This window comes from Podarcis vaucheri (genome assembly GCF_965113315.1).
Source record: "Podarcis vaucheri genome assembly, chromosome: 2".
NCBI lineage: Eukaryota > Metazoa > Chordata > Lepidosauria > Squamata > Lacertidae > Podarcis > Podarcis vaucheri.
In genome coordinates, this window is record NC_138760.1 from 135,005,446 (window position 1) to 135,148,938 (window position 143,493).

The 143,493-nt window shown below is 50.8% G+C and overlaps 1 protein-coding gene across 1 annotated transcript; it reads left to right on the top strand.

Moving 5' to 3' along the window:
• Positions 1 to 53,092: 53,092 nt before the first annotated feature.
• LOC309526257 (uncharacterized protein) lies at positions 53,093 to 88,503 on the top strand (the record flags this gene model as incomplete). Its single annotated transcript, XM_082212169.1, has 10 exons — positions 53,093 to 53,753; positions 56,860 to 57,002; positions 67,209 to 67,325; positions 73,315 to 73,388; positions 73,481 to 73,616; positions 74,359 to 74,454; positions 75,293 to 75,397; positions 85,420 to 85,555; positions 86,414 to 86,535; positions 87,603 to 88,503. The coding sequence occupies 10 exons, from the start codon at positions 53,093 to 53,095 to the stop codon at positions 87,792 to 87,794; spliced, it is 1,782 nt and encodes a 593-aa protein (XP_082068295.1). The 3' UTR covers positions 87,795 to 88,503.
• Positions 88,504 to 143,493: the final 54,990 nt, after the last annotated feature.

Consider the following 143,493-nt stretch of genomic DNA (forward strand, 5'->3'; position numbering starts at 1 on the left):
AAGGTCTTACCATGAGGGTGCAGTGAATGAGAATTGGCCCCTAACAGCTTGCTTGGTTCCCTCCCCTGTACGTTTTAGGCTCACGTTCCCTTTTTCTCTGGGATGCGGTGCAGGCCGTGATTTGGGCTGACTTCCCAGAGAGCCTGTGTTGTAAATAAAAATTGCCCTTTTCCCTTATGGGGTATCCAAGAGCCCATATAGAGTCCTTACATAGGTTCCCTATTGGTAGGAGAAGATAACAGAGGCCAACCAGAGAATATTGAGAAGCAGATACATCACACCTACATCACAGACAAGGCGGTCTAAACAGAAATTTAATGTTGTTTTTGTCCTTGTTTATCTCCTGTCTGGCAGGTTACTTGATTGGATTGCCTGGGGAGCCTGGCCAGTCTTTTGTAATGATAAATACGGTAGTTCCTGGGCCAGGTCACAGGCTCACACCCTATTCAAACACAGACATACCCTTAAGACAGGATTTGTGAAGGAAAAGACAATGGGGAGGCTTTTCCAGTTTGACCTTGCAGAGAAAACATTTGCTCAGTTTAGGAATCAAAATGGCTTCGGGTCGGTCTTCCTGTGCTGATCTATGTACGTGCGCCTATCACACCATCACATGAGCGGTGTGAGTTTTTCAACCGCATTCTATTTTTTTTTATATATATAAATCTTTATTTTATAACAACAGCTTAAAACACATATACATCATTCACTGAAACAAAGTCAACAAGCAAAAGAAAATTACATAAAACCTAGATCAAATTTTAATATACAATTCTGTTACATTATTCGACTTCCCATCACCACAACGTGAGCTATAATTCATTAATATATAGTCTGCAGTGTTTTTTGTTAACCATTGTTTCTACCTCGCAGTTTTTATATTATACCTACTGTGATTTTAATGTTTCCTATAATCGTTTCCATATATGAGAGGAATTTATTCCAGTCGTTAATAAATTTGGTATTTTTCTGTTGCCTGATCTTCTGTGTCATTATCGCTAAGTCAATGTATTCAATTAACTTGGTTTGCCAATCTCTGATTGTTGGGACGTTGGGAGTTTTCCAATTCTGTGCCAACAGTATCCTGGCGGACACTGTTGCATATTGGAATAGGGTTTGGTCCTCTTTCTTGATTTCATCCCCCACCATTCCTAAAAGGAATGCCTCAGGTTTTTTAGGAAAGGTGTACTTCAGAATCTTTTTTAATTCCTCATAGATTGAGCTCCAGAACCTCTTTACCACCTTACATGTCCACCACATATGGTGAAAATCTCCCTCTTTCTTTTTGCATTTCCAACAGGTCTTGTCTCCGGTTTTGTACATTTTAGCTAATTTTGTTGGTGTGATGTACCAGCGGTACATCATCTTTTCCATATTTTCTCGGAGTCCCACACAAGCTGAAAATTTCATATCTTTGTTCCATAATTTGGTCCATCTTTCGTATTCTAGGGGGTATCCTAAATCTATGGCCCATTTAATCATAACCTCTTTAACCTCCTCGTCCATAGTGTCCCAGTCTAGTAGCTGGTTGTACATTTTGGATAAGAGTTTAGATTTCCCTTCTATTATTTCTACCTGAAACTTAGATTTATTCTTACTCATACCGATTTTTTTATGCTCGTTCCAGAGGGCATTGATTTGGTGGAATTGAAACCATCCCGTTAATTTATCTTTTAGCTCTTCGTAGGGCCTGATTTCCCATCCCTTATCAGATCTTCTCAAAAGGTCAGCGTATGTCCATCTTTTGCCTTCCATGTTTAGTTTCTTAATTGCTAGAATATCAATGGGTGACAGCCACCATGGGGTGTCTTTCTCTATCAACCTCTTACATCTATTCCATACCTCCAACAACGTCCCTCTTATGATATGGTTGGAGAATCCTCTATGTACTCTCCCCTTTTCCTGCCATAAGTATGCGTGCCACCCAAACCTAGCATCAAAGCCCTCCAGATCCAGTAGGTCAGTGTTATCCAAAGTTATCCATTCTTTTGTCCAACAAAGACAGGAGGCCTCATAGTACAATTGCAGGTTTGGGACCGCGAACCCTCCTCTATCTCTTCTGTCAGTGAGTAGCTTATATTTAATCCTGGCCCTTTTACCCTGCCAGATGAACCTAGACAGGGTCCTCTGCCACTCCTTAAACATTGTTGTACCCCTTACTACTGGAATATTCTGGAATAGGAATGTCATTTTTGGGAGGATATTCATTTTGATGGCAGCCATTCTCCCCTCCCACGAGAGCTGTAATCTACTCCAACTCTCTAGGTCTTTTCTGCACTCTCTCCAGGTTTTATTATAATTGTCTTCCACCAAATTTATGTTTTTTGGAGAAACCCAGATACCTAAGTATTTTACCTTCTTCGATGTCTGTATCCCCGATTCGAACTCAATTTTATTTTTCGATTGTTCATCTACATTTTTTATCAGCATCTTTGTTTTAATTTTGTTTAGTTTAAACCCAGATAACCTTCCGAATTCCTCCAATAGTTCAATAGTTTTATTTATCCCCTTTATGGGGTCTTCTATTGTAATTACTAGGTCGTCGGCATAAGCCTTTACTTTATATTCTTTTATGCCAATTTTGATCCCTCTTATTTCCTGTGTTTCTCTTATTTTACTCAGTATGACTTCCAGAACCATAATAAATAGAAGGGGTGACAAGGGACATCCCTGTCTTGTACCTTTTGTAATCATAAATGAGTTGGTCAGGCTACTGTTGATAATTAGCCTTGCTCTTTGACATACAGCATTACCAAAACAATAAACAGAATATCCAGTCAATCTTCAGTACAGTGGTGCCTCACAAGACGAAATTAATTCGTTCCGCAAGTCTCTTCGTCTTGCGGTTTTTTTGTCTTGCGATGCACGGTTTCCCATAGGAATGCATTGAAAATCAATTAATGCGTTCCTAGGGAAACCACCTTCAGACCAGGTCCGGGGACAGTCTGTCCCCGGACCTCTTCTGAAGGCTGGGGGGGGGACAAGGGCTTTTCTTCCCACCCCCAGCATTTTAAAAAACCCTGGGACAGCGGAGGACTTCTCTGCTGTCCGGGGCGATCTTAAAATGCTGGCGGGCATTTTAAGTCCTCCGCTGTCCGGGGCGATTTAAAAGCCCCTGGGAAGGCAGACAGGGGGGACAAAGACTTTCGCCCCCTGCCCGCCTTCAGAAGGTGTCCCCGCCCCCCCTCCCCACTTCGGAACAGCTTTCCGAAGTGGGGCGGCTGGGGCAGGTGTCCCCGCCCCCCCGCCCCACTTCGGAACAGCTTTCCGAAGTGGGGCGGCTGGGGCAAGTGACCCCTCCCCCCTCCCCACTTCGGAACAGCTTTCTGAAGTGGGGCGGCTGGGGCAGGTGTCCCCGCCCCCCCTCCCCACTTCGGAACAGCTTTCCGAAGTGGGGCGGCTGGGGCAGGTGTCCCCACCCCCCCTCCCCACTTCGGAACAGCTTTCCGAAGTGGGGCGGCTGGGGCAGGTGACCCCGCCCCCCTCCCCACTTTGGAACAGCTTTCCGAAGTGGGGCGGCTGGGGCAGGTGTCCCCGCCCCCCCTTCGGAACAGCGTTTTAAAATGCTGGGGGTCAGGAGCGAAGCGCTGCCAATCCCCAGCATTTTAAAACCTCCCCGGGACACGGGGAGATTTTAAAATGCTGGGGGTCGGCAGCGCTTCGCTCCCGACCCCCAGCATTTTAAAATCTCCCCGGGACAGAGACTTCTCTGCTGTCCCTTGGAGATTTTAAAATGCTGGGGGTCGGCAGCGAACGCTTCGCTCCCGCCCGCCAGCATTTTAAGATCGCCCGGGGCAGGCGGGGGGGAAGGCAGGCGGGGGGGGAGCAAAGACTTTTGCCCCCCACCGGCCTTCAGAAGAGGTCCTCTTCTGAAGGCCGGCTGTGGGCGAAAGTCTTTGCTCCCGACCGCCAGCATTTCCCTATGGGCTTTCGTCTTGCGATGCAAGCCCATAGGGAAATTCGTCTTGCGAAGCGCCTCCAAAACAGAAAACCCTTTCGTCTTGCGGGTTTTCCGTCTTGCGAGGCATTCGTCTTGCGGGGTACCACTGTCCCTATAAAAGAACTTCAGGGATAGGACCAGAAGCATTAGCCTCAGTCTTAGGATCAGAAGCTAAGGCTCCCACAGGTGAGAGTTGTTGTTTTCAACACAACAAAGCCACTTCCGAACCTGGCGAGAGGTTGGGGTTGCGGGCTTCACGCCCACTCCATGTGCTCGGGGGCTGCTTCCAGCCCCCGTGAGACCGAGGGAATCCCGGCCGCGTCGTCAACCCAGCCAGCCAGTTGGGTGGCTGGGGGGCGTAGCCTGCCCTATTTAGGGCCGGCGTGGCCGGGGCTCGCCCTCTTTTCGCCTCGCCAGCCATCCCGCTTTGGTTTGTATTAAGGTTGTTTTGTCTCTTACCTTTTCTTTAGGCTGTGTATCTCAATTCCTTCGGTGATCGATTTTCACTTGGATTTACCCGCGCATCGGTGTTGTGCCTCCCATTGGATTGCCCACCCGTGTTCCAGGCAGCCGCTTCGGCAGCCAGAGCCATTTAGCTCCGGAACAGCAGGGCTGAAACCGCGCTGGAAAACCCCATCGACCGAGTGTTCCCTTCTCTCTGGGTGGCTTCTCTGCAGCGGAACTTTGCGGAACGCGGTTTGCACGTTCAGCGCCAGCCCATCGCCGTTTAGTTCTTTTACTCGGAAGCGCACAGCTCGCCTGACGGATCAGGTTAGACTGGGGGTTCTTATTTCTAGCCGCATTTGCAGGGTGGTGGGGCACCTTTAACGTTTGTGGGGGGCTTGGTGGAGCAAAAGGAGGGAGGCTTAAAAGGACACGTCTTTGTCGCTACCCCTTTGCATTTGGTACTGGCCGCTTTGCCTTTGCGTTCCAACGGTTGCTTCTTCACTATTATACCTTTCCAAGAACTTCAGCCAGACTTCCAGATCGGATTTTACCTCTTTAGATAGGCGAACCCTGTGATGGGGTGACCGCAAGCCTGCTGACAACCTCGCGAGGCGGCTGCAAAATGGGCGGCCTGGGGAAACCACTCAGCAAGCAAAGTTCAAATGGCCTAACAACGACTGAATCTGCCTGAGCGTAACTTTTCTTAGAGGGAGAAGTTGCTGAATGAGGTCCCTAAGCGCAACCATTTTTTCACTAGGAAGTTTTGAGGTTTGGGCGACTGTGTCCAGCTCAATGCCTAGGTAAACCATAGTTGTAGCTGGGCCCTCCATTTTATCTGCAGCCAAAGGTACTCCCAGCTCTCCTGCTAAAGATGTGAAGGCTTCCAGAAGGGCCGAGCACCTATGCCTACTATCAGCTACGAGAATAAAGCCGTCCAAGTAGCGCAACATACCCTCAGACCCTGTTCTAAAACGAAGCGCCCAGTCCAAAAAGGTACTAAATGCCTCAAAGGCTGCACAGGCCACTGAGCAACCCATAGGCATTGCTTTGTCTACAAAGTAAGTAAAGGTAAAGGTACCCCTGCCCGTACGGGCCAGTCGTGTCTGACTCTGGGGTTGCGCGCCCATCTCGCTAAAGAGGCTGGGGGCCAGCGCTGTCCGGGTCATGTGGCCAGCGTGACGAAGCTGCTCTGGTGAGCCAGCACCAGCGCAGCACACGGAAACGCCGTTTACCTTCCCGCTATAAAGCGGTACCTATTTACTTACTTGCACTTAAGAGTGCTTTCGAACTGCTAGGTGGGCAGGAGCTGGGACCGAACGACGGGAGCTCACCCCGCCGCGGGGATTCGAACTGCTGACCATACGATCGGCAGGCCTAGGCGCTGAGGTTTTACCCACAGCGCCACCCACGTCCCATGTCTACAAAGTATGCCCTGTCAAATTTAAAACCCAGCCACTGGAAATCTTCCGGGTGGACTGGCAGGAGTCAGAAAGCAGACTCTATATCACATTTCGCCAGCAACGCGCCTTTTCCAAATTTGCGAATAAGTTTAACTGCTTGGTCAAAGGAGGCATACCTCACAGAGCAAAGTTCCTGAGGTATCGCATCATTGATGGACCCTCCCTTTGGGTAGGATAGGTTGTGAATCATGCAAAACTCACCAGGTGCCTTTTTGGTGACGATGCCTCATGTGGATATATGCAAACCCTCTATGGGAGGGACAGAAAAGGGGCCGGCTACCCTCCCTGCCTTAATTTCTTTAAGTATTTTCTTGCGCGCCACTTCGGGCATCTCTCTAACTGATTTCTGATTTGGTGGGTCACCTGATTTGGGGGGAAAGCAACTGGGATCCTAAAACCTAAACTAAAACCTTCCCATAGAAATAATGCAGCTGTTCTGTTGGGATAGAGATCCAAAAGGGCTTTTAAGGCTCACGTACCCTTTTTCTCTGGGATGCGGTGCAGGCCGTGATTTGGGCTGACTTCCCAGAGAGCCATCATATGAGCGGTGTGAGTTGTTCAACCACATTCTAAATGACACACAGCATTACCAAACCAATAAACAGAATATCCAGTCAATCTTCAGTACCTATAAAAGAACTTCAGTGATAGGACCAGAAGCATTAGCCTCATCCTTAGGATCAGAAGCTGAGGCTCCCACAGATGAGTTGTTGTTTTCAACACAACAAAAGGGATGGTGTTTCACTCCTGCATCTGCTAGAGAACCGCCCTCCCCTTTTCCAACTAACTGAAAGTACAACCTGGGAATATACACAGAAGCCCAAATGATTATTTGGAGGCAGAACAGGTACTGCTTGCAGCTGATGGGGTGTGGCTCTTCCCATGCGCAGGCTTCTTTAGAGCGGATCGGTGTCCTGAAGCGACTGTCTGTGGTACATGCCTTCCCCTTTCTCCGGGGGGGGGGGAGAAGCCAGGGAGTGAAGGAGGTGAGGACAGGTGACCCCCCCTAGGCCCGAAGTCACCCCAGGCCTCAAAACCAAATTTCCCCTTTCTCTCGTCTACAACAGCTTTTCTCTGCTCTTCTCTGCTTTCTCACAAGATGCTGCTGCATAAGCAAAAGGTTATTTTTTATCAGTACAAGAAGGCTTCAAAAAGCTAATGAATAGGCTCTGTCAATGCCAGGAATAAGCAGGTCTGGGAACTGAGTCTTATCTCATCCAGTTGCAACACATCTTGGACACGCTGAACGCAAGGCTTCTCAACCCCCTTGGCTTCTCATCCTCCTTTCCTGGGAAGGGCGCCAAGAGACCCAAGAGTCCCAGGACAGGAGCTTTCTGTTCATGAGACTTCCGGGTTGGTGCCTCCGGTAATGGCGGAATTCCTCTGATCGGGAGGAATTTGCCCCATGGGAATCTGGGTCTGGCCGCCACGGCGAAGGCGGAGACCCGCAAAAAATCACAGGCGGGAGAAGCCTGTGAATGTGGGATTCGGCGGGCACCCTTTGCGCCTCCCCTACTCATGGGGAAACCCGGTTTCGGGGGTCCGGAGCAACGTGGGGTGAGTGGCGAGGTGCTTCGAATCGTCTGCTCCTTCCACGGAGCGAAGCCGCATAGCTGTTGCCAGAGAGCGCTGACTTTTTCCTGTGGACAATTTGACTTCAAAGTAATTACCCATGAGTAAAGCTGAAGCGGGAGAATTGGATTTTTAAACGTTTAATTTGGTATTGTAATGGGGAGGTTCAATACAGGAAGTCCATCTTCCCCTTTTGTAAATAGACTGAAGCAATGAGGCTGCAAGCTGAAGTCTTGGAAAGCCTTTTGTAAAGGACTAAATTTCCATCGGTAAAGAACATTAAGCCCCCCCCTTGGAGGCAGGAGAAGGGGGGGGAGTTGTGGACTGAGTATGCCTGCAGGAGAGAGTGAAGAGAGCTAAAATACCGCCGCTCTGACCCTGGGAACAGGCTGCTAGCAGGACTGACGTCTTTTGGAATGTTCATTGACAGTGTTTAGAACGTTCATTGACAGCTAGCTAAACAAGAGAAATACTGTCTCCGGCTGCTTTTAAAAAAGGAGTAAAAGTAACTGAAAACTGAAACTAACTTTGGATTGTTTGAACTGTGTTTAAAAGAGGACATTACTGACTAATATAAATAGAAACTGTTTCCCCCTAGTGGAAGCCTTTGAACTGGTGACTTTACAAGAGCTGGGCTAGGGGAATTTCCAGCTGCAAGATAAAAACTCTGAGACTCTGGGACTGACCTTGAATCTTTTAAGTGTTATGGCAAATGGAAAGGAAAAAACAGACCAGTTAACTGCTGAAAAAAACATTAAGGTCTGGGAGAACTTGGCAGCAACCCAGGAGAGGCTCAACACCAGGCCTCCCTGCTTCTTCTTCTGCTGCTGCTTCTGCACCAGTACAATCAAAACCAAGAGGAATGTCGACAGAAGAGGCCTTAGTGGTTGCATGAAATAAGATAAATGATTCATTGGAACAGCTTAATAAGAAAGCGGATGCGACAAATGTGAAAGTGGATGCTGCAACTATTAAAATCGACTTAAATACAGAAAGTATAAATAACTTGGGACAAAAGGTGAACACCAATATAGAAACCATCCAGAAACTGATACAGGAATCTACTTTGATACGGCAGACTGCGGAGGAAGCTAGCGAGAAAGCCATTGCTGCTGAATGTAAAGTAACACAACTGGAGAGAGAGAGAGTCCCAGCGCCACAGAGGCAACTTGATGAACATAAGTTGACGCTTGCTATGATTGAACTTAAAGAAAAACAGATGAATCTGAGGATTAGAGCCCTACCCGAATTGGAGAAGGAAAGTTTGACAGACTTTCTCACACAGGAATTTGCTGACCTTTGGGACTTGGACTTGGGTCAAGAAGAGTTTAGAATTGTGAGGGCCTTCAGACTTGGAAGAGGAGGGAAAAAAGAGAAGAATAGAATAAGAGACTGCTTGATCACCCTTCGAACTAAAGAAGAGAGAGATAGAATCTTGAGCTGGCACTACCAGAAGAACTTAGAAGTACAACAGTCAAGAGTGGAAATTTTTTAAGACGTCTCCAAACATCTTTTGGATCTTAGGCCTAACTACGGAGATATTGTTGCCCTGCTGAGAAGGAATAAAATCATCTTTAGGTGGGAGTTTCCCCAAGGTCTATCGTTTGATTTCAAAGGAAGGAAAATAAAAATAAGATCAGTAGAAGAGAAAGTAAAGTTTTTGTATAAATACGAAGAAGATCTGCAGAAGGAACTTGGAAAAGAGCCAAGAGCATTGGATAGAAGATCACCAGATAGAGGACTAGAGCAAGGAGCATCAGATAGAAGATCACCAAACAGGGGAATATTGGATATATCAGCATTATCCTTTGGACTGGATCTCCCAGTGAACGTGTCACCACCACCACCAACAAAAGAAGAGCAAGCATTGGGTGCTGTTGGAGGAATATCAAAGTAATTACACGATGGCGTTGCAGGTTCCGAGCTGGAATGTGAATGGACTGAACTCTCCAGAAAAAAGGCGGAGAGTATTTCATTTATTGAAAAAAGAACATTTGGACTTGATTTGTTTACAAGAAACACATGTGATAAGGCTACACAGGAAAATATTAAGTAATAAAAGACTGGGCCAAGAATTTATCTCATCAAAGTTAAAAAAAGAGGAGTGGTCCTTTATGCAAAGGAGAGCCTATCACCGAAATTCATATTCAAAGATGACCAAGGAAGATTTGTTGCAATTGAAATTCAATCACAAGGAGAGAAATTTCTGATCGTAGGTATTTATGCACCAAATGAAGGAAAATCGGAGTTCTATAAGAAGCTACACGAGACTCTGATGGACTACATGGACTACAATATGATTTTGATGGGAGACATGAATGGAGTGGTGTCTACAAATATGGACAAGGCACAGAGACAGGTAGTTCCCAAAGATGGCAGACTACCAAAAACCTTTTTCGACATGACTGAAAATATGGATTTAGTTGACATTTGGAGAATGAAGAACCCTCTGGGAAGAGAGGGAACTTTCTTCTCTGAGGCTAAAATGACATGGACAAGAATTGACCAAATCTGGGTAACCAGGGGATTGGCTCCGAAGATCAGCAAAGTGGAGATTTGTCCCAAAACTTGTTCTGACCATAATGCCGTGAAGATGGAAATGAAATTGATGCCAATTGGTTCCTTTAGATGGAGGATGAACGATAGTTTGTTCAGGAATGAAGAGGTGACCAAAAAGGCCCAAAAAAACTCTAAGAGACTGTTTCGAGATAAACATTCAAGTCTCCAGGGCCAGATGAACTGCATCCAAGAGTATTAAAAGAACTGGCAGATGTGATCTCAGAACCACTGGCAGTCATCTTTGAGAATTCCTGGAGAACAGGCGAAGTCCCGGCAGACTGGAGGAGGGCAAATGTTGTCCCTATTTTCAAAAAGGGGAAAAGAGAGGACCCGAATAATTATCGCCCAGTCAGTCTGACATCAATAGCAGGGAAGATTCTGGAACAGATCATTAAGCAAACAGTCTGTGAGCACCTAGAAAGGAATGCTGTGATCACCAATAGTCAGCATGGATTTCTGAAAAATAAGTCATGTCAGACTAACCTGATCTCGTTTTTTGACAGAATTACAAGCCTGGTAGATGAAGTGAACGCAGTGGATGTAGCCTACCTTGATTTCAGCAAGGCATTTGACAAGGTGCCCCATGATATTCTTGTAAAGAAGCTGGTAAAATGCGGTCTTGACTATGCTATCACTCAGTGGATTTGTAACTGGCTGACTGACCGAACCCAAAGGGTGCTCATCAATGGTTCCTCTTCATCCTGGAGAAGAGTGACTAGTGGGGTGCCACAGGGTTCTGTCTTGGTCCCAGTCTTATTCAACATCTTTATCAATGGCTTGGATGATGGACTCAAGGGCATCCTGATCAAATTTGCAGATGACACCTGTCAGGGGTTCAGGAGCAGAGACGCAGAGAAGGGAGGAAGCAGAGAGCGAGGGGGAGGAATCCGAAGGGAAAATGAGTGATGATGACGACCCGAGATCTCCAAGCCTAAGCAGTGAGTCAGAGGACTCCCAAAAGGGAGCCCCAGTGAGCAGAGCAAGGGGGGGATCCGGGGGGACACCCCAGGAGGAAGGGAACAGAGGAGATTCAGAGAGTAGCAGCTGGAAGTCGGGACCCACGCTCATAACTGAGGGCGGCAGCAGCTGGAAGTCGGGACCCACGCTCAAGACTGAGAGCAGCAGGGAGGAAGGTAGCCAGGCATCGGGTTCCGGAGGCTGTCAGCAGGAGGGAGGGCACGAGTCAGGGGTGGTCACGCCCTCCTCAGAGAGCGAGGCAACGGTTAAGAGGAAAGTAGAGAGTTGGGCGCGCGCGCCAAGTTCAAATGCAGCGGAAGCTGGAGCAGTAAGCAGCCCGGAGAGTGAGCCAGGTCCTAAAGCCCGCCGCAAGGAGGCAGAAGGATCAGGGGGGTCAGCGTCAGAGGAGAGTAGAAGGGAGGAGGCCCAGGGGGGCAGAAGGACCCAGAGACGTAGGGAGAGGCGAAGGAGGTGGAGCAAGGCTAGGGTATTAAGCTGGTGTGCAAGAGGCGGGGACTCAGACGGGTCTTCGCCGACCTAGGGCAGAAGGTGTAGAGCTGCACGCTGCAGTTCGGAAATGAAACCTGTAACTTAATAAAGACTCTTATAAAGTGAACGCTGGCGGACTTGGTCCTATGTGAGCTGGGACTGGGTGGCAGCTCTGACAGTAAGACCCGTCTCTCAAAAGCTTCGGACACCTGATATCTCGCAGCGGAGAGAGAGGCAGCTGGAGGAGGGGATCGGTGTTTGGGAGCAAGCTCACGACGGTTAGCAGAGATGACGGAAGCAGAGACAGTTGCAGCGCTGCAACAGGCAGTTACCCAATTGAACGCGGAGGTACTGGCATCCAAGAAGAGGGAGGAGGAAGCGGCAGCCGCCTACAGAGATCTCCACGCCAGGTTTGAAGCATGGGTGAAACACGGGCAGCCAGGACCCAGACCGGAGGGGGTTGGGTTGGCACGGAGAGCAGGAGGGCTTGTGGCTCACTTCGATGGGAATTTACAACAGTACCCCAATTTTCGAGCAGACGTAATGTGCGCACTGCAACTGCTGGCAAAAGACTTTAGAGATGAGGAAGAGAAAGTGGGGTTCATACTATCCCATTTGCATGGGGATGCTAAAGCGTGGCTACGCAATTTGTGGAGGGATAAAGATCCGGCGCTTCAGAATGCAGATGCCTTTATCAAAGCGATGGATGCGTGTTTTTTGTCTACTATTGATGTGGATCTTGCCCGACGGGAGATTCATGGACTAAAACAAGGGAGGGCAAGCGTCCGGCAGTACCACGCCCGCTTTTTTGCGCTGGTCAGTGCCTTAGAGTGGGACCGGGATTCGCCCCCTGTCAGAGACCTGTTCTGGGAGGGTCTAAGCTCTGCGGTCAAGGATGAGATTGCAAGGGGGGAGAGGCCCCGAAGCACGCAGGAGGTGGTCCAAAGGGCGCTGACTGTGGGGGTGAGGCTGGAAGAACGTCCATGGTGCAGAGATGAAGGACGTGGAGGGCGCGAAGCAGCGAGAAGTTTCTCTTTCATTCCAAGAGAAGCAGCGCGTGCGCAATCCACACCTCCGCCTGGAGGGGGAGGGGAACCGATGGAGGTTGGAGGTGCAAGGGCTCAGTCAGCAGCCAGAGCCCAAGCACCGACAGCAGTGAAAGCGAAGCCTCCTAGAGGGAACAGGAAGTGTTACATCTGCGAGGATCCAGGCCATTTGGCGAAAGAGTGTCCCCGGAGGCTCCACAAGCACACTGCAGCCTCAGCAATGGTGACTGCAGCAACGCAGCAAGGAGAACCACAGCAGGGAAACGACGATGTCTGGCTGGAGACAGAGGCACTGGGGCCCAGCCAGACGCATCAGTGAAGCAGTCCCCAGCGATCTTGCAACCCACGGACCCCCTCCCACCCAAACCAGTAGTGCAGCTCACAGCATCTCTCCAGCTACCCGATGGCGTCACTATCGAAGTGCCGCTTTCTGTGGATTCTGGAAGCAACGCAGACTTTATAGCGCAGGATTTTGTGGAGCAGCACGCTATACAGCTACTGCCTGCCACTCTGCCCCTGCAAGTCGTCACAGTGGATGGCAGAGAGTTGCTAGGGGGGCAGGTGGTGAAGCAAACGCCACCGATGGTGATGCGCCTTGGCAACCACAGGGAAGTCATCAGTTTTAATGTCACCCAACTGTCGGACACGCCCATTGTGTTGGGCATGAGTTGGCTGGACAGGCACAGTCCGACACTGGCTTGGTACCAGAGACAGCTGATCTTCGGCTCCTCTTATTGCGCAGAACACTGCATCCTGCCCAGACAGGAGGGAGAGGAGGAGGAATCACAACTGCAGTTGGGAACGTTGCAAGCAGTCCCCCACAAATACGCAGACTTTCTGGAGGTCTTTTGCGAGAAAGAGGCTGACAAGCTACCACCGCACAGGCAATATGACTGCAAGATTGACCTCCTCCCAGGGGCGACGCTGCCGAAAGGGAAGCTGTATTCCATGTCTGAGGACGAATTACAGGAACTCAAACAGTTCATAGATCACAATTTGCAGCGCGGTTTCATCCGGGAGTCCAGGGCAGTAGGGGGCAGTCCTGTTTTCTTCGTGAAGAAGAAGGACACGCCCCAAAAAAGACTGGTGGTGGATTTTCGCCTCTTAAACAAGATGACCAAGCCTTCTGATTTCCCCATGCCCAGGATTGACGACCTACTAGCGACGGTGCGCAAGGGACGCGTGTTCACCAAGTTGGACCTGCGAGGTGCGTACAATCTCATCCGCATGAGGGAGGGCGATGAGTGGAAGACAGCCATGTTCACGCCTCTGGGCACCTACGAATACAGAGTGATGCCGTTTGGATTGCAAAACGGTTCTCACTGTTTCCAAGCTTTCATGCATCATGTGTTGGCGGGACTCCTTTACAAGAAGTGCGTCTGCTTTCTGGATGACATCCTGATATTCTCCGACTCGCAGCAAGCCCATGACCAAGATGTTCGGGAGGTGCTGAAGAGGCTGCAGCAGCATAGACTGTACGCCAAACTGGAGAAGTGCCAGTTCGACACGACGGAGGTGGATTTCTTGGGTTACAAGTTGTCGGACAAGGGGCTAGCCATGGACAGCGCCAAGGTTCGTGCGGTGTTGGATTGGAAGAGCCCGCGCAATCGGAAGGAGGTCCAGCGGTTTGTCGGCTTCGCCAACTTCTATCGCAAGTTTATCAAGGGGTTCGCGATGCAGACGGCGGCCATTACGGACACGCTAAGCTCCAAGAAAAAGAAATTCATCTGGACGGAGCAGGCGGAGCAGTCCTTTCAGGCACTCAAGCGTCTCTTCGCGTCGGAAGAGCAACTGCTGCATATCGACCCCAGCAAACCGATGCGGGTAGAGACAGACGCGTCCGATAGAGCAGTGGGAGCTGTCCTGCTGCAAAGGGACCCACAGGGGGTCTGGAGGCCGGGAGCGTTCTACTCCAGAAAGCTCAGCAAGTCGGAGCAGAACTACACCATCTGGGACAGGGAGTTGCTGGCCATTCATGCAGCTTTCAAGGCGTGGAGGCACTTCCTGATCGGCGCCAAGCACACGGTGCAGGTCTGCACGGATCACAAGAATCTGGAGCACTGGCGCACGGCTCAGTTCCTGAACCAGAGGCAGATACGTTGGGCGGAGTTCTTTGCTGACTTCAATTTCCGAATAGAGTACGTCCCAGGCGACACCAACGTCATGGCGGATGCACTGTCCCGCAAACCGCAATACCTCGAAGAGGCGACGCCAGCGGCAGCCATGCACATCTTCGCGCCAACAGCGTGGGCGTGCGCTTCAGCCACAGTGGACCTGGATGCGGTGCGGCGGGCGTTGCAGGACGACTCCTTCGCGCAGGCGAAGATGGCAGAGGTGCACAAGGGCACGGCGAAGGGCGACGAGTTCCAGATACGAGACGGCTTGCTCTTACGTAAAGGGGCCATCTACGTGCCGGGAGACGAACTTCGCGCCAGGGTACTGCAGCAGCTGCACGACGCACCCACGGCCGGGCACTTTGGCACGGAAAAAACGGTGGAATTAGTCGCAAGGGACTTTTGGTGGCCCAGACTGAGAGGGGAAGTCGCGGACTACGTTGCGAGGTGCGACACCTGCCAGAGGGCCAAACCGGTGCACAAACCACCGGCGGGACTGCTGGAACCGCTGCAAACGCCGTTTGAACCGTGGGAGAGAGTGGCCCTGGACTTTGTTACGGATCTACCCAGCTCGAGAGGCAAGACAGCTGTACTAGTGGTGGTGGACTTGTTCACCAAGATGGCACATTTCATTCCGTGTGCGAAGGTGGCCACGGCGGAACAAACCGCCAAACTGTTCATAGATCACGTGTTCAAAGTGCATGGTCTGCCGCGGTCTATCCTGTCCGACCGCGGGCGCCAGTTCGTCTCGAATTTCTGGCAGAAGCTGATGAGTTTTCTAAATGTCAAGGTCGATCTGGCATCAGCAAGACACCCGCAGACCAACGGGCAAGCAGAGAGGGTCAATGCCATCATGCAGCAGTACCTGAGATGCTATGCCAATCAACAACCTGCGACCTGGGTGGATTACCTGCCGCTCGCCGAGTTCGCTTACAACAACACGAAGCACGTGTCCACAGGGGTGACGCCGTTCTTCGCCAACAATGGGAGGAATCCCAGAACCTTCCCGGGACGGGAGAGAGTGGGGGACGGAGAACCACAGACGGCGGACGCGTTCGCGTCAGAGTTGCAGGCGGTACACGATCAACTCAGACGGCAGCTGGAGCTAGCTAAGCACGCCTACAAGGTGCAAGCTGACAAGCACAGGCGGGTTGGCGAAGAGATCCAAGTGGGAGACTGGGTCTGGTTGGCAGCCCACGCAGTGCCGACCAGGTCACTAGCCAAGAAGAAGTTGGGGCACAAGCAAATTGGTCCGTACCAAGTCGAAGCACAGATCAACCCGGTAGCCTTCCGACTGGCGCTGCCGGAGGGTTCCAGAATGCATCCGGTGTTCCACAGGTCGGTGCTCACTCCCTACAAGGCACCTCACAGATTCCAGGAGCCAGGGACGGCACCGAGTCCGTTCCGGGAGCGGACGGAGACGCGAGGGGTGACGCAGCAAGACCCCATCAACGAGGTCACGGAGATTTTGGACTCCAGATGGGGGGAAGAGGGAGTCGAATACCTCCTAGCCAGAGAGGGCACCCGGGCCAGCGCCAATAGCTGGGTGCCAGACTACGCTTTGGAGGAACCCCTGCTCAAGGACGAGTTTCATGCCCTTTTCCCACACAGACCCATGCCAGCGAGCTTCTTCGACGACTGGCTGTTCACGCCTACACTTTCTTCCAGCACGTTCCATGGATTCGACTCGGACGGGGAACCCGAGCTGAGCACCCGTTCCCCAGAAGGATCGCCGGCGGGTTCGGCGTCAGACACCTCGTATTGGTGGGACGATCGACCGGAGGAGCAATGGCGCCGGAAGTGGCTGGAGATGCCAGGTCGAGCGACCGACGCAGAGACTGACATGGACGTGTTCGGGGAGGACCTTGGGTTCGAGCACGGCGGTACAGAGATGGAAGCGGAACAGGTCAACGTCGGCGACCGCGAGGAGGAAGACTCGGAGGTCTTCAGTTGGCGGCCAACCACGGGGAGCGAACTGTATCCGGCATTCCCTCCCGTGATGATGGAGCACCCAGCACCCACACCTGAAAGCGGGGAGGGGGGAAGGGGGGGCTTCGAGGGGGGGATGGATGTCAGGGGTTCAGGAGCAGAGACGCAGAGAAGGGAGGAAGCAGAGAGCGAGGGGGAGGAATCCGAAGGGAAAATGAGTGATGATGACGACCCGAGATCTCCAAGCCTAAGCAGTGAGTCAGAGGACTCCCAAAAGGGAGCCCCAGTGAGCAGAGCAAGGGGGGGATCCAGGGGGACACCCCAGGAGGAAGGGAACAGAGGAGATTCAGAGAGTAGCAGCTGGAAGTCGGGACCCACGCTCATAACTGAGGGCGGCAGCAGCTGGAAGTTGGGACCCACGCTCAAGACTGAGAGCAGCAGGGAGGAAGGTAGCCAGGCATCGGGTTCCGGAGGCTGTCAGCAGGAGGGAGGGCACGAGTCAGGGGTGGTCACGCCCTCCTCAGAGAGCGAGGCAACGGTTAAGAGGAAAGTAGAGAGTTGGGCGCGCGCGCCAAGTTCAAATGCAGCGGAAGCTGGAGCAGTAAGCAGCCCGGAGAGTGAGCCAGGTCCTAAAGCCCGCCGCAAGGAGGCAGAAGGATCAGGGGGGTCAGCGTCAGAGGAGAGTAGAAGGGAGGAGGCCCAGGGGGGCAGAAGGACCCAGAGACGTAGGGAGAGGCGAAGGAGGTGGAGCAAGGCTAGGGTATTAAGCTGGTGTGCAAGAGGCGGGGACTCAGACGGGTCTTCGCCGACCTAGGGCAGAAGGTGTAGAGCTGCACGCTGCAGTTCGGAAATGAAACCTGTAACTTAATAAAGACTCTTATAAAGTGAACGCTGGCGGACTTGGTCCTATGTGAGCTGGGACTGGGTGGCAGCTCTGACAACACCAAACTGGGAGGGGTGGCTAACACCCCAGAGGACAGGATCACACTTCAAAACGACCTTGACAGATTAGAGAACTGGGCCAAAACAAACAAGATGAATTTTAACAGGAAGAAATGTAAAGTATTGCACTTGGGCAAAAAAAATGAGAGGCACAAATACAAGATGGGTGACACCTGGCTTGAGAGCAGTACATGTGAAAAGGATCTAGGAGTCTTGGTTGACCACAAACTTGACATGAGCCAACAGTGTGACGCGGCAGCTAAAAAAGCCAATGCAATTCTGGGCTGCATCAATAGGAGTATAGCATCTAGATCAAGGGAAGTAATAGTGCCACTGTATTCTGCTCTGGTCAGACCTCACCTGGAGTACTGTGTCCAGTTCTGGGCACCACAATTCAAGAAGGACACTGACAAACTGGAACGTGTCCAGAGGAGGGCAACCAAAATGGTCAAAGGCCTGGAAACGATGCCTTATGAGGAACGGCTAAGGGAGCTGGGCATGTTTAGCCTGGAGAAGAGGAGGTTAAGGGGTGATATGATAGCCATGTTCAAATATATAAAAGGATGTCACATAGAGGAGGGAGAAAGGTTGTTTTCTGCTGCTCCAGAGAAGCGGACACGGAGCAATGGATCCAAACTACAAGAAAGAAGATTCCACCTAAACATTAGGAAGAACTTCCTGACAGTAAGAGCTGTTTGACAGTGGAATTTGCTGCCCAGGAGTGTGGTGGAGTCTCCTCCTTTGGAGGTCTTTAAGCAGAGGCTTGACAACCATATGTCAGGAGTGCTCTGATGGTGTTTCCTGCTTGGCAGGGGGTTGGACTCGATGGCCCTTGGGGTCTCTTCCAACTCTAGGATTCTATGATTCTATGTATCTAAGAGGTCTCCTTTCCACTGACATCATCATTCCATCATGTTGTCATAATGCTGTGACCTCATGTCTCCAGGGGCTTGGCGGCCGTTAGCAACGCTGGTACACATCAACCGTTTGAAAGAGTGAGTGTGTTTTCTTTTTCTCCCCAAAGTCAGTGTGGTATATTTAGTTTTAATTTGGCATTTGTGTTCCCTTTTAATAAGAATAAGAATAAGAATAAGAATAAGAATAAGAATAAGAATAAGAATAAGAATAAGAATAAGAATTTTTTATTTGTATCCTGCCCTCCCCGGCTGAGGCCGGGCTCAGAGCGGCTAACATCATAAAAAAACCCCAGGAAGGACCTTTTAGGCAGAATTTTGTTCCAAAGCCAGAACCATTCAGCTCTTTCAGGAGCTGGCCAGGGTAAAATGGAGAAATTGGAGACAGAGGCCTGTTCAGAGCTATTTGTGGTGGTGTCATTACAACCCATGGAATTCCTTACTAATTAAATGTCTCCCTGATTTCACAAGAGGAATATCCATGCTCTATATAGCCCATGTCTGGGAAAAGGTGGCATTTCCCCAAGGTCTTACCATGAGGGTGCAGTGAATGAGAATTGGCCCCTAACAGCTTGCTTGGTTCCCTCCCCTGTACGTTTTAGGCTCACGTTCCCTTTTTCTCTGGGATGCGGTGCAGGCCGTGATTTGGGCTGACTTCCCAGAGAGCCTGTGTTGTAAATAAAAATTGCCCTTTTCCCTTATGGGGTATCCAAGAGCCCATATAGAGTCCTTACATAGGTTCCCTATTGGTAGGAGAAGATAACAGAGGCCAACCAGAGAATATTGAGAAGCAGATACATCACACCTACATCACAGACAAGGCGGTCTAAACAGAAATTTAATGTTGTTTTTGTCCTTGTTTATCTCCTGTCTGGCAGGTTACTTGATTGGATTGCCTGGGGAGCCTGGCCAGTCTTTTGTAATGATAAATACGGTAGTTCCTGGGCCAGGTCACAGGCTCACACCCTATTCAAACACAGACATACCCTTAAGACAGGATTTGTGAAGGAAAAGACAATGGGGAGGCTTTTCCAGTTTGACCTTGCAGAGAAAACATTTGCTCAGTTTAGGAATCAAAATGGCTTCGGGTCGGTCTTCCTGTGCTGATCTATGTACGTGCGCCTATCACACCATCACATGAGCGGTGTGAGTTTTTCAACCGCATTCTAAATGACATACAGCATTACCAAACCAATAAACAGAATATCCAGTCAATCTTCAGTACAGTGGTGCCTCGCAAGACGAAATTAATTCGTTCCGCAAGTCTCTTCGTCTTGAGGTTTTTTCGTCTTGCGATGCACGGTTTCCCATAGGAATGCATTGAAAATCAATTAATGCGTTCCTAGGGAAACCGCCTTCAGACCAGGTCCGGGGACAGTCTGTCCCCGGACCTCTTCTGAAGGCTGGGGGGGGGACAAGGGCTTTTCTTCCCACCCCCAGCATTTTAAAAAACCCTGGGACAGCGGAGGACTTCTCCGCTGTCCGGGGCAATCTTAAAATGCTGGCGGGCGGCATTTTAAAATGGCCCCGGACAGCGGAGGACTTCTCCGCTGTCCGGGGCGATTTAAAAGCCCCTGGGAAGGCAGGCAGGGGGGACAAAGACTTTCGCCCCCTGCCTGCCTTCAGAAGGTGTCCCCGCCCCCCTCCCCACTTCGGAACAGCTTTCTGAAGTGGGGCGGCTGGGGCAGGTGTCCCCGCCCCCCGCCCCACTTCGGAACAGCTTTCCGAAGTGGGGCGGCTGGGGCAAGTGACCCCTCCCTACTTCGGAACAGCTTTCCGAAGTGGGGCGGCTGGGGCAGGTGTCCCCGCCCCCCCTCCCCACTTCGGAACAGCTTTCCGAAGTGGGGCGGCTGGGGCAGGTGTCCCCGCCCCCCCTCCCCACTTCGGAACAGCTTTCCGAAGTGGGGCGGCTGGGGCAGGTGTCCCCGCCCCCCGCCCCACTTCGGAACAGCTTTCCGAAGTGGGGCGGCTGGGGCAAGTGACCCCTCCCCACTTCGGAACAGCTTTCCGAAGTGGGGCGGCTGGGGCAGGTGTCCCCGCCCCCCTCCCCACTTCGGAACAGCTTTCCGAAGTGGGGCGGCTGGGGCAGGTGTCCCCGCCCCCCCTCCCCACTTCGGAACAGCTTTCCGAATTGGGGCGGCTGGGGCAGGTGACCCCGCCACCCTCCCCACTTCGGAACAGCTTTCCGAAGTGGGGCGGCTGGGGCAGGTGTCCCCGCCCCCCCTTCGGAACAGCGTTTTAAAATGCTGGGGGTCAGGAGCGAAGCGCTGCCAATCCCCAGCATTTTAAAACCTCCCCGGGACACGGGGAGATTTTAAAATGCTGGGGGTCGGCAGCGCTTCGCTCCCGACCCCCAGCATTTTAAAATCTCCCCGGGACAGAGACTTCTCTGCTGTCCCTTGGAGATTTTAAAATGCTGGGGGTCGGCAGCGAACGCTTCGCTCCCGCCCGCCAGCATTTTAAGATCGCCCGGGGCAGGCGGGGGGAAGGCAGGCGGGGGGGGGAGCAAAGACTTTTGCCCCCCACCGGCCTTCAGAAGAGGTCCTCTTCTGAAGGCCGGCTGTGGGCGAAAGTCTTTGCTCCCGACCGCCAGCATTTCCCTATGGGCTTTCGTCTTGCGATGCAAGCCCATAGGGAAATTCGTCTTGTGAAGCGCCTCCAAAACAGAAAACCCTTTCGTCTTGCGGGTTTTCCGTCTTGCGAGGCATTCGTCTTGCGGGGTACCACTGTCCCTATAAAAGAACTTCAGGGATAGGACCAGAAGCATTAGCCTCAGTCTTAGGATCAGAAGCTAAGGCTCCCACAGGTGAGAGTTGTTGTTTTCAACACAACAAAGCCACTTCCGAACCTGGCGAGAGGTTGGGGTTGCGGGCTTCACGCCCACTCCATGTGCTCGGGGGCTGCTTCCAGCCCCCGTGAGACCGAGGGAATCCCGGCCGCGTCGTCAACCCAGCCAGCCAGTTGGGTGGCTGGGGGGCGTAGCCTGCCCTATTTAGGGCCGGCGTGGCCGGGGCTCGCCCTCTTTTCGCCTCGCCAGCCATCCCGCTTTGGTTTGTATTAAGGTTGTTTTGTCTCTTACCTTTTCTTTAGGCTGTGTATCTCAATTCCTTCGGTGATCAATTTTCACTTGGATTTACCCGCGCATCGGTGTTGTGCCTCCCATTGGATTGCCCACCCGTGTTCCAGGCAGCCGCTTCGGCAGCCAGAGCCATTTAGCTCCGGAACAGCAGGGCTGAAACCGCGCTGGAAAACCCCATCGACCGAGTGTTCCCTTCTCTCTGGGTGGCTTCTCTGCAGCGGAGCTTTGCGGAACGCGGTTTGCACGTTCAGCGCCAGCCCATCGCTGTTTAGTCCTTTTACTCGGAAGCGCACAGCTCGCCTGACGGATCAGGTTAGATTGGGGGTTCTTATTTCTAGCCGCATTTGCAGGGTGGTGGGGCACCTTTAACGTTTGTGGGGGGCTTGGTGGAGCAAAAGGAGGGAGGCTTAAAAGGACACGTCTTTGTCACTACCCCTTTGCATTTGGTACTGGCCGCTTTGCCTTTGCGTTCCAACGGTTGCTTCTTCACCATTATACCTTTCCAAGAACTTCAGCCAGACTTCCAGATCGGATTTTACCTCTTTAGATAGGCGAACCCTGTGATGGGGTGACCGCAAGCCTGCTGACAACCTCGCGAGGCGGCTGCAAAATGGGCGGCCTGGGGAAACCACTCAGCAAGCAAAGTTCAAATGGCCTAACAACGACTGAATCTGCCTGAGCGTAACTTTTCTTAGAGGGAGAAGTTGCTGAATGAGGTCCCTAAGCGCAACCATTTTTTCACTAGGAAGTTTTGAGGTTTGGGCGACTGTGTCCAGCTCAATGCCTAGGTAAACCATAGTTGTAGCTGGGCCCTCCATTTTATCTGCAGCCAAAGGTACTCCCAGCTCTCCTGCTAAAGATGTGAAGGCTTCCAGAAGGGCCGAGCACTTATGCCTACTATCAGCTACGAGAATAAAGCCGTCCAAGTAGCGCAACATACCCTCAGACCCTGTTCTAAAACGAAGCGCCCAGTCCAAAAAGGTACTAAATGCCTCAAAGGCTGCACAGGCCACTGAGCAACCCATAGGCATTGCTTTATCTACAAAGTAAGTAAAGGTAAAGGTACCCCTGCCCGTACGGGCCAGTCGTGTCTGACTCTGGGGTTGCGCGCCCATCTCGCTAAAGAGGCTGGGGGCCAGCGCTGTCCGGGTCATGTGGCCAGCGTGACGAAGCTGCTCTGGTGAGCCAGCACCAGCGCAGCACACGGAAACGCCGTTTACCTTCCCGCTATAAAGCGGTACCTATTTACTTACTTGCACTTAAGAGTGCTTTCGAACTGCTAGGTGGGCAGGAGCTGGGACCGAACGGCGGGAGCTCACCCCGCCGCGGGGATTCGAACTGCTGACCATACGATCGGCAGGCCTAGGCGCTGAGGTTTTACCCACAGCGCCACCCGCGTCCCATGTCTACAAAGTATGCCCTGTCAAATTTAAAACCCAGCCACTGGAAATCTTCCGGGTGGACTGGCAGGAGTCAGAAAGCAGACTCTATATCACATTTCGCCAGCAACGCGCCTTTTCCAAATTTGCGAATAAGTTTAACTGCTTGGTCAAAGGAGGCATACCTCACAGAGCAAAGTTCCTGAGGTATCGCATCATTGATGGACCCTCCCTTTGGGTAGAATAGGTTGTGAATCATGCAAAACTCACCAGGTGCCTTTTTGGTGACGATGCCTCATGGGGATATATGCAAACCCTCTATGGGAGGGACAGAAAAGGGGCCGGCTACCCTCCCTGCCTTAATTTCTTTAAGTATTTTCTTGCGCGCCACTTCGGGCATCTCTCTAACTGATTTCTGATTTGGTGGGTCACCTGATTTGGGGGGAAAGCAACTGGGATCCTAAAACCTAAACTAAAACCTTCCCATAGAAATAATGCAGCTGTTCTGTTGGGATAGAGATCCAAAAGGGCTTTTAAGGCTCACGTACCCTTTTTCTCTGGGATGCGGTGCAGGCCGTGATTTGGGCTGACTTCCCAGAGAGCCATCATATGAGCGGTGTGAGTTGTTCAACCACATTCTAAATGACACACAGCATTACCAAACCAATAAACAGAATATCCAGTCAATCTTCAGTACCTATAAAAGAACTTCAGTGATAGGACCAGAAGCATTAGCCTCATCCTTAGGATCAGAAGCTGAGGCTCCCACAGATGAGTTGTTGTTTTCAACACAACAAAAGGGATGGTGTTTCACTCCTGCATCTGCTAGAGAACCGCCCTCCCCTTTTCCAACTAACTGAAAGTACAACCTGGGAATATACACAGAAGCCCAAATGATTATTTGGAGGCAGAACAGGAGGAATTTGCCCCGTGGGAATCTGGGTCTGGCCGCCACGGCGAAGGCGGAGACCCGCAAAAAATCACAGGTGGGAGAAGCCTGTGAATGTGGGATTCGGCGGGCACCCTTTGCGCCTCCCCTACTCATGGGGAAACCCGGTTTCGGGGGTCCGGAGCAACGTGGGGTGAGTGGCGAGGTGCTTCGAATCGTCTGCTCCTTCCACGGAGCGAAGCCGCATAGCTGTTGCCAGAGAGCGCTGACTTTTTCCTGTGGACAATTTGACTTCAAAGTAATTACCCATGAGTAAAGCTGAAGCGGGAGAATTGGATTTTTAAACGTTTAATTTGGTATTGTAATGGGGAGGTTCAATACAGGAAGTCCATCTTCCCCTTTTGTAAATAGACTGAAGCAATGAGGCTGCAAGCTGAAGTCTTGGAAAGCCTTTTGTAAAGGACTAAATTTCCATCGGTAAAGAACATTAAGCCCCCCCTTGGAGGCAGGAGAAGGGGGGGGAGTTGTGGACTGAGTATGCCTGCAGGAGAGAGTGAAGAGAGCTAAAATACCGCCGCTCTGACCCTGGGAACGGGCTGCTAGCAGGACTGACGTCTTTTGGAATGTTCATTGACAGTGTTTAGACCATTCATTGACAGCTAGCTAAACAAGAGAAATACTGTCTCCGGCTGCTTTTAAAAAAGGAGTAAAAGTAACTGAAAACTGAAACTAACTTTGGATTGTTTGAACTGTGTTTAAAAGAGGACATTACTGACTAATATAAATAGAAACTGTTTCCCCCTAGTGGAAGCCTTTGAACTGGTGACTTTACAAGAGCTGGGCTAGGGGAATTTCCAGCTGCAAGATAAAAACTCTGAGACTCTGGGACTGACCTTGAATCTTTTAAGTGTTATGGCAAATGGAAAGGAAAAAACAGACCAGTTAACTGCTGAAAAAAACATTAAGGTCTGGGAGAACTTGGCAGCATCCCAGGAGAGGCTCAACACCAAGCCTCCCTGCTTCTTCTTCTGCTGCTGCTTCTGCACCAGTACAATCAAAACCAAGAGGAATGTCGACAGAAGAGGCCTTAGTGGTTGCATGAAATAAGATAAATGATTCATTGGAACAGCTTAATAAGAAAGCGGATGCGACAAATGTGAAAGTGGATGCTGCAACTATTAAAATCGACTTAAATACAGAAAGTATAAATAACTTGGGACAAAAGGTGAACACCAATATAGAAACCATCCAGAAACTGATACAGGAATCTACTTTGATACGGCAGACTGCGGAGGAAGCTAGCGAGAAAGCCATTGCTGCTGAATGTAAAGTAACACAACTGGAGAGAGAGAGGGTCCCAGCCCCACAGAGGCAACTTGATGAACATAAGTTGACGCTTGCTATGATTGAACTTAAAGAAAAACAGATGAATCTGAGGATTAGAGCCCTACCCGAATTGGAGAAGGAAAGTTTGACAGACTTTCTCACACAGGAATTTGCTGACCTTTGGGACTTGGACTTGGGTCAAGAAGAGTTTAGAATTGTGAGGGCCTTCAGACTTGGAAGAGGAGGTGTCAGAGTTGCTCCCCGATCCTAGCTCACAGAGGATCACGCTAGCCAGCGATCATTTAGTAAAAGTCTTTATTGAGTTACAGTTCCCATTCTCAAGCTGCTGCGTGCAACTCTACGTCTTATGGTTAGATCGGCGAAGCTCTGTCTGGGTCCCCGCCTCCTGTACACCAACTTAATATCCTAGCCTTACTCCACCTTTTCCGCCTGACTGTTCTTCTCTGGGTCCCTCTGCCCCCCGGGGTCTCTTCCTTCCGGGACTCTTCTGACGCTGACCCCCCGGACCCTTCTGTCTCCTTGCGCCGGGCTTTAGGACCTGGCTCCCTTTCCGGGCTGCTTACTGCGCCACCTTCCTGTGCATTTGAACTTGGCGCGCGTGCCCAACCTTCCACTTTCCGTCTGACCGTTTCTTCGCTCCCTGATGGAGGTGTGGCCACTCCTGACTCGTGCCCTCCCTCCTGTTGTGAGCTGCCAGCGCTTGATACCTGACTCCCTTCCTCTCCCCTGCTCTCTGTTGGTGACGCTGGTCCCGATTTCCAACTGCTCCCCTCTGAGCTCCCTCTGGCCCTTTCCTCCAGGGGTGTCCCCCTAGGCTCCCCCCTTGCCCTGGCCACTGGTGCTCCTTTCTGTGAATCTTCCGATTCACTGGAAAGACTCGGAGATCTCGGGTCGTCGTCATCACTCATCCTTTCTTCTGCCTCCTCCCCCTCGCTCTCTGTTTCCTCCCTTGCCCTTGCCTCTGCTCCTGAACCCCTGACAGGAGGGAAAAAAGAGAAGAATAGAATAAGAGACTGCTTGATCACCCTTCGAACTAAAGAAGAGAGAGATAGAATCTTGAGCTGGCACTACCAGAAGAACTTAGAAGTACAACAGTCAAGAGTGGAAATTTTTTAAGACGTCTCCAAACATCTTTTGGATCTTAGGCCTAACTACGGAGATATTGTTGCCCTGCTGAGAAGGAATAAAATCATCTTTAGGTGGGAGTTTCCCCAAGGTCTATCGTTCGATTTCAAAGGAAGGAAAATAAAAATAAGATCAGTAGAAGAGAAAGTAAAGTTTTTGTATAAATACGAAGAAGATCTGCAGAAGGAACTTGGAAAAGAGCCAAGAGCATTGGATAGAAGATCACCAGATAGAGGACTAGAGCAAGGAGCATCAGATAGAAGATCACCAAACAGGGGAATATTGGATATATCAGCATTATCCTTTGGACTGGATCTCCCAGTGAACGTGTCACCACCACCACCAACAAAAGAAGAGCAAGCATTGGGTGCTGTTGGAGGAATATCAAAGTAATTACACGATGGCGTTGCAGGTTCCGAGCTGGAATGTGAATGGACTGAACTCTCCAGAAAAAAGGCGGAGAGTATGTCTGTCAGGGTTACTTCCAGATCCTAGCTCACAGAGGATCACGCTAGCCAGCGATCATTAAATAAAAGTCTTTATTGAGTTACAGTCTCCATTCTCAAGCTGCTGCGTGCAACCCTACGTCTTATGCTTAGATCGGCGAAGCTCCGTCTGAGTCTCCGCCCCTTGCGCACCAACTTAATATCCTAGCCCTGCTCCACCTTTTCCGCCTGACAGTTCTCCTCTGGGTCCCTCTGCCCCCCTGGGTCTCTTCCTTCCGGGATTCTTCTGACGCCGACCCCCCTGACTCTCCTGTCTCCTTGCGCCGGGCTTTAGGACCTGGCTCCCTTTCCGGGCTGCCTACTGCGCCACCTTCCTGTGCATTTGAACTTGGCGCGCGCGCCCAACCTTCCACTTTCCGTCTAACCGTCACTTCGCTCCCCGATGAAGGTGTGGCCACTCCTGACTCGTGCCCTCCCTCCTGTTGCGAGCTGCCAGCGCTTGCTCCCTGGCGCTCTTCCTCTTTCCTACTCTCTGGCGGTGACGTTGGTCCCGATCTCCAACTGCTCCCCTCTGAGTCCCCTCTGGCTCTTTCTTCCTGGGGTGTCCCCCTAGTCTCCCCCCTTGCCCTGGCCACTGGTGCTCCTTTTTGTGAATCTTCTGATTCACTGGAAAGACTCAGAGATCTCGGGTCGTCGTCATCACTCATCCTTTCTTCTGCCTCCTCCCCCTCGCTCTCTGTTTCCTCCCTTGCCCTCGCCTCTGCTCCTGAACCCCTGACATCCATCCCCCCCTCGAAGCCCCCTCTTCCCCCCTCCCCACCTTCCGGTGCGGGAACTGGGTGCTGCAGTGTCAAGGGGACGAATGTCGGGTACAGTTCGCTTCCCATGGCGGGCCTCCATCCGAAGTCTTCCGGTTCTTCCTCCCTGCTCTCGTCGACGACGGTCACCTCTGCTTCCATCTCTGTGCCGCCGTGCTCGAGACCCTGGTCGTCCCCGAAAACGTCCATGTCCTTCTCTCCCTCGCTTCCTTCTGGAGGCGTTGCTCGTCCTGGACCCTCCAGCCACTTCCTGCGCCACTGCTCCTCTGGTCGATCATCCCACCAATACGAGGGTTCTGAAGCAGATCCCGAGGGCGACCCCTCCGGGGAACGGGCGTCTCGTGTCGGTTCCTCATCCGAGTCGAACCCCCGGAACGTGCTGGCTGAAAGCGTGGGCGTGAAAAGCCAGTCGTCGAAAAAGTCTGCTGGCATTGGCCTATGGGGGAAGAGGGCATGAAACTCTTCCTTGAGCAGAGGTTCATCTAAAGCGTAGCCCGGCACCCAGCTGCTGGCACTGGCCGGGGTGCCCTCCTTAGCGAGAAGGTATTCTACCCCCTCTTCCCCCCATCTGGAGTCCAAAATCTCCGTGACTTCATTGAGGCGCACCTCCTGTGCCACTCCCCGTTGCCTGGTTCCCTCTCGGAGCGGACTCGGCGCCGTTCCGGGTTCCTGAAACCTGTGCGGTGCCTTGTAGGGAGTGAGCACCGATCTGTGGAACACCGGATGCATTCTGGAACCCTCCGGAAGCGCTCTTGACCTGCTCTTCGACTTGGTAGGGCCCCAGTTGCTTATGCCCTAGTTTCTTCTTGGCCAACGACCTGGCCGGCACTGCGTGGGCTGCTAACCAGACCCAGTCTCCCACATGGATCTCTTCGCCAACCCTTCTGTGTTTGTCTGCCTGCACCTTGTATGCGTGTTTGGCCAGCTCCAGGTGCCGCTGCAGCTGATCGTGGACCTCCTGCAACTCCGACGCGAACGCATCTGCTGTCTGCGGCTCCCCCTCCACCAGTCTTTCCAGTCCCGGGCGACTGTTGTAGTAGGCGAACTCGGCGAGCGGCAGGTAATCCACCCACGTCGCAGGCTGTTGATTCGCATAGCATCTCAGGTACTGCTGCATGATGGCATTGACCCGCTCCGCTTGCCCGTTGGTCTGCGGGTGTCTCGCCGACGCCAGGTTGATCTTGACGTTTAGGAAGCCCATCAGCTTCTGCCAGAAATTCGAGATGAACTGCCGCCCTCGGTCGGACAGAATAGACCGTGGCAGACCGTGAACCTTGAACACGTGGTCTATGAACAGTTTGTCGGTTTGTTCCGCCGTGGCCACCTTCGCACACGGGATGAAATGTGCCATCTTGGAGAACAAGTCCACCACCACCAGCACGGCCGTCTTGCCCCTCGAGCTGGGCAGATCCGTGACAAAGTCCAGGGCCACTCTCTCCCATGGCTCGACCGGAGTTTGCAGCGGTTCCAACAGTCCGGCCGGCGGTCTGTGCACTGGTTTGGCCCTCTGGCAGGTGTCGCACCTCGCCACGTAGTCCGCGACCTCCCCTCTCATTCCGGGCCACCAGAAATCCCTGGCGACTAATTCCACCGTCTTCTCCTTGCCAAAGTGCCCGGCAGTGGGCGCGTCGTGCAGCTGATGCAGTACCTTGGCGCGAAGTTCGTCTCCCGGCACGTAGATGGCCCCTTTGCGGATGAGCAATCCATCTCTCAGCTGGAACCCGTCGGTCGCTGCCGTGCCCCTTTGCATCTCTGCCATCTTTGCTTGCGCGAAGGAGTCATTCTGCAACGCTCGTCGCACCGCCTCCAGGTCCACTGTCGCCGCCGCGCACGCCCACACTGTTGGCGCGAAGATGTGCATGGCGGCCGCTGGCGTGGCGTCCTCCAGATACTGTGGCTTACGGGAGAGCGCGTCCGCCATGATGTTGGTGTCCCCCGGGACATACTCTATTCGGAAGTCGAAGTTCGCAAAGAACTCAGCCCAACGTATCTGCCTCTGGTTCAGGAACTGTGCCGTGCGCCAGTGCTCCAGATTCTTGTGGTCCGTGCAGACCTGCACCGTGTGCTTGGCTCCAATCAGGAAGTGCCTCCATGCTTTGAACGCTGCATGAATAGCCAGCAACTCCCTGTCCCAGATGGTGTAGTTCTGTTCGGACTTGCTGAGCTTCCTGGAGTAAAACGCTCCGGGCCTCCAAACCCCCTGCGGGTCCTTCTGCAGCAGGACTGCTCCGACGGCCCTGTCCGAGGCGTCTGTTTCAACTCTCATCGGCCTGCTGGGGTCGACATGAAGCAGCTGTTCCTCCGACGGGAAAAGACGCTTGAGTGCCTGAAAGGACTGCTCCGCCTGCGCTGTCCAGATGAACTTCTTTTTCTTGGAACTGAGCGTGTCCGTGATGGCCGCTGTCTGCATAGCGAAGCCTTTGATGAACTTGCGATAGAAGTTCGCGAAGCCGACAAACCGTTGGACCTCCTTCCGGTTGCGTGGGCTTTTCCAATCCAACACCGCTCGAACCTTGGCGCTGTCCATGGCGAGCCCCTTGTCAGACAACTTGTAGCCCAGGAAATCCACCTCCGTCACGTCGAATTGGCACTTCTCCAGCTTGGCGTAAAGCCTATGTTGCTGGAGCCTGCTCAGCACTTCCCTGACGTGTGTGTCATGCTCCTGCTGCGATTCCGAAAAGATCAGGATGTCATCCAAGAAACAGACGCACGTCTTGTAGAGGAGCCCCGCCAACACGTGATGCATGAAAGCTTGAAAAACGTGGGAGCCATTTTGCAATCCAAAAGGCATAACTCTATATTCGTAGGTGCCCAGGGGCGTGAACATGGCTGTCTTCCACTCATCTCCTTCCCGCATGCGAATGAGGTTGTACGCCCCTCGCAGGTCCAACTTGGTGAACACGCTGCCCTTGCGTACTTTTGCGAGGAGGTCGTCGATTCGGGGCATGGGGAAGTCCGATGGCTTGGTGACACTGTTCAAAATGCGGTAGTCCACCACGAGTCTTTTTTGGGGCGTGTCTCGCTTCTTCACAAAGAATACAGGACTGCCCCCCGCTGCCTGGGACTCTCGGATGAAACCGCGCTTCAAATTATGATCTATGAACTCTTTGAGTTCCTGCAGTTCGTCTTCAGACATGGAATACAGCTTCCCTTTGGGCAGCGCCGCCCCCGGCAGCAGGTCAATTTTGCAGTCATATGGTCTGTGGGGGGGTAGCTTGTCTGCCTCCTTCTCGCAGAAAACCTCCAAAAATTCTGCGTACTTGTGGGGAATCGCTTGCAGCGTGCCTAGCAGCAGCTGTGACTCCTCTTGCTCCCCTTCCTGCTGGGGCATGATGCAGTGTTCAGCACAAAAGGAAGAGCCGAAGGTCAGCTGCCTCTGGTACCAAGCCAGCGTCGGGCTGTGCTTGTCCAGCCAACTCATGCCCAATACAATAGGCGTGTCCGACAGTTGAGTGACGTTGAAGCTGATGATTTCCCTGTGATTTCCAAGCCGCAGCACCATAGGTGGCGTCTGCTTCACCACTTGCCCCCCTAGCAGCTCCCTGCCATCCACCGTGACAACCTGCAGGGGCAGCGTGGCAGGCAGCAACTGTATAGCGTGCCGGTCGACAAAGTCCTGCCCTATGAAGTCTGCATTGCTTCCCGAGTCGACGGTGATTGGCACGTCCATGGTGATTCCATTGGGTAGCTGGAGCGATGCGGTGAGCCTCACTACTGGCTTGGGCGGGAGGGGGTCCATGGGCGGTAAAATCTCTGGGGACTGCTTCACTGACTCGTCTGGCTGGGCCCCAGTGCCTCTTCCTCCAGCCAGACATCGTCGTTTCCCTGCTGTGGTTCTCCGTGCTGCGTTGCTGCAGTCACCATTGCTGAGGCTGCAGTGTGCTTGTGGAGCCTCCGGGGACACTCTTTCGCCATATGCCCTGGATCCTCGCAGATATAACACTTCCTGTTCCCTCTAGGAGGCTTCGCTTTCACTGCTGCCGGTGCTAGGGCTCTGGCTGCTGACTGAGCCCTTGCACTCCCAACCTCCATCGGTTCCACCCCTCCCCCTGTTGGAGGCGTGGATTGCGCACGCGCTGCTTCTCTGGGAAGGAAGGAGGAGCCCCTGGCTGGTTCGCGCCCGCTGCGCCCTTCGTCCCTGCTCCACGGACGTTCTTCCAGCCGCACCCCCACCGCCAGCGCCCTCTGAACGATCTCCTGCGTGGTCCGGGGTCTCTCCCCCCTCGCAATCTCATCTTTAACCGAGTTGTGCAAGCCCTCCCAAAAAAGGTCTCTGACAGGAGCCGAATCTCTGTCCCATTCCAGGGCACTGACCAAAGCGAAAAAGCGGGCATGATACTGCCTTACGCTGGCCCTCCCTTGCCTTAGTCCATGCACCTCCTTTCGGGCAAGATCCACGTCAATGCTTGATAAAAAACAGCCATCCATCGCTTTAATAAAGGCGTCCGCATTTTGGAGCGCAGGATCCTTATCTCTCCACAAATTGCGCAGCCATGCTTTTGCGTCTCCATGCAAATGGGACATGATGAACCCCACTTTCTCTTGTTCATCTCTAAAGTCTTTGTGCAGTAGTTGCAGTGCACACATTACGTCTGCTCTAAAGTTGGGGTACTGTTGCAAATTCCCATCGAAGTGCGAGACCAGACCGCCTGTGCGTCTCCCCAACCCAATCCCCTCTGATTTGGGTGTCTGTTGCCCTTGCTTCATAAGCACGTCCAACCTGACCTGGAGATCCCTGTAGGCGGCAGCTGCTTCCTCCTCTCTCTTCCAGGACGCCAGCGCCTCGGCATTCAGTCGTGAAACTGCTTCTCTGAGTTCCGTTATTTGCTGTTCGGCCGTCATATTGTCTGCCGTTCGTGAGCTCTCTTGTAGGCACCCGCTTTCCCTCCTCTCCGCGAGGCCGTGGATGCCCACAATTTGACTCAGACGGAGCTTACTGTCAGGGTTACTTCCAGATCCTAGCTCACAGAGGATCACGCTAGCCAGCGATCGTTAAATAAAAGTCTTTATTGAGTTACAGTCTCCATTCTCAAGCTGCTGCGTGCAACCCTACGTCTTATGCTTAGATCGGCGAAGCTCCGTCTGAGTCTCCGCCCCTTGCGCACCAACTTAATATCCTAGCCCTGCTCCACCTTTTCCGCCTGACAGTTCTCCTCTGGGTCCCTCTGCCCCCCTGGGTCTCTTCCTTCCGGGATTCTTCTGACGCTGACCCCCCTGACTCTCCTGTCTCCTTGCGCCGGGCTTTAGGACCTGGCTCCCTTTCCGGGCTGCCTACTGCGCCACCTTCCTGTGCATTTGAACTTGGCGCGCGCGCCCAACCTTCCACTTTCCGTCTAACCGTCACTTCGCTCCCCGATGAAGGTGTGGCCACTCCTGACTCGTGCCCTCCCTCCTGTTGCGAGCTGCCAGCGCTTGCTCCCTGGCACTCTTCCTCTTTCCTACTCTCTGGCGGTGACGTTGGTCCCGATCTCCAACTGCTCCCCTCTGAGTCCCCTCTGGCTCTTTCTTCCTGGGGTGTCCCCCTAGTCTCCCCCCTTGCCCTGGCCACTGGTGCTCCTTTTTGTGAATCTTCTGATTCACTGGAAAGACTCGGAGATCTCGGGTCGTCGTCATCACTCATCCTTTCTTCTGCCTCCTCCCCCTCGCTCTCTGTTTCCTCCCTTGCCCTCGCCTCTGCTCCTGAACCCCTGACAATGTCATTTATTGAAAAAAGAACATTTGGACTTGATTTGTTTACAAGAAACACATGTGATAAGGCTACACAGGAAAATATTAAGTAATAAAAGACTGGGCCAAGAATATATCTCATCAAAGTTAAAAAAAGAGGAGTGGTCCTTTATGCAAAGGAGAGCCTATCACCGAAATTCATATTCAAAGATGACCAAGGAAGATTTGTTGCAATTGAAATTCAATCACAAGGAGAGAAATTTCTGATCGTAGGTATTTATGCACCAAATGAAGGAAAATCGGAGTTCTATAAGAAGCTACACGAGACTCTGATGGACTACATGGACTACAATATGATTTTGATGGGAGACATGAATGGAGTGGTGTCTACAAATATGGACAAGGCACAGAGACAGGTAGTCCCCAAAGATGGCAGACTACCAAAAACCTTTTTCGACATGACTGAAAATATGGATTTAGTTGACATTTGGAGAATGAAGAACCCTCTGGGAAGAGAGGGAACTTTCTTCTCTGAGGCTAAAATGACATGGACAAGAATTGACCAAATCTGGGTAACCAGGGGATTGTAAAGTATTGCACTTGGGCAAAAAAAATGAGAGGCACAAATACAAGATGGGTGACACCTGGCTTGAGAGCAGTACATGTGAAAAGGATCTAGGAGTCTTGGTTGACCACAAACTTGACATGAGCCAACAGAGCTAAAAAACCCAAAGGGTGCTCATCAATGGTTCCTCTTCATCCTGATCAAATTTTCAGATGACACCTGTCAGGGATTCAGGAGCAGAGGCGAGGGAAAGGGAGGAAACAGAGAGCGAGGGGGAGGAGGCAGAAGAAAAGATGAGTGATGACGACGACCCGAGATCTCCGAGTCTTTCCAGTGAATCAGAAGATTCACAAAAAGGAGCACCAGTGGCCAGGGCAAGGGGGGAGACTAGGGGGACACCCCAGGAAGATAGAGCCAGAGGGGACTCAGAGGGGAGCAGTTGGAAATCGGGACCAGCGTCACCGCCAGAGAGCAGGGATGAGGAAGGGCGCCAGGGAATCCCGGAAGGAAGAGACCCCGGGGGGCAGAGGGACCCAGAGGAGAACTGTCAGGCGGAAAAGGTGGAGCAGGGCTAGGATATTAAGTTGGTGCACAAGGGGCGGAGACTCAGACGGAGCTTCGCCGATCTAAGCATAAGACGTAGAGTTGCGCGCAGCAGCTTGAGAATGGAGACTGTAACTCAATAAAGACTTTTATTTAATGATCGCTGGCTGGCGTGATCCTCTGTGAGCTAGGATCTGGAAGCAACCCTGACAGTAAGCTCCGTCTCTTCAAATTGTGGGCATCCACGGCCTCGCGGAGAGGAGAGAAAGCGGGTGCCTACTAGAGAGCTCACGAATGGCAGACGCTATGACGGCCGAACAGCAAATAGCGGAACTGAGAGAAGCAGTGTCACGACTGAATGCCGAGGCGCTGGCATCCAGGAAGAGAGAGGAGGACGCAGCTGCCGCCTACAGGGATCTCCAGGTCAGGTTGGACGTGCTTACGAAGCAAGGGCAACAGACACCCAAATCAGAGGGGATTGGGTTGGGGAGACGCACAGGCGGTCTGGTCTCTCACTTCGATGGGAATTTGCAACAGTACCCCAACTTTAGAGCAGACGTAATGTGTGCACTGCAACTACTGCACAAAGACTTTAGAAATGAACAAGAGAAAGTGGGGTTCATCATGTCCCATTTGCATGGGGACGCAAAAGCATGGCTGCGCAATTTGTGGAGAGATAAGGATCCTGCGCTCCAAAATGCGGACGCCTTTATTAAAGCGATGGATGGGTGTTTTTTATCAAGCATTGACGTGGATCTTGCCCGGAAGGAGGTGCATGGACTAAGGCACGGGAGAGCCAGCGTAAGGCAGTACCATGCCCGCTTTTTCGCTTTGGTCAGTGCCCTGGAATGGGACAGAGATTCGGCTCCTGTCAGAGACCTTTTTTGGGAGGGCTTGCACAGCTCGGTTAAAGATGAGATTGCGAGGGGGGAGAGACCCCGGACCACGCAGGAGGTCGTTCAGAGGGCGCTGGCGGTGGGGGTGCGGCTGGAAGAACGTCCGTGGAGCAGGGAAGAAGGGCGTAGCGGGCGCGAACCAGCCAGGGGCTCCTCCTTCCTTCCCAGAGAAGCAGCGCGTGCGCAATCCACGCCTCCAACAGGGGGAGGGGTGGAACCGATGGAGGTTGGGAGTGCAAGGGCTCAGTCAGCAGCCAGAGCCCTAGCACCGGCAGTAGTGAAAGCGAAGCCTCCTAGAGGGAACAGGAAGTGTTATATCTGCGAGGATCCAGGGCATATGGCGAAAGAGTGTCCCCGGAGGCTCCACAAGCACACTGCAGCTTCGGCAATGGTGACTGCAGCAACGCAGCAAGGAGAACCGCAGCAGGGAAACGACGATGTCTGGCTGGAGGAAGAGGCACTGGGGCCCAGCCAGACGTGTCAGTGAAGCAGTCCCCAGGGAATTTACCGCCCATGGACCCCCTCCCGCCCAAGCCAGTAGTGAGGCTCACCGCATCGCTCCAGCTACCCAATGGAATCACCATGGACGTGCCAATCACCGTCGACTCGGGAAGCAATGCAGACTTCATAGGGCAGGACTTTGTCGACCGGCACGCTATACAGTTGCTGCCTGCCACGCTGCCCTGCAGGTTGTCACGGTGGATGGCAGGGAGCTGCTAGGGGGGCAAGTGGTGAAGCAGACGCCACCTATGGTGCTGCGGCTTGGAAATCACAAGGAAATCATCAGCTTCAACGTCACTCAACTGTCGGACACGCCTATTGTATTGGGCATGAGTTGGCTGGACAAGCACAGCCCGGCGCTGGCTTGGTACCAGAGGCAGCTGACCTTCGGCTCTTCCTTTTGTGCTGAACACTGCATCATGCCCCGGCAGGAAGGGGAGCAAGAGGAGTCACAGCTGCTGCTAGGCACGCTGCAAGCGATTCCCCACAAGTACGCAGAAATTTTGGAGGTTTTCTGCGAGAAGGAGGCAGACAGGCTGCCCCCCCACAGACCATATGACTGCAAGATTGACCTGCTGCCGGGGGCGGCGCTGCCCAAAGGGAAGCTGTATTCCATGTCTGAGGACGAACTGCAGGAACTCAAAGAGTTCATAGATCATAATTTGGAGCGCGGTTTCATCCGAGAGTCCAGGGCAGCGGGGGGCAGTCCGGTATTCTTTGTTAAGAAGCGAGACACGCCCCAAAAAAGACTCGTGGTGGACTACCGCATTTTGAACAGTGTCACCAAGCCATCGGACTTCCCCATGCCCCGAATCGACGACCTCCTCGCAAAAGTACGCAAGGGCAGCGTGTTCACCAAGTTGGACCTGCGAGGGGCGTACAACCTCATTCGCATGCGGGAAGGAGATGAGTGGAAGACAGCCATGTTCACGCCCCTGGGCACCTACGAATATAGAGTTATGCCTTTTGGATTACAAAATGGCTCCCACGTTTTTCAAGCTTTCATGCATCACGTGTTGGCGGGGCTCCTCTACAAGACGTGCATCTGTTTCTTGGATGACATCCTGATCTTTTCGGAATCGCAGCAGGAGCATGACAGACACGTCAGGGAAGTGCTGAGCAGGCTGCAGCAACATAGGCTGTACGCCAAGCTGGAGAAGTGCCAATTCGACGTAACGGAGGTGGATTTCCTGGGCTACAAGTTGTCTGACAAGGGGCTCGCCATGGACAGCACCAAGGTTCGAGCGGTGTTGGATTGGAAAAGCCCACGCAACCGGAAGGAGGTCCAACGGTTTGTCGGCTTCGCGAACTTCTATCGCAAGTTTATCAAAGGCTTTGCTATGCAGACAGCGGCCATCACGGACACGCTCAGCTCCAAGAAAAAGAAGTTCATCTGGACAGCGCAGGCGGAGCAGTCCTTTCAGGCACTCAAGCGTCTCTTCGCGTCGGAAGAACAGCTGCTTCATGTCAACCCCAGCAGGCCGATGAGGGTTGAAACCGACGCCTCAGATAGGGCCGTCGGAGCCGTCCTGCTGCAGAAGGACCCGCAGGGGGTTTGGAGGCCGGGAGCGTTTTACTCCAGGAAGCTCAGCAAGTCCGAACAGAACTACACCATCTGGGACAGGGAGTTGCTGGCCATTCATGCAGCATTCAAAGCGTGGAGGCACTTCCTGATCGGCGCCAAGCACACGGTGCAGGTATGCACGGACCACAAGAATCTGGAGCACTGGCGCACGGCACAGTTCCTGAACCAGAGGCAGATACGTTGGGCTGAGTTCTTTGCGAACTTCGACTTCCGAATAGAGTATGTCCCGGGGGACACCAACATCATGGCGGACGCGCTCTCCCGTAAGCCACAGTATCTGGAGGACGCCACGCCAGCAGCCGCCATGCACATCTTCACACCAACAGTGTGGGCGTGCGCTGCGGCGATAGTGGACCTGGAGGCGGTGCGACGAGCGTTGCAGAATGACTCCTTCGCGCAAGCTAAGATGGCAGAGATGCAAAGGGGCACGGCGGCGACCGATGGGTTCCAGCTGAGAGATGGATTGCTCATCCGTAAAGGGGCCATCTACGTGCCGGGAGACGAACTTCGTGCCAAGGTACTGCATCAGCTGCACGACGCGCCCACTGCCGGGCACTTTGGCAAGGAGAAGACGGTGGAATTAGTCGCCAGGGATTTCTGGTGGCCCGGAATGAGAGGGGAGGTCGCGGACTACGTGGCGAGGTGCGACACCTGCCAGAGGGCCAAACCAGTGCACAGACCGCCGGCCGGACTGTTGGAACCGCTGCAAACTCCGGTCGAACCATGGGAGAGAGTCGCCCTGGATTTCGTCACGGATCTGCCCAGCTCGAGGGGCAAGACGGCTGTGCTGGTGGTGGTGGACCTGTTCTCCAAGATGGCACATTTCGTCCCGTGTGCAAAGGTGGCCACGGCGGAACAAACCGCCAAACTGTTCATAGACCACGTGTTCAAGGTTCACGGTCTGCCACGGTCTATTCTGTCCGACCGCGGGCGGCAGTTCATCTCGAATTTCTGGCAGAAGCTGATGGGCTTCCTAAACGTCAAGATCAACTTGGCGTCGGCGAGACACCCGCAGACCAACGGGCAAGCGGAGCGGGTCAATGCCATCATGCAGCAGTACCTGAGATGCTATGCGAATCAACAGCCTGCGACGTGGGTGGATTACCTGCCGCTCGCCGAGTTCGCCTACAACAACACGAAGCACGTGTCCACGGGGGTCACGCCGTTCTTCGCCAACAATGGGAGGCACCCCAGAACCTTCCCGGGACTGGAAAGACTGGTGGAGGGGGAGCCGCAGACAGCAGATGCGTTCGCGTCGGAGTTGCAGGAGGTTCACGATCAGCTGCGGCGGCACCTGGAGCTGGCCAAACACGCATACAAGGTGCAGGCAGACAAACACAGAAGGGTTGGCGAAGAGATCCATGTGGGAGACTGGGTCTGGTTAGCAGCCCACGCAGTGCCGGCCAGGTCGTTGGCCAAGAAGAAACTAGGGCATAAGCAACTGGGGCCCTACCAAGTCGAAGAGCAGGTCAACCCGGTGGCTTTCAGGCTGGCGCTTCCGGAGGGTTCCAGGATGCATCCGGTGTTCCACAGATCGGTGCTCACTCCCTACAAGGCACCTCACAGATTTCAGGAACCAGGAACGGCGCCGAGTCCGCTCCGAGAGGGAACCGGGCAACGGGGAGTGGCACAGGAGGTGCGCATCAATGAAGTCACGGAGATTTTGGACTCCAGATGGGGGGAAGAGGGGGTAGAATACCTTCTCGCTAAGGAGGGCACCCCGGCCAGTGCCAACAGCTGGGTGCCGGGCTACGCTTTAGACGAACCTCTGCTCAAGGAAGAGTTTCATGCCCTCTTCCCGCATAGGCCAATGCCAGCGGACTTTTTCGACGACTGGCTTTTCACGCCCACGCTTTCAGCCAGCACGTTCCGGGGGTTCGACTCGGATGAGGAACCGACACGAGACGCCAGTTCCCCAGAGGGGTCGCCCTCGGGATCTGCTTCAGAACCCTCGTATTGGTGGGATGATCGACCAGAGGAGCAGTGGCGCAGGAAGTGGCTGGAGGGTCCAGGACGAGCAACGCCTCCAGAAGGAAGCAAGGGAGAGACGGACATGGACGTTTTCGGGGACGACCAGGGTTTCGAGCACGGCGGCACAGAGATGGAAGCAGAGGTGACCGTCGTCGACGAGAGCAGGGAGGAAGAACCGGAAGACTTCAGATGGAGACCCGCCACGGGAAGCGAACTGTACCCGACATTCGTTCCCTTGACACGGAAGCACCCAGCTCCAGCACCGGAAGGCGGGGAGGGGGGAAGAGGGGGCTTCGAGGGGGGGATGGATGTCAGGGGTTCAGGAGCAGAGGCGAGGGAAAGGGAGGAAACAGAGAGCGAGGGGGAGGAGGCAGAAGAAAAGATGAGTGATGACGACGACCCGAGATCTCCGAGTCTTTCCAGTGAATCAGAAGATTCACAAAAAGAAGCACCAGTGGCCAGGGCAAGGGGGGAGACTAGGGGGACACCCCAGGAAGATAGAGCCAGAGGGGACTCAGAGGGGAGCAGTTGGAAATCGGGACCAGCGTCACCGCCAGAGAGCAGGGATGAGGAAGGGCGCCAGGGATCAAGCGCTGGCAGCTCACAACAGGAGGGAGGGCACGAGTCAGGAGTGGCCACACCTCCATCGGGGAGCGAAGAGATGGTTAGACGGAAGGTGGAAGGTTGGGCGCGCGCGCCAAGTTCAAATGCACAGGAAGGTGGCGCAGTAGGCAGCCCGGAAAGGGAGCCAGGTCCTAAAGCCCGGCGCAAGGAGACAGAAGGGTCCGGGGGGTCAGCGTCAGAAGAATCCCGGAAGGAAGAGACCCCGGGGGGCAGAGGGACCCAGAGGAGAACTGTCAGGCGGAAAAGGTGGAGCAGGGCTAGGATATTAAGTTGGTGCACAAGGGGCGGAGACTCAGACGGAGCTTCGCCGATCTAAGCATAAGACGTAGAGTTGCGCGCAGCAGCTTGAGAATGGAGACTGTAACTCAATAAAGACTTTTATTTAATGATCGCTGGCTGGCGTGATCCTCTGTGAGCTAGGATCTGGAAGCAACCCTGACAACACCAAACTGGGAGGGGTGGCTAACACCCCAGAGGACAGGATCACACTTCAAAACGACCGTGACAGATTAGAGAACTGGGCCAAAACAAACAAGATGAATTTTAACAGGGAGAAATGTAAAGTATTGCACTTGGGCAAAAAAAATGAGAGGCACAAATACAAGATGGGTGACACCTGGCTTGAGAGCAGTACATGTGAAAAGGATCTAGGAATCTTGGTTGACCATAAACTTGACATGAGCCAACAGTGTGACGCGGCAGCTAAAAAAGCCAATGCAATTCTGGGCTGCATCAATAGGAGTATAGCATCTAGATCAAGGGAAGTAATAGTGCCACTGTATTCTGCTCTGGTCAGACCTCACCTGGAGTACTGTGTCCAGTTCTTGGCACCACAATTCAAGAAGGACACTGACAAACTGGAACGTGTCCAGAGGAGGGCAACCAATATGGTCCAAGGCCTGGAAACGATGCCTTATGAGGAACGGCTAAGGGAGCTGGGCATGTTTAGCCTGGAGAAGAGGAGGTTAAGGGGTGATATGATAGCCATGTTCAAATATATAAAAGGATGTCACATAGAGGAGGGAGAAAGGTTGTTTTCTGCTGCTCCAGAGAAGCGGACACGATCCAAACTACAAGAAAGAAGATTCCACCTAAACATTAGGAAGTACTTCCTGACAGTAAGAGCTGTTTGACAGTGGAATTTGCTGCCCAGGAGTGTGGTGGAGTCTCCTGCTTTGGAGGTCTTTAAGCAGAGGCTTGACAACCATATGTCAGGAGTGCTCTGATGGTGTTTCCTGCTTGGCAGGGGGTTGGACTCGATGGCCCTTGTGGTCTCTTCCAACTCTATGATTCTATGATTCTATGAATACTACAGTGGAAAAAAGAGTGATTTGGGACGCAAGCAAAGTGGTTATGAGAGGATTCTTAATACAATAGAATGCAATTAAGAAGAGAACTCAGAATGAAAAAAAGGATAAAATCCTGAGGAAAATAAAGGAAGGAGAGAAGAAACTGAGAGCAAAACCAAAGTCACAGGAGATCTTGAAAGAGATAAAGTTATACCAGGTACAATATAAGAAGCTGATGAATCAGGAAATAGAATGGAAGATTAAACAAATGAGGCAAAAGACATTTGAATCGGCAAATAAGTGTGGAAAATTGTTGGCCTGGCAAATGAAAAAAAGACAAAAACTCAATACTATTACGAACTTGGAAGTGGAAGGAAAGAATATACAGAACCCAGTGGAGATCAGGAAGTGTTTTCAGAGGTATTTTAAACAACTTTATACACAGGAGAAGCAGAAAGAAACGGACATTGATCGATTTTTGAAAATAAATGGACTACATAAAATCTCTCAGGAAAAACAGCTAATGTTGAACTACAAAATAACGGATCAGGAGGTGGAAGGGGCCATTCAGAACATGCAATTAGGTAAATCTCCAGGACCAGATGGTTTGACTTCAAGATATTACAGATCTTTGAAAGAATGGTTAATACAACCATTGAAGGAAGTCTGCAATGAAATATTGGAAGGGAGAAAGGCACCAGAGTCGTGGAAGGAAGCTTACATAACACTTATACCAAAAACAGAGACTGAAAAGACACAGCTCAAGAACTACCGCCCCATATCGTTGCTTAATGTGGATTACAAAATTTTTGCAGATATTTTGGCTAAAAGATTAAAAAAGGTGTTAGTAGAAGAAATTCATAAAGACCAAGCGGGCTTTCTCCCGGGCAGACACTTGTCTGACAATATGAGGAATATGATTAATATTCTAGAAAAACTACAAGTGAATATCAATACTAAGGCAGTTTTGATATTTGTGGATGCAGAGAAAGCCTTTGACAACATCTCTTGGAGTTTTATGAAGAAGAATCTACAGGGGATGGGGGTAGGTCAAGGTTTTGAAAACGGTATAGATGCAATTTATTCAGAACAAAAGGCAAAATTAATTGTGAACAATGTAGTGACAGAAGAGTTTAAGATTGAGAAAGGGACATGACAAGGTTGCCCAATTTCTCCATTGCTTTTTATATCGGTCCTTGAGGTGTTGTTAAATATGATTAGAAAGGACAAAAAGGTTAAAGGTATACAAGTGGGAGCTAAACAGTACAAACTGAAAGCATTTGCTGATGTCTTAGTATTGACTTTACAATGACTTAGTATTGACTTTACAGAAGCCAGAATCTAGTACTAAAAGGGTATTGGAACTGATCCAAGAATTTGGACAGGTAGCAGGTTTTAAGTTGAACAAGATGAAAACTAAGGTTTTAGAGAAAAATTTAACTGTGAACGAGAGAGAAAAGTTTCAGGAGGAGACAGGACTAACATTGGTTAAGAAAGTGAAATACTCAGGGGTTAACATGACTGCCAAAAATGTGAATTTATAAATAAATGTTGGATTGAAGTGAAAAAGGATTTAGAAATATGGACAAATTTGAAGTTATCATTGTTAGGCCGAATTGCTGTGATAAAATTGAATGTATTGCCAAGGATGTTGTTTTTATTTCAAACATTGCAAATTTTGGATAAGATGGATTGTTTCAAGAAGTTGTTTTAATAATGCATTTGGCTGGCATGCATATTTGTGGTACGATAAGGTCAAAGCACATAAAGCGTTTAAAAATCATATTGTTAGAAAATATAATGGTTGGGAGTTACTCGTGCGTAATCCTGCTCCGTTTGAGCATTAGATTGCCTGGTTAAACCCTCCGGACTACGCAGCCCATAGTAGCGTGGCTGCCCTTAGTCACTCGTAGAATCTGTCTGTGGGCGTTTCTTAAAGCGTTGCCAACATAAGAGTTGTTTGACGCCCAATCGTCTCCGCCTCTCACTGCGCGGGAGTCTCCTGCGCAGGGTGGGCGTGGGCAGCGGGGTGCTTGGGCTCTCCTCACTAACTTCCAACGAAGAGTCCTGGAGCCCCTGCACCTCCCTGTCCCGTTGCTCTCCTGGATCCCTGGTGTTACACTCATTCTCTTCCCCTTTTTCCCAGCTGAGTCCCCCTAGCGCTGGGACCTTCTCCTGCAGAATCAGAGACCCTCTCCTTCTCCCGTGCCTCTGATGGCAGTTCCCTGACAGAAAAGCATTGTTTAATGTTTGGATAAGATATAAGGATTTGTTAGAAAAGAAAACCCCAAGATGGTTGTCACCAATGGAAGCGAAGGCACAGGAAAAACTCAATATGGAGGGCAAATGGCCGAAATATTGGGAAATTCTGGAACAAGATGGAGACAGTATAAAATTGCAGAGCTTTGAAAAATAGAAAAATAAAGTGTGAGATTGGCTTCATTATTACCAGATAATGGAGGCATATAACTTGGACAAAAAAATTGGCTTCCAGGTGGAAGAATCAAAATTGGAAACAGAAATGTTAGAGCCAAAAATCAAGAATCTGTCAAGAATGTATAACTTGCTGTTGAAATGGAACACTCAGGATGAAACGGTGAAATCAGCTATGATTAAATGGGCACAAGATGTTGGACATAACATAATGATGGCTGACTGGGAACAGTTATGGACCACAGGTATGAAATTCACAGCATGTAATGCCCTAAGAGAAAATTTAATGAAAATGATTTATAGGTGGTACATGACAGCAGTCAAGCTTGCAAAAATTTACCATTTGCCCGATAATAAATGTTGGAAATGTAATGAGACTGAAGGTACATTCTTTCACCTTTGGTGGACATGCCCAAGGATTAAGACATTCTGGGAGATGATCTATAATGAAATGAAAAAGGTATTTAAATATACCTTCCTTAAGAAACCAGAGGCCTTTCTCCTGGGCATGGTCGGCCAATTGGTGCCAAAGAAGGATAGAACTTTTTTTATGTATGCTACAACAGCAGCAAGGATACTCATCGCGAAGTATTGGAAGACACAAGATTTACCCACCCGGGAAGAATGGCAGATGAAGTTGATGGAACTGGCGGAAATGACTGGCAGAATCCGAGACCAGAGAGAAGAGTCGGTGGAAGAAGACTGGAAAAAGTTTAAAGACTATTTACAGAAATACTGTAAAATTAATCATAGAATCCTAGAATCCTAGAGTTGGAAGAGACCACAAGGGCCATCGAGTCCAACCCCCTGCCAAGCAGGAAACACCATCAGAGCACTCCTGACATATGGTTGTCAAGCCTCTGCTTAAAGACCTCCAAAGAAGGAGACTCCACCACACTCCTTGGCACACTCCATTTTTCTAATGAATGTTAGAAAAATGTTGGAATGAAGTTATATGGCTTTAGTAGAAATGTTATAAGGAATTAAGTATAAATAGATAATAGAGTGTTAAAGGAAAAAATAAGGTTAGAATGTGTTAAGATAATTATAGGATAGAAAACAGAGGAAGATGGAAAGGAATTGCTGAAACAATTAATAGAAGTGGAATACAAAAAGGGAGGTGTGAGGACGTCGTGGAAATAAGTGAATGAAAGATAAGATATTGAAATGTGATGTGTTTTAAACTGTTTTTGTTTTGTTTTGTTAGTTTAATGTGTTAATGTTATGTATTAGTTATGTATTAGTGTTATGTCGCGTTTTTGTGTTGTATTGTATTGTCCATTTTTTTCCCTTTTTTGTAGTGTTTAAATTGTTGGAAAAGCAATAAATATTATTATTATTTTTTTTAAAAAAGAGCTTTCTGTTCATGCTCAGGGAAACTCGTGAGGCAAGACTCCTGAGGAGGGGGAGAAGGGGGAGGGAACTGAGGGGGGGGAATATATGCTCTGTGCAAATGGCTGTGAACTCGTGCTTGTTTGTGAAGTTATCACTCTAGCTCCTTCTACCAATCCCGGATGGTAGAAATAAAGCTTTTTCTCTGACATTATCCCTTGAGTGCCTGTTTGGCTCCCCTTTCCCTCTCTCGGGTGCAGTGGTCTTCCCACCCGAGGGCAAAGCCTGAAAAGGCTGCAGGAGTTGTGGCGTCCTCAGGCACAGAGGTTTCCCAGGTAGCTAGTCCCAGGGTCCACTTCTGCAGGCAGCGCACCTCCACCCGCACACAAGACAAGCCGCCTGCAGGAGTCGACTCCTGCAAAGTGGCCCAGCAAGGGGAGATCCTTCCAGCAAGGTTTCAGGGCAGACCTTCAGCCAGACCTAGTCTGTCCTGGGATCCACCCATAATGAGAAAACTAAAACAAAACTATTCACACAAAAGGCAGGCCTTACATCCAGGCTTTTACTGACCGTACATTAAAAGACCTTTTCACAAGAGATATTGAAGATAATAAAACACAGCACCCAGAATTAGGAAGAGATAACCAGGCTGCAATAGTAGATCATGTCAGATCATTTTCCTCCACAAATTTTACAATATTCTTCCACGGCACTTCCTCCCCCCTTGGATCTACATGAGCTTGCTATTTCCAGGTCTGCCAAATATTTGGTCATCCTTCTCACTCTGAGTAAAAAGACTTCCTCATTTCAATGTTTACAAATAAAAATACCATACCAAATACTTTGAATCATTCCCAGAATCAATATCCAGGGTAATATTTCCCAATTGCTAAATTTCCAGCAATCAAAACTGGAATATCATATTCCAGTCTTAACAGATTACCTAAAAATGACAATTTCTTATCCAGAGATTCTATTTATTTTTTTAAAATAATTTTTTATTGATTTTTCCATGGATTCTACTTCTAACACTATATCTTTAACAATTTTTCATATTTCGACCCTCCTCCCCTGGACTTCCCTCATACTCACATTTGTTTTATTTCCCTATTGTTCACCTTGCGTATTTGATGTTTCCCCAAAATTTCCTCAATACATATTGTCAGGGCTGCCACCCAGTCCCAGCTCACATAGGACCAAGTCCGCCAGCGTTCACTTTATAAGAGTCTTTATTAAGTTACAGGTTTCATTTCCGAACTGCAGCGTGCAGCTCTACACCTTCTGCCCTAGGTCGGCGAAGACCCGTCTGAGTCCCCGCCTCTTGCACACCAGCTTAATACCCTAGCCTTGCTCCACCTCCTTCGCCTCTCCCTACGTCTCTGGGTCCTTCTGCCCCCCTGGGCCTCCTCCCTTCTACTCTCCTCTGACGCTGACCCCCCTGATCCTTCTGCCTCCTTGCGGCGGGCTTTAGGACCTGGCTCACTCTCCGGGCTGCTTACTGCTCCAGCTTCCGCTGCATTTGAACTTGGCGCGCGCGCCCAACTCTCTACTTTCCTCTTAACCGTTGCCTCGCTCTCTGAGGAGGGCGTGACCACCCCTGACTCGTGCCCTCCCTCCTGCTGACAGCCTCCGGAACCCGATGCCTGGCTACCTTCCTCCCTGCTGCTCTCAGTCTTGAGCGTGGGTCCCGACTTCCAGCTGCTGCCGCTCTCAGTTATGAGCGTGGGTCCCGACTTCCAGCTGCTGCTCTCTGAATCTCCTCTGTTCCCTTCCTCCTGGGGTGTCCCCCCGGATCCCCCCCTTGCTCTGCTCACTGGGGCTCCCTTTTGGGAGTCCTCTGACTCACTGCTTAGGCTTGGAGATCTCGGGTCGTCATCATCACTCATTTTCCCTTCGGATTCCTCCCCCTCGCTCTCTGCTTCCTCCCTTCTCTGCGTCTCTGCTCCTGAACCCCTGACATCCATCCCCCCCTCGAAGCCCCCCTTTCCCCCCTCCCCGCTTTCAGGTGTGGGTGCTGGGTGCTCCATCATCACGGGAGGGAATGCCGGATACAGTTCGCTCCCCGTGGTTGGCCGCCAACTGAAGACCTCCGAGTCTTCCTCCTCGCGGTCGCCGACGTTGACCTGTTCCGCTTCCATCTCTGTACCGCCGTGCTCGAACCCAAGGTCCTCCCCGAACAAGTCCATGTCAGTCTCTGCGTCGGTCGCTCGACCTGGCATCTCCAGCCACTTCCGGCGCCATTGCTCCTCCGGTCGATCGTCCCACCAATACGAGGTGTCTGACGCCGAACCCGCCGGCGATCCTTCTGGGGAACGGGTGCTCAGTGCGGGTTCCCCGTCCGAGTCGAATCCATGGAACGTGCTGGAAGAAAGTGTGGGCGTGAACAGCCAGTCGTCGAAGAAGCTCGCTGGCATGGGTCTGTGTGGGAAAAGGGCATGAAACTCGTCCTTGAGCAGGGGTTCCTCCAAAGCGTAGTCTGGCACCCAGCTATTGGCGCTGGCCCGGGTGCCCTCTCTGGCTAGGAGGTATTCGACTCCCTCTTCCCCCCATCTGGAGTCCAAAATCTCCGTGACCTCGTTGATGGGGTCTTGCTGCGTCACCCCTCGCGTCTCCGTCCGCTCCCGGAACGGACTCGGTGCCGTCCCTGGCTCCTGGAATCTGTGAGGTGCCTTGTAGGGAGTGAGCACCGACCTGTGGAACACCGGATGCATTCTGGAACCCTCCGGCAGCGCCAGTCGGAAGGCTACCGGGTTGATCTGTGCTTCGACTTGGTACGGACCAATTTGCTTGTGCCCCAACTTCTTCTTGGCTAGTGACCTGGTCGGCACTGCGTGGGCTGCCAACCAGACCCAGTCTCCCACTTGGATCTCTTCGCCAACCCGCCTGTGCTTGTCAGCTTGCACCTTGTAGGCGTGCTTAGCTAGCTCCAGCTGCCGTCTGAGTTGATCGTGTACCGCCTGCAACTCTGACGCGAACGCGTCCGCCGTCTGTGGTTCTCCGTCCCCCACTCTCTCCCGTCCCGGGAAGGTTCTGGGATTCCTCCCATTGTTGGCGAAGAACGGCGTCACCCCTGTGGACACGTGCTTCGTGTTGTTGTAAGCGAACTCGGCGAGCGGCAGGTAATCCACCCAGGTCGCAGGTTGTTGATTGGCATAGCATCTCAGGTACTGCTGCATGATGGCATTGACCCTCTCTGCTTGCCCGTTGGTCTGCGGGTGTCTTGCTGATGCCAGATCGACCTTGACATTTAGAAAACTCATCAGCTTCTGCCAGAAATTCGAGACGAACTGGCGCCCGCGGTCGGACAGGATAGACCGCGGCAGACCATGCACTTTGAACACGTGATCTATGAACAGTTTGGCGGTTTGTTCCGCCGTGGCCACCTTCGCACACGGAATGAAATGTGCCATCTTGGTGAACAAGTCCACCACCACTAGTACAGCTGTCTTGCCTCTCGAGCTGGGTAGATCCGTAACAAAGTCCAGGGCCACTCTCTCCCACGGTTCAAACGGCGTTTGCAGCGGTTCCAGCAGTCCCGCCGGTGGTTTGTGCACCGGTTTGGCCCTCTGGCAGGTGTCGCACCTCGCAACGTAGTCCGCGACTTCCCCTCTCAGTCTGGGCCACCAAAAGTCCCTTGCGACTAATTCCACCGTTTTTTCCGTGCCAAAGTGCCCGGCCGTGGGTGCGTCGTGCAGCTGCTGCAGTACCCTGGCGCGAAGTTCGTCTCCCGGCACGTAGATGGCCCCTTTACGTAAGAGCAAGCCGTCTCGTATCTGGAACTCGTCGCCCTTCGCCGTGCCCTTGTGCACCTCTGCCATCTTCGCCTGCGCGAAGGAGTCGTCCTGCAACGCCCGCCGCACCGCATCCAGGTCTACTGTGGCTGAAGCGCACGCCCACGCTGTTGGCGCGAAGATGTGCATGGCTGCCGCTGGCGTCGCCTCTTCGAGGTATTGCGGTTTGCGGGACAGTGCATCCGCCATGACGTTGGTGTCGCCTGGGACGTACTCTATTCGGAAATTGAAGTCAGCAAAGAACTCCGCCCAACGTATCTGCCTCTGGTTCAGGAACTGAGCCGTGCGCCAGTGCTCCAGATTCTTGTGATCCGTGCAGACCTGCACCGTGTGCTTGGCGCCGATCAGGAAGTGCCTCCACGCCTTGAAAGCTGCATGAATGGCCAGCAACTCCCTGTCCCAGATGGTGTAGTTCTGCTCCGACTTGCTGAGCTTTCTGGAGTAGAACGCTCCCGGCCTCCAGACCCCCTGTGGGTCCCTTTGCAGCAGGACAGCTCCCACTGCTCTATCGGACGCGTCTGTCTCTACCCGCATCGGCCTGCTGGGGTCGATATGCAGCAGTTGCTCTTCCGACGCGAAGAGACGCTTGAGTGCCTGAAAGGACTGCTCCGCCTGCTCCGTCCAGATGAATTTCTTTTTCTTGGAGCTTAGCGTGTCCGTAATGGCCGCCGTCTGCATCGCGAACCCCTTGATAAACTTGCGATAGAAGTTGGCGAAGCCGACAAACCGCTGGACCTCCTTCCGGTTGCGCGGGCTCTTCCAATCCAACACCGCACGAACCTTGGCGCTGTCCATGGCTAGCCCCTTGTCCGACAACTTGTAACCCAAGAAATCCACCTCCGTCGTGTCGAACTGGCACTTCTCCAGTTTGGCGTACAGTCTATGCTGCTGCAGCCTCTCCAGCACCTCCCGAACATCTTGGTCATGGGCTTGCTGCGATTCGGAGAATATCAGGATGTCATCCAGAAAGCAGACGCACTTCTTGTAAAGGAGTCCCGCCAACACATGATGCATGAAAGCTTGGAAACAGTGAGAACCGTTTTGCAATCCAAACGGCATCACTCTGTATTCGTAGGTGCCCAGAGGCGTGAACATGGCTGTCTTCCACTCATCGCCCTCCCTCATGCGGATGAGATTGTACGCACCTCGCAGGTCCAACTTGGTGAACACGCGTCCCTTGCGCACCGTCGCTAGTAGGTCGTCAATCCTGGGCATGGGGAAATCAGAAGGCTTGGTCATCTTGTTTAAGAGGCGAAAATCCACCACCAGTCTTTTTTGGGGCGTGTCTTTCTTCTTCACGAAGAAAACAGGACTGCCCCCTACTGCCCTGGACTCCCGGATGAAACCGCGCTGCAAATTGTGATCTATGAACTGTTTGAGTTCCTGTAATTCGTCCTCAGACATGGAATACAGCTTCCCTTTCGGCAGCGTCGCCCCTGGTAGGAGGTCAATCTTGCAGTCATATTGCCTGTGCGGTGGTAGCTTGTCAGCCTCTTTCTCGCAGAAGACCTCCAGAAAGTCTGCGTATTTGTGGGGGACTGCTTGCAACGTTCCCAACTGCAGTTGTGATTCCTCCTCCTCTCCCTCCTGTCTGGGCAGGATGCAGTGTTCTGCGCAATAAGAGGAGCCGAAGATCAGCTGTCTCTGGTACCAAGCCAGTGTCGGACTGTGCCTGTCCAGCCAACTCATGCCCAACACAATGGGCGTGTCCGACAGTCGGGTGACATTAAAACTGATGACTTCCCTGTGGTTGCCAAGGCGCATCACCATCGGTGGCGTTTGCTTCACCACCTGCCCCCCTAGCAACTCTCTGCCATCCACTGTGACGACTTGCAGGGGCAGAGTGGCAGGCAGTAGCTGTATAGCGTGCTGCTCCACAAAATCCTGCGCTATAAAGTCTGCGTTGCTTCCAGAATCCACAGAAAGCGGCACTTCGATAGTGACGCCATCGGGTAGCTGGAGAGATGCTGTGAGCTGCACTACTGGTTTGGGTGGGAGGGGGTCCGTGGGTTGCAAGATCGCTGGGGACTGCTTCACTGATGCGTCTGGCTGGGCCCCAGTGCCTCTGTCTCCAGCCAGACATCGTCGTTTCCCTGCTGTGGTTCTCCTTGCTGCGTTGCTGCAGTCACCATTGCTGAGGCTGCAGTGTGCTTGTGGAGCCTCCGGGGACACTCTTTCGCCAAATGGCCTGGATCCTCGCAGATGTAACACTTCCTGTTCCCTCTAGGAGGCTTCGCTTTCACTGCTGTCGGTGCTTGGGCTCTGGCTGCTGACTGAGCCCTTGCACCTCCAACCTCCATCGGTTCCCCTCCCCCTCCAGGCGGAGGTGTGGATTGCGCACGCGCTGCTTCTCTTGGAACGAAAGAGAAACTTCTCGCTGCTTCGCGCCCTCCACGTCCTTCATCTCTGCACCATGGACGTTCTTCCAGCCTCACCCCCACAGTCAGCGCCCTTTGGACCACCTCCTGCGTGCTTCGGGGCCTCTCCCCCCTTGCAATTTCATCCTTGACCGCAGAGCTTAGACCCTCCCAGAACAGGTCTCTGACAGGGGGCGAATCCCGGTCCCACTCTAAGGCACTGACCAGCGCAAAAAAGCGGGCGTGGTACTGCCGGACGCTTGCCCTCCCTTGTTTTAGTCCATGAATCTCCCGTCGGGCAAGATCCACATCAATAGTAGACAAAAAACACGCATCCATCGCTTTGATAAAGGCATCTGCATTCTGAAGCGCCGGATCTTTATCCCTCCACAAATTGCGTAGCCACGCTTTAGCATCCCCATGCAAATGGGATAGTATGAACCCCACTTTCTCTTCCTCATCTCTAAAGTCTTTTGCCAGCAGTTGCAGTGCGCACATTACGTCTGCTCGAAAATTGGGGTACTGTTGTAAATTCCCATCGAAGTGAGCCACAAGCCCTCCTGCTCTCCGTGCCAACCCAACCCCCTCCGGTCTGGGTCCTGGCTGCCCGTGTTTAACCCATGCTTCAAACCTGGCGTGGAGATCTCTGTAGGCGGCTGCCGCATCCTCCTCCCTCTTCTTGGATGCCAGTACCTCCGCGTTCAATTGGGTAACTGCCTGTTGCAGCGCTGCAACTGTCTCTGCTTCCGTCATCTCTGCTAACCGTCGTGAGCTTGCTCCCAAACACCGATCCCCTCCTCCAGCTGCCTCTCTCTCCGCTGCGAGATATCAGGTGTCCGAAGCTTTTGAGAGACGGGTCTTACTGTCAGGGCTGCCACCCAGTCCCAGCTCACATAGGACCAAGTCCGCCAGCGTTCACTTTATAAGAGTCTTTATTAAGTTACAGGTTTCATTTCCGAACTGCAGCGTGCAGCTCTACACCTTCTGCCCTAGGTCGGCGAAGACCCGTCTGAGTCCCCGCCTCTTGCACACCAGCTTAATACCCTAGCCTTGCTCCACCTCCTTCGCCTCTCCCTACGTCTCTGGGTCCTTCTGCCCCCCTGGGCCTCCTCCCTTCTACTCTCCTCTGACGCTGACCCCCCTGATCCTTCTGCCTCCTTGCGGCGGGCTTTAGGACCTGGCTCACTCTCCGGGCTGCTTACTGCTCCAGCTTCCGCTGCATTTGAACTTGGCGCGCGCGCCCAACTCTCTACTTTCCTCTTAACCGTTGCCTCGCTCTCTGAGGAGGGCGTGACCACCCCTGACTCGTGCCCTCCCTCCTGCTGACAGCCTCCGGAACCCGATGCCTGGCTACCTTCCTCCCTGCTGCTCTCAGTCTTGAGCGTGGGTCCCGACTTCCAGCTGCTGCCGCTCTCAGTTATGAGCGTGGGTCCCGACTTCCAGCTGCTGCTCTCTGAATCTCCTCTGTTCCCTTCCTCCTGGGGTGTCCCCCCGGATCCCCCCCTTGCTCTGCTCACTGGGGCTCCCTTTTGGGAGTCCTCTGACTCACTGCTTAGGCTTGGAGATCTCGGGTCGTCATCATCACTCATTTTCCCTTCGGATTCCTCCCCCTCGCTCTCTGCTTCCTCCCTTCTCTGCGTCTCTGCTCCTGAACCCCTGACACATATAGTCTTATTTTTTGTTGTAGACAGTTGTGATTGTTCACTCAAACCCTGCCAATGAGTCCATTTCTTTATGTTGCCTCTTCATATATGTTGTAAATGGTTCCCATTCTCTTTTAAAGTCTTTGTTGTCCTTTTCATGTAATTTTTCTGTTAGTTTTGCCAGTTCTGCATATTCCATAAGTTTCCCTTGCCATTGTTCTTTCGTGGGTATTTCTTCTGTCTTCCAAGTTTGTGCTAATAAAATTCTTGCCGCTGTTGTTGCATACATAAATAATTCCCAGTTTTCTTTTTTTACATCTTGGTCTAAAATTCCTAGAAGGAATGCTTCTGGTTTCTTAACAAAAGTCTTTTTACACAGTTTTTTCAATTCATTATATATATATCATTTCCCAATAATTCCTAATCTTTTTGCATCTTGCAGGATGCCTTTTTTTCTAAAAAGAAAAAAAAAAAACAAGATCTATCCCTCACTTGAGGAAGAGGCCGATGCCCTACTGCCGCCATTGGCGAAGCCTTCAACATCAGCCACAGAGGGCAGGAGGAAAAATCAAGTTGCACCCAAAAACAAGATCTACCCCTCACTTGAGGAAGAGGCCGATGCCCTACTGCCGCCATTGGCGAAGCCTTCAACATCAGCCACAGAGGGCAGGAGGAAAAATCAAGTTGCACCCAAAAACAAGATCTACCCCTCACTTGAGGAAGAGGCCGATGCCCTACTGCCGCCATTGGCGAAGCCTTCAACATCAGCCACAGAGGGCAGGAGGAAAAATCAAGTTGCACCCAAAAACAAGATCTACCCCTCACTTGAGGAAGAGGCCGATGCCCTACTGCCGCCATTGGCGAAGCCTACACCATCAGCGGCAGAGGCCAGGGCGGCAGAGGCCAGACCCCTAGTCTTGCCAGGGCTGGGACAGCCCCAGACCAGCACTTTTCAGCAGGCAAGCAGGCAAGACAGCAGGCAAGACCCAAGCAGGGAAGACTCAAGACAGCAGCGGCCCTTGTCCCTGCCCAGCAAGCAAGACCCAAGCCAGCAGCGGCCCTCAAAAAAGAAGAGCCTTGCGGACTCTGGGCCAGCGTTCCCAGGTGAGTAGGCAGAACCAGATCCCTTTTGGGTTCCCCTTGGCCTTAGACTTGGTGTTTACCTCTACGGATGTTGGTGATCTGACACTAACAAAAGAAGTGCCATGGTCAGATCACTTCCTGGCACAACTGGACTTCTCCGCGACCCTTCCCCTCTGCAGGGAGGTGGGACCGATTCGGATGGTCCGACCCCGCTACTTAATGCATCCAACTGGTTTCCAGAGAGTGGTAGGGGATGTTTTATCCCAAGTTGATGGCCTCTCGGCTGATTCCCTGGTGGCCCCTTGGAATGCGGAGTTAACCAGGGCTATTGACTGTCTGGCTCCGAAGCGCCCTCTCCGATTGCATGGAGCCCGGACAGCCCTGTGGTTTTTCCCGGAGCTGAGGGTGATGAAACAATCGTTGAGACGGCTAGAGCGCCGGTGGCGGAAAACTCACTCTGAATCAGACTGGACACGGGCTAGAGCTCAACGTCGAGCCTACCAAGTGGCAATGGCGACAGCAAAGAGGGCCTTCTTCGCTGCCTCCATTGCATCTGCACAAAACAGCAGCAGGAGACTTTTTCAGGTGGTTCGCAATCTATCGGAACCACCTGTACCACCGGGGCCTGGTAGGGACCCCAAGATCTGCAATGCTTTTGCAAAGTTTTTTGCAGATAAAATCGCTCAGATTCAGAAGGAGGTAGACTCCACCGTGGGAGCAGGGCCAGGGCGGGAGAGTGCTAGAGTTCTGCCTGGTCCTGTTACATGGGATCAATTCCAATCTGTTACCTCCGAGGATGTGGACAGGCTGCTTGGACAAGTGAAACCAACCACCTGTCTCCTGGATCCTTGCCCATCCTGGCTAATAAAAGCGAGCTGGGAAGGGCTGGGCGATGGGCTTCATGGGGTGGTGAATGCTTCTCTCTGTGAGGGAGCCTTCCCAGACCCACTGAAAGAGGCGGTCATTAAACCGCTTCTTAAAAAAAAAATCTTTAGACCCGGCCAATTTGGCCAACTATCGCCCAGTCTCAAATCTGCCATTCTTGGGCAAGGTGATTGAGCGGGTGGTTGCCAGACAACTCCAAGCATGCCTGGAGGATGCAGACCATTTGGATCCCTTCCAATCGGGATTCAGGCCTCACCATGGGACTGAAACTGCCTTGGTTGCGCTGGTTGATGATCTCCGGCGGGCTAGGGACAAAGGTGAGAGCTGTTTCCTAGTTCTGCTGGATCTCTCAGCGGCCTTTGACACCATCGACCATAACATCCTTCTGCACCGTCTAGAGGGGCTGGGAGCTGGGGGCACTGTCATACAGTGGTTCTGCTCCTTCCTCCTGGGCCGTGTTCAGAAAGTGGGGGGGGGATGAGTGTTCAGACCCCTGGGCTCTCACTTATGGGGTGCCTCAGGGTTCTGTCCTCTCCCCCATGCTTTTTAATATCTATATGAAGCCGCTGGGAGAGATCATCAGGGGGTTTGGGCTGGGTGTTCATCAGTATGCAGATGACACCCAGCTCTACCTCTCCTTTAAATCAGAACCAGTGAAGGCGGTGAAGGTCCTGTGTGAGTGCCTGGAGGCGGTTGGAGGATGGATGGCGGCTAACAGATTGAGGTTGAATCCTGACAAGACAGAAGTACTGTTTTTTGGGGACAGGGAGCGGGTGGGTGTAGGGGATTCCCTGGTCCTGAACGGGGTAGCTGTGCCCCTGAAGGTCCAGGTGCACAGCCTGGGAGTCACTTTGGACTCACAGCTGTCCATGGAGGTGCAGGTTAATTCTGTATCCTGGGCAGCTGTCTACCAGCTCCACCTGGTACGCAGGCTGAGACCCTACCTGCCTGCGGACTGTCTCGCCAGAGTGGTGCATGCTCTAGTCATCTCCCGCTTGGACTACTGCAACGTGCTCTACGTGGGGCTACGTTTGACGGTGACCCAGAAACTGCAATTAATCCAGAATGTGGCAGCTAGGCTGGTGACTGGGAGCGGCCGCCGGGACCACATAACACTGGTTCTGAGAGATCTGCATTGGCTCCCAGTATGTTTCCGAGCATGATTCAAAGTGTTAAAGCCCCAAACAGCCTCGGTCCTGTATACCTGAAGGAGCGTCTCCACTCCCATCGTTCAGCCCAGACACTGAGGTCCAGCTCCGAGGGCCTTCTGGCGGTTCCCTCATTGCGAGAAGTAAGGTTACAGGGAACCAGACAGAGGGCCTTCTCGGTAGTGGTGCCCACCCTGTGGAATACCCTCCCTTCAGATGTGCAGGAAATAAGTAGCTATCCTATCTTTAAAAGACATCTGAAGGCAGCCCTGTTTAGGGAAGTTTTTAACATTTAACGCTGTATTGTTTTTAATACTTGATTGGGAGCCGCCCAGAGTGGCTGGGGAAATTCAGCCAGATGGGCGGGGTATAAATAATAATAATAATAAATTATTATTATTATGATACAAGGCTGGGGTCTCTCTTGGTTTCCTTGATGTCTGGGTGCAAGTCCCCCCCACCCCACCCCTCCTTGTTATGAGGCGTGTAACATGGAGCAGGGACCTCCGGGTGGCTGCCCCTGTTCTGCATTGCTGGGGGTTGGACTAGGTGACCCCGCAGGTCCCTTCAGACGCTACAGTTCTATGATCCCTGTTCAGATATGGCATGCACCCGCTCATTGCAACAGGCGAGAAGCCCCCTGAGAAAGAACTTGCCGTCTTTTCTCGTGTATAAGACGAGGTTTTTTACCCCCCAAATCAAGTGTCAAATTGGGGCTCCTCTTCTACAGGGGGAGTGCTGAGGGGGGACGGGCGCTTGGTTGTAGCTGCCAGGAGCAGATTCCCAGCCGTGATTTCTTTGCTGTGGAAAGGGCTGTTGTCGACTGGCAGACGATAGGTGACTTGGTGGTTGATGCCTGCAACTGTGCAATTTGATTAATGGCTCCCTCCCCCCAAATAAAGCTCAACCACTCTGGGCAACCCCTCCCCAAAAAAGCTTAACAAGTCTTGGCAATCTGCCCCCATTTCCAAATTTTGAGTGCCCAAAAATATGGAGCATCTTATATATGGGGGCGTGTTATACATGGAAAAATACGGTACCTTTCCCTCTCATCCGCCTCATTTACTCACCCCTCTCTCTCTTTCTTTCTGAAGAACTCTCTGATGAAAACTTCAAGTTCCTGTGGATGGGTAAGAAAATGCTGGGGGGAGGAAGAACAATCCCAGAAGCTATGGAGAGGATGGATGAAAAGGAGATTTTGGACACCATCCTCCAACACCTCCAGACATCTCCCCAGGTGTGTGTGATGCAGGGTGGATTTGATTGAAATCAAATCAATTTAAAACATATTTTTACATTCTTGCTTGTATAATCTTAATATTTACAACCAGATGAAGGTTTCATTTTGGGAATAATAAATTTCCAGAGTAGTTTTTACTACTGATTTGGTTATACTGTTAGAAATGCATAGACAGATAATTATGAAATTATTGTGGGGTATAATAAGTTAACTGTGTACAGACGCTTCAGGTTACTGACTCCGCTAACCCAGAAATAGTACCTCGGGTTAAGAACTGCCATCGGCTCAGGGGCGAGAGGGGAAAAGCCGGGTGGATTACAGAGAGCCCCCAAAGATGGTGGGAAGCAGCAGTTCCTCAGCGGAGGAAGGAGAGGAGATGCAGGGGTCGGAGGAGGCAAGGCGGTGCCTGGACACCTTGCCTGAGCAAAGCGGGGAGGAGGGGGGTCCCCCATTACCCAAGCCTTCCTTGTGCAGTAGGCTTCCGCGCAGAGAGGGGAGGCGCAGACTGGGCGCCAAGAAATTACTCTGCTGGGGAAGGTTGAAGGGCCGCCCACGCTCAGATTCTGCCCGTGAATGAGCAAGACACGGAATAGAGGCGCTCTGCATTCTAAAAGTTTTGATCACTAAGAAGAAAGCTTGAAAACAGACTCTTGAGCCGTATTGCCTGATTGCTCTCAAGCAACCAACCGATACCTCTAACAGTGGTGCTTCAGGTTAAGAACAGTTTCAGGTTAAGAACAGACCTCCGGAACGAATTAAGTTCTTAACCTGAGGTACCATTGTATATTTGGACAACTTTTCTGCTGTACCTTATTGGAAGGAGAAAAATAATCATTTCCTTAATAAGAATTTAAACAATTTATTTAACTAAAACAATAACATTATAGCTTATATATCCATGATGTAGTTAAACATTTTTTTTAAAAAAATTCTTAGACTAAATTTTAGCATATATGAAAAACTTAAAATAAATCCTTACTTCCCAGTGAATAGCCTCTGGACTATAATGCAACTTAAATAGAAAAATATATTCCGAAAGATTTTTCCTCTAAAAGCATTTTATTTTAGAAATCCAATTTAATTTTTTTTTTAAATGTGATTTAAATCAAAGAAATCCATTAAAAAAAATAATGGGTCATTGATTTTTATCCACCCTGGTCTGATGTTGCGCAGCGTGAACCAGGATTTCCCAACCTGGTGCCCTCTAAATGTTCTGGACCATATGCTGCCTGGGGCTGGTGGGAGCATGTAGAAGGGTTCAGGTTGAGGGGAACTGCCATTAACTATCACAGACAAAGGCAAACTTGGCCCTCCAGCTGCTTTGGGACTACAGCTCCCATCATCCCTAGCTAACAGGACCAGCAGGTCAGGGGTGATGGGCATTGGAGTCCCCAAACAGCTGGAGGGCTGTGTTTGCCTAGGCCTGAACTATTGGGAGCCCAGCTTGGAGGAAGGTCCTATTTGCACATGCAGGAGACGACTTTCCGCTGGTGAGAAGGAGTGGTAACCACCAGTCTGGGGGGGCTTGAAAAGAGGACCAGGCAAACTTGGGGAAGCAGAGAAGACGATCAGTGCAGGATCTGTAGACCGGAAGAAGAACCAATCCATGAACTTGATTTGGTGGGGTGACTTGGACCCCAGGAAATGTTGCATGTTTTTTTCTTTATTCAGAAGCATTCCTGCCTCCAACAGTGGAGGAAGAGCAATTAGGACATGCTGAACTTGTCAACTTTCAAATTCCCCAAATGAGGAATACTAAAGAGTTGTAATAGGGACGCGGATGGCGCTGTGGGTTAAACCACTGTGCTGCTTGGGCTTGCCGATCGGAAGGTTGGCGGTTCGAATCCCTGCGATGGGGTGAGCTCCCGTTGTTCGGTCCAAGCTCCTGCCCACCTAGCAGTTCAAAAGCACATAGTGCAAGTAAATAAATAAATAAATATAATAATAATAATAATAATAATAATAATAATAATAATAATAATAATAATAATATATTTATATCCAATCCCTCCCCAGCCGAAGCCAGTACTGCTCCGGCTGGAAGGTAAACGGCATTTCCGTGTGCTGCTCTGGTTTCACCAGAAGCGACTTAGTCATGCTGGCCACATGACCTGGAAAAACTGTCTGCAGAAGCGGAGAAATGCCGGCTCCCTCGGCCTTAAAGTGTTAATGGAAAAATCTGAGGGCTCTCTTGGACAAAACAAAGACACCAACCAGGATAACTTGGAGCAAAACAGCAGCCTGTAGGCTTGGCCTTTACTGAACTGTTGCAACAGGGTATTCCCTTCACTTGCAAGAGAGAGGAAAAGACCCAGAACAATGGGCTGCAAGACCTTATAAAAACTTTTGAAATTCCCCTCCTCTAGGTCAAGCCCACCCCCAGAAACATCATGCATACATTTCAGAAAGGAGGGCTTGACATCATGCATATGTTACAGAAAGGGTTGACATCATGCATACATTACAGAAAGGAGGGGTTGAGGGAGGAGTTGTGGTGGTAACCTGAGTGTCCTGTCACCCGGCTGGTTCCTCCTTTCCCCCTCCCCATGAGTACTTTCCAGGTGACAATGGGGAGTTTGCAGTTTCCTGCCCCCAGAGGGAAGATCTGATCATTGTCCTTTGTTTCAGTCTGTGGTGAATCCACTGTTCTTTGTGATTTTGATTGTCTTCTGTCTGGGATTATCAGGGTTGACATAGCAACTGGGCAGGGCTCCTGTGGATGTGCTGGGATGGTGAAGGGATTATGGCTGACCAGAAACCAAGCCACCCCCCTTTGATAGTCCTTGTCACATGGAGTAAAAAAAATGGAACAGTGCAAATCCGATGTATGGTTGATTTTCTATGAATTTATAACAGAAATATGGCATATGTAGTGTGTGAGTGTGAGTGTGTGTGAAGTTTGTGCAAACAGAATGATTGGGGTGGGGGGTTCCTGCTACAGTTCCCCCCTTCGGAGATAAGATTGCAAAGGTGGCTACTTTGCAATCCTTTTCTCCGCACAATTTAAGGTGGTAAATAATAACCTGGTATTCTCCGTCCCAGATGTGTGTGTCCATGTGAACCTGAAAGGGACTTGGATATCATGCTACTTTAAGGATATTTGCATAGAAATATAATGGTGTAACAGTGCACATAGTTAGACATAGGATATCACGTAAATTAATATTTTGTTGCTCAGTTACTTGTGGTATTCTAGCTCCTTGGAAGAAATATTTTCTCAATAGTGGTCTATGCTTTACATTTAGCAGGAAGGTCCACTAATGACTGCAAAGTGCAGTTTGCTTCCCCCCCGCCGTTTTTGTGTTCTCAGGTGTCAAGGTAGCTCTTCTGTGGTCTCACATCGGCATGGTGTCGCAGTAGTGGCAATCCCTGGTGAATCCACTTAGGGCTTTCATATTTATCATGTAGCCTGGCACCCACCACAGCTGGCACAGGTTTCGGACACGTCCTGAGAGAAATGTCTTTGCCTTGGCCAAAATCCATGGGATTTCTTATTATTATTACAGGCTCTGGTCTTGCAGTCCTGGGAAGTTGCTCACTTGCACTTTAAGGACCAAAAAGCTAATTGCAGCCTGGATACACTTGCCCAATTCAAACTGAGTCCAATTTGAATTTATGTGCCCATGGTTCTCAACCTTTCAAACCAGTCTGTTAAAGGAAAACCGTTCTTAAAAGGGCACTTTGTCCAAATAAGACAATTTAACTCTATAAGGGATTGTTCCTGCTAAACCAAAGCATGTGCACCTTCATGTATCTTATCAGCTTCTCTTTGGTAAAGCGAGTTTTAGCACATTTTAAAATGGGTAGGGAAGTTGGCAGAGTGCCAGGTGGAACAACGAAATGTGGTTATAAATTTATCTAATTCTAAACATTGGACTACATAATAGCCTGACCTATTAAAAAGCATAAAATGTATGAGAATCCTCCACTGGGGTGTAAGGAATAAGACATTAAACATAAAAACAATTACACACAAAATAGCCCCCCCACAAATAACACACTGTCAGACACATTTCAACATTCCTACGTAATAACACGTAATACAAAACAAACTAATTAAATATCAGTTGCATATCTTGACACAATTGTGATCTTTTACGCATGTATCTTTTGAATCCTGGAGCACAGAGGCTTGAGGTTCAAGTGAAAAGATGTCCTTGCAAGTCAACTCCACCCCCCTTTGTCAGGCCCACTCCCCCGGCAGTCTATATCCTTTGAAAGAGATAGCTGTGGGCACTTGAAAACTCTGGTGTCTTGTTGCAGGTCTTGTGATGACGAAGAACTGAGTTGAGGGGTTGTTGCTGCTTTTCATCATTGCACATCTGTAGAAGTGATATCCTGTAAGGGGGCAGGGTTTTGGGGACTTAAAAACACAGTTAGACAAGGAAGGGGCAAAAGGCAAAAAGGATGTCCTCCAGTTTCCATGGGAAGCTGCAAATAATAACAATCTTAGCACATTAAGCATTTTATTCATTTCAATATTATTATCACATTTCCGCATAATTACTGTTATTATCTGCTAAGTTTGTTTGCTTTCCTTCACTTAGTTTTGTTGTTGTTGTTCTTTTCATATTATAAAATAAAAATTACTCACATGTATAGAAAGAGAACTGTAAAAAATACAAAGGTTAAAAAATACAAAGGAAAGCAAAAAATTAGATTACCAGTCAGATGAAAACAAACTTGACACAAAGACATCAGATTTAGAACAGAATTATTATTAAATATATTATCAAAACCACGCAGATTACTACTAGACTGAAAAAAATGGGAAAACCATGGGGAAAAACTTTAAATTCACCATGTGCTATCTGATAAAAGAACTTCATGAAACTGACTTTCAACATGTGATGAACATGTCCCCAAAGTAGAACACACACACACAAAATCACCTATGAGGAACCAAAAATAAATAAATGCTAAGACACGCAATTAATAAGAAACTTGAAGTAACCTGAAGTAATCTGTTTTGGCATTTTAGCATCCCAAATGATGTGACAACATCAGCTGTAATGTTAATAGCGGAATACTGGGAAATGAGTTAATACCAAGAAAAATGAATGGCAATTTAAAGTTGTGCAGGTACCTTGCACTAGCCAAAATGACAGAATTAATAAGAAATGCTCAGGCAAAAAGGTAAACAAGTACCATTCCACAAACAATGTTTGGTTGTGCTTTGATTAACTTCATAGACATCATGGAGAAACGGATTAAATAAATGAAAACAGATTATTTGTAACTTTAAAAAAAGTGTCAAGGCCACAAAGAGATGGAAGTTACTAATATAGCAGGGATTCAGACTTGTTTCACAGAACAGAAAGTAAGTTGCTGTGGGAGGAAAAAGGGACAAACACTTTGTTATCGGGGTTCACATATCCTGTTAAAAGGGAAAATTATTTCATGTGAGAAGCTTGTCAGGAAATGCTGTTCCTAAAATTCCCACTGAGGGGGGGAATGCTTTGATATTTACCTGTGAAAAGAATTTGGCATGTTAAGATATGGAACCTGGAAAGCTCTTGACTTTTGATGCTCTTGACTTTTGATGGGCTAGTTTTGTTGTTGTTGTTGTTGTTGTTGTTGTTGTTGTTGTTTTTAGCCTTTTGTCTTAAGTAGCCCCTGGAGCAAAGACAGATTAAGGGTGATTTCCCTCAATGGTTCCAAGTTTTCTTTTACATTTGGAAGAAGCCTCCTCTCCCCCCTTATAGTTCCCCCCTTCCTCTCTCTCTCTTCTTTAGCTGATCTAGCCTCTGTGCATGTGTAGAGTTCATGTCTCAGCAAACCTTTTATACTATTGAAAATGTTGCATCCTTTGGCTAAATTACCATTTGAATAAGGGAAGAGAAGGGTAAGGAGTAGATTTTGAAAACAGGGTTTGATTTTAAACAAAAAAGAGAAACTCAGCAATTTAAGTATTCACCAAGACTAGCAATTTCAGCCCAAGCAAAAGAGACTGCTTCCTTTATGTACAGGAAAGGGCTAATATCCCTCTGGCCATTCGCGGAACAATCAACCGTTCTCTTATTTATGAGTAAAAATGGCCAGAGTTAGAATTCATAGGATTTTTTAACATTCTCAGTCATTTCAGCCTTACCATTTGCAGACAAATTTTACTGCCCTTTATTTACAGGATGGATGGTCAAGGCGCCTATGTATTCGTATGTGCTGAAACTTTGAGTTGACTTTGAAGTTTGATTTTTTTAAATAGTAGACAAAATGATAAACACTGTAATCACCCAAATGCTTGATGTTACCAGTTGTGCTCCAAAAAATAATGGCTTCATCTCGCACCTTTTAAAACTAAAAAGCAAAGCTAGGCTGAATTTCAACTCCATTACCACACCAGAATTTAAGAATTACCCTCCAATGCTTGCAGACACATGTCCTTCCACACAGCCACAAATCGGGAGAGTTGAAAGGGGACCCTGGGGTCATCTAGTCCAACCCTCCAAAATATAGGGTTCACAGCAAGATTTCGCAGCAAGATTTGTACTACCAAAGAGGCATACACATTTAAGTACAGATTTACAGCTGGGAAAGAAAACAAACATCTATGCTCATATCATTTACTAAGGAAAAGGAAAATAAAAGTACATAACTTTACACAGAACCCTTTTTGCAGATCTTGAGATAGTTTGAGTGAGTTTGAAATGATATTTAAGGAAGATTGAAGTGAACAGTTTTCGTAAGATAGGGAGAGGATCTCTTATAAAGCACAGTTAAAGCAGCCCTAGATTTGATTTTTTTAAAGGGAATACACAAGTGTTGCCCCCCTCCCCTCTTTGCAGTTTCCTTTAAAGGAAGCTTACTCGGGAGTAAATTTACCTGGCACAGAAGGAAGAAGGGAGAAAACAACTGAAAGAGGCAGAATGAAACAAGGGGGAGGGGGGCATTTTCTAACAAAAGAGGCCATGGAGTCTTACAGAGACTGATATCAGGAGCCTTACAATAACTCTTCTGTCCAACCAAATCAAAGTTAAAACTGGACTCACATATTTTTTCTTAGAATGAACACCATACTTTTATAGGCATACGTTTAATGAAATACATACACTGCATTTTAGCTTGAGAGAGCAATTGGCTCAACTAGGCTTTTGCAGCAGAAACATTAGGGTAACTTCACCTTCCAAAATAGACTGGAGCAGAAGTGTACTCTCAAAAGTTACAACAAAACATCATTTACCATTAGACTTAAATCACCCTCCTCTCTTAAACTAGAGGAAGGAGGTGGGGTAATCCCCTTTCAGAACACAAGTAGCACGTATACAGGATTTTACCACTTGGGAGGAAAACTCTTTTAGAGCCTCTCTCAAGTAACAAACATTTGCACACTCCATTCTCCATTTTGTTTTGTTTAAGATTGATAAGGCGCAACATGGCTTCCTTAGATTTAAAATTTTGAAGCAAGCTTGCAATTTAAAACTATGTGCATTTAAGAACAGTCTGTGGACGCCAAGGCCAATGTAAATACAAACCCTTGAAATATTCCTGAATCTTTGAGTACATCTCTTATTCATTTATTTTATTTTATTTTATTTTATTTTATTTTATTTAAGAGAAACTAAGATCTCTAATGCGTGGGCTGTTATTATATCTACTGCCTTCTGAGCACCATTAAGTTTACAGTTTCATGTTCTAGCTCTAGGCTACAGTTTAACAACACAAACTTGACCATTTTCGCCCCTTTATTTTATTTCTATTTTTTCTCTAATTGGAGATGACAAGCTGGAGGGGCATATTAGAATCCTCTCTGGGGCAAAAAGGCTTCATGGAAGCTTTGTTGCCAGGAGGAGTCCAGCTAGGGAGTTTAGTGAGCTCCCATTCTCTCATATGTTATTATTGGGCCTTTTTTTTCTTCCGTTAACGAAGTACGCTAAAGACAGAAAGAGTGGAAACACACACACAAGGGAGGAAAGGCAATGGGAAAGAAAGGGGGGACAGAAAAAAATATCCTTTCAGTACTCAAAGTACCCTTGACTAACACAATTCCTACATATCTACAAGCTACAAACTCATTTCAAGAAATCTTATACATGAACTCAAACTCCAGCCACGGGACTCCTTGCCCGAGAAAACTTCAGCCACGGGACTCCTTGCCCGAGAAAACTCCAGCCACGGGACTCCTTGCCCGAGAAAACTCCAGCCACGGGACTCCTTGCCCGAGAAAACTTCAGCCACAAAACTAAAATTCCTTTTCCTCAGCGCTGCTTCACAAGACTAATCCTAGTGTGGGGCCCCACTTCGTGAACCGCCCCTTCTACCCTCCACAACAGCCTCCTGCCTAGCCTTTGAGACTAAGTTTGGGCTCCCTACTGGACGCCTGCGCTGTGCAGTGCCAGATTGGGGGTCCGAGAAAACAAAGTTTTGAAAGGGGAGCAAACGACCTTGTGTTCTCACATACCCAGGTCATCCCTAACAAAGGTCGCCAGGCAGGAGGGGAAGCTTCATTTGCATAGTTAGGGTAGGTGGAGAGTAAGAGAATACTTGAAAGACTCCTCTGGACGACTCCGAGAGAGGGATGTCAGAGAAAAACAGTAAAGAGCCACGCTTTCCCGGACTCAATTCCAAGACGGAAAACGGGGGAGAAAAGGGATAGAGAGATCAAGACGTCCCTGGACGACTCCGAGAGGTAACGCCGGAAAACAGCAAAAGGTACCACAATTCCCCGGCCAAGCACCGCGTAAGAATTTGTGGGGAGAGAAAGGGAAAGGTTTTGACGTTTCTAGACGACTCCGAGAGATAACGTCAGACAGAAAAGTTCCGCGATTTCCCTGGCCACTTTCCGAAGGGGAAAATCGGGGGAGAAAAGGGGAGAGAGAGAACGTACCCGGCCGACTCCGAAGGGTAACGTCAGAAATGAAAGAAGGAAAGTCTGGCTGTCGTGGGGACATTACTTTTCCACCCCCCTCCCAATGTATTTACTTCAAACCATACTCACGTTCGAAGATGTCCCCCCGCAGATCCCGGGATCCTTTTCCCTTAGCCGGCTTGACCTCGCCTTTGCTCCCCTGGTTGAGCTTTTGGTGACGATTGATTACCGCCCGCAAAGAGGAGGCAGGGAGAGGAAGAAGGATCTCTGGGCTAAGGTTGCCCAGTGGCGCCTGATCCCCTCTATCTCCCCTCTCACCTTTACAGGAGAACCAAGTGTCCCTGAGCGCGGTCGCCAACTGTTAACAGAAAAATCCGAGGGCTCTCTTGGACAAAACAAAGACACCAACCAGGATAACTTGGAGCAAAACAGCAGCCTGTAGGCTTGGCCTTTATTGAACTGTTGCAACAGGGTATTCCCTTCACTTGCAAGAGAGAGGAAAGACCCAGAACAATGGGCTGCAAGACCTTATAAAAACTTTTGAAATTCCCCTCCTCTAGCTCAAGCCCACCCCCAGAAACATCATGCATACATTTCAGAAAGGAGGGGTTGACATCATGCATACGTTACAGAAAGGAGGGGTTGAGGGAGGAGTTGTGGTGGTAACCTGAGTGTCCTGTCACCCAGCTGGTTCCTCCTTTCCCCCTCCCCATGAGTACTTTCCAGGTGACAATGGGGAGTTTGCAGTTTCCTGCCCCCAGAGGGAAGATCTGATCATTGTCCTTTGTTTCAGTCTGTGGTGAATCCACTGTTCTTTGTGATTTTGATTGTCTTCTGTCTGGGATTATCAGGGTTGACATAGCAACTGGGCAGGGCTCCTGTGGATGTGCTGGGATGGTGAAGGGATTATGGCTGACCAGAAACCAAGCCACCCCCCTTTGATAGTCCTTGTCACATGGAGTAAAAAAAATGGAACAGTGCAAATCCGATGTATGGTTGATTTTCTATGAATTTATAACAGAAATATGGCATATGTAGTGTGTGAGTGTGAGTGTGTGTGAAGTTTGTGCAAACAGAATGATTGGGGTGGGGGGTTCCTGCTACAAAAGCGAGATGAGCTTTAAGCCCAGAGTCATTTGCGACTGGACTTAATTGTCAGGGGTCCCTTTACCTTTACCTTTAAAGAGTTGTAACATGACTTGGGAATTCAGAAGATGTGTAAAATTGCATACAAATCATTAAAACAATTGCCTAGTACTTGCAATCTATTATTATTATTTAGTATTACCCGACATTTTCAGACGCTAAAATTGAAATTCTTTGGTTTTCCAAAAGCAGTTGATGTAGCTGGTGGGGTCTCCTCCCTGTGACTCACCCAAACCTTCCCCGACCTTTAGAATGCCCTCTATAGATATTATGGACTCAAGCTGCGGGAATCCAGGAGCGCAGAGACAGTCCACCAGTACCTGCACTTACTCCTGAGGTTGGCTCTCGAAGAGGAAGCAGACAGAGAGGTGAGTGAATGTGTGGGACTGGGACTGCGCTCACACGGAGACTCTCCACCTCCAGCAGTGTCCTGGAAGAGCCTCCTCCTTCTGAACCCTCCTGCTTCAAGCGCCTCCCCAGGCTGCTCCCCAGTGTCCCACCACCACAATCCAGGGTCCCCCACTCTTACTCATCCAGCCAGTCCCTGACATTACCCCACAGACCCCACCAGCCCTCTGTCCTGATTTCCGGATTGGTCTCTGCTCGTGCCCACCCGGTCACCCCCTCAAAGGAGGAACAGTTTTTCAGCATTCAACATATCTGGGGCAGATTTGTTTAGTTTTGGGTTCGATCAGAGCAGCCAACAAGTGGCCCTCAATTCCTTTCTTGGCAGCCCTCAGCAACCTTGGAGGCACCCCTACACACCTGTAGGCCTTGCACCGCCTTCCCAAAGCTGGGTAAGGAGGTGCTGGGCTTGGGGAAGGAGGCAGGTGTGATCTGTCAGGGTCCTAGAGTCCTCAGTTAGCTCTTTCCCACCTTTGGCAAGAAGGTGGGAAGGCGCTAGGTCCCACCAGAACCTCATGCCTCCTTCCCAAAACCCAGCGCCTCACCTGCCTACCTTTGGGAAGGCAGCATGCAGGCCGGGGCGTGTGTGTCAAATGTTGGCCTTGCTCCCCTCTCCCACATGACAAGTCAGTGTGCACCCCACAGGTTCTGTGCTGAACTACTCTTGTGGCCCACTTGGTATGAGAAATTGGAGCACCCTGGTTTAGATGGTGCATATTCCTGCTCTGGCGCCTTTGGGTGAGGGGTGGATTACAAATACTTCCAGTGTATAAATGATGCATTTTAATGTAGTTGGGTGTTTAATGAAGCCAAGAACTGTATCACAAGATTCGAAAATGTCAGAATGCAAGGCATCCTTGCATTGCAAGCTGCACATGAGTCTGGGAGGTGTGGTCTGGTCAGTTCACATCAGAATCCACAGAAATATCGTTCTTCAAACCACCCCTATTATTATCCAGGATGAAAGAATCTGTTCAAATTGATTCTCTAAGTGTCTCATTTCCCCACTCTTAAATTTGGTTCCCCACATTTTGCAGCAATCTGCTTACAGAATCACATTGATCCTCCATCCCTCATGATCAGCTTAGCTTAATGGTTGCCATCAATTTCATTTTAATTGATTTTAATTAATTTTTATAATGAAATGTTTTTAGAATGTTGTACTATTTTATTGTTGTTAGCCGCCCTGAGCCCGGCTTTGGCTGGGGAGGGTGGGATATAAATAAAATTTATTATTATTATCACTAATTGCAATCAAGAAAACGACATGTTTGACGTGCCTCATTCTCTCTAGGGAATTTCTGAGGCTATTGGTGTGGCTTCAAGCACACATATTTCCCAGGTGCTGAGGGCAGTGCGGGATTTTGGCCGCGCGGCCATTGAAAGGAAGACTGAGACGTCTGAGGTAAGTGAGGAAGGAGCATAGCAAGAGTGTAGGTCAGCCATCCCCAGCCTGGTGCCCCTTCCCCATCCGTCTGTTTTGAATTGGAACTCCCATCAGCCCCTGACAGCATGGCCAATGGTTAGACGAAGGTCCTGGCAAATTGGATCCTTAGCAGCTATTTACATCCACACCAAAGCATGTGAAGCAGCCTCTGGGTTCCTCTGATCTAGGAAAACAGAGCTGTGTTGGAGAAGAACAAATCCTGCCCCATTTCCAAATATGCTCTTTTTCAAGGGATGGGATCCTTACCATTCCAAAAAGGCAATTAGATCTGCTCATCCTCTCAGTATGGAAGCCAGACAACTTCCTCTGTGGGTATGTCTCAGTCATCCTTCTGAAGTGGGCTCCAGCAGTCCTGTCTCTGTGGCTCCAGATGCTAGATCTGATCTGATCCCTTGGCTCAGTCAGTCAGTCAAACGGAATCGTTAGAAGAAGAAGAAGAAGAAGAGTTTGGATTTGATATCCCGCCTTTCACTCCCCTTCAGGAGTCTCAAAGCGGCTAACATTCTCCTTTCCCTTCCTCCCCCACAACAAACACTCTGTGAGGTAAGTGGGGCTGAGAGACTTCACAGAAGTGTGACTGGCCCAAGGTCACCCAGCAGCTGCATGTGGAGGAGCGGAGACGCGAACCCGGTTTCCCAGATTACGTGACTACCGCTCTTAACCACTACACCACACTGGCTCTTAGAAACCATTGGTCATCCCCAGAGTACATGCAATACAAAAGTACACTGGCCCATGTTTTTAGGTTGGTTGTCAGATGGTTGGTTGGCATTTCCTCAATAGTGGAAGCTAATGGGGGACCCCAAGGGTCATCTAGTCCAACCCCCTCCAATGCAGGAATCTCAGCTCAAGCATCCCTGAGAGATGGCCATCCAACCTCCAACGGAGAGTCCACAACCTCCCAAGGGAGAGTGTTGTGCTGTCAGAAAGCTTTGAATGAAGAACCTCTTAGAGTTTGGAAGAGGGGACACCACTCCAACTGAGGGGAGGGAGCAGAAACCAAGAGAGAAGGCAGTCGGCAGGCTGGGAGAGGCAGAGAGAAAGAGGGGAGAGGTTTCAGCTGCATCCCGGGGCAGGGCAGCTGCCAAATTTGCTCTCGTGCAAGGGTTCTTCTGCTTACGGGAGTGCCTGCTGGCCCCATTCAACTATGTTCTAGAGTAGACCCATTGAATTTAATGAAGATGACTAAGTTAGGCCCATTCATTTCAACAGGTCTACTTGAAGCAAAGCATAGTTGAGTGTCACTCTCTGTGTTCACCTCCATATATTTGTCAATTAAGCAAATTATTACAAAGGCATAGTAACTGCGTGCGGATCTAACAGTTCCATAACCTGAGGGGGCCTTGGGGTCATGTGCCCCCGACTCTCCAATTCTCCAACCCAGCTGGAAGGGGATCAGAACCTTTTCCTTCCACTTTCAGTTAACTTCCCTCAAGCTTCCGGTCTCCTTTTTGCAACTGTGCTAGAGGAGAAGGGAGCAGGAGCCGATGAGTCCAAGGCTCATTCACACAATAATAAACCATAGTTTATCACAGAGGTAACCAAAATGGTGCCCTTCAGATGCTACAGACTGCAACTCCCATCCCTCCTGACCACTGGCCATGCTGGCTGAGGCTGATGGGAGCTAGAGGCCAACCTATGTTGATGCCCTCTGGTTTATTGTTACATCTGAACGCAGCCCTGAACTCTCTTGTGCTCTGCCATCCAAGAGAAATGAAACCCAGGAGTGTGGTACCCCTGGATTTTTGCTGTGAGTTGGGAAATGACCAAGGAAATTTCCCAACCCTCACTATGGAGAAGATGAGCAGATCCACCCAGTTCATTTTAATTTTAAAAAAGCAGCTCCCATGGAAAAGAGCACCAGTGGTCAGTCTACCCTACACTGTCCTGTACTTTCTCCCTGGTTGACTGACCAAACCCAAAGAGAACACCTTCATGGTTCCTCGTCATCCTGGGGGAAAATTGACCAGTGGGGTGTCACAGGGTTCTGTCCTGGGCCCGTTGTTGTTCCACGTTTTTTTTTAAAATAAATGACTTGGATGAAGGAATTGAGGGGATGCTCATCAAATTTGCAGATGACACCAAACTGGGAAGGGTAGCCAATGCCACAGAAGACAGAATCGGGATTCAAGATAACCTTAACAGATTGGAGAACTGGGCCCAAACTAACAAAATGAAATTCAGTAGGGTCAAATGTCAGGCTCTACATTTAGGCAGGAAGAACCCGATGCACATATATAGGATGGGGGAGCCCTGGCTTGCCAGCAGTTTGAGTTTCCTGGAGGAAAAAAAAATACAAAATTTGTAAGTCTGCACAACAACTTGTTGTTGTTGCTTAGTCGTTTAGTCGTGTCCGACTCTTCGTGACCCCCTGGACCAGAGCACGCCAGGCACTCCTGTCTTCCACTGCCTCCCTCATGCTGGTAGCTTCGAGAACACTGTCCAGCCATCTCGTCCTCTGCCGTCCCCTTCTCCTTGTGCCCTCCACCTTTCGCACAACAACTTACTGACTACTAATATTTTCCCAGCTGCTAAAAGGTCCCAACTAAATGGTGATTTGTCTCCAATTGCACTTAAGGTTCCCAAACTCACTTTCCCCATTCTTTCCCTCCAGAATACTAGCGAGACCAATGCCAGTATCACCGCCATCCTTTGCTGCGGGCAAATGGCATTTGGGGCACGGCAGGATGAGCTCCCCCTTTTCATAGACCTAATAACACAGGAGCTCCTCTTCCAATTCCAGAACAGCAGGAAGGTATGGCTCTGATTATCACACGGACTCCTGTTGTTTGTTCTCTCAGCTATACCATACTTTTCCGTGTATAAGACAAGGTGTTTTTTATTATTATTAAAAAATGATGTTTAAAAATGAGGGTCATCTTATACACAGATAGTGCATAGGGGGGACATGGGTTTGGTTGCCGCTGCAAGCCGGAGATAGTCAGTGGCTATTGTGCGTGTTATTGGTGGCTGCGGCAAGGGGTGGTGTTGACTGGCTGTCACTGCGGAAATTGGGAAGGCGATTGGCAGTTTCTGCCGGCGAGGGACAGACAATAGGTGGGTTTTGTGATGTGTGTAAGTGGCAGCATAGGTCCAGCGGGTGAGCAATTTTTGGAATCCCCTCCACCCAAATAGCTGAACAACTGTGGGTAATCCTCCCTTCCAAAAGCTCAGCAACTCTGGGCAATCCCCCCCCCATTTTCTTAATTGGGAGTCCCCCCTAATAGGGGGTGTCTTATACATGAAAAAATACGGTACATCCTGCCTTTCTCCTGTCATATTACTCCAGGAGGTGTGCAACCATTTCCCCCGTGGTCACCATCCAGGCACTGAGCAGACCTTGCACCACATTGCCTTCAGACTGTGCCCTAGGGCAGGGTCTTTGGCTTCATCCACCGAAGGCTGGTAGACTGGGGTGTATACTGGCTCCACCCTTAGGACCAGATGGGGCATTACAGTGGTACCTTGGTTCTCAAACTTGATCCATTCTGAAACCAAAGTGTTCCAAACCAAGGCACGCTTTCCCATAGAAAGTAATGCAAAATGGATTAATTCTTTCCAGACTTTTTTAAAAGAAACCCTAAAACAGCAATTCAACATGAATTTAACTATCTAACAAGACCATTTCTGGGTTAGGGTTAGGGTAAGGATTAGAATTAGGGTTAGGGTCAGTGTGGCTTTATGTTTCCCTGTGATTTTGATTGAAACTCAATTTTATAAAATCCCTTCTCCTTTCAGAACGAGGATTTGAAGAAGAGCTTTATGAAGGCAGCAACTCTAATAACCCAGGCGCTTGTGCAATCGACTGTGGGACATGTCACCTTCCCCCACAAAGAGGAGCTCACCTTCTGCATCATAGTGAGTAGAAAGAAAAAGAAAAAAAGAGGGGGAATCTCCTGGGGTTTCTTTTCAGAGCATTTTTTCTTAGAAATAGCTGTGTAGGTCTAGCTCTGGGTTGCATGTTCTGACCATCTGGCCCCAAACCATTTCTGGGTGGTCACGTTCTGCTCCAGCTGAAGTTTCCAAACCCTCTTGAAAGGCAGCCCTCCATTGTGGCAACCTCAGCAGGCTGTCACCAGCGCCTAAGGAAAAGAGGCTAGGTTCTCCCCGGAGGAGAGGGCTGTCGAGGGCTCCCAGCCATGATTGCTATGTTCGACCTCCACAGAGGAAGGAAGCCATGTTTCTGCATATAGTTGCTGGAAGCCGCAGGCGGGGAGAGGGCTCTTGGGCTCATGGTCTGCTCCCTGGACTAGATGGGCCCTTGGCCTGGTCCCGAAGGCTGGTCTTCTGCTCTTCTTATGGGGTAGAGCTCTGCCCAGGAGAAAAAGGGGTCTTATTCCCAGATCCAGGAAGCCCACTCTTCTCCTCTAGGAGGACCCACTTGCCAATTGCAAAGAAGTTGTCAAGTGGGCTGGATAGAGAGCACACCTCAGGGCTTGGTGTGGTGGTGGCGGCAGGGATGGCGCCTCCAGGTCCCTGACATGCTGTGTGCTTCCCCACCACAGGAGGTTATCAAAGAGGAGCCAGTGGCATCACTCACCATCCTGCACCAGGCAATGGAAAACATCACTCGCCTGACGTAAGTACGGCCAGGCACAGTACATATTTCTTCACCAGGTTTATGGACTGCTGGGTGCTGATCCTTTCCTCTCCCCTTCTTTCTCTTCTCAGTGCCTTGAGACCATGCATACACCCCCTGCTCCGGGCTCAGCTGATCAAAAACACCATCCGGAAGGTCTTCCAATTGCCATCCTTTCAGGTTACGAAGATCAAAGCTGGGAGCTCTGTGCCACCAACCCAGAGCCAGGTGACTGGACCTTCTGCTTCTGGAGGAAAATGGGGTTGCCAGGTTAAAGGATTTGAGGGCAAAGAGTCTGAGCTGTGTAAGCCGCAAAGAATGCTGCCTGAGACACTTGACCCATCACAATGATGTAACAGCCAGAGACTTGGGGTGTATATTTTTGATTTTAATCATGTTTCCATATTTATTGCATTTCACCTTTGCTAGAATGCATCCACGTATGATTCCTGCATGCCTGCATTTTGTGACTCTCATGCCTCCCTCCTACGCTGCATTTAATTTAATTTAATTTAATTTGTTTGCTTGTTTGTTTATATGCTGCCCATCTGACTGGGTTACTCTAGCCACTCTGGGCGGCTTCCAACAAATTAAAACACAGCCAGACGTCAAATATTAAAAACTTCCCTATGCAGGGCTGCCTTCAGATGTCTTCAGACGGAAGTATAATGATGTATCTCTCTGACATCTGATAGGAGGGTGTTCCACGGGGTGGGCCCCACCACCAAGGCGGCCCTCTGCCTTGGAACACCCCAAGGAAGTTGAGCCCAGTGTGGAGTCCTGTATCTTTATATCGCATGACCTGTAACCTTACATACATCAAGAAACGTTTGATGTTTATGACTCTTTGTGTGCCGTGCTTGAACCCCTGCATAAGCTTTGTTACAAATTTGGGCTAGAAGGCTCCAGAGCATATGGGATTTCCATGGGGGTCTTCAGCTTCTAAGTGCTTTTGCTTCTCTCCTTCCAGGACTGTTATCAGCCGACTGTCTACATCTGGCTCAACATGCTCACCAGCTTGCTGTCGGAGGCCCCCTCTCTGGAGACGCTGCAGGAGATATTAGTGGTAAGGGAGCCCCCAAGGTGTCAGAGCAGGGGGAAGCAGCAGCTCCTATGCCGGAGGACAGACCCTCTTGAAATGATTGCACGGGGGGCATCTGTGGCCAACTCGCTGGTTGTGGGTGCTGATGGTCAAGTGGGCCTCTGTTCTGCTAGCAATGCTTGTGCAAGGCACACAAGATATGTCCTCTGCTGATGGCGTATGGGGAAGGGCCGTGGCTCGGGACAGAGCATCTGTCTTGCATGCCCAAGGTCCCCGGTTCAGTCCTCAGCATCTCCAGGTGGGGCTGGGAAAAGGCTCTCTGCCTGAAAGCCCAAAGGGCCAACTGCCAGTCCTCATTACCTGTGGATCAATGGCTGGGCTTAGTCTAAGGATGCTTCCTGCATTCCATTGCTATGGCTGTGGTGAGGTGTATGTTGTATTGTTGCAATTATCACACACACAAACACACAAATGACAGATTGCAGGGCGGTTCACAACATAAAAATACAAAATCAGAACAGAAAATGCATAATAAAACAAAAGCAACCCAAGAGCCAATTAATATCTAATTCTACTAATGCTTTTTTTTAAACGGCTTCTTTTTTCTGTGTCTTTAGTTGTTCTTGTTTTGTTTGTAAGCTGCCTCGAGTCCCTGTCTGGGAAAGAGGTGGGGTATTATTATTATTATTATTATTATTATTATTATTAATAATAATAATAATAATAAACAAATTGCAGCAAACTTTCTCCTTTACAAAACAACCCCTTTTTGCAATTTGTCCCCTCTATGAAGCTTTGTGAATTTGCAAACCTGGATTAAGGGTTGTCCTTCCATGTGATGACGATGATTTCTCTCTCACAGCACACAAATGGCTGGATTGACTCCACAAAAATCAGTGAGAGGCAAAGAGCAGTCAAGACCACCAACGTACTCATAAAATATGCCTCCGAGCATTTGGACTTTGATGTGAGTGACCAAGGCTTAATGCTGCAATTTCAAATCATATTGCGTTGGAAAGTTCAGGTGTGACCTAGATGAAAGCTGTATGGCATGGCCATCCCAGGGAAAGGTGCCAGCCAGTGCTATTTTTCTAGAAAAAGAGGTGCCAGGACTCACCATGAACTCACCTCCCTCCTTCTCTTATAATGGCAAGAGTGCCCACCTGAGAGGTGGCAGTGTTAGCTATTTGCAGTCTAGTAGCACGGCAGAGAGCTTGCTGGGGAGACCATGCATTAAAGAGGGACTCACAAATAACTTAAACAAGGTTTTAATAACAAAAACAAAAACTCCTAAATACACCAACAACAAACCAGACCCAACCACCAACCCATCCCCCAGGGTAACGGAAGAGCTAGGTGCTGCTCCTTATATACTACACCCAAATGCTGACACACCTTAATCAATACAACTCAGCACCTGCTATGTTTCACAGCTGTAAAGCTGGGTCTCGTTATTTTGCTCTGGCCCTTGCTCTGGCCCCTTAAAGACATACACAACTGGTGGAACAATGATGAACCTTTACATTTAAAGAAACCATTCAACATTTCCCCTGCGGTTCATCATTGTGGAACAAAATCGTAAAGCATATTTTGTACATGTCTTTCATGAGTAACCTTTGGAAGTGCTTTAGTAAAAATGTCTGCAATTTGATTGTCACCTGGAACATATTGAAATACAATCATTTCGTCAGCAATTAGTTTCTTTACAAACTGTAAACGTAACCTTAAGACTCTAGTGCGCTGCGTATTGGTCTCTGAACACAGGATAGCAAGTCCGCTCTGGGAATCAAGGTAAACTCTTACTGGTAGTGTTACTTTCATCTGTAGGTCTGCAAATACTTGCAGATACCATTCCACATCATGAGTGGCCTGAACGCATGCACATAATTCACTCTCTGTTGTGGAGAGACAAATAATGGTTTGTGTCTGGGACTTCCATTCAAATGGACAACCGTTATAACAAAACACCATACCAGACACATCCCTGCAATTATTTTGTTCCACTGCATGAGATGCATCTCAGAAAATTTCAAAACCTTTGTCAATACATGATGTAAACTGCAACCTATAATGTTTGGTATGTTTAAGGTACATTACCACTCTCTTAAGAGCAGAGAAACATTGCGTAGTGGGCTTTCCCACAAATTTTGCCAGAAAGTGAAAGGCAAAAGTTATATCTGGTCTTGAGATTCTTTGAATGAAATTTAGCTTGCCTATAGCAGAACGATACAAAGTTTTGTTAGGAAATGGCTTATCTTCACCTGTAAAGGTGAAACCACACACCATAGGCGTATCCTTCCCATTTGCATTTTCTTAAACCCATTTTGAATCAATGTCTCATATCTGGGGTTTGTGGTACAAGAGACCAGGTGTTATGCTCTTTTAAAGAAGCTATCTCAGAGTTGATAGCTTTATACCAATTTACAACTTGGTGCTTAGGTAAATTCTGAACATCATTGTAGCTTTTTGGCTCAAAAACCGCCTTATTGGCATACACAGTATTTAAATGTTCATCTGCAATGGATGTGCAGTCCCTTGCAAAATGTCCTTGCTTGTTGCAGAACCAACAACGCTTTGCAGCTTTAAATGCAGTTGTATCACCACAGGTTTGCATATGGCGTTCCTCATTCTTCCTGGAAACAGGAGTGCTTATGGCACAAGCCTCCCTTCTTTCCAACTCGCCCATTAATCTTGCCGTTACCCCTTCCACAGTTAATTGTGCTGGTGGAACGGCAGATATCTGGCTAGCTACACCATCAAAGTCCTCATTAAGGGAACAAAGAATGATAAAAACATACTGAATATCAGGTATCTCCATGTCCCTTCGAATTAATTTGCAGCATATTGCCTCCAGACATCTCAAGTGTGCTGCCAAATCACCACCAGGCTGCAACTTGGTCTGGTACAGCCGCTTGAAAAACATCAATGCAGACGCTGACTCTTTTCTAATATGCACTGCTGCAAGACTGTCCCACATTTCTTTGGCAGTTTTCTTATTTCTTATATAGACTACTTGCTGGTTGCTAACTGCCAAATTAATTATTGCCCTGGCTTTTGCATCTCCTTTCAACCAAGCATTAGTTACAGGGTCAGGAGGGTCATCAGTTACATAGGTCCATACTTCTCTTTTTTTAAAAAAGTAATATTTATTAAAGTTTCAAAAGGTACAAAAAACAAAACAAAAAGACAAAGAAAAACACAAAAAATTCCACCTTTAAAATCTCATTTTCAATAACTTCTTTTCACGACTTCCCCTCACCTCCCCTTCTTGTATTCCAGATCCAATTATTTGTTCAATAAGTTTTTATCCCTAATGTCTTAACCTTAATTTGTTAATGTGTTTATTTGTATTAGATTTTAACCCTTAATTCATTATTATATTTAGTTCAGTTTATAAATCAACTTTTAATTTATATACCTTAATCATATGTAAAAAACTTTTTCTAAGGTTGACCCTATTTCCCTTCCACGAATTCCCCATTCTTATAATGATAAACAACATGAAATTTGACACAGCATAAAAAAGATCAGGCCCCCTTTGGATTTCCAAACCCCACCCTTCTCTCCCCGGTTTCAATCCCAAACCGTAGTCCATTTAGAAGGAGCAAAAAGGGTTTTCGAAGAAGGAGTAAAAAGGGTTTTCGTGTGTGTGTGTGTGTTTCTTTGTGGCTGATTAGCTGTTTTCCCTGTGTAAAGGTCAGAGGGGGCAGGGTTTCTGTTGAGGCAGGGGATTAGCTGTGGGAGGAGCTTATCAGAGTTTGTAGGGCAGCAGTTGAAGAAGGAGCAAAAAGGGTTTTCTTGTGTGTGTGTGTTTCTTTCTGGCTGATTAGCTGTTTTCCCTGTGTAAAGGTCAGAGGGGGCAGGGTTTCTGTTGAGGCAGGGGATTAGCTGTGGGAGGAGCTTATCAGAGTTTGCAGGGCATCAGTTGAAGAAGGAGCAAAAAGGGTTTTCTTGTGTGTGTGTGTTTCTTTCTGGCTGATTAGCTGTTTTCCCTGTGTAAAGGTCAGAGGGGGCAGGGTTTCTGTTGAGGCAGGGGATTAGCTGTGGGAGGAGCTTATCAGAGTTTGTAGGGCAGCAGTTGAAGAAGGAGCAAAAAAGGGTTTTCTTGTGTGTGTGTGTTTCTTTCTGGCTGATTAGCTGTTTTCCCTGTGTAAAGGTCAGAGGGGGCAGAGTTTCTGTTGAGGCAGGGGATTAGCTGTGGGAGGAGCTTATCAGAGTTTGTAGGGCAGCGGCGCGCGCCTAGCGGCCCATCTTTTAGATTTAGGGGAGCTAGTCTCAAACGTTTGTTGGGGGAGACCTAGGTGTTTTTTTTTGTGGGGGAAGTTATTTGTCTTGTCTTCAAGCTTTTTATGATGGAGGACCTCTGTAGCCAACCCCAACGACACGATCTCATGATGGAAGGGGAGGGAACAGCTGCAGTCGCCTGCGATTCCTGCGCAATGTTTGCCATCTTGCCAAAGGTTGCAGGCAGCTTTACCTGCAGCAATTGCATGTTGATTGCCCTCTTAAAAGACAAAGTCCAGCAACTGGAGGAACGTGAAGCTACGCTCCAAAGAATTAGAGAGCTGGAGCTCTTCTTGGAAGCAACAGAGCACACCGTCCCCACCAAGGAGGAGACAGGGGACTCCCCTGAGAAGGAGGCTTGTTCACCAACACAGGAGCCAGATATATGGAGAAATGTGACTCAAAGAAGTAGGAGGCCCAGGGTTCACTCTGATTCTTTAGAAATACACAATCGCTTTGAGGTCCTCTCTCCTAGCATGGAAGATGAAGAGCAGACTCCATTTGAGGATCTCTCCCTCATTACAGTCGATCAGGTATATGAAGACGAGCAGCAAAGTCAGTCCTCAGGGAATGTGCAGGCAACCTTGGAACGGACAGCTCACGGAAGAACCCCGACCAAACCCAAGAGGAGGCGTGTAGTGGTGATAGGGGATTCCCTACTGAGGGGAACAGAAGCAGTGATCTGTGGGCCTGACAAGATGTCTCGGGAAGTGTGCTGTCTCCCCGGGGCTAAGATCCAAGATGTAACTGAACGACTGCAAGGAATCATAAAACCCACTGACGAATACCCCTTCCTCTTGGTTCATGTGGGAACCAATGACACTGCAAGCAATAGCCTCCAGAAGATCAAAAGAGACTACGAGGCTCTCGGCAGGAAATTGAAGCAACTAAATGCACAAATTGTCATCTCGTCTGTCCTCCCAGTTGAACGACGTGGCCCAGGGAGAGAGGGGAAAATAGTGGAAGTGAACAGCTGGCTTCGCAAATGGTGTAAACAGGAACGGTTTGGATTCTTACATCACGGACTGCAGTTTCTTGAAGATGGACTTCTGGCAAGTGATGGGCTGCACCTCACAACGGTTGGGAGAAATGTTTTTGCCAAAAATCTCAAAAACCTCATCAGGAGGGCTTTAAACTGACTAATGTGGGGGAGGGAGACAGTGCTCCTGAAGGTAGGAGTCTATCAATTAATGAAGATGATCATCCAAATGTCATAGACCAAATGGAGCAAACAGCACGCGGACCTAGTGGTGGGAGGAAAAAATCCTTAAATAAGAGACACGGGGGAATGATTAATGGACTTCAATGTCTGTACACTAATGCGCAAAGCATGGGAAATAAACAAGATGAGCTTGAGCTCTTGGTACAGCAAACTAAATATGACATAATAGGCATCACTGAAACCTGGTGGGATAAGTCCCACGATTGGAATGTAATAATGGGGGGATACAATCTATTTCAGAGAAACAGACCAGACAAGAAAGGAGGAGGAGTGGCGTTATATGTCAGGGATGTGTATACCTGTGAAGAGATCCAAGATTTAGAACCTTAAAGCCAAAGTGAGAGCATTTGGGTCAAAATTAAGGGAGAGAAGAATAACAGAGACCTCATTGTGGGAGTTTACTATAGATCCCCAAGCCAAACGGAGGACATAGATGATGCCTTCCTGGAACAGATGGCCAAGCATGCAAAAGGAAGGGAGATAGTAGTAATGGGGGACTTCAATTACCCGGATATTTGTTGGACGTCAAACTCAGCCAAGAGCATAAGGTCAAACAGATTCCTCACTGGCCTTGCAGACAACTTCATTGTCCAGAAAGTGGGAGAAGCAACAAGAGGAACAGCCATTTTAGATCTGGTCCTAACCAATGTTGATGACCTGGTTAGTGGGGTAGATGTGGAAGGATCATTAGGCGCGAGTGATCATGCTCTTCTGAAGTTTACTATACAGCGGAAAGGAGCAGCCAAGCATACTAGGACTCAATTTCTTGACTTTAAGAAAGCCGACTTCATAAAACTTAGGGAAGTGCTGGGTGAGATCCCATGGACAACAATACTAAAAGGAAAGGGAGTTCATGATGGCTGGGAGTTTGTTAAGAGGGAGATAGTAAAAGCACAACGACAGGCAATACCAATGAGACGGAAACATGGAAGGTGCCTAAAGAAGCCAGGGTGGCTATCTAAAGAACTTTTAACTGAATTAAGATTAAAAAAGGATGTGTACAAAAAATGGAAAAGGGGGGAAACCACCAAAGAGGAATTCAAACAAATAGCCAGCACGTGTAGACACAAAGTCAGAAAAGCTAAAGCACAAAATGAACTCAGGCTTGCTAGAGAGGTTAAAAGCAACAAAAAAGGCTTTTATGGGTATGTTCGTAGCAAAAGGAAGAACAAAGAAACAGTGGGGTCACTCAGAGGAGAAGATGGTGAAATGCAAACAGGGGACACAGAAAGGGCTGAACTACTCAATGCCTTCTTTGCCTCAGTCTTCTCCGATAAAGAAAACAATGCCCGACCTGAAGAATTTGGAGCAAATGATTCAGCAAAGGAAACACAAGAATACTTGGCTAGTTTAGATGTATTCAAGTCTCCAGGGCCAGATGAACTGCACCCAAGAGTATTAAAAGAACTGGCAGATGTGATCTCAGAACCACTGGTAGTCATCTTTGAGAATTCCTGGAGAACAGGCGAAGTCCCGGCAGACTGGAGGAGGGCAAATGTTGTCCCTATTTTCAAAAAGGGGAAAAGAGAGGACCCAAATAATTACCGCCCAGTCAGTCTGACATCAATACCAGGGAAGATTCTGGAACAGATCATTAAGCAAACAGTCTGTGAGCACCTAGAAAGGAATGCTGTGATCACCAATAGTCAGCATGGATTTCTGAAAAATAAGTCATGTCAGACTAACCTGATCTCGTTTTTTGACAGAATTACAAGCCTGGTAGATGAAGGGAACGCAGTGGATGTAGCCTACCTTGATTTCAGCAAGGCATTTGACAAGGTGCCCCATGATATTCTTGTAAAGAAGCTGGTAAAATGTGGTCTTGACTATGCTACCACTCAGTGGATTTGTAACTGGCTGACTGACCGAACCCAAAGGGTGCTCATCAATGGTTCCTCTTCATCCTGGAGAAGAGTGACTAGTGGGGTGCCACAGGGTTCTGTCTTGGGCCCGGTCTTATTCAACATCTTTATCAACGACTTGGATGATGGACTCAAGGGCATCCTGATCAAATTTGCAGATGACACCAAACTGGGAGGGGTGGCTAACACCCCAGAGGACAGGATCACACTTCAAAACGACCTTGACAGATTAGAGAACTGGGCAAAAACAAACAAGATGAATTTTAACAGGGAGAAATGTAAAGTATTGCACTTGGGCAAAAAAAATGAGAGGCACAAATACAAGATGGGGGACACCTGGCTTGAGAGCAGTACATGTGAAAAGGATCTAGGAGTCTTGGTTGACCACAGGCTTGACATGAGCCAACAGTGTGACGCGGCAGCTAAAAAAGCCAATGCAATTCTGGGCTGCATCAATAGGAGTATAGCATCTAGATCAAGGGAAGTAATAGTGCCACTGTATTCTGCTCTGGTAAGACCTCACCTGGAGTACTGTGTCCAGTTCTGGGCACCACAGTTCAAGAAGGACACTGACAAACTGGAACGTGTCCAGAGGAGGGCAACCAAAATGGTCCAAGGCCTGGAAACGATGCCTTATGAGGAACGGCTAAGGGAGCTGGGCATGTTTAGCCTGGAGAAGAGGAGGTTAAGGGGTGATATGATAGCCATGTTCAAATATATAAAAGGATGTCACATAGAGGAGGGAGAAAGGTTGTTTTCTGCTGCTCCAGAGAAGCGGACACGGAGCAATGGATCCAAACTACAAGAAAGAAGATTCCACCTAAACATTCGGAAGAACTTCCTGACAGTAAGAGCTGTTCGACAGTGGAATTTGCTGCCAAGGAGTGTGGTGGAGTCTCCTCCTTTGGAGGTCTTTAAGCAGAGGCTTGACAACCATATGTCAGGAGTGCTCTGATGGTGTTTCCTGCTTGGCAGGCGGTTGGACTCGATGGCCCTTGTGGTCTCTTCCAACTCTATGATTCTATGATTCTATGATTCTATGATTCTATGATTCTATGATTCTATGATTCTATGATTCTATGATTCTATGATTCTATGATTCTAGTCCATCTATTTAGGCTGGTGACCTTACGTCCGAGGCTCTCAAATCTCTCTCAGTCCCTTTCAGCCGGCTTCTTTGAAAGTCCCTTATGATTGACACCCAAACTCGAAGGGGCACTCTCTCTATAATGTCCATGATCCTTCCAGCCAAGCCTACTTGTTTAAAGGTGGAGCTCAAGCTCTGTTTCTTAAATCCAAATATCCCAAAGACTCCAGCTTCCACCTTGGTTGAGCTTGTAGCCATCTTGACAGGCCTCCGGCTATCGTTTACCTTCTGTGACATTTCGGCTGCCCCTCCTTTCTGCTCCTCCTGTTCAGCAAGTATCTTTTCCTCCTCTTCAGTCTTTGGTTTCTTTTCTTGTCCAGCTGCCTGTGTTTTGAACATCAAGTCATTTTCCAGCTCAGAAGGTATATTTACTGTTGACTTCGGTTTTGTAGGACTTGTAGACAAAACATGGCCTTGCTCATACATCTTTCGCAGCTTTCCCATGAGAAAGACGACCTCATCCAGATCTGCCAGAATTTTCCGACCTATTTCCATTCTTGTAATGTCCGTGAATCCCCTCTAGAGGGATTCTGGTTACTTAGTATTCCTTTCACTTCCAATCCAAGAGTCAAATTTATTTGTATCAATCTTTCTTTACTTTCAATACCTTGTAACGATATGACCGGCTAAACCAAAACTTTCAGTTTTTTTCGACTTTGACAGCTAATTTGACAGCTGTCAAAATCTTCTGTAAACCCTCAGCAGGCTCCTTTCACGGGTTACTCCCAGTCTCGGGAAAAGTGGCACTTAATCAAAGCAAATAAACTCTTGTCCTCCAGCACAGTAACTTAGACTTTTAAATCCGTGGAAATTAATAACTTTTATCCAATCAGGAAAAAAACACAGCTCTTCTCTCAACCTTAGTTGGCAAATCCTTGCTTTAAACTGTTTACAATGGGGGGGGGGAGACGGACTTCCTCTTTGCACCTCCCCCGCTCGTGCCAGATCCACAAAAAAAGAATAATTTTAGTCCAATTTCCAAATTACTCACGGGTTGTTGTTCTTGATTTTGAGTCCAAATTTTTTAAAGGAAGATGTCAGCGCTCTCCGACAAATGGCATGCAGCTTCGCTCGGCAGGGGAAGCAGTAGACTCACAGCACCGCGCCACTCCCCGTCCCCCGTTCCGTAGCCTTTAAAAAGGCTCCTTCGCGGGTTGGGAGGGCGCTAACGGTGCCCGCCGAGTCACCATGTCCACGGGCATCCGCGCCCGTGGTTTTTAAGGGTCCCCGCGTTGCTGGCGCGGCAAGACCCAGCCCCTGTCGAGCAGATTCCCTCCGGAGCTCGGAGGGAATCCGCCATTAGCCAATTGCGCTAACCCGGAAGTCCATAGGTCAATACTTCTCTAGAGGTCAAAAGCGCCTCCACCCGAAAAGACCATAAACTATAGTTCTCATCTGTTAACTGTGGGAACACCAGAGCCTTCTCGGCTTCTGGAACCCGGTCAACCATTCTGGAACTCTTCCAGACCCACAGAAACTACACTAACAGGAGAAGGAGTTTTCAAACCTTTCTCAGAGTCCAAAAATATGCAGTCATCCACTCAGCAGCTGGGCCCATAACCAAAGATGTTAGCTATTTGCAGTATAGTAGCACTGCAGAGAGCTTGCTGGGGAGACCATGCATTAAAAAGGGACTCAAAAATAACTTAAACAAGGTTTTAATAACAAAAACAAAAACTCCTTATACACTAAATACATCATCATCATCAACAAAACAACAACAACAACAACAACAACAACAACAACAACATCTTTATTGTCATTGCCCCCTCTCGGGGACAACGAAATTACTTGGCTGCTCCATCCACCCAGGTAGGGCACTCCACACAAAATCAAAACAACTATAAAAACACTAATTAAAACAATACAGTATAATACAGCAAGGAAGATTAGATGACTTTCAAAGTCCAGGCTTCCCATTCAGGGCCGAGATCGCTCTGGGGAAGAAGCTGTTCTTAAGACGGCTCGTTCTTGTCTTCATTGTCCTGTATCTCCGTCCCGACGGCAGGAGCTCGAAGAGACAGTGACCAGGATGTGATGGATCTTTTACTATGTCCAGTGCCTTCCTATGGCACCTTGTGGCATAAATCTGCTCTAAGGTGGAGAGTGGGCAGCCAACAATGCTCTCTGCTGCCTTAACAACTCTGCACAACCCCAACCTGTCCCGGGTAGTACAGCTTCCGTACCACACACATAAGCCATAAGTGAGCACGCTCTCAATGGCACAGTGATAGAAGGCAAGCAGCAGTTTCTGCGGAAGATGGTTTTTCCTTAGAATTCTCAAAAAGTACAGTCTCTGCTGTGCCTTCTTCACAAGCCCCCTTGTGTTGACACTCCAGGACAGATCAACAACAAACCAGACCCAACCACCAACCCATCCCCCAGGGTAATGGGAGAGCTAGGTGCTAGGTTTTCTCTTGCTGGGCTCTGTGGGACGAGGGCTGACTGTGCATCTCTCTCTCTCCACCTCCTAGGTATCCCAGGATTTCCCCCTTCTTGGGAGGCTGGTGGCGCTCTTGTCCCTTCACCTCACAGACAACGTGAAGGAGATTGGCCTGCAGTCAGCGGAGGCCTTGTACCATCTCCATTACATCATGATATCCAAAATGGGTGAGGGCGATGCTGGGAAATGGCTTGTTTCTTGTAAGCCGCAGGGTGGGAGGTCTGTAGCCCTCCAGAGGCTGCTCCAACTACCATCATCCCTGAGTGTTGCCCATGCTGGCTGCTGCTGGGGTTGATCAGGGAGTTCAGGAGGGCCAGAATTCGTGCCAGCACTGGCCTAACGCCAACACCCTGTTGGCCAGAGACGAGAGGGCAGTCTTGGGGGAGGGATTCACTGCTGAAGAACATCAGAAAAGCCTTCTGGCCCAGCCCAGTCCAGCATCCTGTTCCCACAGGGGTTGACCAGATGCCTGTGGGAATCCAGCAAGCAGAATTCAAGCTCTTTCTACTCCTGCCTCTGACCATGGAGGCAGAGCATAGCCATCCTGGCTAATAGCCATGGGTAGCCTTCTCTTCCATGAATTTGCCTCATCTTCTTTGAAAGCCATCTTGGTCCGTGGCCATCAGTGCCTCCTGTGGCAGGGAGTTCCAGAGTTTAGCTGTGCACTGCAAGAAGAAGGACCATCCTGAAACTTCAGTTTCATTGGAGGTCCAGTTGTTCTCATGTTCTGACGGTGAGAGAGAAAGCTTTCTCTCTCCACTTTCTCCATGCCATACATTGTGTCTCCTCTTCCTCGCCGTTTTTCTAAATGGACCCCCCCCCCAAATGCTGCAACCAGCTCCACAAGCACCCCAGTCCTTTTGGTTGTCCCCTTCTGAACCTTTTTCCCAGTTCTGAATTATAATTTTTGAGGTGAAATCAATAATTGTTTTTGTTGGTCCCAGTGGGAAAACTGGAGGTTTTGAGCAGGGAGCACTAATGCTGGTTTCTTTTGCATGCATATTCCAAAACCCAACGCTGCTTAGGTAAGGAACTGGAGAAGAGGGGGAATAAAAATAAGAAAGGCAACATGGTCAGATGGGTCCGAGAAGACTTCTTCATCCCTGGGCCCTCCCTCTTCCACTTCAACATCGCAAAAGTGGCCAAGGTAGGGGTGGCTTTTTGTACTCTTTATTGCTAAGACCGCAGCCACTCCCAGTTAGCAAAGATTTGCTCATTCGGGCCAATGGGGCCCTGCCCCACCAACTTCAGCCTGCCCTCAGGCAGCCCACGCCTTCTAGGGATGAGGGAGAGATTCAGAGCAGTTCACACTGGAAGCCAAACTATCAAATCGAGGCTTTCAGAAACAATAGGAGAACTGAAACACAACCCGCCTTTGAAATTCACATGTCCTTGAATTTCGCAATGCCAAACAGTGTGTAAAAAAATACATGTGTGAGCTATTAGTGTAAATAACATTCAGAAATGCATTGTATTAGAATCAATTGCTCAAAGACAAGTGCCCGGTAGCCTGAACTGCATGCAGAATTCTACTTATTGAAATTCTACCAGGTGCTGGGAGACCTAGGGTTCAGATCCCCCCTCAGCCCTGAAACTCACCAGTCAGTCCCAGTCTCTCAGTCTAACCTGCCTCGTGAGACTAAAACGGGGAGGAGAGAGAACCATGCAGGGGCTCCTCAGGGCGGAAAAAGAATAGGGAAAGCGGACTCATTCGGAGCATCTTTCACGAGGCACGGCCAAGCCAGTGAACTATGCCAACCTTGTGGTGGGTGTTTTTGTTGTATATTAAGAACTAAGCACACAGCCGGCAGGTTCCCACCCAGTCTGTTTGGCATTGGTTATATAACGGATAGCCACTATTATTCACCCTCTCTGTTCCTGCGAGAATTTTTTTTAAATTTTCTAGTCTGATTTTAGATTGAACCTCTTCATGTTCCAATGTCATAACCAATTTAAGATGTGGATCGAAAATAGCAAGGCGTCACCTGACTTTTAGTTTTGTTTGTTGTAAAATCTTTCAGCTACTTAAATAAACACATAAATAGAATCACTGAATTGTAGAGTTGGAAGGGACGCGGGGGTCACTTAGTTCAACCCTCTCAAGGCAGAGTGGAGATGTCTTTCACTTGGTTTGTGAAGGCACCCTTGGACTACTGAAACGTGGTCAGAGTGTGGAGCAGAAGAAAACTCCCTCTTCTTTCTTCTTTGTGCCAGGCTTTTGGGGAGCACCTCACGCCCAGCCAGATCAACGAAGTCGTGTTGAAGGCGATTGACAACCTGACAGTGGAAGACAGAGCCGTCTCTCAGGCTGCAGGAAAGCTCCTAAGGTCCTTTCTTGAGCAATGTGGGATGGAGATGGAAAACGTAAGGCTCAAAACGGAGGCAGGGGGAGCGGGTTTCTTCTAAATTAAACATTCTCTTCGGACTTAGAATTAGCTTCTTTCTGGGAAGTAAGAAGGCATTGTGTGGGAAGTAAGAAGAGCCAGTGTGGTGTAGTGGTTAAGAGCGGTAGTCTCGTAATCTGGGGAACCGGGTTTGCTTCCCCGCTCCTCCACATGCAGCTGCTGGGTGACCTTGGGCCAGTCACACTTCTCTGAAGTCTCTCAGCCCCACTCACCTCATAGAGTGTTTGTTGTGGGGGAGGAAGGGAAAGGAGAATGTTAGTCGCTTTGAGACTCCTTCGGGTAGTGATAAAGCGGGATATCAAATCCAAACTCTTCTTCTTCTTCAATTTCCGTGTCTGTGGCTCGCGCCTCTGTTTCCATCCTGCTGCAGTTCAGCTTCCAAAAATCAAACACCCTGTTTTTCATCTCGCTGTCTGCTTTGGCAGTATTTTAATTACATTATTCCACCCTGTTCATTTCAGTGCAAAGGAAACACAATATGGACAACACTAAGGTCAATTAATAAAACTTTGCTATGATCAAAATGATACCCTCCCAAAACTAACCTACCTATTCCAAACCCTCCCAATCTGGATTCCCCCAACACAACTCCGCAGAGGGCAGAGAAAACTACACTCTTTTATCTTCTCACATAAAAAAACAAAAATAAGCCCCAAATACCTGACCTCCCCACCTCAGAAGGAGGATGGGGAATCCCCAACATAGAAGCATATTACATTGCCAGCCAAATACTCCATATAATCCCATATATACTAGAAGATGAGCGTAGTATAGGACCCACCCCACTCTCACATGAAAACAAAGATCACCACAGCCAATCACAAACAAACAACTACACCCTAGGCCAACCCCAACCTCTCTCACCACCAAAGGAACACAAGTGGAGAAACCATTTACATAGTTTTCTGAATCGAACCAGTCAATGTCAAGAATAGATCAAATATGGGTTACGAATGAACTGACTCCAAGAATACTACAAGTTGAAATACAATCTAAAGTAATCTCAGATCATAATCCAATAAAATTGGAACTAAAAGGCTTTAAAGAAAGAACATTTAGATGGAAAATTAAGGGTTATCTTTTGGATGACCAGAAAATTGTAGGAAAAGCACAAAAGAAACTAACTGAATACTTTGTTGAGAATTGCAACAAGGGTACAAAGATGAGCGTAGTATGGGACGCAAGCAAGGCTGTGATGCGAGGTTTTTTTATCCAGCAGAATTCATTGAAGAATAAAAACAGAGAAAAGGGGGGGAAAGGAAATTTTAAAGCAGATAATGGACAATGAACAAAAATTTATTAGAAAACCAAATAACTCCAAAATAAAACAAGAAATTAAGACCTTGCAATCACAATTTGCAATGATAATAAACAAAGAAGTGGAATGGAATATTAAAAAGTTAAGACAGAGAAACTTTGAATTCGCTAACAAATCAGGCAAATGGCTTGCGTGGCAAATCAAAAAAAGAAAGGAGCAGAACACAATTAACAGAATCATTGTGAATGGCGAAGAGATAGATAATCCGAAAGAAATTAGAAAAGGATTCTTGGACTTTTACAGACAACCATATAAAAATAAAGAAAGGAATAATATGAGGAAAATTGAGAGATTTTTAAAAGGGAAAAAGGTGCAAAGGATCCCGGCAGATAAAGACCAACTGAATGCCCTAATAGAGGTGAAAGGCCCCAGGGTCAGATGGATTTACATCAGGTTATTATAAAGAGTTAAAAGATGTTCTGATGATACCTTTAAAAGAAGTTATGAATAATATTTTAAAGGAAAGAGACATCCCAGAAACGTGGAAAGAAGCATTCATTACACTTATCCCAAAACAGGACTCGGATTTAACCCAAGTTAAAAACTATAGGCCTATTTCATTGCTGAATACAGACTACAAAATTTTTGCAGGGATCTTAGCAAGAGGAATGAAAAAGATATTATTAGAAACTATTCATAAGGATCAAGCAGGTTTCCTTCCAGGTAGACAGATGAAGGATAATGTAAGGAACATAATTAATATTTTGGAATATCTGACTGCCAGGAATGAGAAACAAGCTATACTTATGTTTGTGGATGCAGAAAAGGCCTTTGACAACATAGCATGGGACTTTATGTTGAAAAATCTGGAGTATATGGAGGTGGGAAAAGAGTTTTTCAATGGGATAAAGGCAATATATACAGAACAGAGAGCTAAATTGATTGTAAATAATGTGACTACGGAAGATATTAAAATATCTAAAGGAACTAGGCAAGGATGTCTGCTTTCGCCATTGCTTTTTATAATGGTCCTGGAGGTCTTTCTTAATGCGATTAGACAAAACAAATTAATAAAAGGGATAACAGTTGGCCAGAATTAATATAAAGTTAAAGCCTTTGCAGACGATCTGGTAATAACGATTGAAGAACCAATAGAAAGTGTAAAAGAATTATTAGAGGAGATTGAACAATTTGGGAAAGTGGCAGGGTTCAAATTAAATAAGAAAACTAAAATAATTGCAAAAAATATGGAGCAAAGTATGATTGAAATAATGCAACAACAATCGCGAAGTATTGGAAGACACAAGATTTACCCACCTGGGAAGAATGGCAGATGAAGTTGATGGATTATATGTGTCAGGGGCTCAGGGACAGAGGCACAGGGGAGAGAGGAGATGGAGAGCGAAGGGGAAGGATCTGAGGGCAGCATAGGGGAGTATGACAGTGACCCGAGAGATTCCATGAGCTTCTCCAGCGAATCAGAAGATTCCCAGAAGGAGGCGCCGATGGTCAGGGCGAGGGGGGTCCCAGGGGGGACGCACCAGAAACAGGGGGCCAGCAGGGACTCCCAAAGCAGCAGCTGGAGATCAGGACCTGCTTCCCCACCAGAGCATAGTGGGGGGGAAGAGTCCCAGGTGTCAGGTCCAGCTAGCCCCCCCGAAGGGGGAAGCAGTGACAGGAGCAGTGAAACGGTCAGGAGGAAGGTTACAGGCTGGGCGCGCGCGCCAAGTTCAAATGTACAGGCGCTCGAGACAGCAGGCAGCCCGGATCGGGAACCAGGTTGATGACCTGGTTAGTGGGGTAGAAGTGGAAGGATCATTAGGCGCGAGTGATCATGCTCTTCTGAAGTTTACTATACAGCGGAAAGGAGCAGCCAAGCATACTAGGACTCAATTTCTTGACTTTAAGAAAGCCGACTTCATAAAACTTAGGGAAGTGCTGGGTGAGATCCCATGGACAACAATACTAAAAGGAAAGGGAGTTCATGATGGCTGGGAGTTTGTTAAGAGGGAGATACTAAAAGCACAACGTCAGGCAATACCAATGAGACGGAAACATGGAAGGTGCCTAAAGAAGCCAGGGTGGCTATCTAAAGAACTTTTAACTGAATTAAGATTTAAAAAGGATGTGTACAAAAAATGGAAAAGGGGGGAAACCACCAAAGAGGAATTCAAACAAATAGCCAGCACGTGTAGACACAAAGTCAGAAAAGCTAAAGCACAGAATGAACTCAGGCTTGCTAGAGAGGTTAAAAGCAACAAAAAAGGCTTTTATGGGTATGTTCGTAGCAAAAGGAAGAACAAAGAAACAGTGGGGTCACTCAGAGGAGAAGATGGTGAAATGCAAACAGCGGACACAGAAAGGGCTGAACTCCTCAATGCCTTCTTTGCCTCAGTCTTCTCCGATAAAGAAAACAATGCCCGACCTGAAGAATTTGGAGCAAATGATTCAGCAAAGGAAACACAGCCCAGAATAACTAAGGAGATAGTACAAGAATCCTTGGCTAGTTTAGATGTATTCAAGTCTTCAGGGCCAGATGAACTGCATCCAAGAGTATTAAAAGAACTGGCAGATGTGATCTCAGAACCACTGGCAGTCATCTTTGAGAATTCCTGGAGAACAGGCGAAGTCCCGGCAGACTGGAGGAGGGCAAATGTTGTCCCTATTTTCAAAAAGGGGAAAAGAGAGGACCCAAATAATTACCGCCCAGTCAGTCTGACATCAATAGCAGGGAAGATTCTGGAGCAGATCATTAAGCAAACAGTCTGTGAGCACCTAGAAAGGAATGCTGTGATCACCAATAGTCAGCATGGCTTTCTGAAAAATAAGTCATGTCAGACTAACCTGATCTCGTTTTTTGACAGAATTACAAGCCTGGTAGATGAAGGGAACGCAGTGGATGTAGCCTACCTTGATTTCAGCAAGGCATTTGACAAGGTGCCCCATGATATTCTTGTAAAGAAGCTGGTAAAATGCGGTCTTGACTATGCTACCACTCAGTGGATTTGTAACTGGCTGACTGACCGAACCCAAAGGGTGCTCATCAATGGTTCCTCTTCATCCCGGAGAAGAGTGACTAGTGGGGTGCCACAGGGTTCTGTCTTGGGCCCGGTCTTATTCAACATCTTTATCAACGACTTGGATGATGGACTCAAGGGCATCCTGATCAAATTTGCAGATGACACCAAACTGGGAGGGGTGGCTAACACCCCAGAGGACAGGATCACTCTTCAAAATGACCTTGACAGATTAGAGAACTGGGCCAAAACAAACAAGATGAATTTTAACAGGGAGAAATGTAAAGTACTGCACTTGGGCAAAAAAAATGAGAGGCACAAATACAAGATGGGGGACACCTGGCTTGAGAGCAGTACATGTGAAAAGGATCTAGGAGTCTTGGTTGACCACAAACTTGACATGAGCCAACAGTGTGACGTGGCAGCTAAAAAAGCCAATGCAATTCTGGGATGCATCAATAGGGGTATAGCATCTAGATCAAGGGAAGTAATAGTGCCACTGTATTCTGCTCTGGTCAGACCTCACCTGGAGTACTGTGTCCAGTTCTGGGCACCACAATTCAAGAAGGACACTGACAAACTGGAACGTGTCCAGAGGAGGGCAACCAAAATGGTCAAAGGCCTGGAAACGATGCCTTATGAGGAACGGCTAAGGGAGCTGGGCATGTTTAGCCTGGAGAAGAGGAGGTTAAGGGGTGATATGATAGCCATGTTCAAATATATAAAAGGATGTCATATAGAGGAGGGAGAAAGGTTGTTTTCTGCTGCTCCAGAGAAGCGGACACGGAGCAATGGATCCAAACTACAAGAAAGAAGATTCCACCTAAACATTAGGAAGAACTTCCTGACAGTAAGAGCTGTTCGACAGTGGAATTTGCTGCCCAGGAGTGTGGTGGAGTCTCCTACTTTGGAGGTCTTTAAGCAGAGGCTTGACAACCATATGTCAGGAGTGCTCTGATGGTGTTTCCTGCTTGGCAGGGGGTTGGACTCGATGGCCCTTGTGGTCTCTTCCAACTCTGTGATTCTATGATTCTATGATTCTATGATTTTAAAGCCCGCCGGAGGCAGGGGGAAGAATCAGGGGACTCAGCGTCAGAAGAGTCTAGGAAGGGCGAAACCCCAGCTGACAGGCGGATCCAGCGGAGGAAAGAGCAGAGGAAGAGGTGGAACAAGGCTAGAGTCTTAAACTGGTGTATGGGGGGTGGAGACTCAGACGGAGCTTCGGCAGTCTAGAGTCTCAGACGTAGAGCTGCACGCTGCTGATGTGAAAGACAAACTGAACTTCAATAAAGACTTTTGTATATAACAACGGACTGGCATTGGTCCTTTGTGAGCTGGGACCTAGGGCAGCTCTGACAATATGGAATTGGCGGAAATGACTGGCAGAATCCGAGACCAGGGAGAAGAGTTGGTGGAAGAAGATTGGAAAAAGTTTAAAGACTATTTACAGAAATACTGTAAAATTAATGAATGTTAGAAAAATGTTGGAATGAAGTTATATGGCTTTAGTAGAAATGATATAAGGAATTAAGTATAAATAGATTAATAGAGTATTAAAAGAAAAAATAAGGTTAGAATGTGTTAAGATAATTATAGGATAGCAAACAGAGGAAGATGGAAAGGAATTGCTGAAACAATTAACAGAAGTGGAATACAAAAAGGGAGGTGTGAGGACGTTGTGGAAATAAGTGAATGAAAGATGGGATAATGAAATTGTTTGATTTATTTTACTGTTTTTGTTTTGTTTTGTTAGTTCAATGTGTTTAATGTGTCAGTGTTAGGTAGTGTTTTTGTATTGTATTGTATTGTTTTTGTAGTTTTTAAATTGTTGGAAAAGTAATAAATATTTTTTTTTTAAAAAAAAGAAATAATGCAACAACAAACAGAGATAGAGGTGTGAAAAAGGTAAAATATTTAGGAATTTGGTTAACTCCTAAAAACATTGATTTGTATCAGAACAATTACTTACCAGTTTGGAACGGAATAAGGAAAGATCTGGAGGTGTGGTGTAGAATGAAACTATCTTTTTGGGGCAGAATTTCTACGATAAAGATGAGCGTCCTTCCAAAGATGTTATTTTTGTTTCAGACTATCCACATAATAAAGGGGGTAACGATTTTTAAAGAGTGGCAAAGAGTGATCTCAAGGTATATCTGGCAGGGCAAAAAGCCGAGAATTAAATTTAAGCTACTAACAGATGCGAAGGAAAGAGGAGGCTTTGCCCTGCCAGACCTGAAGTTATATTATGAAGCAGCATGTCTTTGCTGGTTGAAAGAATGGATAAAATTAGAAAATAAAGAGTTACTGGACTTAGAAGGCTTTGATAACAGATTTGGATGGCATGCGTACTTATGGTGTGGGAAGAAGAAAATTCACAAAGGCTTTGGGAACCACATCTTCCGGAGTGCGTTAATAGAAATATGGGATAGGTATAAAAACCTATTAGAACCAAGAGTTCCACACTGGTTATCTCCGTTAGAAGTTATGAGTGTAAAGAAAATTAATATGAGAGGTAAATGGATTACATATGGTGAACTGATAATTAAAGAAGGAGGAAAATGGAAATTAAAACCATATGAACAAGTTAAAGAATATGATTATGATTGGTTGCATTATTTTCAGGTTGAATGAAATGTTTAAAAAAGATTTTAAAGAAAGTGGTTATGCAGAAAAAGATTCTAAGTTTCAAATCGACATAATAAACAATGATTGTAAAATTCTGTCAAAAATGTATAAGATATTTTTGGAATGGCATACGAAAGATGAAAAAGTGAAATCGGTAATGATACAATGGGCCAGAGATTTCGGTTATAATATACAATTTGATGATTGGGAAAAACTATGGAAAGAAAACTTAAAATTTACTGCATGCACGGCGTTAAAGGAAAATGTGATGAAAATGTTTTATAGATGGTATATAACACCAGTAAAATTGGCAAAAATGTTTAAGACGTGTAATAAGTGTTGGAAATGTAAAGAAAAAGAAGGAACGTTTTATCATATGTGGTGGGATTGTAAGAAAGTGAAAAGTTTCTGGGAGAGTATATATAATGAATTGAAAAAGATGTTAAAATATACGTTTTGTAAAGAAACCAGAGGCTTTTCTTTTAGGGATTACAGGAAACGAGATAAGAAGAAAAGACTGACAAATACCCCTTCCTCTTGGTTCATGTGGGAACCAATGACACTGCAAGCAATAGCCTCCAGAAGATCAAAAGAGACTACGAGGCTCTCGGCAGGAAATTGAAGCAACTAAATGCACAAATTGTCATCTCGTCTGTCCTCCCAGTTGAACGATGTGGCCCAGGGAGAGAGGGAAAAATAGTGGAAGTGAACAGCTGGCTTCGCAAATGGTGTAAACAGGAACGGTTTGGATTCTTAGATCACGGACTGCAGTTTCTTGAAGATGGACTTCTGGCAAGCGATGGGCTGCACCTCACAATGGTTGGGAGAATTGTTTTTGCCAAAAATCTCAGAAACCTCATCAGGAGGGCGTTAAACTGACTAATGTGGGGGGGGGAGACAGTGCTCCTGAAGGTAGGAGTCTATCAATTGATGAAGATGATCATCCAAATGCCATAGACCAAATGGAGCAAACAGTACGCAGACCTAGTGATGGGAGGAAAAAATCCTTAAATAAGAGACACGGGGGAATGATTAATGGACTTCAATGTCTGTACACTAATGCGCAAAGCATGGGAAATAAACAAGATGAGCTTGAGCTCTTGGTACAGCAAACTAAATATGACATAATAGGCATCACTGAAACCTGGTGGGATAAGTCCCACGATTGGAATGTAATAATGGGGGGATACAATCTATTTCAGAGAAACATACCAGACAAGAAAGGAGGAGGAGTGGCGTTATATGTCAGGGATGTGTATACCTGTGAAGAGATCCAAGATTTAGATCTTCAAAGCCAAAGTGAGAGCATTTGGGTCAAAATTAAGGGAGAGAAGAATAACAGAGACCTCATTGTGGGAGTTTACTATAGATCCCCAAGCCAAATGGAGGACATAGATGATGCCTTCCTGGAACAGATGGCCAAGCATGCATGCAAAAGGAAGGGAGATAGTATTAATGGGGGACTTCAATTACCCGGATATTTGTTGGACGTCAAACTCAGCCAAGAGCATAAGGTCAAACAGATTCCTCACTGGCCTTGCAGACAACTTCATTGTCCAGAAAGTGGGAGAAGCAACAAGAGGAACAGCCATTTTAGATCTGGTCCTAACCAATGTTGATGACCTGGTTAGTGGGGTAGAAGTGGAAGGATCATTAGGCGCGATCGATCATGCTCTTCTGAAGTTTACTATACAGCGGAAAGGAGCAGCCAAGCATGCTAGGACTCAATTTCTTGACTTTAAGAAAGCCGACTTCATAAAACTTAGGGAAGTGCTGGGTGAGATCCCATGGACAGTAATACTAAAAGGAAAGGGAGTTCATGATGGCTGGGAGTTTGTTAAGAGGGAGATACTAAAAGCACAACGTCAGGCAATACCAATGAGACGGAAACATGGAAGGTGCTTAAAGAAGCCAGGGTGGCTATCTAAAGAACTTTTAACTGAGTTAAGATTAAAAAAGGATGTGTACAAAAAAATGGAAAAGGGGGGAAACCACCAAAGAGGAATTCAAACAAATAGCCAGCACGTGTAGACACAAAGTCAGAAAAGCTAAAGCACAGAATGAACTCAGGCTTGCTAGAGAGGTTAAAAGCAACAAAAAAGGCTTTTATGGGTATGTTCGTAGCAAAAGGAAGAACAAAGAAACAGTGGGGTCACTCAGAGGAGAAGATGGTGAAATGCAAACAGGGGACACAGAAAGGGCTGAACTCCTCAATGCCTTCTTTGCCTTTGAGAATTCCTGGAGAACAGGCGAAGTCCCGGCAGACTGGAGGAGGGCAAATGTTGTCCCTATTTTCAAAAAGGGGAAAAGAGAGGACCCAAATAATTACCGCCCAGTCAGTCTGACATCAATACCAGGGAAGATTCTGGAGCAGATCATTAAGCAAACAGTCTGTGAGCACCTAGAAAGGAATGCTGTGATCACCAATAGTCAGCATGGATTTCTGAAAAATAAGTCATGTCAGACTAACCTGATCTCGTTTTTTGACAGAATTACAAGCCTGGTAGATGAAGGGAACGCAGTGGATGTAGCCTACCTTGATTTCAGCAAGGCATTTGACAAGGTGCCCCATGATATTCTTGTAAAGAAACTGGTAAAATGCGGTCTTGACTATGCTACCACTCAGTGGATTTGTAACTGGCTGACTGACCGAACCCAAAGGGTGCTCATCAATGGTTCCTCTTCATCCTGGAGAAGAGTGACTAGTGGGGTGCCACAGGGTTCTGTCTTGGGCCCGGTCTTATTCAACATCTTTATCAACGACTTGGATGATGGACTCAAGGGCATCCTGATCAAATTTGCAGATGGCACCAAACTGGGAGGGGTGGCTAACACCCCAGAGGACAGGATCACACTTCAAAACGACCTTGACAGATTAGAGAACTGGGCCAAAACAAACAAGATGAATTTTAACAGGGAGAAATGTAAAGTATTGCACTTGGGCAAAAAAAATGAGAGGCACAAATACAAGATGGGGGACACCTGGCTTGAGAGCAGTACATGTGAAAAGGATCTAGGAGTCTTGGTTGACCACAAACTTGACATGAGCCAACACTGTGACGCGGCAGCTAAAAAAGCCAATGCAATTCTGGGCTGCGTCAATAGGAGTATAGCATCTAGATCAAGGGAAGTAATAGTGCCACTGTATTCTGCTCTGGTCAGACCTCACCTGGAGTACTGTGTCCAGTTCTGGGCACCACAATTCAAGAAGGACAGTGACAAACTGGAACGTGTCCAGAGGAGGGCAACCAAAATGGTCAAAGGCCTGGAAACGATGCCTTATGAGGAACGGCTAAGGGAGCTGGGCATGTTTAGCCTGGAGAAGAGGAGGTTAAGGGGTGATATGATAGCCATGTTCAAATATATAAAAGGATGTCACATAGAGGAGGGAGAAAGGTTGTTTTCTGCTGCTCCAGAGAAGCGGACACGGAGCAATGGATCCAAACTACAAGAAAGAAGATTCCACCTAAACATTAGGAAGAGCTTCCTGACAGTAAGAGCTGTTTGACAGTGGAATTTGCTGCCAAGGAGTGTGGTGGAGTCTCCTTCTTTGGAGGTCTTTAAGCAGAGGCTTGACAACCATATGTCAGGAGTGCTCTGATGGTGTTTCCTGCTTGGCAGGGGGTTGGACTCGATGGCCCTTGCGGTCTCTTCCAACTCTATGATTCTATGATTCTATGACTGTAAACTCTTCCAATATGCAGTTACAGCTGCAAGGATTTTACTGGCCCAGAAATGGAAACAAGAGGAAATGCTGACTATTGAAGATTGGAGACTGAAACTGACAGACTATGCAGAATTGGACAAGCTAACTGGGGAAATTAGATATCTTAAGGACCAAAAGTTCATCGAAGACTGGGGGAAAATTGTAGAATATCTGAAAAATACATGTGATGTGCAAACAACGTTAGTGATACAGTGGTGCCCCACAAGACGAATGCCTCGCAAGACGAAAAACTCGCTAGACGAAAGAGTTTTCCGTTTTTTGAGTCGTTCTGCAAGACGAATTTCCCTATGGGCTTGCTTTGCAAGACGAAACGTCTTGCGAGTTCTTGCGAGTTTGTTTCCTTTTTCTTAAAGCCGCTAATAGCCGTGCTTCGCAAGACAAAAAAACCGCAAGACGAAGAGACTCGCGGAACGGATTAATTTCGTCTTGCGAGGCACCACTGTATTTCAAGAAGCACTGTGAAATTTGAGATGTATTGTTATAAAAAATAATAGAAGTGGGAGGGAAGACTAAAGACAATACTAAGAAGAGTTTGGATTTGATATCCCGCCTTTCACTCCCCTTCAGGAGTCTCAAAGCGGCTAACATTCTCCTTTCCCTTCCTCCCCCACAACAAACACTCTGTGAGGTGAGTGGGGCTGAGAGACTTCACAGAAGTGTGACTGGCCCAAGGTCACCCAGCAGCTGCATGTGGAGGAGCGGAGACACGAACCCGGTTTCCCAGATTACGTGACTACCGCTCTTAACCACTACACCACACTGGAGAAGGAATGCGTAATTAAGAGGTAATGATGGATGATTGTCAGAGAAGCTGAAGGAAGTCCAAAAAGAGGGAATTTATTTGTTAAAAATTGGATAAAATTGTATATCTGTGTTGTAAATCAATAAAAATTATTATAAAAAACACACAAGTGAACAGCAGAGAACCGGCACGAGTAACGCTGACACCAAACCCTCCATACATTAAGCAAAATAGAAACAGGTTCACCACACTTTCTCATGCTGGTCTTCTTTTATCTTCTTTTAGCTGCATATGGTTGTGAAGGAGATTTACAACCATCTCCATCAGATCCTCGACACCCACACTAAGAATCAGACGCTATCGGCTATTGTCAGCCTAGCCACCAAGCGCCTGCAGCCAGTCGTAGACAGCCTGTTGGACTGCTCGATGGAGTGTGATGAGTAAGTTTTTGTGATGTGAAAATGGGGAGGGCTAGATTTAAGGGGTTTCTTAATTTATATTTATTTATATTGAATTTCGTACTTGCAAAAAATTGTGCTCCAAGTTGTGGTTTCTTTCTTTGCTAATGTATGTGCAATATAAAGAAAATATCAAAGGCCTGACTTTTTTTAAGAAAAGGGAAAATGAAAAATTCTGTTTTGAAAAATTGCAGAAGTGCCACAGAGATCTGGAAGGCGCTGGTTGCCAACCAGTATTCCAGCGTCAAGCTGTTGAGACCCCTCCTGAAAAGGCTGCAGGAGGAAGACCCCAAAGCGGAAGTCACTTCCAGGCGACGCAGCACTTCTCAACTGCCAATGGCGGTCAGTTTCTCTCTCCTGATTGTTTTGAATGGGAGTTGGATGGGGCTGGGGGCTTCTTGCTGGGAGGGGGGTGCATCTTCATAAGTGGTCCATCCTGTGAGCACCTGCTTTGTATGCAGAAGGGCCCCAGCATCTCCATGTCGGGGAGTCCCTCGCCTGAAACCCTGGGCAGCCACTGCTAGTCAGTGTAGACAACACTGAGTGAGATGGACCGAGGCTCTGAGTCGCGCCTGAGTCTGAGATCTTGATGTGACGATGACCTCTGCTGAATGCCGTTCTCCTCTCCTTGTCCCTCCAGGCTACCAACGCTCTGTGTCACATCCTGTCGTTCCCTGAGGCTGCAGGTATCCTGAAGATCAAGTTCCACCACCTGCTCTTTGCACTTAGCAATCAGATCTGTTTTGTCCATGAGGCGAGAAGAAGAGGTTCGAGGGCGTCAAGTCTAATCCCGGAGCCCTCTTCGCATCTCGATCCGCTGACGTGAGGGACCTGCTAATGCATTTGGGGGGACCCTCCCTTCTCTCTCTGACCCATAGGCTCAGCCCTCCCCCAAGAGATAGGCTTCATTTGGACATGGAGGTTCTGCTTAGGTTAGATAGCTAGGAGACCCAGGCTTCCCCAACCCCTGTGCTCTTCAGTCGCTTTGGACCACAACTGCCACCAGCCCCAGCCAGCATAACTGGGCTGAAGATGGGAGTTGTAGCCCAAAACATCTGAAGGACACTCGGATGGGAGAGGATGCAAAAAGGGTTTTCTTGTGTGTGTGTGTGTGTGTTTCTTTGTGGCTGATTAGCTGTTTTCCCTGTGTAAAGGTCAGAGGGGGCAGGGTTTCTGTTGAGGCAGGGGATTAGCTGTGGGAGGAGCTTATCAGAGTTTGCAGGGCATCAGTTGAAGAAGGAGCAAAAAGGGTTTTCTTGTGTCTGTGTGTTTCTTTGTGGCTAATTAGCTGTTTTCCCTGTGTAAAGGTCAGAGGGGGCAGGGTTTCTGTTGAGGCAGGGGATTAGCTGTGGGAGGAGCTTATCAGAGTTTGCAGGGCAGCAGCGCGCGCCTAGCGGCATGCGCACTTATATCCATCTTTTAGATTTAGGGGAGCTAGTCTCAAATGTTTGTTGGGGGAGACCTAGGTTTTTGTTTTTTTTTTTTGGTGGGGGAAGTTATTTGTCCTGTCTTCAAGCTTTTTATGATGGAGGACCTCTGTAGCCACCCCCAACGACACGATCTCAAGATGGAAGGGGAGGGAACAGCTGCAGTCGCCTGCGATTCCTGCGCAATGTTTGCCATCTTGCCAAAGGTTGCAGGCAGCTTTACCTGCAGCAATTGCATGTTGATTGCCCTCTTAAAAGACAAAGTCCAGCAACTGGAGGAACGTGTAGCTACGCTCCGAAGAATTAGAGAGCTGGAGCTCTTCTTGGAAGCAACAGAGCACACCGTCTCCACCAAGGAGGAGGCAGAGTCTAGTTCACCAACACAGGAGCCAGATATATGGAGAAACATGACTCAAAGAAGTAGGAGGCCCAGGGTTCACTCTGAATGTTTAGAAATACACAATCGCTTTGAGGTCCTCTCCCCTAGCATGGAAGACGAAGAGCAGACTCCATTTGAGGATCTCTCCCTCATTACAGTCGATCAGGTATATGAAGACGAGCAGCAAAGTCAATCCTCAGGGAATGTGCAGGCGACCTTGGAACGGACAGCTCACGGAAGAACCCCGACCAAACCCAAGAGGAGGCGTGTAGTGGTGATAAGGGATTCCCTACTGAGGGGAACAGAAGCAGTGATCTGTGGGCCTGACAAGATGTCTCGGGAAGTGTGCTGTCTCCCCGGGGCTAAGATCCAAGATGTAACTGAACGACTGCAAGGAATCATAAAACCCACTGACAAATACCCCTTCCTCTTTGTTCATGTGGGAACCAATGACACTGCAAGCAATAGCCTCCAGAAGATCAAAAGAGACTACGAGGCTCTCGGCAGGAAATTGAAGCAACTAAATGCACAAATTGTCATCTCATCTGTCCTCCCAGTTGAACGACGTGGCCCAGGGAGAGAGGGGAAAATAGTGGAAGTGAACAGCTGGCTTCGCAAATGGTGTAAACAGGAACGGTTTGTATTCTTAGATCACGGACTGCAGTTTCTTGAAGATGGACTTCTGGCAAGTGATGGGCTGCACCTCACAACGGTTGGGAGAAATGTTTTTGCCAAAAATCTCAGAAACCTCATCAGGAGGGCTTTAAACTGACTAATGTGGGGGAGGGAGACAGTGCTCCTGAAGGTAGGAGTCTATCAATTGATGAAGATGATCATCCAAATGTCATAGACCAAATGGAGCAAACAGCACGCAGACCTAGTGATGGGAGGAAAAAATCCTTAAATAAGAGACACGGGGGAATGATTAATGGACTTCAATGTCTGTACACTAATGCACAAAGCATGGGAAATAAACAAGATGAGCTTGAGCTCTTGGTACAGCAAACTAAATATGACATAATAGGCATCACTGAAACCTGGTGGGATAAGTCCCACGATTGGAATGTAATAATGGGGGATACAATCTATTTCAGAGAAACAGACCAGACAAGAAAGGAGGAGGAGTGGCGTTATATGTCAGGGATGTGTATACCTGTGAAGAGATCCAAGATTTAGATCCTCAAAGCCAAAGTGAGAGCATTTGGGTCAAAATTAAGGGAGAGAAGAATAACAGAGACCTCATTGTGGGAGTTTACTATAGATCCCCAAGCCAAATGGAGGACATAGATGATGCCTTCCTGGAACAGATGGCCAAGCATGCAAAAGGAAGGGAGATAGTAGTAATGGGGGACTTCAATTACCCGGATATTTGTTGGACGTCAAACTCAGCCAAGAGCATAAGGTCAAACAGATTCCTCACTGGCCTTGCAGACAACTTCATTGTCCAGAAAGTGGGAGAAGCAACAAGAGGAACAGCCATTTTAGATCTGGTCCTAACCAATGTTGATGACCTGGTTAGTGGGGTAGAAGTGGAAGGATCATTAGGCACGAGTGATCATGCTCTTCTGAAGTTTACTATACAGCGGAAAGGAGCAGCCAAGCATACTAGGACTCAATTTCTTGACTTTAAGAAAGCCGACTTCATAAAACTTAGGGAAGTGCTGGGTGAGATCCCATGGACAGTAATACTAAAAGGAAAGGGAGTTCATGATGGCTGGGAGTTTGTTAAGAGGGAGATACTAAAAGCACAACGTCAGGCAATACCAATGAGACGGAAACATGGAAGGTGCCTAAAGAAGCCAGGGTGGCTATCTAAAGAACTTTTAACTGAGTTAAGATTAAAAAAGGATGTGTACAAAAAATGGAAAAGGGGGGAAACCACCAAAGAGGAATTCAAACAAATAGCCAGCACGTGTAGACACAAAGTCAGAAAAGCTAAAGCACAGAATGAACTCAGGCTTGCTAGAGAGGTTAAAAGCAACAAAAAAGGCTTTTATGGGTATGTTCGTAGCAAAAGGAAGAACAAAGAAACAGTGGGGTCACTCAGAGGAGAAGATGGTGAAATGCAAACAGGGGACACAGAAAGGGCTGAACTCCTCAATGCCTTCTTTGCCTTTGAGAATTCCTGGAGAACAGGCGAAGTCCCGGCAGACTGGAGGAGGGCAAATGTTGTCCCTATTTTCAAAAAGGGGAAAAGAGAGGACCCAAATAATTACCGCCCAGTCAGTCTGACATCAATACCAGGGAAGATTCTGGAGCAGATCATTAAGCAAACAGTCTGTGAGCACCTAGAAAGGAATGCTGTGCTCACCAAAAGTCAGCATGGATTTCTGAAAAATAAGTCATGTCAGACTAACCTGATCTCGTTTTTTGACAGAATTACAAGCCTGGTAGATGAAGGGAACGCAGTGGATGTAGCCTACCTTGATTTCAGCAAGGCATTTGACAAGGTGCCCCATGATATTCTTGTAAAGAAACTGGTAAAATGCGGTCTTGACTATGCTACCACTCAGTGGATTTGTAACTGGCTGACTGACCGAACCCAAAGGGTGCTCATCAATGGTTCCTCTTCATCCTGGAGAAGAGTGACTAGTGGGGTGCCACAGGGTTCTGTCTTGGGCCCGGTCTTATTCAACATCTTTATCAACTTCTTGGATGATGGACTCAAGGGCATCCTGATCAAATTTGCAGATGACACCAAACTGGGAGGGGTGGCTAACACCCCAGAGGACAGGATCACACTTCAAAACGACCTTGACAGATTAGAGAACTGGGCCAAAACAAACAAGATGAATTTTAACAGGGAGAAATGTAAAGTATTGCACTTGGGCAAAAAAAATGAGAGGCACAAATACAAGATGGGGGACACCTGGCTTGAGAGCAGTACATGTGAAAAGGATCTAGGAGTCTTGGTTGACCACAAACTTGACATGAGCCAACAGTGTGACGTGGCAGCTAAAAAAGCCAATGCAATTCTGGGCTGCATCAATAGGAGTATAGCATCTAGATCAAGGGAAGTAATAGTGCCACTGTATTCTGCTCTGGTCAGACCACACCTGGAGTACTGTGTCCAGTTCTGGGCACCACAATTCAAGAAGGACACTGACAAACTGGAACGTGTCCAGAGGAGGGCATCCAAAATGGTCCAAGGCCTGGAAACGATGCCTTATGAGGAACGGCTAAGGGAGCTGGGCATGTTTAGCCTGGAGAAGAGGAGGTTAAGGGGTGATATGATAGCCATGTTCAAATATATAAAAGGATGTCACATAGAGGAGGGAGAAAGGTTGTTTTCTGCTGCTCCGGAGAAGCGGACACGGAGCAATGGATCCAAACTACAAGAAAGAAGATTCCACCTAAACATTAGGAAGAACTTCCTGACAGTAAGAGCTGTTCGACAGTGGAATTTGCTGCCCAGGAGTGTGGTGGAGTCTCCTACTTTGGAGGTCTTTAAGCAGAGGCTTGACAACCATATGTCAGGAGTGCTCTGATGGTGTTTCCTGCTTGGCAGGGGGTTGGACTCGATGGCCCTTGTGGTCTCTTCCAACTCTATGATTCTATGATTCTATGATGCTGGAGGCTCTCCCGCACGATGGGCTGATTTGGGTGTGGTGGGACTCACGTGTCATGAAACCTTAAGTCTCCATCACAGCCAAAAGGTTGCCCCTTGTGCTGGAAACATGGGGGAGGCTGCAGGGGGTGATGGTTGGGGTTGGACTGCAAGATGTCAAGGACCTAAAACTCCCCAGATGAACATACCCAGACCTTGTGCTCATCATCGGAAGCCCCTCTTCACTTGTGCCTCCTCTACACAAGAAGGGGCCTTTTCTGTGGTGGCTCCCCATTAGTGGGTTGCTCTACCCAGAGGGGCTTGCCTGGTGCCTTTATATGCCAGGCAAAAATGGTCCTCTTCAATCAGGCCATTGGCTGATTCACCTCCTATGCCCTTTCAACTGTGTTTGTTGGAGGGAGAGGAGTTATTGGTTTGCTTTGGTTCTTGTTTTTATTCTGTATTTTGTGCTTTTTAACTTGCATTTTTATGTTGTGAACTGCTCGGAGATCTACAGGTGAAGGGCAGTGTCAGGGGTTCAGGAGCAGAGGCAAGGGCAAGGGAGGAAACAGAGAGCGAGCGGGAGGAGGCAGAAGAAAGGATGAGTGATGACGACGACCCGAGATCTCCAAGTCTTTCCAGTGAATCAGAAGATTCACAGAAAGGAGCACCAGTGGCCAGGGCAAGGGGGGAGCCTAGGGGGACACCCCAGGAGGAAAGGGCCAGAGGGAGCTCAGAGGGGAGCAGTTGGAAATCGGGACCAGCGTCACCAACAGAGAGCAGGGGAGAGGAAGGGAGCCAGGGATCAAGCGCTGGCAGCTCACAACAGGAGGGAGGGCACGAGTCAGGAGTGGCCACACCTCCATCGGGGAGCGAAGAAACGGTCAGACAGAAAGTGGAAGGTTGGGCGCGCGCGCCAAGTTCAAATGCACAGGAAGGTGGCGCAGTAAGCAGCCCGGAAAGGGAGCCAGGTCCTAAAGCCCGGTGCAAGGAGACAGAAGGGTCCGGGGGGTCAGCGTCAGAAGAGTCCCGGAAGGAAGAGACCCCGGGGGGCAGAGGGACCCAGAGAAGAACAGTCAGGCGGAAAAGGTGGAGTAAGGCTAGGATATTAAGTTGGTGTACAGGAGGCGGGGACCCAGACAGAGCTTCGCCAATCTAACCATAAGACGTAGAGTTGCACGCAGCAGCTTGAGAATGGGAACTGTAACTCAATAAAGACTTTTACTAAATGATCGCTGGCTAGCGTGATCCTCTGTGAGCTAGGATCGGGGAGCAACTCTGACAGGCAGTATACAAATTTTAAAAATATAATCTTCTTAATTCCTTCACTTGACTCAGGATCGCTGTGAAGGCCCTGAAACAACTGATTGGGCGTCTTGAATACCTTGATGATTCTGAGGCTTTGGGGTTGCAAAGCTGCTGGGATATGCTCTCAAGTCCAGAAAGCTTTTTCAAAGGCATTCGTCTTCTGGCAAGGTAAGAAGGTGAAAAGGACTGGCAGGTGAGGCATGAAGAGCAAGGCCTGCTTTCTGGGGAAATGGGGATAAACTTCTTATTTATTTCAGAAAATGTACCATATTGTTCACTCTATAAGATGCAATTTTCCCCTCCTAAAAAGTAAGGGGAAATGTGTGTGCGTCTTATGGAGCGAATGCAGGTGGGAGGCTCTGCTCAGCGTTCAAGTAACCTGGTGGTGGTGGTGGTTGTGCAGGAACACTGAGCGGTTCTTCCTGCCAGCTTCAGGCTTGTGAATCCTTTGCTCTTACTCTTATGTTTCAGGACCTTATTCACCTCCTCGCCCAAAGAGTACAGGAGGATTTCCCGATTGGCAAAAGAATATATGTGCTCTCCAAACAATAAAAAGAGAGCCATCGGCATGGCGTTTTACTTTGAGGTAGGAACTGGAAACAGGGAATGCCTGTTCTAATGTCTCTTTTATATATATATATAAAAATATCTATTAAGATTTTACAAATTATATCAAACAAAACAATACACACAAACACAAAAAAAGAACAAGTATAATTTCAAAACCTTATTTTCTTAAAACTTACTTCACCGACCTCCTCATACCTCCCCTTTCTGCATTCCTATTTCAAATATTTAGTTCAGCAAATCCTCACCCTTAATTTTATCTAATTGTCGACCTTTCTTTTCTTTTAACTTAATCTTTACAGCTGTACTCCATTTAATTTCTAAAACCACATCATTCTAGCACTCATTTATTTTACAATGTTTCCTAAGATAGTTCTTAAATTTCTTCCAATCTTCTTCCGCCGTCTCTTTCCCCTGGTCCTGGATTCTGCCAGTCATTTCTGCTAGTCCCATATAGTCAATCACCTTCATCTGCCATTCTTCCAAGGTGGGTAGAACTTGTGTCTTCCAATACTTTGCGATGAGTATTCTTGCTGCTGTTGTAGCATACATAAAGAATGTTCTATCTTTCTTTGGCACCAATTGGCCGACAATGCCCAGGAGAAAGGCCTCTGGTTTCTTAAGGAAGGTATATTTAAATACCATTTTCATTTCATTATATAGCATTTCCCAGAAAGCCTTAATCTTTGGGCACGTCCACCAAAGGTGAAAAAAAGTACCTTCAGTTTCTTTACATTTCCAACATTTATTATCAGGCAAGTGGTAAATTTTTGCAAGCTTGACTGGGGTCATGTACCACCTATAAATCATTTTCATAATATTTTCCTTTAAGGCATTACATGCCGTAAATTTCATACCGGTGGTCCACAACTCTTCCCAGTCAGCAAACATAATGTTATGACCAATATCTTGTGCCCACTTTATCATAGCTGATTTCACTGTTTCATCTTGTGTATTCCATTTCAACAGCAAGTTATACATTCTTGACAAGTTCTTAGTATTGGGTTCTATCAGTTCTGTTTCTAATTTTGATTTTTCCACCTGGAAGCCAATTTTCCTGTCCAACTTAAAAACCTCCATTATTTGGTAATAATGGAGCCAGTCTCTCACTTTGTCTTTTAATTTCTCAAAACTCTGCAATTTAAATTTATCCCCCTCTTGTTCCAAAATTTCCCAATATTTCGGCCATTTTGCCTCCATATTGAGTTTTTTCACAGCCTTAGCTTCCATTGGCGACAACCACCTTGGGGTTTTATTTTCCAACAGGTCTTTATATCTAATCCAGACATTATATAATGCTTTCCTGACAATATGATTTTTAAAAGCTTTGTGAGCTTTAACCTTGTCATACCATAAACATGCATGCCACCCAAAAATATTGTTAAAACCTTCTAAATCCAAAATGTCTTTGTTCTCAAGAAGCAGCCAGTCTTTCAACCAGCAGAAAGCTGCTGATTCATAGTAAAGTTTAAAGTCCGGCAGGGCAAATCCCCCTCTTTCTTTTGCATCAGTTAAAATCTTAAATTTTATTCTGGGTTTCTTTCCCTGCCAGACAAATTTCGAGATATCTTTCTGCCACTTCTTGAAACAATCCATCTTGTCCACGATTTGCAATGTTTGAAACAAAAACAACATTCTAGGCAATACATTCATTTTGATCACAGCAATACGGCCCAACAGTGAAAGCTTCAAATTTGACCATATTTCTAGATCCTTTTTTACTTCCATCCAGCATTTCTCATAATTGTCTTTAAATAAATTCACATTTTTAGCTGTCATGTTAATCCCCAAGTATTTCACTTTCTTAACCACAGTTAAACCCGTTTCATTCTGGAACCTCTCCCTTTCAGTAACTGTTAAATTTTTCTCTAATACCTTAGTCTTTCATTTATTCAGTTTAAATCCTGCGACTTGACCAAACTCTTGAATTAATTCTAAGACTCTTTTAGTACTAGTGTCTGGCTCTTGTAATGTAAGTACCAAGTCATCTGCGAATGCTCTCAGTTTGTACTGTTTAACTCCGACCTGTACCCCTTTAACCAGCTGGTCCCTTCTAATCATGTTCAGCAAAACCTCCAGGACCGATATAAAAAGCAATTATTTCTAATGTTTCTTATGGTTTCTTTATTCCTCGCAATTTAACTGTCAAATGTTCTTTAGCATTTACACATTTTTTATTTAATTGTACAACTTCAGCTGCATTCACTGCTATCATGTCTAATATATATGGACAATGTTTTTTGATAGAAGATGAATGCATACATAATAAAAGATGCACTTACAGTGGCTTTGCTCCAACTTAGGGGATGTCTGACTCCGATACGGACACTTCCATGACTAGTGCGCAAGTTACTGCAGGCAGCAATCATACAGGTATTCCGTTAATGGATGGACAAGTCTTCACCTTTGGAAGGCTAAGATTTTTCTTAAAATTACATTTTTATATGTACTATTGGAAACACCTTAAAGCTGGTATAAGTTCATATGTATTTATTTTTGCCTGCTTTAAAGATTGATTTTTGTGTGTCTGCTGGTTTATTATATATCTTTTTTTCTCTTTGTTCCGCTATGTATCGGGGTGGGGAGACTAATAATAATAATAATAATAATAATCCTTTGCTCATCCAAATAAGCTGTTTTCATTTATTTATTGAGGCCACTAAGTCTTTGAACGGAAGAGATTTCTCCAGTTTCAAGCCTCATCTCATGCTCTTTATGAGCCAAGTCCAAACCCTCCTGCAGTTCAGACCCATCTTAGGATGTGTTTGCTTCAGCATGATTCCAACCAGCTCATACTCCTTCCTTCCCTTTCCCACCAAAATGTACCTGACTGTGAGAGCAGAGGCGAATTAGATTGGGAGGGCCATGCCCAGCCCTAGAGGTTGGAATGCGGAGTCCAGGCCCACCAGAAACCAGCAGAGAGACCGCCCGTCCTGCCGCCACCGCCCGGCCCGTGAGACTGCCCGTCCTGCCACCGCCGCCCGGCCCGTGAGACCGCCCATCCTGCCGCCGCCGCTCGGCCAGTGAGACCGCCCGTCCTGCCGCCGCCCTGTCCGTGAGACTGCCCGTCCTGCTGCCGCCGCCCGGCCCGTGAGACCGGCCATCCTGCCGCCACCGCCTGGCCCGTGAGACCGCCCGTCCTGCCGCCGCCGCCCGGCCCGTGAGACCGCCCGTACTGCTGCCGCCTCCCGCCCCGTGAGACCGCCCTTCCTGCCGCCGCCGCCCAGCCCGTGAGACCGCCCATCCTGCCGCCGAAGCCCTGCCCGTGAGACTGCCCGTCCTGCCGCCGCCGCCCGGCCCGTGAGACCGCCCATCCTGCCGTCGCCGCTCGGCCAGTGAGACCGCCCGTCCTGCCGCCGCCCTGTCCGTGAGACTGCCCGTCCTGCTGCCGCCGCCCGGCCCGTGAGACCGGCCATCCTGCCGCCACCGCCTGGCCCGTGAGACCGCCCGTCCTGCCGCCGCTGCCCAGCCCGTGAGACCGCCCGTACTGCTGCTGCCTCCCGCCCCGTGAGACCGCCCTTCCTGCCGCCGCCGCCCGGCCCGTGAGACCGCCCATCCTGCCGCCGCCGCTCGGCCCGTGAGACCGCCCGTCCTGCCGCCGCCCTGTCCGTGAGACTGCCCGTCCTGCTGCCGCCGCCCGGCCCGTGAGACCGGCCATCCTGCCGCCACCGCCTGGCCCGTGAGACCGCCCGTACTGCTGCCGCCTCCCGCCCCGTGAGACCGCCCTTCCTGCCGCCGCCGCCCGGCCCGTGAGACCGCCCATCCTGCCGCCGAAGCCCTGCCCGTGAGACTGCCCGTCCTGCCGCCGCCGCCCGGCCCGTGAGACCGCCCATCCTGCCGCCGCCGCTCGGCCAGTGAGACCGCCCGTCCTGCCGCCGCCCTGTCCGTGAGACTGCCCGTCCTGCCGCCGCCCGGCCCGTGAGACCGCCCTTCCTGCCACCGCCGCCCGGCCCGTGAGACCGCCCATCCTGCCGCCGCCGCCCTGCCTGTGAGACCGCCCTTCCTGGCGCCGCCGCCCGGCCCGTGAGATCGCCCTTCCTGCCGCCGCCACCCTACCGGTGAGAACGCCCATCGTGCCGCCGCCGCCCGGCCTGTGAGACCGCCCATCCTGCCGCCGCCGCCCGGCCCGTGAGACTGCATGTGCTGCCGCCGCCGCCCGGCCCGTGAGACCGCCCGTTCTGCCGCCGCCGCCCGGCCCGTGAGACCGCCCGTCCTGCCGCCGCCGCCCGGCCCGTGAGACCGCCCGTGCTGCCGACGCCGCCCAGCCCGTGAGACTGCCCGTCCTGCCGACGCCGCCCGGCCCGTGAGACCGCCCGTCCTGCCGCCGCAGCCCGGCCCGTGAGACCGCCCGTCCTGCCGCCGCCGCCCGGCCCGTGAGACCGCCCGTGCTGCCGACTCCACCCGGCCTGTGAGACCGCCCGTCCTGCCGCCGCCGCCCGGCCCGTGAGAACGCCCGTCCTGCCGCCGCCGCCCGGCCCGTGAGACCGCCCGTCCTGCCGCCGCCGCCCGGCCCGTGAGAACGCCCGTCCTGCCGCCGCCGCCCGGCCCGTGAGACCGCCCGTCCTGCCGCCGCCGCCCGGCCCGCGAGAACGCCCGTCCTGCCGCCACCGCCCTGCCCGCGAGACCGCCGGTCCTGCCGCCGCCGCCTGGCCCGTGAGACCGCCCGTCATGCCGCCGCCACCCTACCGGTGAGAACGCCTGTCGTGCCGCCGCCGCCCAGCCTGTGAGACCGCCCGTCCCGCCGCCGCCCGGCCTGTGAGACCGCCGGTCATGCCGCCGCCACCTGGCCCGTGGAACCGCCCATCATGCCGCCGCCACCCAACTGGTGAGAACGCCCGTCGTGCCGCCGCCGCCCAGCCTGTGAGACCGCCCGTCCTGCCGCCGCCACCCGGCCCGTGAGACCGCCCGTCCTGCCGCCGCCCGGCCCGTGAGACCGCCCGTCTTGCCGCCGCCACCCTACCGGTGAGAACGCCCGTCGTGCTGCCGCAGCCCAGCCTCTGAGACCGCCCGTCCTGCCGCCGCTCCCGGCCCGTGAGACCGCCCGTCCTGCCGCCGCCCGGCCCGTGAGACCGCCCATCCTGCCGCCGCCACCCTACCGGTGAGAACGCCCGTCGTGCCGCCGCAGCCCAGCCTGTGAGACCGCTCGTCCTGCCGCCGCTCCCGGCACGTGAGACCGCCCGTCCTGCCACCGCCCGGCCTGTGAGACCGCCCGTCGTGCCGCCGCCGCCCAGCCTGTGGGACCGCCCGTCCTGCCACCGCCGCCCGGCCCGTGAGACCGCATGTGCTGCCGACGCCCCCCGGCCCGTGAGACTGCCCGTCCTGCCGCCGCCGACCGGCCCGTGAGACCGCCCGTCCTGCAGCCGCCGCCCGGCCCGTGAGACCGCCCGTCCTGCCGCCGCCGCCCGGCCTGTGAGACCGCCCATCCTGCCGCCGCCCGCCCCCTGATACCGCCCGTCCTGCCGCCGCCGCCCTGCCCGTGAGACCGCCCGTCCTGCCGCCGCCGCCCGGCCCGTGAGACCACCCATCCTGCCGCCGCCCGGCCCCTGAGACGGCCTGTCATGCCGGCGCCGCCCGGCCCGTGAGACCGCCCGTCCTGCCGCCGCCGCCCGGCCCCTGAGACCGCCCGTCATGCCGGCGCCGCCCGGCCCGTGAGACCGGAGGAGATGGAGAGCGAAGGGGAACAATCTGAGGGGAGTTCAGGAGGGTATGCCAGTGATCAGAGAGATTCCATGAGTCTCTCCAGTGAATCAGAGGATTCCCAGAAAGGGGCCCCCAAAGGCAGGGCAAGGGGGGCCAGTGGGGAGTCTCCAAGCGGCAGCTGGAAATCAGGGGTAGCTTCCCCACCAGAGCGTAGCGGGGGGGAAGAATCCCAAGGGTTAAAACAAGAGCCTCCTGCAGGAGGAAAGAGAGAGGCTGGACTGACCACGCCTCCGTCAGAGAGTGGAGGGGCGGAGGGAAGAGCAGGTCCGGCCAGCCTCCCTGAAGGAGAAAGCAGTGGGGGGAGCAGTGTAGCCGTTAGGAGGAAAGTAGGCAGCTGGGCGCGTGCGCCAAGTTCAAATGTGGAGGCGCGCGGGCCAGCAGAAAACCCGGATTGGGAGCCAGGTCCTAAAGCCCGCCGGAAGGGTGGGGAGGAGTCAGAAGAATCCGCCTCCGAAGAGAGTAGGAAGGAGGTAACCCCAGAGGGCAGGAGGACCCGGAGGAGAAAGGAGCAAAAGGAGGAGAGGGAAAGGTGGAGCAAAGCTCGGCTCTTGAACTGGTGTATGGGCGGGGAGGAGTCAGACGGAGCTTCGCCGGTCTAAGGACTCAGACGTAGCGCTGAGCGCCACGGATGTCAAACCAACAATGAACCACAATAAAGACTTTTGTTTATAAAGAGCAACTGGCGTTGGTCCTCTGTGAGCTAGGACCTGAGGCAGCGCTGACACTAACCTTAACTGTAACCCTAACCCTAACCCTAACCCCAAACCTAACCCTAACCCTAACCCTAACCCTACCCTAACCTAACCCTAACCCTAACCCTAACCCTAACCCTAACCCTAGCCCTAGCCCTAGCCCTAGCCCTAGCCCTAGCCCTAACCCTAACCCTAACCCTAACCCTAGCCCTTAACCCTAACCCTAACCCCACCCCTATGTTGGGAAACTGCCAGGGAGATATAGTCCATCATGGCCCCAAGCCGGCTGCCGGATGTCCATCGATCTCCCGTAGTCACGCAGATCCAGCAATTAGCGACACGAAGCCACATTCCAGGGCTTGTGCACACCCTTTATCAGCAGAAAACACAGCCAGAAAAGCTGCACCGCAGAAGAGCATTTTACAGACTTTATTTAGCGTTGAACAGAACAAAGGAAAACATGACCGTTCTAAGTCAGCGTCTCTGACCAACTGAAAATCGAAAGGAACAGCAGAACATAAACATCCTGTGAACAGGACATGCGCAGACTCTGTGACTCACAAAGCCTGCTCCCTTTTAAGGTGGAACGGAAATATCCTAACATCCTCCCCCTTTCCGTGTAACCTGTAGTACCTGTGGTTCAACCCAATTGCAACCTTTGTACATAAACCTTAAGTTGTTCTCTGTTAACAACCTTAGACAACAGATCAGCAGGAATTTCATTTCCTGGCATGTAGGACACCTGAATAAGTCCTTTCTGAATACACTCCCTTGCACGATGTAGCTTAATCTGCAAGTACTTGGTTCTTTGCTTGCAACTCTCTGAGTTCAGCAAAGCCAAACACGATCTATTGTCTTGATACACTTGTACAGGACATTTCACAGACACTCTGATGTCCTTAAACAGTTGCATCAACCATTCACAATCCATGAGTGAAAATGACAGAGCATTGAGTTCTGCTTCACAGGAACTTAGGCTCACTGTTGTTTGCTTCTTGCACAACCAGTCAAACAGGCAGTGGTTGTACATGTAGCATACTCCAGAAGTGCTTGTACCATCCGTGGTGTCACTTCCAAAACTTGCATCTGCAAAGATTTCAAGACCTCCAGTCTTCTGACTGGTGAACCTCAGCCTGTAGTGCATAGTCCCTTTCAAATAGCGGGCTATGCGCTTCAGAGCTTTCCAATTCTGAACCATAGGATTGTTGGCATGTCTGCTAAGCAGATTACAGCTTACAGCTATGTCAGGTCTTGAACATCTGGCAATGAAATTCAGCTTGCTGTCTACCTGGTAACCTGTCACCATCAGTGTGTCTGCTGGGTTTGCATCAACCAAATTCAACCTGGTTAACACATCAGCAATTTTCTGTGTTTGGTGTACCAGAAAATTACCTGCTTGGTCCCTCTCCACCTGCAGAGAAAGATAGTTGGATACCTCACCAAGATCCTTCATGTCAAAGTGCTCCTTCAGCTGAGCTAGGGTGCTTTGGTAGAAAGCCTGATTCTTCCAAAACATCAGAAGATCATCAACAAAACATAAACAATACAGTTTGTTTTGCCCCTCCTCCTTGACAAACACACATGGATCAGCTTTGCCCTGGTGAAAACCTAGAGAAAGCAATGTCTCAGTGAGTTTTGTGTTCCAACACCTGGCACTCTGCTTGAGACCATATAAGGATTTCCGCAGTTTACAGACCATTCCCTTCTGTATCTCCATCCCATCAGGTGGAAGCATGAACAGCTCCTCCCCCAAAACCCCGTACAAAAAAAGCTGTATTAATGTCATGATGGGAAACATGCAGTTTCTCCTCCACAGCAATCTTGAGCATCAGCCGAATGCTCTCATATTTGACTGTGGGTGAGTAGGTCTCGTGGTAATCCTGTCCTGGTACCTGTGAAAAACCTCTGGCAACCAATCTGGCTTTGTGTCTGACTACCTTGCCATTCTGGTCTGTCTTGGCCTTGAAGACCCATTTGCTGCCAACCAGTCTCATTCCTGGGACTACCGGTACCAGTTCCTAAGTTTGGTTCCTGTTCAAGGAATCAACTTCAGCCTTCATGGCATTAAGCCAAGGCTCAGCACCTGTAGAGGTTAACTCCTGAACCTCTTTGAAGCTTGAAGGTTCCCACACCTTCTCTGAGCTACTAAGAACAGCAGTTGCTGTCTTAGCAAACTCATCAGCATACCTCTTTGGAGGTTTGCCCTTCGTGGCTCTCTCCGATCTGCGTACTAGACGCAAGTCTTCTTGACTCATCTCCTCTTTCTTAGGAGAAAAGCGACCAATGGTGAACAGTGGTTCTTCCAGTTCATTGTCAGACGCATCGGATGGTCTGACTGAGGCCTTTGCGCTCTGGTAGTCTGCTGTGTCATCACTGTCACTGACACCAGCAGCAGCGCTGCCCACTGAACTGGAATCCGAACTCTGATCATCATCATCATCATCATCATCATCATCCTCAGCAGCTTCCTCAGCTTTAGCTGCTTGCTTGACATCACCTTCATCCTCCTCTGGGTAACTCTGGAAAATTCCCACATTTCCCCCCCACTTAGGATTGTACTTGTCAGGGGTTAGGAGCAGAGGCGAGGGCAAGGGAGGAAACAGAGAGTGAGGGGGAGGAGTCCGAAGAAAGGATGAGTGATGACAACGACCCGAGATCTCCGAGTCTTTCCAGTGAATCGGAAGATTCACAGAAAGGAGCGCCAGTGCCCAGAGCAAGGGGGGAGCCTAGGGGGACACCCCAGGAAGAAGGGACCAGAGGGGGTTCAGAGAGCAGCAGTTGGAAATCGGGGCCAACGTCCCCAACAGAGCGCAGTGGAGAGGAAGGGCGCCAGGTATCGAGTTCCGGCGGCTCGCCGCAGGGGGGAGGGTATGAGTCAGGAGTGGCCACACCTCCATCGGGGAGCGAGGAAACGGTCAGGCGGAAAGTGGAAGGTTGGGCGCGCGCGCCAATTTCAAATGCACAGGAAGGCGGCGCAGTAAGCAGCCCGGAAAGGGAGCCAGGTCCTAAAGCCCGCCGCAAGGAGACAGAAGGGTCCGGGGGGTCAGCGTCGGAAGAGTCCCGGAAGGAAGAGACCCCGGGGGGCAGAGGGACCCAGAGAAGAACGGTCAGGCGGAAAAGGTGGAGTAAGGCGAGGGTATTAAGTTGGTGTACGGGAGGCGGGGACTCAGACGGAGCTTCACCGGTCTAACCCATAAGACGTAGAGCTGCACGCAGCAGCTTGAGAATGGAAACTGTAACTCAATAAAGACTTTTATAAAGTGAACGCTGGCTAGCGTGATCCTCTGTGAGCTGGGATCTGGAAGCAGCCCTGACAGTAAGCTCCGTCCCCAAAGTTTTGGCACCTAAAGCCTCGCAGCGAGGGGTGAAGACTGGTGCCTACTCACGAGCTCACGAACGGCAGACGAGAGGACTGCCGAACAGCGGATAGCGGATCTGCAAGATGCAGTGACACAACTGAATGCGGTACGGCGAGCGTTGCAGGACGACTCGTTCGCGCAAGCAAAGATGGCAGAGGTGCACAGAGGCACGGCGACGACCGACGAGTTCCAGGTGCGCGATGGATTGCTCATCCGTAAAGGGGCCATCTACGTGCTGGGAGACGAACTTCGCGCCAAGGTACTGCAGCAGTTGCACGACGCGCCCACTGCCAGGCACTTCGGCACGGAGAAGACGATGGAATTAGTAGCTAGAGACTTCTGGTGGCCCAGAATGCGAGGGGAAGTCGCGGACTATGTGGCGAGGTGCGACACCTGCCAGAGGGCCAAACCAGTGCACAGACCGCCGGCGGGACTGCTGGAACCGCTGCAAACCCCGTGCGAACCGTGGGAGAGAGTGGCCCTGGACTTTGTCACGGATCTACCCAGCTCGAGAGGCAAGACAGCAGTGCTAGTGGTGGTGGACTTGTTCACCAAGATGGCACATTTCCTTCTGTGTGCGAAGGTGGCCACAGCGGAACAAACCGCCAAACTGTTCATAGATCACGTGTTCAAGGTTCACGGTCTGCCGCGGTCTATACTGTCCGACCGGGGGCGACAGTTCATCTCGAAATTCTGGCAGAAGCTGATGGGCTTCCTGAACATCAAAGTCAACCTAGCGTCAGCGAGACACCCGCAGACCAACGGACAAGCGGAGCGGGTCAATGCCATCATGCAGCAGTACCTGAGATGTTATGCAAATCAACAACCTGCAACGTGGGTGGAGTACCTGCCCCTCGCCGAGTTCGCCTACAACAACACGAAGCATGTGTCCACAGGGGTGACGCCGTTCTTCGCCAACAATGGACGGCACCCCAGAACCTTCCCGGGACTGGAAAGAATGGGGGAGGGGGAGCCGCAGACAGCGGAAGCATTCGCGTCGGAGTTGCAGGAGGTCCACGACCAGCTCCGGCGGCACCTGGAGCTCGCTAAGCACGCATACAAGGTGCAAGCGGACAAACACAGGAGGGTTGGCGAAGAGATCCAAGTGGGAGACTGGGTCTGGTTAGCAGCCCACGCAGTGCCGGCCAGATCGTTAGCAAAGAAGAAGCTAGGGCATAAGCAGCTAGGGCCCTACCAAGTCGAGGCACAGGTCAACCCGGTGGCCTTCCGACTGACAGTTCCGGAGGGATCCAGGATGCATCCGGTGTTCCACAGATCAGTGCTTACTCCCTACAAGGCACCGCACAGATTTCAGGAACCAGGAACAGCACCGAGTCCGCTCCGGGAGGGGACCGAGCAGGTGGGAGTGCCACAGGAGGAGCACCTCAACGAGGTCACAGAGATTTTGGACTCTAGATGGGGGGAAGAGGGAGTAGAATACCTCCTCGCCAGGGAGGGCACCCCGGCTAGTGCCAATTGCTGGGTGCAAGGCTACGCTTTGGAAGACCCTCTGCTCAAGAACGAATTTCATGCCCTCTTCCCACACAGGCCCATGCCAGCCGACTTTTTCGATGACTGGCTTTTCACACCGACGCTTTCAGCCAGCACGTTCCATGGGTTTGACTCGGACGTGGAACATTCAATGGACACACGCTCCCCGGAAGACTCACCCTCGGGATCGGCTTCGGAACCCTCGTATTGGTGGGACGATCGACCAGAGGAACAGTGGTGCAGGAAATGGCTGGAGGTTCCAGGTCGAGCGACGGACCCGGGAGCGACCGAGGCAGAGTCTGACTTGGACGTGTTCGGGGAGGATCCTGGGTTCGAGCACGGCGGCACAGAGATGGAAGCAGAGATGACCATCGTCGACGAGCGCAGGGAGAAAGAACCGGAAGGCTTCAGTTGGATGCCAGCCACGGGAAGCGAACTGTATCCGGCATTAGCCCCCATGACACTGGAGTACCCAGCACCCACACCTGAGGTAGGGGAGGGGGGTAGGGGGGGCTTCGAGGGGGGGATGGATGTCAGGGGTTCAGGAGCAGAGGCGAGGGCAAGGGAGGAAACAGAGAGTGAGGGGGAGGAGTCCGAAGAAAGGATGAGTGATGACGACGACCCGAGATCTCCGAGTCTTTCCAGTGAATCGGAAGATTCACAGAAAGGAGCGCCAGTGGCCAGAGCAAGGGGGGAGCTTAGGGGGACACCCCAGGAAGAAGGGACCAGAGGGGGTTCAGAGAGCAGCAGTTGGAAATCGGGGCCAACGTCCCCAACAGAGCGCAGTGGAGAGGAAGGGCGCCAGGTATCGAGTTCCGGCGGCTCGCCGCAGGGGGGAGGGTATGAGTCAGGAGTGGCCACACCTCCATCGGGGAGCGAGGAAACGGTCAGGCGGAAAGTGGAAGGTTGGGCGCGCGCACCAATTTCAAATGCACAGGAAGGCGGCGCAGTAAGCAGCCCGGAAATGGAGCCAGGTCCTAAAGCCCGCCGCAAGGAGACAGAAGGGTCCGGGGGGTCAGCGTCGGAAGAGTCCCAGAAGGAAGAGACCCCGGGGGGCAGAGGGACCCAGAGAAGAACGGTCAGGCAGAAAAGGTGGAGTAAGGCTAGGGTATTAAGTTGGTGTACAGGAGGCGGGGACTCAGACGGAGCTTCGCCGGTCTAGCTTCTAAGACGTAGGGCTGCACGCTGCAGCTTGGAAATGGAAACTGTAACTCAATAAAGACTTTTATAAAGTGAACGCTGGCTAGCGTGATCCTCTGTGAGCTGGGATCTGGAAGCAGCCCTGACAGTACTTGTCAGAGCTGCCACCCAGTCCCAGCTCACATAGGACCAAGTCCGCCAGCGTTCACTTTATAAGAGTCTTTATTAGGTTACAGGTTTCATTTCCGAACTGCAGCGTGCAGCTCTACACCTTCTGCCCTAGGTCGGCGAAGACCCGTCTGAGTCCCCGCCTCTTGCACACCAGCTTAATACCCTAGCCTTGCTCCACCTCCTTCGCCTCTCCCTACGTCTCTGGGTCCTTCTGCCCCCCTGGGCCTCCTCCCTTCTACTCTCCTCTGACGCTGACCCCCCTGATCCTTCTGCCTCCTTGCGGCGGGCTTTAGGACCTGGCTCACTCTCCGGGCTGCTTACTGCTCCAGCTTCCGCTGCATTTGAACTTGGCGCGCGCGCCCAACTCTCTACTTTCCTCTTAACCGTTGCCTCGCTCTCTGAGGAGGGCGTGACCACCCCTGACTCGTGCCCTCCCTCCTGCTGACAGCCTCCGGAACCCGATGCCTGGCTACCTTCCTCCCTGCTGCTCTCAGTCTTGAGCGTGGGTCCCGACTTCCAGCTGCTGCCGCCCTCAGTTATGAGCGTGGGTCCCGACTTCCAGCTGCTGCTCTCTGAATCTCCTCTGTTCCCTTCCTCCTGGGGTGTCCCCCCGGATCCCCCCCTTGCTCTGCTCACTGGGGCTCCCTTTTGGGAGTCCTCTGACTCACTGCTTAGGCTTGGAGATCTCGGGTCGTCATCATCACTCATTTTCCCTTCGGATTCCTCCCCCTCGCTCTCTGCTTCCTCCCTTCTCTGCGTCTCTGCTCCTGAACCCCTGACATCCATCCCCCCCTCGAAGCCCCCCCTTCCCCCCTCCCCGCTTTCAGGTGTGGGTGCTGGGTGCTCCATCATCACGGGAGGGAATGCCGGATACAGTTCGCTCCCCGTGGTTGGCCGCCAACTGAAGACCTCCGAGTCTTCCTCCTCGCGGTCGCCGACGTTGACCTGTTCCGCTTCCATCTCTGTACCGCCGTGCTCGAACCCAAGGTCCTCCCCGAACACGTCCATGTCAGTCTCTGCGTCGGTCGCTCGACCTGGCATCTCCAGCCACTTCCGGCGCCATTGCTCCTCCGGTCGATCGTCCCACCAATACGAGGTGTCTGACGCCGAACCCGCCGGCGATCCTTCTGGGGAACGGGTGCTCAGTGCGGGTTCCCCGTCCGAGTCGAATCCATGGAACGTGCTGGAAGAAAGTGTGGGCGTGAACAGCCAGTCGTCGAAGAAGCTCGCTGGCATGGGTCTGTGTGGGAAAAGGGCATGAAACTCGTCCTTGAGCAGGGGTTCCTCCAAAGCGTAGTCTGGCACCCAGCTATTGGCGCTGGCCCGGGTGCCCTCTCTGGCTAGGAGGTATTCGACTCCCTCTTCTCCCCATCTGGAGTCCAAAATCTCCGTGACCTCGTTGATGGGGTCTTGCTGCGTCACCCCTCGCGTCTCCGTCCGCTCCCGGAACGGACTCGGTGCCGTCCCTGGCTCCTGGAATCTGTGAGGTGCCTTGTAGGGAGTGAGCACCGACCTGTGGAACACCGGATGCATTCTGGAACCCTCCGGCAGCGCCAGTCGGAAGGCTACCGGGTTGATCTGTGCTTCGACTTGGTACGGACCAATTTGCTTGTGCCCCAACTTCTTCTTGGCTAGTGACCTGGTCGGCACTGCGTGGGCTGCCAACCAGACCCAGTCTCCCACTTGGATCTCTTCGCCAACCCGCCTGTGCTTGTCAGCTTGCACCTTGTAGGCGTGCTTAGCTAGCTCCAGCTGCCGTCTGAGTTGATCGTGTACCGCCTGCAACTCTGACGCGAACGCGTCCGCCGTCTGTGGTTCTCCGTCCCCCACTCTCTCCCGACCCGGGAAGGTTCTGGGATTCCTCCCATTGTTGGCGAAGAACGGCGTCACCCCTGTGGACACGTGCTTCGTGTTGTTGTAAGCGAACTCGGCGAGCGGCAGGTAATCCACCCAGGTCGCAGGTTGTTGATTGGCATAGCATCTCAGGTACTGCTGCATGATGGCATTGACCCTCTCTGCTTGCCCGTTGGTCTGCGGGTGTCTTGCTGATGCCAGATCGACCTTGACATTTAGAAAACTCATCAGCTTCTGCCAGAAATTCGAGACGAACTGGCGCCCGCGGTCGGACAGGATAGACCGCGGCAGACCATGCACTTTGAACACGTGATCTATGAACAGTTTGGCGGTTTGTTCCGCCGTGGCCACCTTCGCACACGGAATGAAATGTGCCATCTTGGTGAACAAGTCCACCACCACTAGTACAGCTGTCTTGCCTCTCGAGCTGGGTAGATCCGTAACAAAGTCCAGGGCCACTCTCTCCCACGGTTCAAACGGCGTTTGCAGCGGTTCCAGCAGTCCCGCCGGTGGTTTGTGCACCGGTTTGGCCCTCTGGCAGGTGTCGCACCTCGCAACGTAGTCCGCGACTTCCCCTCTCAGTCTGGGCCACCAAAAGTCCCTTGCGACTAATTCCACCGTTTTTTCCGTGCCAAAGTGCCCGGCCGTGGGTGCGTCGTGCAGCTGCTGCAGTACCCTGGCGCGAAGTTCGTCTCCCGGCACGTAGATGGCCCCTTTACGTAAGAGCAAGCCGTCTCGTATCTGGAACTCGTCGCCCTTCGCCGTGCCCTTGTGCACCTCTGCCATCTTCGCCCGCGCGAAGGAGTCGTCCTGCAACGCCCGCCGCACCGCATCCAGGTCTACTGTGGCTGAAGCGCACGCCCACGCTGTTGGCGCGAAGATGTGCATGGCTGCCGCTGGCTTCGCCTCTTCGAGGTATTGCGGTTTGCGGGACAGTGCATCCGCCATGACGTTGGTGTCGCCTGGGACGTACTCTATTCGGAAATTGAAGTCAGCAAAGAACTCCGCCCAACGTATCTGCCTCTGGTTCAGGAACTGAGCCGTGCGCCAGTGCTCCAGATTCTTGTGATCCGTGCAGACCTGCACCGTGTGCTTGGCGCCGATCAGGAAGTGCCTCCACGCCTTGAAAGCTGCATGAATGGCCAGCAACTCCCTGTCCCAGATGGTGTAGTTCTGCTCCGACTTGCTGAGCTTTCTGGAGTAGAACGCTCCCGGCCTCCAGACCCCCTGTGGGTCCCTTTGCAGCAGGACAGCTCCCACTGCTCTATCGGACGCGTCTGTCTCTACCCGCATCGGTTTGCTGGGGTCGATATGCAGCAGTTGCTCTTCCGACGCGAAGAGACGCTTGAGTGCCTGAAAGGACTGCTCCGCCTGCTCCGTCCAGATGAATTTCTTTTTCTTGGAGCTTAGCGTGTCCGTAATGGCCGCCGTCTGCATCGCGAACCCCTTGATAAACTTGCGATAGAAGTTGGCGAAGCCGACAAACCGCTGGACCTCCTTCCGATTGCGCGGGCTCTTCCAATCCAACACCGCACGAACCTTGGCGCTGTCCATGGCTAGCCCCTTGTCCGACAACTTGTAACCCAAGAAATCCACCTCCGTCGTGTCGAACTGGCACTTCTCCAGTTTGGCGTACAGTCTATGCTGCTGCAGCCTCTTCAGCACCTCCCGAACATCTTGGTCATGGGCTTGCTGCGAGTCGGAGAATATCAGGATGTCATCCAGAAAGCAGACGCACTTCTTGTAAAGGAGTCCCGCCAACACATGATGCATGAAAGCTTGGAAACAGTGAGAACCGTTTTGCAATCCAAACGGCATCACTCTGTATTCGTAGGTGCCCAGAGGCGTGAACATGGCTGTCTTCCACTCATCGCCCTCCCTCATGCGGATGAGATTGTACGCACCTCGCAGGTCCAACTTGGTGAACACGCGTCCCTTGCGCACCGTCGCTAGCAGGTCGTCAATCCTGGGCATGGGGAAATCAGAAGGCTTGGTCATCTTGTTTAAGAGGCGAAAATCCACCACCAGTCTTTTCTGGGGCGTGTCCTTCTTCTTCACGAAGAAAACAGGACTGCCCCCTACTGCCCTGGACTCCCGGATGAAACCGCGCTGCAAATTGTGATCTATGAACTGTTTGAGTTCCTGTAATTCGTCCTCAGACATGGAATACAGCTTCCCTTTCGGCAGCGTCGCCCCTGGTAGGAGGTCAATCTTGCAGTCATATTGCCTGTGCGGTGGTAGCTTGTCAGCCTCTTTCTCGCAGAAGACCTCCAAAAAGTCCGCGTATTTGTGGGGGACTGCTTGCAACGTTCCCAACTGCAGTTGTGATTCCTCCTCCTCTCCCTCCTGTCTGGGCAGGATGCAGTGTTCTGCGCAATAAGAGGAGCCGAAGATCAGCTGTCTCTGGTACCAAGCCAGTGTCGGACTGTGCCTGTCCAGCCAACTCATGCCCAACACAATGGGCGTGTCCGACAGTTGGGTGACATTAAAACTGATGACTTCCCTGTGGTTGCCAAGGCGCATCACCATCGGTGGCGTTTGCTTCACCACCTGCCCCCCTAGCAACTCTCTGCCATCCACTGTGACGACTTGCAGGGGCAGAGTGGCAGGCAGTAGCTGTATAGCGTGCTGCTCCACAAAATCCTGCGCTATAAAGTCTGCGTTGCTTCCAGAATCCACAGAAAGCGGCACTTCGATAGTGACGCCATCGGGTAGCTGGAGAGATGCTGTGAGCTGCACTACTGGTTTGGGTGGGAGGGGGTCCGTGGGTTGCAAGATCGCTGGGGACTGCTTCACTGATGCGTCTGGCTGGGCCCCAGTGCCTCTGTCTCCAGCCAGACATCGTCGTTTCCCTGCTGTGGTTCTCCTTGCTGCGTTGCTGCAGTCACCATTGCCGAGGCTGCAGTGTGCTTGTGGAGCCTCCGGGGACACTCTTTCGCCAAATGGCCTGGATCCTCGCAGATGTAACACTTCCTGTTCCCTCTAGGAGGCTTCGCTTTCACTGCTGTCGGTGCTTGGGCTCTGGCTGCTGACTGAGCCCTTGCACCTCCAACCTCCATCGGTTCCCCTCCCCCTCCTGGCGGAGGTGTGGATTGCGCACGCGCTGCTTCTCTTGGAACGAAAGAGAAACTTCTCGCTGCTTCGCGCCCTCCACGTCCTTCATCTCTGCACCAGGGACGTTCTTCCAGCCTCACCCCCACAGTCAGCGCCCTTTGGACCACCTCCTGCGTGCTTCGGGGCCTCTCCCCCCTTGCAATTTCATCCTTGACCGCTGAGCTTAGACCCTCCCAGAACAGGTCTCTGACAGGGGGCGAATCCCGGTCCCACTCTAAGGCACTGACCAGCGCAAAAAAGCGGGCGTGGTACTGCCGGACGCTTGCCCTCCCTTGTTTCAGTCCATGAATCTCCCGTCGGGCAAGATCCACATCAATAGTAGACAAAAAACACGCATCCATCGCTTTGATAAAGGCATCTGCATTCTGAAGCGCCGGATCTTTATCCCTCCACAAATTGCGTAGCCACGCTTTAGCATCCCCATGCAAATGGGATAGTATGAACCCCACTTTCTCTTCCTCATCTCTAAAGTCTTTTGCCAGCAGTTGCAGTGCGCACATTACGTCTGCTCGAAAATTGGGGTACTGTTGTAAATTCCCATCGAAGTGAGCCACAAGCCCTCCTGCTCTCCGTGCCAACCCAACCCCCTCCGGTCTGGGTCCTGGCTGCCCGTGTTTAACCCATGCTTCAAACCTGGCGTGGAGATCTCTGTAGGCGGCTGCCGCATCCTCCTCCCTCTTCTTGGATGCCAGTACCTCCGCGTTCAATTGGGTAACTGCCTGTTGCAGCGCTGCAACTTTCTCTGCTTCCGTCATCTCTGCTAACCGTCGTGAGCTTGCTCCCAAACACCGATCCCCTCCTCCAGCTGCCTCTCTCTCCGCTGCGAGATATCAGGTGTCCGAAGCTTTTATGAGACGGGTCTTACTGTCAGAGCTGCCACCCAGTCCCAGCTCACATAGGACCAAGTCCGCCAGCGTTCACTTTATAAGAGTCTTTATTAGGTTACAGGTTTCATTTCCGAACTGCAGCGTGCAGCTCTACACCTTCTGCCCTAGGTCGGCGAAGACCCGTCTGAGTCCCCGCCTCTTGCACACCAGCTTAATACCCTAGCCTTGCTCCACCTCCTTCGCCTCTCCCTACGTCTCTGGGTCCTTCTGCCCCCCTGGGCCTCCTCCCTTCTACTCTCCTCTGACGCTGACCCCCCTGATCCTTCTGCCTCCTTGCGGCGGGCTTTAGGACCTGGCTCACTCTCCGGGCTGCTTACTGCTCCAGCTTCCGCTGCATTTGAACTTGGCGCGCGCGCCCAACTCTCTACTTTCCTCTTAACCGTTGCCTCGCTCTCTGAGGAGGGCGTGACCACCCCTGACTCGTGCCCTCCCTCCTGCTGACAGCCTCCGGAACCCGATGCCTGGCTACCTTCCTCCCTGCTGCTCTCAGTCTTGAGCGTGGGTCCCGACTTCCAGCTGCTGCCGCCCTCAGTTATGAGCGTGGGTCCCGACTTCCAGCTGCTGCTCTCTGAATCTCCTCTGTTCCCTTCCTCCTGGGGTGTCCCCCCGGATCCCCCCCTTGCTCTGCTCACTGGGGCTCCCTTTTGGGAGTCCTCTGACTCACTGCTTAGGCTTGGAGATCTCGGGTCGTCATCATCACTCATTTTCCCTTCGGATTCCTCCCCCTCGCTCTCTGCTTCCTCCCTTCTCTGCGTCTCTGCTCCTGAACCCCTGACAGTACTCAACACTCCTTGTGAACTTAATGGACTTAGAGTTAGTCATCCATACCCTGTATGCACCTTTTTCGTACCTGTCAGGGTTACTTCCAGATCCTAGCTCACAGAGGATCACGCTAGCCAGCGGTTGTTGATTAAAAGTCTTTATTGAGTTACAGTCTCCATTCTTGAGCTGCTGCGTGCAACCCTACGCCTTATGCTTAGGTCGGCGAAGCTCCTTCTGAGTCTCCGCCCCTTGCGCACCAACTTAATATCCTAGCCCTGCTCCACCTTTTCCGCCTGACAGTTCTCCTCTGGGTCCCTCTGCCCCCCTGGGTCTCTCCCTTCCGGGATTCTTCTGACGCTGACCCCCCTGACTCCCCTGTCTCCTTGCGCCGGGCTTTAGGACCTGGCTCTCTTTCCGGGCTGCCTACTGCGCCACCTTCCTGTGAATTTGAACTTGGCGCGCGCGCCCAACCTTCCACTTTCCGTCTAACCGTCACTTCGCTCCCCGATGAAGGTGTGGCCACTCCTGACTCGTGCCCTCCCTCCTGTTGTGAGCTGCCAGCGCTAGTTCCCAGGCGCTCTTCCTCTTCCCTACTCTCTGGCGGTGACGTAGGTCCCGATCTCCAACTGCTCCCCTCTGAGTCCCCTCTGGCTCTTTCTTCCTGGGGTGTCCCCCTAGTCTCCCCCCTTGCCCTTGCCACTGGTGCTCCTCTTTGTGAATCTTCTGATTCACTGGACAGACTCGGAGATCTCGGGTCGTCGTCGTCACTCATCCTTTCTTCTGCCTCCTCCCCCTCGCTCTCTGTTTCCTCCCTTGCCCTCGCCTCTGCTCCTGAACCCCTGACATCCATCCCCCCCTCAAAGCCCCCCCTTCCCCCCTCCCCTCCCTCCGGTGCGGGAACTGGGTGCTGCAGTGTCAAAGGGACGAATGTCGGGTACAGTTCGCTTCCCGTGGCCGGCCTCCATCCGCAGACTCCCGGTTCTTCCTCCCTGCTCTCGTCAACGACGGTCACCTCTGCTTCCATCTCCGTGCCGCCGTGCTCGAGACCCTGGTTGTCCCCGAAAAAGTCCATGTCGGTCTCTCCCTCGCTTCCTTCTGTAGGCGTAGCTCGTCCTGGACCCTCCAGCCACTTCCTGCGCCACTGCTCCTCTGGTCGATCATCCCACCAATACGAGGGTTCTGAGGCAGATCCCGAGGGTGACCCCTCCGGGGAACGGGCGTCTCGTGTCGGTTCCTCATCCGAGTCGAACCCCCGGAACGTGCTGGCTGAAAGCGTGGGCGTGAAAAGCCAGTCGTCGAAAAAGTCCGCCGGCATTGGCCTATGGGGAAAGAGGGCATGAAACTCTTCCTTGAGCAGAGGTTCATCTAGAGCGTAGCCCGGCACCCAGCTGTTGGCATTGGCCGGGGTGCCCTCCTTAGCGAGAAGGTATTCTACCCCCTCTTCCCCCCATCTGGAGTCCAAAATCTCCGTGACTTCGTTGAGGCGCACCTCCTGTGCCACTCCCCGTTGCCTGGTTCCCTCTCGGAGCGGACTCGGCGCCGTGCCGGGTTCCTGAAACCTGTGCGGTGCCTTGTAGGGAGTGAGCACCGATCTGTGGAACACCGGATGCATTCTGGAACCCTCCGGAAGCACCAGCCTGAAAGCCACCGGGTTGACCTGCTCTTCGACTTGGTAGGGCCCCAGTTGCTTATGCCCTAGTTTCTTCTTGGCCAACGACCTGGCCGGCACTGCGTGGGCTGCTAACCAGACCCAGTCTCCCACCTGGATCTCTTCGCCAACCCTTCTGTGTTTGTCTGCCTGCACCTTTTATGCGTGTTTGGCCAGCTCCAGGTGCCGCCGCAGCTGATCGTGAACCTCTTGCAACTCCGACGCGAACGCATCTGCTGTCTGCGGCTCCCCCTCCACCAGTCTTTCCAGTCCCGGGAAGGTTCTGGGGTGCCTCCCGTTGTTGGCGAAGAACGGCGTGACCCCCGTGGACACGTGCTTCGTGTTGTTGTAGGCGAACTCGGCGAGCGGCAGGTAATCCACCCACGTCGCAGGCTGTTGATTCGCATAGCATCTCAGGTACTGCTGCATGATGGCATTGACCCGCTCCGCTTGCCCGTTGGTCTGCGGGTGTCTCGCCGACGCCAGGTTGATCTTGACGTTTAGGAAGCCCATCAGCTTCTGCCAGAAGTTCGAGATGAACTGCCGCCTGCGGTCGGACAGAATAGACCGTGGCAGACCGTGAACCTTGAACACGTGGTCTATGAACAGTTTGGCGGTTTGTTCCGCCGTGGCTACCTTCGCACACGGGATGAAATGCGCCATCTTGGAGAACAAGTCCACCACCACCAGCACGGCCGTCTTGCCCCTCGAGCTGGGCAGATCCGTGACGAAGTCCAGGGCGACTCTCTCCCATGGCTCGACCGGAGTTTGCAGCGGTTCCAACAGTCCGGCCGGCGGTCTGTGCACTGGTTTGGCCCTCTGGCAGGTGTCGCACCTCGCCACGTAGTCCGCGACCTCCCCTCTCATTCCGGGCCACCAGAAATATCTGGCGACTAATTCCACCGTCTTCTCCTTGCCAAAGTGCCCGGCAGTGGCCGCGTCGTGCAGCTGATGCAGTACCTTGGCGCGAAGTTCGTCTCCCGGCACGTAGATGGCCCCTTTGCGGATGAGCAATCCATCTCTCAGCTGGAACCCGTTGGTCGCTGCCGTGCCCCTTCGCATCTCAGCCATCTTTGCTTGCGCGAAAGAGTCATTCTGCAACGCTTGTCGCACCGCCTCCAGGTCCACTGTCGCCGCAGCGCACGCCCACACTGTTGGCGCGAAGATGTGCATGGCGGCCGCTGGCGTGGCGTCCTCCAGATACTGTGGCTTACGGGATAGCGCGTCCGCCATGATGTTGGTGTCCCCCGGGACATACTCTATTCGGAAGTCGAAATTCGCAAAGAACTCAGCCCAACGTATCTGCCTCTGGTTCAGGAACTGTGCCGTGCGCCAGTGCTCCAGATTCTTGTGGTCCGTGCAGACCTGCACCATGTGCTTGGCTCCAATCAGGAAGTGCCTCCATGCTTTGAACGCTGCATGAATAGCCAGCAACTCCCTGTCCCAGATGGTGTAATTCTGTTCGGACTTGCTGAGCTTCCTGGAGTAAAACGCTCCGGGCCTCCAAACCCCCTGCGGGTCCTTCTGCAGCAGGACTGCTCCGACGGCCCTGTCCGAGGCGTCTGTTTCAACTCTCATCGGCCTGCTAGGATCGACATGAAGCAGCTGTTCCTCCGAGGCGAAAAGACGCTTGAGTGCCTGAAAGGACTGCTCCGCCTGCGCTGTCCAAATGAACTTCTTTTTCTTGGAACTGAGCGTGTCTGTAATGGCTGCAGTCTGCATAGCGAAGCCTTTGATGAACTTGCGATAGAAGTTCGCGAAGCCGACAAATCGTTGGACCTCCTTCCGGTTGCGTGGGCTTTTCCAATCCAACACCGCTCGAACCTTGGCGCTGTCCATGGCGAGCCCCTTGTCAGACAACCTGTATCCCAGGAAATCCACCTCCGTCACGTCGAATTGGCACTTCTCCAGCTTGGCGTAAAGCCTATGTTGCTGGAGCCTGCTCAGCACTTCCCTGACGTGTCTGTCATGCTCCTGCTGCGATTCCGAAAAGATCAGGATGTCATCCAAGAAACAGACGCACGTCTTGTAGAGGAGCCCCGCCAACACGTGATGCATGAAAGCTTGAAAAACGTGGGAGCCATTTTGCAATCCAAAAGGCATAACTCTATATTCGTAGGTGCCCAGGGGTGTGAACATGGCTGTCTTCCACTCATCTCCTTCCCGCATGCGAATCAGGTTGTACGCCCCTCGCAGGTCCAACTTGGTGAACACGCTGCCCTTGCGTACTTTCGCGAGGAGGTCGTCGATTCGGGGCATGGGGAAGTCCGACGGCTTGGTGACACTGTTCAAAATGCGGTAGTCCACCACGAGCCTTTTCTGGGGCGTGTCTCGCTTCTTCACAAAGAATACAGGACTGCCCCCCGCTGCCTGGGACTCTCGGATGAAACCGCGTTTCAAATTATGATCAATGAACTCCTTGAGTTCCTGCAGTTCGTCTTCAGACATGGAATACAGCTTCCCTTTGGGCAGCGCCGCCCCCGGCAGCAGGTCAATCTTGCAGTCATATGGTCTGTGGGGGGGTAGCTTGTCTGCCTCCTTCTCGCAGAAAACCTCCAAAAATTCTGCGTACTTGTGGGGAATCGCTTGCAGCGTGCCGAGCAGCAGCTGTGACTCCTCTTGCTCCCCTTCTTGCTGGGGCATGATGCAGTGTTCAGCACAAAAGGAAGAACCGAAGGTCAGCTGCCTCTGGCACCAAGCCAGCGTCGGGCTGTGCCTGTCCAGCCAACTCATGCCCAATACGATAGGCGTGTCTGAGAGTTGAGTGACGTTGAAGCTGATAATCTCCTTGTGATTTCCAAGCCGCAGCACCATAGGTGGCGTCTGCTTCACCACTTGCCCCCCTAACAGCTCCCTGCCATCCACCGTGACAACCTGCAGTGGCAGCGCGGCAGGCAGCAACTGTATAGCGTGCCGGTCGACAAAGTCCTGCCCTATGAAGTCTGCATTGCTTCCCGAGTCGACGGTGATTGGCATGTCCATGGTGATTCCATTGGGTAGCTGGAGCGATGCGGTGAGCCTCACTACTGGCTTGGGCGGGAGGGGGTCCATGGGCGGTAAAATCTCTGGGGACTGCTTCACTGACACGTCTGGCTGGGCCCCAGTGCCTCCTCTTCCAGCCAGACATCGTCGTTTCCCTGCTGTGGTTCTCCTTGCTGCGTTGCTGCAGTCACCATTGCTGAGGCTGCAGTGTGCTTGTGGAGCCTCCGGGGACACTCTTTCGCCAAATGGCCTGGATCCTCGCAGATGTAACACTTCCTGTTCCCTCTAGGAGGCTTCGCTTTCACTGCTGCCGGTGCTAGGGCTCTGGCTGCTGACTGAGCCCTTGCACTCCCAACCTCCATCGGTTCCACCCCTCCCCCTGTTGGGGGCGTGGATTGCACACGCGCTGCTTCTCTGGGAAGGAAGGAGGAGCCCCTGGCTGGTTCGCGCCCGCTGCGCCCTTCGTCCCTGCTCCACGGACGTTCTTCCAGCCGCACTCCCACCGCCAGCGCCCTCTGAACGATCTCCTGCATGGTCCGGGGTCTCTCCCCCCTCGCAATCTCATCTTTCACCGAGCTGTTCAAGCCCTCCCAAAAAAGGTCTCTGATGGGAGCCGAATCTCTGTCCCATTCCAGGGCACTGACCAAAGCGAAAAAGCGGGCATGATATTGCCGTACGCTGGCCCTCCCTTGTCTTAGTCCGTGCACCTCCCTTCGGGCAAGATCCACGTCAATGCTTGATAAAAAACAGCCATCCATCGCTTTAATAAAGGCGTCCGCATTTTGGAGCGCAGGATCCTTATCCCTCCACAAATTGCGCAGCCATGCTTTAGCGTCTCCATGCAAATGGGACATGATGAACCCCACTTTCTCTTGTTCATCTCTAAAGTCTTTGTGCAGTAGTTGTAGTGCACACATTACGTCTGCTCTAAAATTGGGGTACTGTTGCAAATTCCCATCGAAGTGCGAGACCAGACTGCCTGTGCGTCTCCCCAACCCAATCCCCTCTGATTTGGGTGTCTGTTGCCCCTGCTTCGTAAGCACGTCCAACCTGACCTGGAGATCCCTGTAGGCGGCCGCTGCGTCCTCCTCTCTCTTCCTGGACGCCACCGCCTCGGCAGTCAGTCGTGAAACCGCGTCTCTGAGTTCCGTTATTTGCTGTTCGGCCGTCATATTGTCTACCGTTCGTGAGCTTTCTTGTAGGCACCCGCTTTCCCTCCTCTCCGCGAGGTCGTGGATGTCCACAATTTGAAGAGAAGGAGCTTACTGTCAGGGTTACTTCCAGATCCTAGCTCACAGAGGATCACGCTAGCCAGCGGTTGTTGATTAAAAGTCTTTATTGAGTTACAGTCTCCATTCTTGAGCTGCTGCGTGCAACCCTACGCCTTATGCTTAGGTCGGCGAAGCTCCTTCTGAATCTCCGCCCCTTGCGCACCAACTTAATATCCTAGCCCTGCTCCACCTTTTCCGCCTGACAGTTCTCCTCTGGGTCCCTCTGCCCCCCTGGGTCTCTCCCTTCCGGGATTCTTCTGACGCTGACCCCCCTGACTCCCCTGTCTCCTTGCGCCGGGCTTTAGGACCTGGCTCTCTTTCCGGGCTGCCTACTGCACCACCTTCCTGTGCATTTGAACTTGGCGCGCGTGCCCAACCTTCCACTTTCCGTCTAACCGTCACTTCGCTCCCCGATGAAGGTGTGGCCACTCCTGACTCGTGCCCTCCCTCCTGTTGTGAGCTGCCAGCGCTAGTTCCCAGGCGCTCTTCCTCTTCCCTACTCTCTGGCGGTGACGTAGGTCCCGATCTCCAACTGCTCCCCTCTGAGTCCCCTCTGGCTCTTTCTTCCTGGGGTGTCCCCCTAGTCTCCCCCCTTGCCCTTGCCACTGGTGCTCCTCTTTGTGAATCTTCTGATTCACTGGACAGACTCGGAGATCTCGGGTCGTCGTCGTCACTCATCCTTTCTTCTGCCTCCTCCCCCTCGCTCTCTGTTTCCTCCCTTGCCCTCGCCTCTGCTCCTGAACCCCTGACAGTACCCCATGAACAAACCATGTGCCCCACGCTTCCCAAGCTTGTTGGTTTGTGGGGAGTGTACCCACATGTCAGAACCAAAGATTTTCATGTGTTTGATGTTGGGTTTCTTGCCAAACATCTTCTCATAGGGGGTACAACCAATGGGTGATGACAATCTGCGATTAAAGGAGTAAACAAAATTCCCCAAAGCTTCCCCCCAAAACTTATCAGGGAGATTGGCATCATGCAACAAGGTCTTCATTCCTTGCAGCAATGTCTGATTTGCTCGCTCCGCAAGCCCATTCATCCATGGCGATCTGGGCGTTGACATGTCATGCTGGATTCCCTTCTCAGTCAGGAAAGCTTCAAACTGCTGAGAAGTGAATTCCCCGCCCCGATCAGTAAAAAAACAAGAAATACGTTTACCGTGCACATTCTCCAACCAAGCACAGAATGCCTTAAACTTCGGAAATGCTTGCGATTTCTGTTCGAGCAAAAACACATTGTCAGGGGTTCAGGAGCAGAGACGCAGAGAAGGGAGGAAGCAGAGAGCGAGGGGGAGGAATCCGAAGGGAAAATGAGTGATGATGACGACCCGAGATCTCCAAGCCTAAGCAGTGAGTCAGAGGACTCCCAAAAGGGAGCCCCAGTGAGCAGAGCAAGGGGGGGATCCGGGGGGACACCCCAGGAGGAAGGGAACAGAGGAGATTCAGAGAGCAGCAGCTGGAAGTCGGGACCCACGCTCATAACTGAGGGCGGCAGCAGCTGGAAGTCGGGACCCACGCTCAAGACTGAGAGCAGCAGGGAGGAAGGTAGCCAGGCATCGGGTTCCGGAGGCTGTCAGCAGGAGGGAGGGCACGAGTCAGGGGTGGTCACGCCCTCCTCAGAGAGCGAGGCAACGGTTAAGAGGAAAGTAGAGAGTTGGGGGCGCGCGCCAAGTTCAAATGCAGCGGAAGCTGGAGCAGTAAGCAGCCCGGAGAGTGAGCCAGGTCCTAAAGCCCGCCGACCTAGGGCAGAAGGTGTAGAGCTGCACGCTGCAGTTCGGAAATGAAACCTGTAACTTAATAAAGACTCTTATAAAGTGAACGCTGGCGGACTTGGTCCTATGTGAGCTGGGACTGGGTGGCAGCTCTGACAGTAAGACCCGTCTCTTAAAAGCTTCGGACACCTGATATCTCGCAGCGGAGAGAGAGGCAGCTGGAGGAGGGGATCGGTGTTTGGGAGCAAGCTCACGACGGTTAGCAGAGATGACGGAAGCAGAGAAAGTTGCAGCGCTGCAACAGGCAGTTACCCAATTGAACGCGGAGGTACTGGCATCCAAGAAGAGGGAGGAGGATGCGGCAGCCGCCTACAGAGATCTCCACGCCAGGTTTGAAGCATGGGTTAAACACGGGCAGCCAGGACCCAGACCGGAGGGGGTTGGGTTGGCACGGAGAGCAGGAGGGCTTGTGGCTCACTTCGATGGGAATTTACAACAGTACCCCAATTTTCGAGCAGACGTAATGTGCGCACTGCAACTGCTGGCAAAAGACTTTAGAGATGAGGAAGAGAAAGTGGGGTTCATACTATCCCATTTGCATGGGGATGCTAAAGCGTGGCTACGCAATTTGTGGAGGGATAAAGATCCGGCGCTTCAGAATGCAGATGCCTTTATCAAAGCGATGGATGCGTGTTTTTTGTCTACTATTGATGTGGATCTTGCCCGACGGGAGATTCATGGACTGAAACAAGGGAGGGCAAGCGTCCGGCAGTACCACGCCCGCTTTTTTGCGCTGGTCAGTGCCTTAGAGTGGGACCGGGATTCGCCCCCTGTCAGAGACCTGTTCTGGGAGGGTCTAAGCTCAGCGGTCAAGGATGAAATTGCAAGGGGGGAGAGGCCCCGAAGCACGCAGGAGGTGGTCCAAAGGGCGCTGACTGTGGGGGTGAGGCTGGAAGAACGTCCCTGGTGCAGAGATGAAGGACGTGGAGGGCGCGAAGCAGCGAGAAGTTTCTCTTTCGTTCCAAGAGAAGCAGCGCGTGCGCAATCCACACCTCCGCCAGGAGGGGGAGGGGAACCGATGGAGGTTGGAGGTGCAAGGGCTCAGTCAGCAGCCAGAGCCCAAGCACCGACAGCAGTGAAAGCGAAGCCTCCTAGAGGGAACAGGAAGTGTTACATCTGCGAGGATCCAGGCCATTTGGCGAAAGAGTGTCCCCGGAGGCTCCACAAGCACACTGCAGCCTCAGCAATGGTGACTGCAGCAACGCAGCAAGGAGAACCACAGCAGGGAAACGACGATGTCTGGCTGGAGACAGAGGCACTGGGGCCCAGCCAGACGCATCAGTGAAGCAGTCCCCAGCGATCTTGCAACCCACAGACCCCCTCCCACCCAAACCAGTAGTGCAGCTCACAGCATCTCTCCAGCTACCCGATGGTGTCACTATCGAAGTGCCGCTTTCTGTGGATTCTGGAAGCAACGCAGACTTTATAGCGCAGGATTTTGTGGAGCAGCACGCTATACAGCTACTGCCTGCCACTCTGCCCCTGCAAGTCGTCACAGTGGATGGCAGAGAGTTGCTAGGGGGGCAGGTGGTGAAGCAAACGCCACCGATGGTGATGCGCCTTGGCAACCACAGGGAAGTCATCAGTTTTAATGTCACCCAACTGTCGGACACGCCCATTGTGTTGGGCATGAGTTGGCTGGACAGGCACAGTCCGACACTGGCTTGGTACCAGAGACAGCTGATCTTCGGCTCCTCTTATTGCGCAGAACACTGCATCCTGCCCAGACAGGAGGGAGAGGAGGAGGAATCACAACTGCAGTTGGGAACGTTGCAAGCAGTCCCCCACAAATACGCGGACTTTCTGGAGGTCTTCTGCGAGAAAGAGGCTGACAAGCTACCACCGCACAGGCAATATGACTGCAAGATTGACCTCCTACCAGGGGCGACGCTGCCGAAAGGGAAGCTGTATTCCATGTCTGAGGACGAATTACAGGAACTCAAACAGTTCATAGATCACAATTTGCAGCGCGGTTTCATCCGGGAGTCCAGGGCAGTAGGGGGCAGTCCTGTTTTCTTCGTGAAGAAGAAGGACACGCCCCAGAAAAGACTGGTGGTGGATTTTCGCCTCTTAAACAAGATGACCAAGCCTTCTGATTTCCCCATGCCCAGGATTGACGACCTGCTAGCGACGGTGCGCAAGGGACGCGTGTTCACCAAGTTGGACCTGCGAGGTGCGTACAATCTCATCCGCATGAGGGAGGGCGATGAGTGGAAGACAGCCATGTTCACGCCTCTGGGCACCTACGAATACAGAGTGATGCCGTTTGGATTGCAAAACGGTTCTCACTGTTTCCAAGCTTTCATGCATCATGTGTTGGCGGGACTCCTTTACAAGAAGTGCGTCTGCTTTCTGGATGACATCCTGATATTCTCCGACTCGCAGCAAGCCCATGACCAAGATGTTCGGGAGGTGCTGAAGAGGCTGCAGCAGCATAGACTGTACGCCAAACTGGAGAAGTGCCAGTTCGACACGACGGAGGTGGATTTCTTGGGTTACAAGTTGTCGGACAAGGGGCTAGCCATGGACAGCGCCAAGGTTCGTGCGGTGTTGGATTGGAAGAGCCCGCGCAACCGGAAGGAGGTCCAGCGGTTTGTCGGCTTCGCCAACTTCTATCGCAAGTTTATCAAGGGGTTCGCGATGCAGACGGCGGCCATTACGGACACGCTAAGCTCCAAGAAAAAGAAATTCATCTGGACGGAGCAGGCGGAGCAGTCCTTTCAGGCACTCAAGCGTCTCTTCGCGTCGGAAGAGCAACTGCTGCATATCGACCCCAGCAGACCGATGCGGGTAGAGACAGACGCGTCCGATAGAGCAGTGGGAGCTGTCCTGCTGCAAAGGGACCCACAGGGGGTCTGGAGGCCGGGAGCGTTCTACTCCAGAAAGCTCAGCAAGTCGGAGCAGAACTACACCATCTGGGACAGGGAGTTGCTGGCCATTCATGCAGCTTTCAAGGCGTGGAGGCACTTCCTGATCGGCGCCAAGCACACGGTGCAGGTCTGCACGGATCACAAGAATCTGGAGCACTGGCGCACGGCTCAGTTCCTGAACCAGAGGCAGATACGTTGGGCGGAGTTCTTTGCTAACTTCAATTTCCGAATAGAGTACGTCCCAGGCGACACCAACGTCATGGCGGATGCACTGTCCCGCAAACCGCAATACCTCGAAGAGGCGACGCCAGCGGCAGCCATGCACATCTTCGCGCCAACAGCGTGGGCGTGCGCTTCAGCCACAGTAGACCTGGATGCGGTGCGGCGGGCGTTGCAGGACGACTCCTTCGCGCAGGCGAAGATGGCAGAGGTGCACAAGGGCACTGCGAGGGGCGACGAGTTCCAGATACGAGACGGCTTGCTCTTACGTAAAGGGGCCATCTACGTGCCGGGAGACGAACTTCGCGCCAGGGTACTGCAGCAGCTGCACGACGCACCCACGGCCGGGCACTTTGGCACGGAGAAAACGGTGGAATTAGTCGCAAGGGACTTTTGGTGGCCCAGACTGAGAGGGGAAGTCGCGGACTACGTTGCGAGGTGCGACACCTGCCAGAGGGCCAAACCGGTGCACAAACCACCGGCGGGACTGCTGGAACCGCTGCAAACGCCGTTTGAACCGTGGGAGAGGGTGGCCCTGGACTTTGTTACGGATCTACCCGGCTCGAGAGGCAAGACAGCTGTACTAGTGGTGGTGGACTTGTTCACCAAGATGGCACATTTCATTCCGTGTGCGAAGGTGGCCACGGCGGAACAAACCGCCAAACTGTTCATAGATCACGTGTTCAAAGTGCATGGTCTGCCGCGGTCTATCCTGTCCGACCGCGGGCGCCAGTTCGTCTCGAATTTCTGGCAGAAGCTGATGAGTTTTCTAAATGTCAAGGTCGATCTGGCATCAGCAAGACACCCGCAGACCAACGGGCAAGCAGAGAGGGTCAATGCCATCATGCAGCAGTACCTGAGATGCTATGCCAATCAACAACCTGCGACCTGGGTGGATTACCTGCCGCTCGCCGAGTTCGCTTACAACAACACGAAGCACGTGTCCACAGGGGTGACGCCGTTCTTCGCCAACAATGGGAGGAATCCCAGAACCTTCCCGGGACGGGAGAGAGTGGGGGACGGAGAACCACAGACGGCGGACGCGTTCGCGTCAGAGTTGCAGGCGGTACACGATCAACTCAGACGGCAGCTGGAGCTAGCTAAGCACGCCTACAAGGTGCAAGCTGACAAGCACAGGCGGGTTGGCGAAGAGATCCAAGTGGGAGACTGGGTCTGGTTGGCAGCCCACGCAGTGCCGACCAGGTCACTAGCCAAGAAGAAGTTGGGGCACAAGCAAATTGGTCCGTACCAAGTCGAAGCACAGATCAACCCGGTAGCCTTCCGACTGGCGCTGCCGGAGGGTTCCAGAATGCATCCGGTGTTCCACAGGTCGGTGCTCACTCCCTACAAGGCACCTCACAGATTCCAGGAGCCAGGGACGGCACCGAGTCCGTTCCGGGAGCGGACGGAGACGCGAGGGGTGACGCAGCAAGACCCCATCAACGAGGTCACGGAGATTTTGGACTCCAGATGGGGGGAAGAGGGAGTCGAATACCTCCTAGCCAGAGAGGGCACCCGGGCCAGCGCCAATAGCTGGGTGCCAGACTACGCTTTGGAGGAACCCCTGCTCAAGGACGAGTTTCATGCCCTTTTCCCACACAGACCCATGCCAGCGAGCTTCTTCGACGACTGGCTGTTCACGCCCACACTTTCTTCCAGCACGTTCCATGGCTTCGACTCGGACGGGGAACCCGCACTGAGCACCCGTTCCCCAGAAGGATCGCCGGCGGGTTCGGCGTCAGACACCTCGTATTGGTGTGACGATCGACCGGAGGAGCAATGGCGCCGGAAGTGGCTGGAGATGCCAGGTCGAGCGACCGACGCAGAGACTGACATGGACGTGTTCGGGGAGGACCTTGGGTTCGAGCACGGCGGTACAGAGATGGAAGCGGAACAGGTCAACGTCGGCGACCGCGAGGAGGAAGACTCGGAGGTCTTCAGTTGGCGGCCAACCACGGGGAGCGAACTGTATCCGGCATTCCCTCCCGTGATGATGGAGCGCCCAGCACCCACACCTGAAAGCGGGGAGGGGGGAAGGGGGGGCTTCGAGGGGGGGATGGATGTCAGGGGTTCAGGAGCAGAGACGCAGAGAAGGGAGGAAGCAGAGAGCGAGGGGGAGGAATCCGAAGGGAAAATGAGTGATGATGACGACCCGAGATCTCCAAGCCTAAGCAGTGAGTCAGAGGACTCCCAAAAGGGAGCCCCAGTGAGCAGAGCAAGGGGGGGTTCCGGGGGGACACCCCAGGAGGAAGGGAACAGAGGAGATTCAGAGAGTAGCAGCTGGAAGTCGGGACCCACGCTCATAACTGAGGGCGGCAGCAGCTGGAAGTCGGGACCCACGCTCAAGACTGAGAGCAGCAGGGAGGAAGGTAGCCAGGCATCGGGTTCCGGAGGCTGTCAGCAGGAGGGAGGGCACGAGTCAGGGGTGGTCACGCCCTCCTCAGAGAGCGAGGCAACGGTTAAGAGGAAAGTAGAGAGTTGGGCGCGCGCGCCAAGTTCAAATGCAGCGGAAGCTGGAGCAGTAAGCAGCCCGGAGAGTGAGCCAGGTCCTAAAGCCCGCCGACCTAGGGCAGAAGGTGTAGAGCTGCACGCTGCAGTTCGGAAATGAAACCTGTAACTTAATAAAGACTCTTATAAAGTGAACGCTGGCGGACTTGGTCCTATGTGAGCTGGGACTGGGTGGCAGCTCTGACACACATGAATGTACCTTGAAAAAGAATCAATTAGAACCATGAAGTACCTTGCTCCCCCCAAAGAGGGCGCAAGTGGACCAACCAGGTCCGCATGCACTAGCTGGTAGGGCTTGGAGGCCTGCCTGCTAGACTCCTTGCCTTTTGGAGCAACCTTCACCTTGTTCTCTGCACAAGATACACATTTCATGTGAAATTTACAGGGTTTGATGTTCAAACCTTCAACCACCTCTGGCATCTTGGCTAGTGCCTTCCAAGAGAGGTGACAAAACCTTCGATGCGCATCGTGAATGCAACCTGCATGAAGAACTTTGTTAGTTTGTGCAACACAACAAGAATCAGCATTAGACACAACAGCACTAGTGTCGTCATAAGTTATATGGAACAAACCATCCATAAACTTTGCATGCAAATAGTCCTCTTTGCCTTTACTGATGACACAGACGCTCCTCTTGAAGGAAATCTGAAAACCACGCTCAGTAAGCTGTTGGACACTCAACAAGTTGCTTGCAGCTCCTGGAACAAAAAGTACATTACTGATGGTAGTGTGCAGACTTGCAAGTTTCACAGTCCCTTCTCCTGCAATTTGCAACGTCCTTCCATCAGCCAGGTGGATCTCACCTTCTTGAGGCTTGAAGGAGATAAACAGGTGGCGATCCTTCGTGACATGGCGGCTCGCACCTGAATCAACAATAAATCTGCCTTTGGCTGTTGGAGCAGTCTTTACAGCAAGCAAACCCTTGTTTTCCACTGGTGTGGGCTTTTGCAGCTTGCCCCCCTGCTCCTGGCCAGCAGACTTGCCTTTAGCCTTTGGTGAAGCTGTGCCAGCAAACATAGCCTTGTTTTTCCCTGGCGCGGGCTCTTCACCCTCCCTCTGCTTCTGGCCATCTGCAGACGTCTGCCTCTGTTTACCTTTGCCTTTCCGGCCTCTGCAAAGGCGATGACCTTGGTTCCCATGAGAAACAGAGCTCTCAGCTGCCGACTCCTCGGCTCCCCCTGGAGGCTGGAATGCTGCCTGGGATGACGTGACGGTCAGCTCCCCCTGCAGCTTGCAACCGATGCCCTCAGCATCCCTGCAGTCACTCGCATGCTGGGAAACAGCTAGGACCTCCGATGCAGCCAAACTCTGGGCTGGGATGACTGGCTGCTGGGCTTTCTTCAAAGCATTCCACATCCCATGTGCAGTGGTGTTGCCAGCAAGCGTCTTAATTTCCTCAAGAGATACGGATAAGACTATTACGTCTATCGCCTTCGAATCATCAGCTTTCCATCTCTCTGTCAGAGGAACCGGGGGGGGGCCTCAAATACGGTATGCCACACCCCAAACTGACGCAGCAAACTTTCACACCATTTTTCCCAGGTTTCATAATTCTGTCCATGTAACTTAGGACACTCATTTGCCTCAGAAGCTTGGAAAAACTCCATTTCCAGCTTTTTGCTTTAGCCGTGAGTCTTATTAACTTCAGAGACTCCTTATCTTGGCAGCCATTAATCACGAAGCCTCTTTGGCGCAGCTCCCAGGCCAATTAAGCCACACCCCAAACTGACGCAGCAAACTTTCACACCATTTTTCCCAGGTTTCATAATTCTGTCCATGTAACTTAGGACACTCATTTGCCTCAGAAGCTTGGAAAAACTCCATTTCCAGCTTTTTGCTTTAGCCGTGAGTCTTATTAACTTCAGAGACTCCTTATCTTGGCAGCCATTAATCACGAAGCCTCTTTGGCGCAGCTCCCAGGCCAATTAAGCCCTGCCAGAGATCAAAGACTCCTTCCGAGGTAAACAGAAAGAAAAGCCTCCCTTTCTTTCGCTTTTCCCCCATACCTCTCAGTCTGTTGCAGCTTTTACTCTCCTGTAGGTGCTGTGAATCTGGGCCCGAAACCTTGTTGTTGGGAAACTGCCAGGGAGATATAGTCCATCATGGCCCCAAGCCGGCTGCCGGATGTCCATCGATCTCCCGTAGTCACGCAGATCCAGCAATTAGCGAGACGAAGCCACATTCCAGGGCTCGTGCACACCCTTTATCAGCAGAAAACACAGCCAGAAAAGCTGCACCGCAGAAGAGCATTTTACAGACTTTATTTAGCGTTGAACAGAACAAAGGAAAACATGACTGTTCTAAGTCAGCATCTCTGACCGACTGAAAATCGAAAGGAACAGCAGAACATAAACATCCTGTGAACAGGACATGTGCAGACTCTGTGACTCACAAAGCCTGCTCCCTTTTAAGGTGGAACGGAAATATCCTAACACCCTACCCCTACCCCTACCCCTACTTCTACCCCTACCCCTACCCCTACCCCTAACCCTAACACTTACACTAACCCTAACTCTAACTCTAACCCCTACCCCTACCCCTATCCCTACCCCTACCCCTAGCCCTAGCCCTAGACCTACCCCTACCCCTACCCCTACCCCTACCCCTAACCCTAACCCTAACCTTAACCATAACCATAACCATAACCCTAACCCTAACCCTAACCCTAACCCTAACCCTAACTCTTACCCTAACCCTAACCCTAACCCTAAGACTGACCATAACCTTAACCTTAACCCTAACCCTAACCCTAGCCCTAGCCCTAGCCCTAGCCCTAGCCCTAGCCCTAGCCCTAGCCCTAGCCCTAGCCCTAGCCCTAGCCCTAGCCCTCGCCCTAGCCCTAGCCGTAGCCGTAGCCAGAGCCCTAGCCCTAGCCCTAACCCTAACCCTAACCCTAACTCTTACCCTAACCCTAACACTAAGCCTGACCCTAACCTTAACCTTAACCCTAACCCTAACCCTAACCCTAACCCTAGCCCTAGCCCTAGCCCTAGCCGTAGCCCTAGCCCTAGCCCTAGCCCTAGCCCTAACCCTAACCCTAACCCTAACCCTAACCCTAACCCTAACCCTAACCCAAACCCTAACCCTAACCCTAACCCTAACCCTAACCCTAACCCTAACCCTAACCCTAACCCTAACCCTAGCCCTAGCCCTAGCCCTAGCCCTAACCCTAACCCTAACTGTAACCCTAACCCTAACACCTAACCCTACCCCTACCCCTAGCCCTACCCCTACCCCTAACCCTAACCCTAACCCTAACCCTAACCCTAACCCTAACCTTAACCGTAACTGTCAGGGGTTCAGGGGCAGAGGCACATGGGAGGCAGGAGAGGGAGGACCATTGGGCAGAGTCCGAGGACTGCGAGGAGGAGGAGGAGGACTGTGGCCCAAGGGACTCCATGAGCTTTTCCAGCGAATCAGGGGATTCCCAGGAGGGGGCGCCTGTAGCCAGGGGGAGAGGAGCCCCAGGGGGGACTCATCAGGGGGAAAGAGCCAACAGGGAATCCCGAAGCAGCAGCTGGAGATCAAAGACGGCTTCCCCTCCAGAGCGTAGCTGTCAGAGCTGCCACCCAGTCCCAGCTCACATAGGACCAAGTCCGCCAGCGTTCACTTTATAAGAGTCTTTATTAAGTTACAGGTTTCATTTCCGAACTGCAGCGTGCAGCTCTACACCTTCTACCCTAGGTCGGCGAAGACCCGTCTGAGTCCCCGCCTCTTGCACACCAGCTTAATACCCTAGCCTTGCTCCACCTCCTTCGCCTCTCCCTACGTCTCTGGGTCCTTCTGCCCCCCTGGGCCTCCTCCCTTCTACTCTCCTCTGACGCTGACCCCCCTGATCCTTCTGCCTCCTTGCGGCGGGCTTTGGGACCTGGCTCACTCTCCGGGCTGCTTACTGCTCCAGCTTCCGCTGCATTTGAACTTGGCGCGCGCGCCCAACTCTCTACTTTCCTCTTAACCGTTGCCTCGCTCTCTGAGGAGGGCGTGACCACCCCTGACTCGTGCCCTCCCTCCTGCTGACAGCCTCCAGAACCCGATGCCTGGCTACCTTCCTCCCTGCTGCTCTCAGTCTTGAGCGTGGGTCCCGACTTCCAGCTGCTGCCGCCCTCAGTTATGAGCGTGGGTCCCGACTTCCAGCTGCTGCTCTCTGAATCTCCTCTGTTCCCTTCCTCCTGGGGTGTCCCCCCGGATCCCCCCCTTGCTCTGCTC